General features: G+C 44.4%; 1 long non-coding RNA gene across 1 annotated transcript; it reads right to left on the bottom strand.

Moving 5' to 3' along the window:
• Positions 1-41,833: 41,833 nt before the first annotated feature.
• LOC146350957 (uncharacterized) lies at positions 41,834-112,771 on the bottom strand. Its single transcript, XR_014789458.1, has 4 exons — positions 112,280-112,771; positions 48,610-48,694; positions 44,374-45,856; positions 41,834-43,787 (listed from the first exon to the last, which is right to left on the bottom strand). It is a non-coding gene; the product is annotated as an uncharacterized LOC146350957 (long non-coding RNA).
• Between the last annotated feature and the right edge of the window lie 31,408 nt (positions 112,772-144,179).

Below are 144,179 nucleotides of genomic sequence, written 5' to 3'. Positions count from 1 at the left end.
CGTGATAGGCTATGTAAATCGTCACATAGCCTATCACGGGTGACATAAAAAAAAAAAAAAGCATGTACGGATAATGGCGGCCCCCATAGGGGGCCGCCATTTGTGTACGCGCTTTTTTTTTTTTTTTTAAGTCACCCGTGATAGGCTACATGGCGATTTACGTAGCCTATCATGGCTGACTTTGCAGATCTAGCCATGACAGGCTACATTAATCGTCACGTAGCCTATCATGGGGGCGTTTTTTTTTTTTAACTGTTTAGTTCGTGGCCTGGCAAGGCAAGGCGCCTCCCCCCTGGCCTGAATTTTGGCCGGGCGAGGCGGGAAGCCTCCCCCCCGGCCTGAACTTCGCGGGGGGAGCAACGAAGCGCCTCCCCCCCACCGTGGGAAATCTTCGAGGACAGGTAAGTGACTTTCGTCCACCCCTAGCAGGGACGCAAACGGCGGCGGCTATGGCCACCGCCATTTGCAGACCTGGCCGGCCAGGATTCAGGGGGGGAGGGATGGAGCGCCTCCCCCCCGGCCAGAATTTCGGCGGGAGGGATGGAGCGCCTCCCCTCCCGGACAGAATTTTGGGGGGAGGGACGGAGCACCTCCCCCCACCGTGAATCACCCCCTTCAAAAAGGTAAGTGACTTTCGTACATCCCTATATGAGGAATATTAGTGAGTTCATCTCTAACTGATCTGTGGGTCTTCCCTGTTCTCTTTAGTCTGATTCTAAATTGTGCAATAAGAAGTTTGTGATCTGAACTACAGTGAGCTCCAGGTCTTGTTTCTACTGACAGTATAGATGTCCGCCACCTCTGGCTACAAAGGATGTAGCCAATCTGATTTCGGTGTCAACCATCTGGTGAAGTCCATGTATAAAGTCGTCTCTTAGGTTGCTGGAAGAGAGTGTTTATTATACATAGTGAGTTGTCTTGGCAAAATTCTATCAGCCTATGTCCCGCTTCATTTTGTTCTCCCAGACCATGCATGCCTGTAATTCCAGGTGTCGCCAGTTTAAGGTACTGTGAGGTAATTCTTGCCATAGGACTTGTTCAGATCAGGACATGCAGGCAGCCTGGGAGCCTAGCTGTGATTAGGTAAGCTCAAAAACACCACAAAAATACATTCTAAAACATAGGGGTGTACGAAACCCACTTACCGTTCCAGTCCGGGTGTCCGCAGGGGTGGGGAGGCGATCTGTCCCTCCCCCCGGAATCCTGCCTGGCTGGCTCCGCTCCACGGCGAGTCCGCGGAGTAGGGAAGTCAGAGAATTTTGCCACGATTCTCGGGGAAGCCGAATGCCAGCGCATTCAGCCCCCTAAAATCGGTGGTGAAACGGTCTGCCCCCTCGCCCCCCCGGGACAGGACTTACCTTCAGCTAATCTTCTTGGCGGCGGCGGCGGCTCCAGCGGCAGTTCGGTGGCGGTGCGGCGGCAGCGGCTGTGGCGGCCGGCCATTTCCAGGTAAACAAAAACAAAAACAAAAAAAGTGATAGGCTACGTAAAGATTTACGTAGCCTATCACGGCTAGATTTTTTAAAAACACCTTGATAGGCTACGTAAATGTTTATGTAGCCTATCACGGCTGATTTAAAAGAAGAAAAAACCGCACGTACGCAAATAGCGGCGCCCATGGGTGCCACCATTTGCATTCCTTATTTTGGCACGTCTTAGTCTACATAAACATTTACGTAGACTAAGATGGCAAAAATAAGGGGAACGCAAATAGCGTAGATTTGCGTATGCACGTTTTTTCTTCTTCTTTTAAATCAGCCGTGATAGGCTACATAAACATTTACGTAGCCTATCACGGCTGACTGCAGGAACACAAACGGCGGCGGCTATGGCCGCCACCATTTGCAGAGCGGGCCGGCCAGGATTCGGGGGGGGGGAGGGACAGAGCGCCCCCCGCCAGAATTTCAGGGGGGAGGGACGGAGCGCCTCCCCCCCTGGCCAGAATTTCAGGGGGAGGGACGGAGCGCCTCCCCCCCACCGCGAATGTCACCCTTCGAAAAGGTAAGTGACTTTCGTACATCCCTACCGCGGAGCCGCTGGCTGGACCCATCTGCAGCCGGACTTCCGTTCGTTGCCGGGCTGCAGCCGCAAATGGCGTCTGGCATAGGGGATGCCATTTGCGTCCCTGCTCTTTTCGGTGATAGGCTACGTAAATATTTACATAGCCTTTCACTGAAAAGAGCAGGGACACAATGGCGTCCCCTACGCCGGACGCCGTTTGTGGCCCTAGTCTGGGGCAGCAGATGGACGGCAGCAGAGGATGGACCTGGACCAACCAGGAGCAAGTAGGGTCTGTCCAGGGAAGATTTGGGGGGGGTAGTCTAAAGAATCTAAAGATTCTAAAGAATCCGGCCTCATTGGAGTCTGTGGTGGAATTCTCCGCCATCCCTAGACACAACACTGTCCCCACCTGCATTGTGGTGGATGCAAACTGGGGGCCAGCCTGCCAAGATAGCTGATGCTGTTGCAGCATAAAAAAACAACAACCCCAAACCCCTACCAAAAAGGAAAGAAGCTGTGCTACAGGCCCTGCCAATGGGAAGCCCTATCTGGGAGAAACTGCTGAGAATTTCTCCTCCCCTTGGAGAAATTTGGTGAAATTGTCTCCCAAATTTCATGTGCCCACAAGTAAGGTGGAGTATTTCAAGAGGGCATTTGTGCACAGCGCTAATATTTATTAAAGAACCAAGCAGAGAGAAGTTCAAAAGTATCCAGTTGCTTTTAAAATAAAACATCAGACTACCTCATTAGCACTCACTTACCATGATTCTATTTATAAATAAATTATAAATTTATTTATTTATTGCATTTATATCCCGCCTTTTTTCCTCTTGCAAGGAACCCAAGGTGGCTTACATTATCCTCCTCCTCTCCTCCATTTTATCCTCACAACAACAACCCTATGAGGTAGGTTGGGCTGAGAGTCTTTGTGAACCGCCCAGAGAGCTTCGGCTATTGCGCAGTATAGAAATAAATAAATAAATAGAGTCTGTGAGTGGCCCAAAGTCACCCAGTGAGCTTCCATGGCCGAGTAGGGACTAGAAGCCGGATCTCCTGGCTTCCAGTCCAACACTCTAACCACTACACCACACTGGATCTCAGTAACTCACCAAAACAACCTTCAGGTAGAGAGGGGTGAGACCCACCTGAGATGTGGAAGAGTTTTTTCTTGTTTCTTTGCCAAACACCTGAAGACAAAGAAAATATTTCACGTTCACAGGCATTTCTATGGGGGCTGGGCAGTTCCTACGGAAGGAAATTCAAACTGACCAGTTGGGAGCCTGCATCCTCCGGATGATTTCTACCATACCTCTTTAACAGAAGCTTAGTCATGGGGAAGGAGAAGAAGGACACATCGCAGCCTAGAAAGTGTACACGATGTTAACTTCATTGTCTCTGCTGGCCATGTCCTTTGTTCAGAAGCCTTTCCAGAAAGGTGGCGGGGGAAGAGAGGTTTGGTTCGTCAAACTAGGTTTCACATAATAGCTTCATATTAGATTGGGGGTGGGGGTGAGTGAATGGTGACCATGATATCAAATCTGAATAAACTCTTTGAAAGAAAAAGCTAAGGCTGTAACAGACAGCCGTAGCTCAGTGGTAGAGCACCTGCTTTGCATGCAGAAAATCCCCAGTTCAATCCCTGGCATCTCCAGGTAGGGCTAGAGAAGAATCCAGCCTGAAACTCCAGAGACCCACTGCCAGTCAGTGCCAACAATACTGGGTTAAATGGACCAATGGTCTCATTCAACATAAGGGAGCTTCCTACATTCCTAGAATAAATTGATGCCCAGAATAGGAAGGTCATACTCCAGGCTGCTCTTCTGATAAAGTGGTTGATACTAGATGGGAATATACATTTCTTGATTTAACAATAGTGCATTTATCTGTAATGTTGGACATGGATATAGCAGATCTGAGTTCAAACCCCACCTAATTCAAGAGCTCACTGAATGATCAAGGGGTGTCCTTCAGCTTCTATTCCCCAGCTGTTAAGTGAGAATAATAGGCATGCCTCGCAGAGTGATGTCATCAGTTATGTAATTAAGGGAGCAATCCTATGGCCACTAGATGCTGTCTAGAGAGCCATAGGATATGCTCATTTCTGGGAACTGACCTCAGAGCCCACGCTCCAAGGTTGGTTCCCAGAAAACCAACCTCTCCCCTCATCCATGCTGCCTCAGAGGCAGCGCAGAGAAGCCCCATCCTCTGCGCTCAGAAGAGGAGCGCAGAGTGACTGAAAAGGGGCACTCCGGAAGCATTCCGGGGCGGGGAGAGCAGAGCTACACGTACAACGCATCCAATGTGTCCTACAGCAGCTTCCTCTCCCGGTTGGCCCCCCCACGGCCAAAAACATCTGTCTGGTGAAAAAAGCAGAGCAGGAGAAGTGTGGAGGGAAAGATTCCCCCCCCCCATGCCTCTCCTGCCTTGCTTTGGCCAAGTTCAGAGGCGGCCGCCTATTTTTATAGGAAAAAGGGAAATGTTCCTCCTGTGCAAGCACCGGGTCATTACTGACCCCTAGAGGGACACCGCATACACTGGCGTTTTCATGGCAGACTATAGCGGGGTGGTTTGCCGTTGCCTTCCCCATTTTGATAGGATTGCGCCCTAAACAAACTTTGTACATTCAGGCCACACAGCAATCAGGTTAATTTATTTTGTGAACTTAAGACTGAACTGTCAAAATACTGTATAAATGATAGCTAATAATATTTCTAGTGTCAGTAGAACCATCACTTGACTGTATTAGCCAAGGCCTGGTGGCGCACTAGCTGGCACAGTGTGCTTGACTCTACAGCTAATATTCTTTCTCAGTGGGATAAACAACAGGAACTGAAACTATCTCTTCCTAACTTTTCCCGAATTGTAGGCTCTCTCTCAGGCAAAACCTTGAAGATTGCGTAACTAATCTACTTTTATTTTGGCAATACAAACATATTTTTGAGCCAAGCGAAAAAGAAAAATCTTAGCAACCATCCTTACTGCTTATATGATGTGTCTATTCTTCCCCTCCAAGTCTTTTCCTCCCCCTTCTCTTGCCATAATTATTTTTCTTTATTGCGTTGTTGAATCCCACAGTTTAAGTTCAAGGCATGCTGAGGCAGAGGCAGGATGCAAAACAGTAGCTTCTAAAAGAAAATCTAAGAGCCACTAAGCTAACCTGAGTATTGCTGAAACTGGTGGTTTTTAAAAGCAATTTCTTGCCATCAAGCAGCTCGTGACAAACTTAGGGGTGAAGAGATGATGGGGAGATAATTTCATAATTGTTTCATTAAACCACATCTTCATGCACAATCACCAGTGGTATAGTGGTAAATTTTGAAGTGCAGGCGCTCCTTATGACAGTCCTGAGGCCATGCCCCCAAGAAGAGGCCAAAGAGGCAAGTACCTGTGTTGATCCATAACATCAAACCAGTTCAAGTAGTTTTCATCTCCACCAGAGTTGAGCACTTTTACATTATACTGACTTCAACTGGAGAGTTAAACACAACAGCCTGAAATCTATCCAGCTGAAATCAAATGGGCTTAGGTGTGCCTTATGCACACTTATCTTGTAAACCACTTAGAGGTATTACTAAATATTATTTATTGTCTGGTATGTTATGGTTTTAATTGTTGCAAACCACCTAGAGAGCTTCAGCTATTGGGCAGTATAAAAATGTAATAAATAAATAAATATGGACAGCAGTATATAAATCTTTTAAGGGCACAATCCTATGTATGTTTAGATAGAAAAAAAGTCCTACATATAGCTGGCTGGGGAATGTTCATAGTTGTACGACTGTTTTCTGTCTAAAATGCATAGGATTGAAACTTAAATAAATAAAATAAAATAAATAATACCTGAGATTAAGTCCCACTAAACTTACTCATAGACACATATAGGATTGCTCTAAGTGTTTAATTTGTCTGGATTATTCCCTTTCCATCCCAAATAAGCTTATGACAGATGGGTTTGCATTATTATATCTGATCCACTGAATTTCCTTATGCCCAAAGCCTATTTAAGATTGTCAACCATCCAAGCATAAAAAAGAATAAGTAGCCTAGCAGGGGTTTTGTTTTGTTTGTTTTTTTGCTTTGGGGTTAGTTACCAGAAAAGCAAGGAGCAACACTGAGTTTAGTTGTTTATATCTCACCTTTCTTCCATCATGGAACTCAAGGCAGAGTATACATAGAGTCTCCATGCAGTTTCCCATTCAGGAACTGACCAGATCCAGATCTGCTTAAGTGTATCAAGTCTGCAACATCATTTGCACTCAAACCTCACTCTGGGACTAGTTCTTAAATTGTTTTTAGTTCTATACCAGCCTTCCCCAACCAGATGCCTTCCAGATGTTTTGGACTTCAACTCCCATCAGCCCCAGAGTTGTAGCGCAAAACATCTGGAGGGCACCAAGTTGCTATATAGGTTTAGGTTACTAGGCAGCTTTTACAGAGCTATACCCTGGGCCCAACAAGCTGCCTTGAGTGCCATTTTCTTGGTAGAAAGGTGGGGTTGACATCGATTAAATAAATAAAACAAGACCTGCTGTATGTGCCCAAAAACACTGGGCTCCCACTTCATCCATTCACTCCATCACCAGACCTGCCCCATCACCTGGGCTCTGTCTGGAGGCCTTTACCCCCAGGTCCCACCCAAGCATTCCTGCAATTACACAGACAGAGACAAAGACTAAGTGAAGCTCTGAAATTTGATGAGTTCCTAAATCTTACATTATAAAATACTCTATTGTTAATAAAATATAGAATACTGAATCCCTGACACCAGTGGGGTTGTATCCATCTGTGCCTGTCCACTGGCAGAATGGATACCTCTGGCAAGACAGATTCCCCTTCCCCCTGCAGGCCCCCCCAAACCCAAAAGCTTCTCCAGAGCAGATTTGGGGGATGCAAGAGGTAGAGAGGTAGGGGAGGTTCTGTTGTGCAAGCAGATGTCCATTGGATATCACCCAATGAATGTGTGAATTCTCAATGTACCATCATCTTCTAGGCAGATCATGACACATAACATCTTTAAGTTGTTTGGAAATGTCAGCCATGAAAAATGGAAAGATTCACTGCTGTAGCTATACACAAATAATTGAACATATTTGCACATATTCACTGCCATCATTCATGGTCCCAGTGCTAGGGTGGCCATGTGTCCTACTTAAAGAGGACTATTTGAAGGGCTGTCAGAAGACAGTCTTTGATTTGAAGATGTCCTATATTTCCCCAGTCTAAGTCCTGTTTAAAGATAAAGAACCATAAGAAAGTAGAGCTGGACCTTTAAGTTGCCCATCAGCAGTTAGCACCTGGACAACAGACTGAGCAGGCGCACAAGTCACCTGGTCAAATTCTTCCCCACTGTGGAGAGATGTATTGTGTTTCTATTGAAACGAGAGTAATTGTTTTTAAATATGCAGACATTAGCATGGGCAAATGTTATGCAAATCTTTGTCCTCTTTTCTTTCTTTTTTTGGTGATGCAGAAGTGTCCCCCCTAGGTCCCACTGGGTTTCACTGAGGGGCAGAAAATGCCTGTACAATCAGGGAACTGTTTGACACAGCTCTCAGTTGCTTCCTGTTCTTGGGAACTCTGAACACTAGTCTGAAAGCTTCAGAAGGTAAATTCCCCAGCTCCTTCTGGTGCTGACCCAGAATCAGCAGGGCATCTTTATTTCTGAGAAAAATTGAATACATGCACGCATGCACACACGAATCAAAATTTAAGCAGTGAGAGAAAATGTGTTTTGTGAAACAGATAATCTGCATTCGCTTGTGTTGCTAACTTGCTATTGCTAACCAGTCTAGAAAGAAACCTGTGGAGTAGAGAGGGAGGAGGCCGTCATGTTTGGGCTAATCCAAACAATTGAGCTCTTTCTGTGTTATACAGGTTTATGATGGCTAGTGTCGGATTACACCTAATCCACTCAATTGCTTGTATAGTCACACTGGAAAAACAAACAAGCAGGGGGTTTGGAAAGGATGTTAAAATATGTGTATGCCTCTGAGCTATGGCCAATATCTTGTGGATGGAGGAGTCAATATATGATCCTAGTTGAAATTGATGTAATGGATAATGAAAATGTTGTTAGTTGAATATGCATGTTATGTAAGTTTTTTACATTTATATCTTTTGTAAATTTGCGGATGACTCCTGTTCCATCCATGCCTCCTCTTCCTCTTCCTAGCAAAGAAACTGAGCTGGTTTTTCTATTAAAGGTATTTGAGTTTTATAAATAATTGCAGCTAAATAGGCCCTTTAGCATAATAGCAAGCATGGATTTGGGGGGACCCTCCAAGATGGCGGTTGACTTGCAGTCTACTGGAAGACTGCCTCTGGTGCAAAAGTCTGCATATAGCCCCTTCGTGACATTTGCAGATGAAACCACTTGCTAGTTCAAAGAATATGATCCTTCTTTTTCAGTTCACTCTTCTCTCAGAGCTCTGAATGTAGAAGGCTTTGCCAGGATTCTTGGTGCAGCAATAAGCTTGACTCGAGAGACTTGGAGCATATCTACACCAGCCGAAAATCCTGCATTTAAAACGGGACTCCCTTTACATGTACCTCCTTTTCCCCCTCCCCTTTCCCCCTCCTTCTCTACCTTACCTGCGTCTTTCATACGTTTCATTGATCTCGCTCTTCTTCTTGCTGCTTTTCCTTTTTCACAGAGGGAACTCAAGCAGAACACAAATGCAGTAATTTAATAGCTCATTATCTCCAATCTTTTTAACAATGGAATAAGGGTCATTTAGTGTGGGACATGCCCTGGAGGTTAATGGCATCATCTAAAGGACCTGCAAACTTCCGTGAGTGAGCAATCTCAATAGCAGGATAAACGCTCCATGTGAAGAAGCCCAGAGAGGAGGTGCAGCTTTGGCCAAGGGAATCCTGCTTCTTGGTCAGGTACCCAGCCCTGAAGTCAGCCAGCTTTGACAGGGCTTCAGGAGGGGCTGGACTGCTTTCCGAGATACCCCCTGGTCAGCATCTGGCCCCTATAGGTGGGTGGGTATCTGTGGTAGGGATGTCAGAGAATTCCACCACGGATCTCGGTGAGGCCGAATGCCAGTGCATTCAGCCCCCCGAAATCTGTGGTGGAACGGCCTGCCCCCCCCCCGCGGATCCCCCCCAGGATGAGACTTACCTGGGGTGGATCTTCTGGGTGGCGGCGGCTCTGCCGCCGCCATTTCCAGGCTTGGGGGGGGGGAAGACGTGATAGGCTATGTAAAGATTTATGTAGCCTATCATGGCTAGGTTTAAAAAAAAAGAAAAAAAAGACGTGAATCTTTATGTAGCCTATCATGGTTGGGGGTGCATTTAAAAAAAAAAATGCATACGCAAATGGCGGCGGCTATGGCCGCCGCCATTTGCGTTCCTTCTTTTTACCGTCTTAATCTATGTAAATATTTACGTAGACTATGATGGCAAAAATAAAGGGGAACGCAAATAGCGTAGCGGGCGCTATTTGCATCCCCTTTTGATTCGCCATTTTAGCCTAAGTAAAGATTTACATAGGCTAAAACGATGAATGAAAAGGGGACACAAATAGCGCCCGCTACGCTATTTGCGTTCCCCTTTATTTTCGCCGTCATAGTCTACGTAAATATTTACGTAGATTAAGACGGCCAAAAAGAAGGAACGCAAATGGTGGCGGCCGTAGCTGCCACCATTTGTGTACGCAGTGTTTTTTGTTTTGTTTTGTTTTACCCAGAGCCCTCTGCAGCCGGAAATCCAGCTGCGGACGGCTCTGGCCTGGCCAGGCCGGGCCTGGCCAGCTGCTCCGCGGAGCTGCCGCGGAGCACAGCCAGCCGTTCGAGGATTCCGGGGGGAGGAACGGAGCGCCTCCCCCCCCAGCCAGGATTCTGGGGGGAGGGACAGAACACCTCCCCACCCACCATCAACATAATCCGCGAAAGGTAAGTCATTTTCGTACATCCCTAGTCTGTGGCAGCAATCTGGTCCCTGCTCCCAGAGCTCAGCAGTCTCATGCCATTGCATAAGGTGGGGGCGCGGGGGGGATTCTTGTTGGCCCACAACTTGCATAATTATGCTAATACTGATTTGTCTCATAAGGTTAATTATCAATATTACTGACATATATCAAGTGCTTTGTGCGCTCTGGAAAAACACTATACAAATGCTAAGAATTACAGAATTATAGAATTGCGTTATTTACTTTTTGGCAGCTTCCATTTATTTTAGTGGGGCTTGTGCAGGAGGGTTTAACAATGAATTGTTCTCTTTTGAAATAACCTTTGTTCATATATCCATTTGCCTTTTCTGTTTCAATGAAGTCCTTCTCATATTAATAACTGGACTCTATAAACTTTGTATTTACTTATCTTCTGTGACTTTTCATGACTAAAAGCTTTTGAATTCCGGTACCAGTCCACTATTCAATATTACTTCATTTTTGGCTGCTGCTTATTGTTGTTGTTTCATCATTATTATTATATAACCATGTAAAATTTCACAACTGATTTCAAATCATTGTTAGTCTCCAGATATCCAGTATATAAATCATCAAGTTTAATTTCCTACCCAATGCCAGACAAGATGGAACTTTAGATTACAATTGATTTATGGTGTTGTGATTAAGAAGCAGGTAAAAGAACTTGGGCAGAAGTTTCCAAGGGTGATATATAAACCTTCAAAATATAATATACTGACTTCATTGTAATGATGAGAGATGCTTCTGAAATGGTCCTGGTTTGGGTATTCTGAATTGCCTGGTTTTTCCCCAAAGTGGAATTGATGTGTTATGATTTCCCCACTGTTCCATTTTATAGTTCTAAATTTGTTACAGAGCGCTCACTGTAGATGCAGCTTGTTGCAACTTTCAGTATGTTCAGTTTGTTTTGGTTTTTCCCCAGCTCTGTATTATCAATGAGCAGATGTATATTGGTAAAACACTGAGGACATGCAATCAGTCTGATCAAAGGTATGATTCCATCAAGATTCTTTTGGGGTAGTGTTTTTTGTTTTTACCAATGTACAGGAGTATATGGAAGCTTCTTCATTTGTGGAGCCCCAGTAATGAAATTCCCTCCCCAAGGAAATTAATGTAGTGCCTATGTTGTTGTCTTTTAAGTGCCAGGTGAGATTAAGACATTTTTATTCTCTCAGGTATCTAAAACAAATTGAATTATGTAGATCTGACAGGAGGGAAGCTATATTTCAAACACTGTAACCGAGTTGTGCATTCTGCTGTCCAAATTGGTTTTGAAGTTGTGGTGAATTTAGAAAGTGCTTTTGTTTTTTAAGTGTGTGTTTGTATGTGTGCATGTGTGTGTGTGGTAGTATGGTAAGTGTGTAATTGTATTTATTGTAATTTCTTATTGTGAACCACCCTGGGATATATTTGTAATGCAGGGCACTATATAAATATACCATAAATATATAAACAAACAAACAAATAATATAAGCAAATAAATAAAATAAAATAAGTGCAATCCTAGCCACATCCACTCAGGAATAAGCCCTGTTGAATTCAATTAGACATACTCCCAGGTAGTTGTGTACATTAAGATTGCAGACTAACAACAAAATCCTCTACACATCTACTCAGAAATAAGATCCACTGAGTTAAATCGGGCTTACTCTCAGGTTAGCGGGTGTAGGATTGGATTGCAACCAAAATCTTTATAATGGGACACAAAACGATTCTTGAATCATTTGTATGCTAATGCCAAGAGGACTGCTTTTTTTGCAGTGTTTGATCAGTGCACGTATACACATCTGCGGCGTGGAGGTGGGAACTGGGAAGGCACAAGTGAACAGAAAGCTGCTTAAAACAGCACATACTCCAATTCTGGAATTAATTTTAGAAATTCTCCTGATATAAATTGGGATTCAGGAGGAGTGAAATGCCAGACAGAGCAAACCAGAGGAACAATAAAAGCAAGAGCGGAAATCGTCTGATCCCTGATAATGACACTAGATGTCCCCTGTTGTTTATGTGGGAAAACGTTTAGCCATTTCAAAATAATGCAGCCATGTTTACCATCTAATAACTGCAATTTATGGCTGAACATGAAAACTTTTTGTATTATTATTCCGTCATCAGATTTATGAACCAAGCCTTCTCTAAGTAACCACAGCTCTCCCGGTAGAAGCATCACGTTGAATAGCAATTAAAGCTTCTCAGTGCCAGGTATCTTGCTGGGTCTTGCAAATGCCCATGTCACAATATAGTAACACTGTTTCATCAACTGTGTTGAAGCAACTGGAGGTTTGCCTTGCACTGTGCTTACTGTCTCTTGCTGGCTGCCTTTCGTGTCTAGTGCTTAAAACCCAACACACAGCTACACACAGTGGCGAAATATAATACTTTAAGAGTTTGCCTTGTTCATCTGTTTGGCAATAGAACCCAGAGTTATTGTTTGCAGACAAGGCAGAAGCAAAGGGTGACAAGTTCCCGCTGCCAAGGTAAACTGATTCATATTGGCTGATGATTAACATCCCCACCCTGCTATGCCAATGTTTAAAACACACCAATTAATTCTTTGTAATAAATCATTTCATTCAATGAAACATTGACTAACAAAATTTGGAACACCCTCCTTATTGATTTCAATAAGTTACAGCGAAAGTGTTATTTTTACTCTCTTGACTGTATGGCAACACCCAACCTAACTATGCCTATCTAATGAGGGATGGCAGAACCCAAACCTGATCTGAAGTCATGGCTTCCTTCTGGAAAGCTCTTTTCTTCCTGCAGTATACAGGCAATCTGCACATGCTCAAATGTGTTCTCTCTCCTTTATTATTAACTCACATGTTCCAGAGCTAAGCACTGGATCAGATCGAACAGCAGATAACAATCGTCATGTATGTGTGTGTGTGTGTGTGTGTGTGTTTTAAAAGCCATAAAATCCCATTAAAATTAAATTCAAACCCAATTAAAAACATACAAACATAATAGATAGCAATGATCGTATCTACAAGCATTACATTAGGACTGAGTGCAAAAATGAGATTATTGCAGCAGTGCCTATAGAATATTTTTATTTTAAAAGTATTATACTTTATACAATGTCATGAATACAAACTCTGCATATGCAAAAATGTGCAACACAGCAAAAAATGGCAGGTCCCTACCTCAAAAGCTTCTAACCAAATGTTGGTGAGTGGAGAGAGAAAAGAGAGTGGCGGCAAGAGTAGAAAAATGGATAAATATGGGCAAATATATTTAGATATATACTTCAACCTTGTTGCATGTGGGGATAAAGGCCAGGAGGGTTAAGCAAGGGTTTTGTGGACAAGGAAGGTTTGGGGGTGAGATCTGAAAGACTATAGAGGGGTTGCAGTATCATTTCTGGATTTTATGGAATTCAAGCTTGTGTTGACACATTTTTTCTTCAGTGGGGAGTGAAAATGGAGGGAGCAGCAAACCAATGAGTTCAGCTTGCACATGGTGGCATAGCCATGCCACAAATCAAACTGCATGCAACTAGCCAGCTGTGCTGCCACCTGACCACTTTACTTCCTCCCTCCCTGACATACGCCAGGCACATGAGGCTCTCTAGGGCAGGGAATTGGGTGGCCACCACGTCATCACTCCCAAAGAAGGACATGCATCACCAATAAAGAGGATGAAAGAGGAGAGCGATTTGCATAACAATAGCACGTATGGCTGTGAGAGCTGGACTATAAGGAAGGCTGAGCACCGAAGAATTGATGCTTTTGAACTGTGGTGCTGGAGAAGACTCTTACAAGTCCCCTGGACTGCAAGGGGGTCAAATCAGTCAGTCCTAAAGGAAATCAACCCTGACTGCTCATTGGAAGGACAGACACTGAAGCTGAAGCTCAAATATTTTGGCCACCTAATGCGAAGAGAAAACTCCCTGGAAAAGACCCTGATGCTGGGAAAGATTGAAGGCAAAAGGAGAAGGGGAGGGCAGAGGATGAGATGGCTAGATAGCGTCACCGATGCAATCAATATGGACTTGAGCACACTCCGGGAGAGAGCGGAGGACAGGAAGGCCTGGCGTGCTATGGTCCGTGGGGTCACGAAGAGTCGGACACGACTTAATGACTGAACAGCAACAACAAGCATGTGCTAAAGGAATTTATATGTATGGATGCAAATTCAGACATTATTATCATAATTTAAATAGAAATATGGTACAGCTCACCATAGTGTGGAAGACTGAGACCAGGTGACCTGTGTGCCTTGCTCAGTCTGCTGTCCAGTGCTGCTGATGGGCAACCTCAAGGCCCAGCCCTTCCTTCTGATGGTTCTTGATCTGTATATTAGACTTGGACTGGACACCCCTTCAAATGGAGATGCCCTCAAAAAAGAGGACTGTCCTCTGGCAGCCCTTCAAATAGAAGACTGTCCTCTGTAAGAGAGGATCGCTTTCCACCCTAGCCAAGGAACCCAGAACAGCTGCTTTTCAGACCTCTGTCTACTACCACAGCATTGGTGTGATAATACACTATGGATTTAAAGCAGGGGTGGGAAACCTGTGGCCCTCCAGATGTTGTTGAACTGCAATTCCCATCCTCCCTACTATTGGCATTGTTGGCTGGAGCTGATGGTGTCCAACAACATCTGGACAGGTTCCTCACTCCTGCTGTAGAATGAATTAGCAGCCATAACACCATATCCAGAATGGACCTCAATTAAAGGACTGCTGACAGTTCAGTTCTATGAGGTCCAAAGCCCCACCACAACTTTATTCTCTCCCCAGCAAAGCAGTAGTTGGCTTTTGGATGAACTAAATGACCCATACCTGCTTTTAAGATGGTTTTTCTCTATGAGAGCTTCCAGAAATGTGGGGTTTAAATTATGAATCAAACATATTGCTTTTGGAAATGGATCAAGATAACATAGCCCTGAGAATTAAGATTTGTATTGTGGAATAGTCAAAGCAGTAGGAAGCAGTACATTTTCTGTCATGCTGCCATTCCAAGACGCTTGTGGCCCTATCCATGCCAGTTGATACAGGTTTTCTCAATCCTGCTCTGGCAGTGGGGCAGAGGCCTCCACATCGGTTCAGAATGCACATTAAATACTAATGATTTTCATGCATAACTAATGTAGTCTACATTTGAGGCATTGACCCCACGGTGAAAGCTACTGTATCCCATTACCCATATCCAGATCTTCCAGGACTTCATACGTAACAAAGAACTCTAGACTAACAGATTGGTCCTGACTTTTCCTGAAGAGAAAATATAATAAGAAAGTACAGTGGACAAAGCAGGTTAATCACACAACCACAATATCTCATAAGGATGATGGAGAGCTGAATGTCTTGTCCCAGCTTCGATGGATTTCTTCCAGTAACTAATTTAATCTGTGGGAAGATTCTGTGGCCCATTTTGGGAACTTGATTCAGAGCAGTGATGGTTGTAAACTTGTTTGTCAAGATCTACACTGAATTTGTCTGGTTCAAAACAATGAGCATTCCATTTTGTTCTACTTAGGGATGTACAAAAGTCACTTACCTTTTCGCAGGGGTGATTCGCAGTGTGTGGGAGGCGCTCCGCACCTCCCCCTGAAATCCTAACCCGGCCGGCTCTGCTCCGCGGCAACTCCACGGAGCCGCCGGCTGGGTGCATTCACAGGCATGTGGAACCTGCGGACACAAATGGTGGCAGCTACAGCGGCCGCCATTTGCGTTCATGTTTTTGCCTGTGATAGGCTACATAGGTATTTACATAGCCTATCACGGCCTAAATGGGGAAGCAAAGCAGCACGAACGGCACCAGGTAAGTGCTCCGTTTCGCGCACCTTTCGTGGGGTGGTGGGGCGGGGGGGCTTTGTTTCACCATGGATTTTGGGGGGCCGAATGCACTGGCATTCAGCCTTACTGAGATCTGTGGCGGAATTCTCTGACATCCCTAGTTCTACTATGGCATTTTCATGGAATATATCTGTCTATATAATTTAAGTTTTCTTTTTGTTTGTGTAGTATATAGATGCCTACAGACCCTTTAGACTAGGCACAACAGGAAAATAAGCTTAGGGCTCCTGCTCTCATAATACTGCTACCTAGCCAGCCCCAACTCTCAGTTTCAGAGTTTCAGTCCCACCATTTCCCCCTCTGTTACACAACATAGAAAGGAAGTTCAGAACAATTCCTGCTTCCAGAATTAGACTTCAACCAGGCTCTTTGTTCCAAGGTATGCCAATTCTAACCAGCAATTCTTCCAGTCACCCCAAATCCTCGTTTCAACAGACTATGGGATGGCAAAGCCTATGGTGAGTGAACGCCCACATCTGTGGGAAGATTCTTGTGCCTTTCCTGCCTTTCCCATGATGTCAGCAGTCACATTCCTTCAAGAAAACATCTGCAGATGGACCTTCCACCCTCAATATCACCACTACCTGGATATCTTAATAAATAAAATACTTTTCATAATAAGATATAAATATTTATTTATTATTTATTTATTCCATTTATATCCCGCCTTTTTTCCTCTTGCAAGGAACCCAAGGAGGCTTACATGATTCTCCTCCTCCTCCTTTCCATGTTATCCTTGCAACAACAACCCTGTGAGGTAGGTTGGGCTGAGAGTCTGTGACTGGCCCAAAGCCACCCAGTGAGCTTCGGTGGCCAAGTGGGGACTGGAACCCAGATCTCCCGACTCCCAGACCAACACTCTCACCACTACCCCACGCTGGCTCTACTCATACCTTCCAACTCTCTTTATTTACAAAACATAGTCCCTCTTTTCTAGTATCTGTCCTGATAAACCAGAGTCCCTATTTGGTCCTTATTTTTACCTTTGGAGGAGGATGCTTTAAAAAAAAAAAAAGGCCAGTATCCAACTGTGTCATTCCACCAATGCAAATGGTGTTGCGCTAGCAGAAGCAAGGTTCCAAACTATGCGTGGGAGGAACATCCAACTAAAGCTGGCTTGCAGAAGTGCAATTGCACAATCAATTGTGAAAATGGTTGTGAAATCGCTTGTGCTGCCAGTTGTGCAATTATACAATTTAAAGATTTGGCAGAGCTCTGCTGGCACTATTTGAGTTTGCAGAATGAACACTGTGCTTAGTGAGATTTGCTAGAGTTGCCATTCTTCAGGTCACAGCCCCTGACTCCAGAAAGCGAAATCTCAGAGACTCAGGTGTTCTTCACATGGAATTTTTATCCTGCGATTGAGATGGCTTCCTCACAGAAGTTTGCAGACTCTTTACATGACGCTGTGACCCTCCAAGGCGTGTCCTGCACTAAATACCCTTTGTTCCGTTTTTAAATAGATTGCAGATAATGAGCTATCAAATTACCCCATTGTGTGCCACTTGAGTTCCCTCCATGAAAAGAGGAAAAGCAGCAAGAAGAGGAGAGAGATCAATGAAAGATAATGAAAGACTCAGATACAGGGAGAAGGAGGGGGAAGGGGGTGGGGGGAAAGGAAGCACGTGAAAGTCGTTGTGATCCTGCATTTAAAACGGAAGCAGAAAGCCCCATTTTAAATGCAGGATTTTAGGCTGGTTTAGAGATGCCCTCAGAGATTCCGATCACGGGAGCTCCGTAAGCACATTCAGCCAAACATGCTTACAAGCCCCTGTTCAGATCTTCACATGCTGTGATTTAGTCAGGGGCATGGGGACATTCATTCGCTGGATCATGGAGAAAGCAAGATAATTCCAGAAAAACATCTATTTCTGCTTCATTGACTACGCTAAAGCCTTTGATTGTGTGGATCACAAGAAACTGTGGCCAATTCTTAAAGAGATGGGAGTACCAGACCACCTTACCTGTCTCCTGAGAAACCTGTACGAGGGTCAAGAAGCAACAGTAAGAACCAGACATGGAACAACCGATTGGTTCAAAATTGGGAAAGGAGTACGCAAGGCTGTATATCGCCCTGCTTATTTAACTTATATGCAGAGTACATCATGAGAAACACCGGGTTGGATGAATCACAGGTCAAAATTAAGATTGCGGGGAGAATTATCAACAACCTCAGATACGCAGACGATACCACCCTAATGGCAGAAAGCGAAGAGGATCTCAAGAGCCTCTTGTTGAGAGTGAAAGTGGAGAGTGCAAAAGCTGGTTTGAAACTCAACATTAAAAAAACTAAGATCATGGCATCTGGCCCCATCACTTCTTGGCATATAGAAGGGGAAGAAACAGAAGCAGTGACAGATTTTATTTTCTTGGGCTCCAAGAGCACCGCAGACGGTGACTGTAGCCATGAAATTAAAAGACACTTGCTCCTTGGGAGGAAAGCTATGGCAAACCTAGACAGCATAGTAAGAAGCAGAGACATCACCTGGCCGACAAAGGTCCGTCTAATCAAAGCTATGGTTTTCCCAGTAGTAATGTATGGCTGTGAGAGCTGGACTATAAGGAAGGCTGAGCGCCGAAGAATTGATGCTTTCGAACTGTGGTGCTGGAGAAGACTCTTACGAGTCCCCTGGACTGCAAGGAGGTCAAATTAATCAATCCTGAAGGAAATCAACCCTGACTGCTCATTGGAAGGACAGATACTGAAGCTGAAGCTCTAATATTTTGGCCACCTAATGCGAAGAAAAAACTCCCTGGAAAAGACCCTGATGCTGGGAAAGATGACTGAAGGCAAAAGGAGAACGGGATGGCAGAGGATGATATGGCTAGATAGCATCACTGATGCAATGAATATGAACTTGAGCACACTCCGGGAGAGAGCGGAGGACAGGAAGGCCTGGCATGCTATGGTCCATGGGGTCATGAAGAGTCGGACACGACTTAATGACTGAACAGCATGGGGACATTTCGGGGTGAGCTGTGTGTGCTTAGTAGGGATGGGGGAGAATTTCTCCCCGAAACTTCGGGGGGCCGAGTGTCAACGTATTCGGCCCCCCGAAGTAGTTTCAGGGAGAAATTCTCCGCCCCCCCGCCCCCCTCCCCGGGATGGGACTTACCTTTCCCGAATGTCGCTCCCGGTGGTGGGTCGCAGCGGCGGTTCGGCAAGGCTTCGACAGGGGCAGGGGCGGCAGCCAGTCTTTCGACCGGCTGCCGCCGCCGCCATTCCAAGACAAGTAAAAAAAAACAACATGCCCCCGTGATAACGTAGGCTATTAACGTAGCCTATCATGGCTAGATTTGCAAAGTCAGCCGTGATAGGCTACGTAAATCATCATGTAGCCTATCGCGGGTGACTTTAAAAAAAAAAAGCGCGTACGGCTAATGGCGGCCCCCATAGGGAGCCGCCATTCGCGTTCCTTATTTGGTCGCTGTAGTCTACGTAAAGATTACGTAGACTACAGCGACCAAATAAGGAACGCGAATGGCGGCTCCCTATGGGGGCCGCCATTTGCGTACACGCTTTTTTTTTTTTTAAGTCACCCGTGATAGGCTACGTGACGATTAACGTAGCCTATCACGGCTGACTTTGCAGATCTAGCCATGATAGGCTACGTAAATCGTCATGTAGCCTATCACGGGGGTGTTTTGTTTTATTTTTAACTTTTTATTTCACGGCCGGGCGAGGCGAGGCGCCTCCTCCCCGGCTGACTTTCGGCCGGGCGAGGCGGGAAGCCTCCCCCCCGGCCTGAATTTCGGCCGGGCGAGGAGGGAAGCCTCCCCCCCCCCAGCCTGAACTTCGGGGGGAGCAGCGAAGCACCTCCCCCCCACCGCGAAGCAAGCTGCGAGACCAGGTAAGTGACTTTCGTGCATCCCTAGTGCTTAGTCACATCCCCTCCCGACTTTAGATGTAGCTTCATTGCAGGCAAAACCAGCATAGCCCTAAGGTTAAAGTGACATGCACTACATAGCCTGAAGCAGCTTATTATGAATTGTTGATAAAAGATTTGTAGGCCAGTTGAATGTTTTTCTAGGACATCTTTAACTAAAAGAACAAATAACTTCTTGTTTTTTAAAACAGTGAAGGACAAGCTACTGTAGTGTAAATCAACACAGCAAAGTGCATACAGAGTGGAGGGTGGGGGAAAGAAATATTCCCCTGGTATGACAATAGCAGTGTTACAAATATGTCCCTTGTTCTATCAGTGAAATAGTAGAGGGTTTATCATATTTCACTTGGAGGGTGGACTTTGTCACTAATTCCCTAAAATTCAAAAGGGCTTCTATTTTGTATCAGCAAGTTGTGAGGAAACTCACAACTTTTTCAGGCCTATAGTTTGGGGTTAATGAACAACTACAGCTTCTGTTGACTTCAGCTCAGGAGTCGTTACCCTACAATACACTGAAGTAATCTACTTACTGCCTTCATTGGGACTATAATAGATTAAGGTATTTTAAGACTGCAAACCTTCACATCCACAGAAAGCTTAGATTGCAGTCTCAAGACTGTTTAAAGGGCTTCACTGGTATGCATGCTGACTTAGTCCCTTTGAAGGAATTGGGATAAGGTGGTTTAAGTGCATGTACTCCAGTTTATGTACTTGGGAATAAAGCATCAATCTCCTACAAAATGTCAAGTAAAGTGTTAAAGGGGCCTTCAAATGTATTCCCAAATGGTTTTTCTCCTATGCTTTTCCAAAAACATAATGTTGTGCAAGCTGAATCAAAACAGTAGTTAAGGAGGAACTTCTTGGAAAGAAGTACTAGTACTTCTAAATATTTGAAACTGTCAACATATTTCCCAATTAATCTTCTTCACGCTTAGCGTAACCAGTTCTTTTAGCCTGTCCTCATAGGATTTGTCTTCTGGCCCATAACCATCATTTTATTTCTCTTCTGAGCTTTCTCCAACTTGACAAAGTCCTTGTTGACCACTGAACAGAGCAATGCTATAATTTTCCAAGGCCTGAACATTAGAGTGCTGTTAATACACCCTAAAATGGCACTGGCCCTTATTGTTGCAGTCTTCCCCGCTCCCCTGCTGCCAGCCAGCTATCCCCACTTCCACCCACATACACACTTTTTTTATGCAGTAGCCCACTGTTTACTGAGCAGTTTGTTTTGTTCACAAGCTGGCCCTGGCAAAGGAGCCCTTCTGTCTGTAGCACAGTTGTTAAACACACACACACAGTCTGCTGACTGCCTCTTTGTATTTGTCTGCATTTATGAACTTCCCGACAGATATTACTTCCTGTAGTTCTGTCTGGCCATATATTCTAGCCGTATACATTTTAGATCGTATTAGGTATCTAGAACTCTTTTGAGTTTATACTCTGTTATATTATAAACAGAATATATTAATATTTAGCAGTAGACAATCACAAGGCCAAACAGTGCTCTTGGAAAGTACTGCTTTGCCTGCCACTTACCAAACCAAATACCTTTTCTCCTGCCCTAAAAGACATTTCATGCCATGGATGATGGAGATAAGCATACCCGCAAATCGCCATTTGAGAAATGCAGCACCCCAGTTGAAGGGAACAGGCCAGCACTGAAAACAAATAAAGATTTGGGATTCATTTACCTCAGGTTTGGCTTTTGCTTAGGTAAGGTTCTGTTGAACTTTAGTTATTATTTATTAAACTTTGTTTCACATCATGCACTTTGGAAATATTATCTCAAGCACGTACTCTGTTTTCCGCAGTAAAACACATCCGGTAAAATTATTTCTTCCCTATGAATGGTTCCTATTTAGTTCAAGCTCCTTCCTTCCTCTCATGGTTATTAAACCAGTTGTTTTATTAATTCATTATTAGATGTCTCTATTCTTTAATTATAATGTGGCTTATGTCTCTGAAGTTTTCTTTCCCCTGGAAAATGACCAGTCTATCAGACCAACCCAGTAGATCATTCTGACAGGGTTAGAGAGTGAGGCCTGCAAAGGGTATGCATATACAAGCAGCAGGCACTGCTGATGTGCTGTAACACACAGTTTCTATTTTCCAGCTGCTGTACTAAACATGAAAAAAATATTAAAAACAGAAAAGTTGTTTACTCAAAAACACAACTTTATGAGAATTTTCCTTCATTCAACAAATGTGTTAAATATTGTCCAGGAGAGGGGTTCCATTTAAGAGACAGATGGCAAATAAAGGCAATATACCAAGACTAACAGAATATAAACACCTTTTGGAGATAATGAATAAATATTCATAGCACGCAAGCAACAAGAACTTATTAACCTTTCGGACCTGGGATATTTGCTTCACTCACAGAAAGTCATCTCTTATTTGAAGATTGTCTTTAATGCATTCATTTTTCAGAATAGCTGAGGAATGCAGAGGGCATGAAATTCTCAAATATCACATGGTGAAAAAAAATTTCTGCAGTATCTGACTGTATTTGCCAATTTCAATTTAATTAAATGTCAAATGCACATTGTCTGCTGCTACTGCCAGTCATTTCAGATTTTTAGAAAAAAAAAATTGTGGCCCTTCTTTGTCCTAAGGAATTTGCCAAAGATGTCATTGCAAGCTTAATTTCTTGAGATACAGATGGTCCTTTCAAACGCAAGCCTCCATAATCGGAATCCAGTCAAAATGTAATGTACTTGCTGGTGTGATGTGTGGTAAGAGGCATATTAACTTAATAAGACTGCTTAGCAATTCATGCCAATGATACATATAGGCTGGCTCTAGCTTACTATGCTCTGTCTCGGTGTAGGTGAGCTACACTGTTGAAGTTAGATCAGCTCTAGGGATGTACGAAAATTCTGCCACGGATCTCAGAGAGGCCGAATGCCAACGCATTCGGCCCCCTGAAATCGGTGGCGGAACGGCCTGCCCCCCCCGCCCCCCCCCCCCGGGTCGAGACTTACCTTGGGCGGATCTTCCTGGCAGTGGCGGCTCCGGCGGCAGTTCGGCGGCGGCGGCAGCAGCAGCCGGTTTTCCGACCGGCTGCCTCCGCCGCCATTTCCAGTTTTAAAAAAAAAGTGATAGGCTACGTAAATCTTTACGTAGCCTATCACGGCTAGGTTTAAAAAAAAAAACGTGATAGGCTATGTAAATCTTTACGTAGCCTATCACGGCTGACTTTTTTTAAAAACAACAACAACAACGTGCGTACGCAAATGGCGGCGGCCATGGCCGCCGCCATTTGCATTCCTTATTTTGGCACGTCTTAGTCTATGTAAACATTTATGTAGACTAAAACGACGAAAATAAGGGGAACACAAATAGCGTAGAGTCCGCTAAGCTATTTACGTTCCCCTTATTTTCGCCGTCTTAGGCTACGTAAATGTTCACGTAGACTAAGACGTGCCAAAATAAGGAATGCAAATGGCGGCGGCGCGTGTTCGTACGCGTGTTGTTGTTGTTGTTTTTTAAGTCAGCCGTGATAGGCTACGTAAACATTTATGTAGCCTATCACAGCTGACTGCAGGGACGCAAACGGCGGCCGGCTGCTGGCGGAGCCGGCCGGCGGCTCCGCAGAATCCCTGCGGAGCACAGCCGGCCGGCCAGGATTCTGGGGGGGGGGGGAGGAACGGAGCGCCTCCCCGCCCCGGTGAGGATTCCAGGGGGAGGGACAGAACGCCTCCCCCCCAACCATAAACATAATCCGCGAAAGGTAAGTGCCTTTCGTACATGCCTAATCAGCTCTGGCTCAGCCTGTATACTAGGAGTGGGGAGCCTCTTTCAGCCCAAGGGCCAAATTCAGTGTCTAAGACACTCTCGGGGGCTGCAATCCAGTGGTCGGCAGGGCTGAATGCAAAAGGGGTGTGGTCAGAAAGCACCAGCATATTGTAGCTTACGGCTCTTCCTGCCAGTAACTAAGCCTTAGGAGAGGCATTTCAATATTGTAGAATGGGAAAAGCTACACAAAAGCCTGGAAATCCCAAAACAATTAGTGCTTGGAGGAAAGGGAGTGGAGCCAGGAGGAGGGGGTGTGGCCCTCAGGGGAATCCCAGATGGCCTGATTGGAACACCAGGAGGGCCAGGTTTGGCCCCCAGGCCTGAGGTTCCCTACCCCTACTGTATACCATGTAAGATGTTCAGAACCCACAGGGAAAATCTTCCTGCCCTTTCAAAAGAGAGGTGTATTTATAATATTCAGTGGGAGCTGGAGGGTGGATGACCCTACAACCAAAGTACACATTGGACTACTTGGTTTTGTTCCTAGACTGTTCTAGCATTCTATGGGAGCACCTGAGGTAGGTCTGATCAGGAGCAATGCACCATAGAAATCCATCTCAGAATAAATATGTGGGTGAGGAGGATTGAAGGACTGCATATCCTTCAGGAGGAGACAGTAGCTCAGTGGTACATGCTTTGCATGCAGAAGGTGCCAGGTTCAATCCACGGTAACCTCAGGTAGGGCTAGAAAGGAATCCTGCCTAAAATCCTGGAGAGCTGCTAGTCAGTGTCGACAGGACAGAGATAGATGGACCAATGCTCAGACTCAATGGTCTGACTCATAACTTTCTATGTTCCTATATGGCCACACATACTCAGTTCAGTGAAACAGACATGTATCACCACTTGGCTGCTAATTAGGCAGGCCAGCCTTCCCCAACCTGGTGTCCTCTAGATGTTTTGGTCTACAGCTCCCAGCATTCCTGACCATGGGACATGCGGACTGGGGCTGATGCAAGTTGTTGTAGGGCTTCTTTACACCAGCAGTTTATTGCACACGGGTGATTGGCCACTCACGGAATTTTGCGGGTCCATTACATGACATCATCAACATCCAGGGTCCCTCCCATGCCTTTTCAGGTTTATCCCACTGTCAAAAGCTCTGGACTCAATCAGGTTTATTTTTAAAATGCGCATAATCGCTAGGATGTATGGCTGGCGTAGCGCTTTTTTCAGCCACTAGACGGCACTGCCTAAAGAAAAACATAAGAAAAGTGCCAAAATGGAAGGTTTCAAGTCAAACTACGTGGTCACCCATGTCTGCCCATGTAATGGAGCTGATCGTAGTCCCATGAAGAAAACAGAAACAGAAAGCCCCAGTAGGAATCCAGGATTTCTGTCCCGTAGTCCAAAACATCTGGAGGGCATCAGGTTGGGGAATGCTGATGTAGGCTGTTATCCTGACCTGAGGCTGCTTAGCTCCCTTTGAACTGAATAGGACTTAATAAGTGGACTTCATTTGTGCAAGATTGAGCCGTTAGTAAGTCAATGTCTGTCTAAAAATGGATATTTCATCTGGCAATGCTGTCACACAAAACTGTCTCAAGCTTCTTAAAGCACCTTTTGCTTATAAGCACACACTTACAACCATACAACTTAAAGTGTTAGAAGCAGCCACCATAGAGTTTTCTGAAAGGTTTGCCTAGTGCTAAGGCTTGACTATCAAGCAGCTTCACTTTTCAGCAAAGGAATCCCTAAGTTTGTTTCCCCACTGGGGCCAATATTTCCTTGCCCTTGGAAAGTATGCAAGGGGCCTCTGAAATGTTGCCTTCTGCATCATTGCGAGTGACAGAAAATACAGCTGCTTGCCTTTCTTCAAGTGAAACCTAGAGAAATGCAGTGCTCTTGTTCGAAATTACTTGCTACCCGCTCAGCTCCTACTTACATAGTTTCAGTAGAATACAATCTTTCACATATGCTGAAGGTCTATCCCTCTGACCTTCTCCATCTTTGGTTCCCTTGCCATCATTTCCTCTTCCCTATTTTTCCACAGATATTTGAAGTCCCAGCTGCTAAACTGCACAGATCTCTAACCTCCACCACATTTTAACAAAAGTAGTAATGGAAACTTCCCGCCTTTTTGTCCCAGCAGTGCCTCTTCCATTTTGTTGAACAGGTCAAATAAACATGTGTCTCTTGAAATCAGGGTTTCATAAACACATCCGGCGCTGCCTGACTGGAGACACCTTTTCTCTTGTTCTGAGGTATTTATACAATTTACAGCAAGCTGTCTTGGAAGGTTGACTGACACTCTCCAGCATAGCCAGGAGCATCTGCAAACTCTGCATAGTAAATTAAGAAATTTCTCGCAGCTCTCCCTCCCACATTCTCACAAGTTCTTAGAGGAGAACAATTTTACCCCAAAGCCTTTTGCCTCTAGCACAGTATAAGGTTAAACTTTATTTTCACTCATCCTGGCTTGGTGCCATTTCAAGACAAAACAAAACAAAAATAGTTAAAGGAACATTCTGTGCCTTGTTACTTATTGTCTGTTGTTTTTTTAAAGTGACACTAGTTGAATCATTCTGATGATGCAATTTAAGAATGAAATACAAGAAATATTACAGAGTTGCATTAGCAAATTGTTAAAAAAAAAAAAAACAGATTTGCACACAATGACTGATTCATATGTAATGGTGGCAAATCATGGGTTAATTGACCCACAATTTGCCAGGGGTCACGTGCCGCCATCATTTGGAATATGCAACTTCCGATCGGCGTGATCAGAAGTTGCTCTGTGATGTGTGAACCCAGACACTACAGATTAATTGCATGTTAAACAAAGTTAACTTACAATTAGTTGTTATGTCAACTCTGCGTTGTTTAACCCATGACTAACCCATAGTGTCCGGGTTTGCATGTCACGGAGCAACCTCTGATCAGGTAAATCGGGGGATGCATATTCAAAATGGTGGTGGCACACACCCATGCCATGGCTCATCATGGGTTAATCATGAGCAGGGCCAATATATGACTTCCTGCTTGGTAAATACCATGTTAAATTTCCATGATTGATTGACTGGAGTAAGCATGCCTATTAATGTTATTTTATTGCTAGTCATGAAATTAGGGCAATGTTAATTTCTTAATAAAGAAAGAGGAACTAAATATTTCTGGAAGAATGGGTTTTGACCTGAAAGATCTCCCCATTAGATGCATTGAATGGGTGTTGTTACTTATTCAGTGGTAAGATAAAGGCACCCTGGACATACTGAGAGGCACTTTCCTCATTATTACTTTATGTATTCCAAGACTAAACATTAAAAATAACTTCTGGAGCTGAGCTGTTGCACAAATAAAATCTTGAATGGAGTTATTACATCTGTTGTGTTAGAGAAGCTGACATTCTAACTGTTGATGCTCTAATACCAACAAACTTTGGGACAGTTTGCACAAGCTTTTTAATATGGAAGGATATGGGTAATTCAGTGTATGATGAATAGTCAAACCCAAGGGGAAGTAACCTTCATGATCTGGATGCAATACAACACATTCAGATTATGGCTTGGCATGGAAATGCAATAATCCTGCAGGGTAAGATGAAATCCTAGAACGCAACAGGAAACATATTATGATGGTGAAGTCAACAAGTTATTATGGTAGAGAATGGTGGTATAATGAAACAGTAGTGTCTCAGCACCATTGTCAAAATAATTCCCAGGGTGGTGGTAGTAGTAGAGAAGGAGGACATCATATCTGCACAGTTTTCCAAAATGGTATTTATACTTGACAGTAAAACAAAAGCAAGGGTTGTTTTTTTTTCAGTCTTTAAGCCAGAAGACTATATTGTATGTCTAAAAAGAATGTAGGGAGGCAAATAAGGGAGTTGTGCACCAGACATCAGAGATGGTTGAGTCAATATCATGGATCCCGATCAGATGATAAATGCTCAAATGGGCATCTTTGCAGAGGCAGAGACAAAAAGTTCAGAAAGAATGGCCTGGTTCCCAACTCATAATCGAGAGCACTGGTGACATCCATTACTGGCCCACACAGTGATGTTAAAGACCTAAAGTATAATACAGGGATCCACTTGTGTGAGAATAACAAATGCATGGATTGCAGTTGCGGTTCTCAAGCTGTCACTAGGTCTACTAAGCAAAGGGAAAGAACATACAATGGGGGAGACAAACAGATAACTAAGCAAGGAATTGATTTAGGCAATAGCTGTACTTTCAAGATATTTTCTTCTTTGCAATATGATTCCGTTCTTGTTGCATATGTTCTGCTTGTATATTAGGTCATCAAATTATCCCCATGCAGCCATATTAGTACATAAAATAATGTGGGGTTATTCTAAGTCAGCTCAGCAATACCTAGGGACATGGTTTGCTTGCTGTAGTCTGCATAGGGCTTCCACCATTTAAAACAAACAAACAAACAAACAAACAAACATGCTGTAGAACTGAATATCCCTGTGCTGTCATTGCAACCATAGCTGCATTTTTTTTCTTAACACACAAAATAAAGTCTAGCATATCTGTGAGGTTGTGGAATCATGAATGATATAATAAGGGAGGGATTCACAACTCTCACTTTTTGAACTAGGAGGAATGAGGAGGAAGCGCAGAGACAACCAAAGTGATGAGATATCTATCCACAAATATTTTAATTAAGCGGAACGCAGGACATTTATTCTTCAAACAAGTACACTCTTATGGTACCTCTATGCTATATTTCTCAGCAGAAGGTTCCTAATTGTTTATATGCAAACAAATATGCAAACAAACAACTCAAATTAGATGTATCTAAGAGTCCTTTAGGTCATCAGGAACTTTAAGGGGGGGGGGAGTAATGCAAATATAACCTTTAAGATGAAAAGCTACTTTACTTTAAAGTGGAGGAATTAACATCTGTCCCTTTGTCATGGTCAGATCACTTCCTGTTGAGTTTTAGACTCTTGGTAGCCTTTCCCTCTGCAAGCGTAGGGGACCTATTAAAATGGTCCGCCCGCGGAAGGTTAATGGATTCCGATGGATTCCAGAGGGCTCTGGGGGATTTTCCTACTGGTATGGCTGGTGCTCCTGTCGAAGCCCAGGTCACTCTGTGGAATGCAGAGATGACTCGGGCGGTTGACATGATCATGCCCAAGTGCCCTCTCCCTCTAAGCAGAGCCCGGCCAGCTCCTTGGTATACACCTAAGCTGAGGGTAATGAAGCAAGAGGGGAGATGGCTAGAATGCAGGTGGAGGAAAACCCGTGCTGAGTCTGACCGAACACAGGTAAGAGCTCACTACTGAGCCTACTCTGTGGCGGTGAGGGTGGCAAAGAGACAGTTCTTTTCCACCAGCACTGCATCTTCTCAGTGTCATCCAGTGGAGCTTTTCCAAGTGGTTCACAGCTTGTTACATTCTGGGCCAGGGAAAGAGACTGTGGAACCCTCGGTTGCATGCTGTGACGAGTTTGCATGGCACTCTGAAGATAAAGTCGCTCCGATTCGTCATGAATTGGCCACCACGATTAATGCAGTTCCATTGGTAGAGACATTCAGAGCACTGTCTGATCCAGTTTTATTGGATGAGTTTCAGTTATTGAGGCCTGAGGATGTGGACAAGGTTCTTGGCCAAGTCCGATCATCAACCACTTGTGTGCTTGACCCTTGCCCTTCATGGCTTTTTAAATCAAATAAGGAGGGGATGTCCGGCTGGGTCCAGGAGGTTGAAAATTCCTCCTTGAGAGAGGGTGTGGTGCCGGCCGCTTTAAAAGAGGCAGTAATCAGACCACTCCTGCAAAAGCCTAATCTGGACCCAGAGGATGTTAACAATTATAGGCCAGTGGCTAACATCCCCTTCTTGGGCAAGGTGCTTGAGCGGGTGGTAGTAGGACAGCTCCAGGCACTCTTGAATGAAACAGATTATCTAGATCCATTTCAATTGGTCTTCAGGGCTGGTTTTGGATTGGAAACTGCCATGGTTGCCCTGTGGGATGACCTCTGCCAGGAGAGGGACAGGGGGAGTGCGACCCTGTTGATTCTCCTGGACCTCTCAGCGGCTTTCAATACCATCGATCATGGTATCCTTCTTGGATAGATTGTCTGGGTTGGGAGTTGGAGGCACTGCACTGCAGTGGTTCCGCTCCTACTTGGGTGGCCGACTCCAGAAGGTGGTGCTGGGGGATTATTGCTCTGTGCCATGGCAATGGGGTTCCACAGGGCTCTATTTTATCCCCCATGCTGTTTAGCATCTACATGAAACCTCTGAAGGAGGTTATCCAGAGGTGTGGGCTGAGGTGCCATCAATATGCAGATGACACCCAGCTCTACCTCTCTTTTTCATCAAACCCGGGTGAGGCAGTGGCTGTTCTGAATCAGTGCCTGAGCATGGTAATGGACTGGATGAGGGCCAATAAACTGAAACTCAATCCAGACAAGACAGAGGTACTGTTAGTGGGTGGTTCGTCTGCCCGGCTAGGTGATATTCAACCTGTTCTGGAGGGGGTTGCATTCCCCCTAAAGGATCCCGTTCATAGTTTGGGGCGCTCTTGGATCCAGAACTGTCACTTGAGGCACAGGTGAACTCAGTGGCATGGAGCACTTTTTATCAGCTTAGGCTGGTATACCAACTACGCCCTTATCTGGACAGAGATAGCCTAGCTACACTTATCCATGCTCTGATAACTTCTCGTCTGGATTACTGCAATGAGTTATACATGGGGCTGCCTTTGAAAATGGTCCGGAAATTTCAGCTGGTCCAAACTAGGGCAGCAAGATTGTTAACAGGGACTGGCCTGCGAGCTCATATTACGCCAGTACTTTTTCAGCTGCCAGTCCATTTCCAGGCCGGATTAAGTGCTGGTATTAACATTTAAATCCCTTAACGGCTTGGGGCCAGGTTATCTGAAGGATCACCTCCTCCCATATGTGTCTGCCCGGATCTTAAGATCATCCTCAGCGGCCCTCCTCCATGAGCCCCTGCCAAAGGAAGTGAGGCGGGTGGCTACTAGGAGGGCTTTTTCTGTTGTGGCACCCCAGCTGTGGAATGAGCTCCCTAGTGAGGTTCGCCTGGCACCTGGCGCCAGGTGAAGACCTTTTTATTTTCCCAGGGATTTTCTAGACTTTTAGCTTTGCTGTTTTAAATCTGTATTTTAAATTACTGCTAGGTTTTATTCTGGTTTTAGTCTGGTTGTATTGTTATACTGTGGTTTTAATGTTTTATATATTTTATATTGTTTTATTGTGTGCTGCTTGGTTTTAATTTTTGTGACCCACCCAGAGAGCTTCGGCTATTGGGTGGTATAGAAATGACATAAATAAATAAATAAATAAATAAATACCGGCCCAAGAGACTGCTATGTATCCTATAATGAATTCAAGGTGTTCAATGAAAGGTCACAAGCAAAGTGAGGAAAAACTTTTATGACAATGAGGCTGCATTTCTACACACACTTTCTTGGGAGTAACTCCCACTGAACTCTGTGGTGCTTACTTTTTAGTAGACATGAGTAGGATTTCACTGTAAAGATACAACAGCAAGGTTGGAAGAAACAGGTTTTTTGAGCTGAGGCAGGTGTCTTCTACAGAGAGGAAAGATTCTTGTTGGAATCTGTATGGAAAGGAACAGCCTCAGAGCCAGTAAGTGGGATGTACTGTGAATTATTCAAAGGTTTGGAAATTAGTAATTAGTCATTTCATGACAGAGGAGACAGGAAACCTAGACAAAGTAGTTATTAAATGGGATCCATTTTTATGTTCGTTCAGGCAGGCTTGGACAGGAATCAGGTTCAAGCAGCACACAAAATTATGAAGTTGCCACTTTCGGCAGTGTGTGAGATATAGCTGGGTCTTTGTTGTTGTAATCCAGTGCCTTACTTGTATATTCTATTTATATCACACCTTTGTACTTATAGGCAGTCAAGCTGATACATCCACTATGCTCCTGACACATTATTTGTCAGGAATTAAAGCCTGATAGTGTATTATAGACAGAGCTTGGATGTCCTTCATTTCATAAGCACTCAATTCTATAATAAGGGAAAGCAACTTTTATTACAGCGGTCATAAATGATGCAAATATTGGAAATCTGAATAGGCATTAATATATTGTTTCAATTTTGTTTTAATGTTTTAATATGGTTTGATTGTATGTGTTTACGTGTTATTGTTTTCATTTGAATTGTTGTACACTGCCTTGGTGACATTTTTAGAAAGGCAGTATATGATGTTATAAATAAATACATACATGCATCAGATATTCTGAGTACGTTATCTGGACAGGGATAACCTGCCTTCAATCGTCTATGCTCTGGTCACCTTCAAGTTAGATTACTGCAATGCAGACTACATGGGACTGCCTTTGAAGATGGTTCAGAAGCTGCAGCTTGGGCAAAATGTGGCTGCCAGACTGATCACAGGGACAAGAAGGTCCAGACATATAATACCAATTCTGACCCACTTGCACTGCCTGCCTGTATGTTTCTGAGCCCAATTTAAAGTGCTGGTTTTGACCTATAAAGCTTTACACAGCTCGGGGCCACAATACCGGAGGGAGAGCCTCTCCCGGGATGAACTAACCCATATAGCCCCTCCTCTAGGTGCCTCCTCCGAGGAAGGCTCAGAAGGTGGCAACAAGAGAGAGGGCCTTCTCAGTGGTGGCCCTTGAGTATGGAGTGATCTCCCCCCGAGGCTCACACCCGGCACCAACACTGTTATCTTTCCAATGCCAGTTTAAGACCTTCCTCTACTCTCAGGCATTTGGCAGTACATGAAAAGGTTTTTAATTTGGGTCCTGGATTTCTTATTGTTGATTGTTAAAGTTATTAGTGTGTGTGTGTTGCTTGTTTACATGTATGTATGTAAACGGTGTTTATATTATGTACAATATTGTATTTTTGAGGTTTTTAATCTTTATAAACCCTCCCAGAGAGTTTTGGCTATTGGGCAGTATAGAAATGTAATTAATGTAATGTAATATGTTTTTCATAGTGCTGTGTGTGACAAAAATTTCTCCCACATTTTTTTTTTTACCATTCTCATTCCATTTGATAGAAAAGAAATTGCTTTCAAAAAGAAAGTCAGTGGTGAAGAAATTTTGGAGAAAAATTCTCATGGTTGGGTTTGAGGTTCTTGTGCCTACCTTACTTAGGAGGTGGTCAATGGGTGTGTGTGCGTGCCCTGTCTTTCATCGTACAATCAGTGTAGCCTTCTCAGCTTCCTACACTTCAATTAAAGCCCAGGGAAAGGGATCATGAAATAATTCTTTTCAGCTCTGGACATGCAGGCAGGCTGCGAGGCTAGCAATGATTAGGTAAGTTCAAAAACACCACAAAAAGAAACGATAACACCCTGAAAATAAGGTAGAACAATGGAAGACTCTTTCATTGGGGAAGAAAATTTTAAGGAGCTAGACACAACACTGCCCCCCCCATCATACCTGCATTGTGGAGGAAGCAAAATGGGGACCAGCCTACCAACACAGCTGATGTTGTTTCAGACCCCCCCCCAAAAAAAAACCCTCTTATGGAAAAGGAAAGAAACTGTGCAACAACAGCCCCTAGCAATGGTGAGCCCTCCCTGTGAGGAACTGTGGAGAATTTCTCCTCTCCCTGGAGAAATTAAGGGAAATTGTACCCCCAATTTCTCTGCCCACAAACAGGGTGGAGAATTTTGAGAGGTCACTTGTGCACAGCTCTAGGTTTTTTTTGGGGGGGGGGTCGAGAAGGAGTGTCGTAGAATTGTTGTGCAAGATCAGAGTTTTGTTTTGCTTTGGTAGAATGTTTCATTTTAAAGGACAAGCAAAGAAGAGAGGCATGTGCTGTCAGAGCAGTATGGCAGTAATTAGCTACCATTAGTCCTAAATTGTTTTAAATAAGTAAAATTAAATAAATAAAAAATATCATGAGGCCAAGCTTAAAGCTGTGTAACCAGGCATGTGTCCCTGATGATTGCTTGAGTTTCTCGGAGCAGGCCTGGGAGGATTCCGGGGGGAGGGATGGATCACCTCCCCCCACCCCGTGGATGCCTTGAACTGGAAAAGTCTTTTGAGTTTTCAGTTTCTATTTTGTTATCATAAGGGCTAGAAGGTTACTTTTAGGGATGGTGGAGAAATGCACCATGGAGTCCAATGAGTCCATGGCGGAACGGACTACTTCCCACCACTACCCCGCGAAGTTCTGTCAGGATGGACCCTACCTGCCGCCGGCCAGGTCCAGGTCCATCCTCTTCAGTCTGCAGCCGTCCGCTGCCGGGCTGCAGACGCAAATGGCGTCCAGTGTAGCAGACGCCATTTGCATCCCTGCTTTCGCTGTGATAGCCTACATAAATATTTACATAGCTTATCATGGCAAAGAGCAGCGATGCAAATGGCGTCCACTACACCGGACGCCATTTGCATCCGCAGCCCGGCAGCGGACGGAAGCCCAGCTGCAGACGGGCCCAGCCGGTGGCTTCGTGGACTCACCGCAGAGCGGAGCAGGCCTGGGAGGATTCCGGGGGGAGGGAGGGATCACCTCCCCCCACCCCGTGGATGCCTTGAACTGGACCAGTGCATGGGGTTCATATACCCCTAGTTACTTTTTCTTTTAAAAAGTCAGATGAATGTGAAGATAGTTAAATGACATGACAACCCACATTCGGGATTGAGTATGGGTTGAGTGTGGGTTGTCTTTGAACTGTGGGTTGACACTGAAATGTGGGTTGCTGCATTGTGTGATCCCAGCCATGCTAACAAACCATAGTTTGTTAACCATAAGCCACCCACAGTTCACAACTCAACAATAAACCATGGGTTCTCTTTGTGGGTTGTTCATGGTTACCAAACCATAGTTTGTTAGTGCAGCTGGGATCACACAACACAACAACCCACGTTTCAACAACCCATGATTCAACAAAATCCACGGTTGAATGACACCCACAGTCAACCCATACTCAACCTTGAGTGTGGGTTGTTGTGTTGTGTGAACCCAGCCAATAGTTAATTGAGCATCCTATCACAAAAACATGGAGCAAAGGCAGGCAGCTCTGAATTATTTTTCTTAATGAGGAATCTAGTTCCTTTCAATACAATGTTTTGACATAACATTTCCCCAGTGCTGTGGGACATAGGCATGGCAGAGAATTCCGCCACGGATCTCAGTGAGGCCGAATGCCAGTGCATTCGGCCCCCCGAAATCCGTGGTGGAATGAAGCCCCCTGCCCCCCCCCCTGCGACATGGGCCCGGAACAGAGCCTACCTTTGTCGGCTGTTCCGGTGCTCCTCGAATGGCGGCCGCGTCTGCAGCCGCCATTCGCGTCTTTTGAGTGGCCGTGATAGGCTACATAAATACTTACGTAGCCTATCATGGCTAACGCAGGGATGCCATTTGCATCCCTGCGGAGACTGTGATAGGCTACGTAAATATTTACATAGCCTATCATGGCCAAAAAAGGGAACGCAAATGGTGGCGGCTATGGCAGCCGCCATTTGCATTCCCTTTTTCACTGTGATAGGCGACATAAATATTTACGTCGCCTATCACAGCTATCATGGGCTGGCATAGGGATGCAAATGGCGTCCCCTACACAGGACACCATTTGCGTCCGCAGCAGCCTGGCAGCGGCTGGGGGCCCTGCTGCAGATTGGCCCGGCTGGTGGCTCCATGGCCTGGCCGCGGAGCAGAGCCAGCCGGGCAGGTTTCCGGGAGGGAGGAACGGATGCGGAACCCGGTGGAGCCAGGTAAGTGGGGTTTCGTACACCCCTAGTGGGACAGTGGTGCTCCAACGGCTGTCAATGGCATCTCAAAAAAGTGTGGCACAGCTGGTTGTGGATGTGAAATTTTGTTTATTTGTTGCTGAAACGTTGCTGTTGGTTTTAAATATGCTGTAAGCCACCTTGAGGGATGTGTGTGTGTGTGTTGCGGGTTAAGATGAGGTATAAATACTTCAAATAAGTGACTAAGTACTCCAGGCGAATGACTCCAGAGTAACAAATATTCTCCCTTTTCAAAATATTTATAACTCTGTGACCCGACCTCTGCACTACATTATGACTGTTTGTATTTTAAATGTTGGTCATTTATTTGAAACCCTAACACCAGGAACTCTGGGGGATAGATATAGATATAGATATAGATATAGATATAGATATAGATATAGATATAGATATATTTGCTTGTGTGTGCGTGTGCGTGTGTGTGTGTGTGTGTGTATTGATAACACTGTTGGTCACTTTGTTGTCTGAGGTTTTATGCTATAGTCAGAGCATGCATTCTATGCATGGTTTGCAAAGAAAAATGGCCAATTGATGAAGTCAGGTGAGGTGCCAGACGGAGGGTAAGGTTAGAGAATGAGACTTCAGTGTGGGAGAAAGATCCATTTTGCCCATTAAAATGACTAAGTGCATTGTCAGCAGTGGAAATGATGCTATTCCACTGGAGTCCCAAGAGCCATCATGTGGCTGCCTTTGGTCTGAGAATGAAAAAAGAGTAAGGGCCATTTCAGATGCACTTATTTACGTTCTGTAGAAACAAAAATGGGTTTAAGGCAAAACGTAAGCATCTACATCTTGTAAAACGAAAAGCACACAATCGATTTTCTATTCGGTTATATATACATACAGCCTCGTGTGGCGCAGAGTGGTAGGCAGTGGTAATGCAACCGAAACTCTCCCCACGACCTGAGTTCAATCCCCGCGGAAGCTGATTTTCGGGTGGCCGACTCAGGTCGACTCAGCCCTCCATCCTTCCGAGGTCGGTAAAATGAGTACCCAGCTTGCTGGGGGAAAGGTAGTTAGGACTGGGGAAGGAAATGGCAAACCATCCCGCTATACAGTCTGCCAGAAAAACACCGAGGAAAAACGGGGTCCCTCTAGGGGTCAGTAATGACTCGGTGCTTGCACAAGAGGAACCTTTCCTTCCTTATATATACATACAGCAAATGGACCCAGCTTTGCATGGATTGGAATAGCCTTTAGATTGAAACAGAAAAGCCATCAAGTAATGCTGGTGTCAGAGCCTTTCTGAGTGAAGCCATGGCCACTGGCACCCCTAGACGTGGCCCCTGCCATGGTGAACCCCTCTAGTTCCCTGAGAGAGGCATCTATCCACTCCATTTCCCGGGGGGGATGCCCCACAGCAGGGGGGCGGGGTAGCCACAAAATTCCATCCCTCAGAACGCTCTGGCTTCAGACTGTGTGGAATGCAAAGCTATGTGCTGGTTAGGGAAGTCTGCCACCTAGTGACTGAGGATGGTACTGCAGGCTTCAAATCCATATACACATTTATATTAATTTCAATTAATTAATCTGTTTAAAAAAAAAAAATAGGGTCCCCATACATATTCATGCTAAGTTTCAGGTGTCTGTGTTTCACAGTCTTGGCTCTATGGCACAGACAAACATCCTCTTTTATTATGACTGACACAGATAGGTTGATGAAATTTGGATGAAAGTTCCCAGTCAGATCTGGACATCTTATTGGGTGTTCACACTCGGTTCAACCAAGGGCTGAGCTAAAAGAGCCTCCTTTTTGTAAACCATTTCACACACGCACCGAAAAGGACCCTCGTTCATTTTGGTGATCTACAGCACAGTGCCCAGCAGTGCTTTGCACATGTGGGGAAGGTGGGGAAAGATTGTGATTATACTATGAAAGGTGATTTTTTGTCCCTAGGGGAGTGCTCCTCTCTTGGATAAATCTTTGTATCCCTCTCCTTGAAACGCCACTTTTCAATGTAAAAGAAACACCATGAAAATGGAGCACAGCTCTCATTGAACTCATCTGTGATACTATAAAAATTAAACTTTAGCAGCAGCCTGAACAACCACATCGGTCACCTGTTCGCAGTCTTCCGCACAGTGGTGAGATGGGGTTAAATTATAGTCATTATTTCTAAATTTCCATCTATATGCATAAATTAGCATGTGCACATTTTATGCAATGTGTCCTCTTTTGTCCTCTTTTTTGGTGATGCATTTCCTCTTTTTTAGTCAAGTGTATGTGGCCACCCTAGTTGGAACTGGATTCCTATCCTATGTCTCCATGAAGGGAGGAGCTTCAGCTCATAAGAGTAGGCCATAAATCAACACGTTGCCCTTCAATAGTAGAGATACTCCCAGTTCATGTGGGGAGTCGACTTTCCCTTTCTTGACCTGAATTTTGTCCAAATCTATCTTAATATGGAAAGTTATATTTCCTTAAAACAGCAACATAAGAGTTCGTAGCAAAGAAAATAATTGGGTGAGTTTCTGTAGGGAGCAATGCTAGAACGTACTGCAAATCTTAGTCATTCCTGGCCTGTTCTCCCCTCTCTACCTTACTGGAGTAGCAATATTGAAACAGTCTGAACACGGACTGCTGAACCAAAACATTGTTACATAAGAACAGCAAGTGCTTCTTATTGTATTTGTTCTTTGTGATCAGGTGAAAGTTGTAAAAGCTGTTCACGCAACTGCCAGCCATCCGCAAAGCCACCAAAGATTGCAGACTGGACTCAGCAATCCTGTTTTCCATATTATCAAAGATAATAAAACAGTAAAGAGTCCAAGGCAGCTGCTGGGATTCTATGCTCTCCAGGTGTTGTTTATAGGCAGGCAGGCACCTTTCAGAATACCTTGTGCTTTAAGGTCAACATGACTGCAGGCAGTTGACAGAAACGGAAGGTGAGCCAAGTGCAGATGAACATGAACAAAATGTCTCTCTCTCTCATATGAAAGAGAGAGAGAGCTTTGACATGTGTATTCTTCTTATCAGTCTTGCACAGCTGCCACAGTCCACTTCGTTGGACATTAAGGAGTTTAGTGCATCAGTTAATTACACATTAGAAGATTGACCATGACATTTTATTTGTTGAAAACTACAGGGCAATTTCTTGAATAGTGTACCAAAAGGTGGGTTCTTGAAAAATCCACAAGGACAACGTCTCCCCAGATGTAAGAGGCAATAAAATATAAACAACTGCTTACCATAACTTGGGCGTAGTTGAAAAATCCACACAATAAAGGCCTCTCTCCATCCCCACCACCCCCTTCATATCCTACCACCATGCTCTCTTTTTCTTTCATTTCAGTTGGGTTTTCTAAATTACAGATTTCTTGGGGAGGAGGATGTCATCTGCCATTCAGTGCATAATAAATATATGTGAATACATTTTACTTAAGAAGTAGTTAAATAGTCCCATCAAACTATATTGGGCTGTTTATACTTACAACACAATCCTATGCATGTTTACTTGTAACATTATAAGTCCCATTATGGTCAGGTAAGTGTGCACAGGGTTGCAGCCTAGTCACTATCATAGCCCAAAACGCCCACAGTGCCTAGTTTCTTCCCATTATCTTCTGAATATGGGAACATGCAGATTTATTCCCTACCATTTTTCTTACAGCAGCATACATAGAAAGGACCCTTTGAAAACAATATGCTTTATGATATTGATATCTCAGAATTCACCTAGGCTGAATGCAGTGACCTTTGCATTTCGTTAGGCAAGCATGTGAAAATGTCTATAACCAAATATGGGATGGCATCCAGAATAATCAAGTCATTTACGCATTGTGAGGCTTGGTTCACGTTGTAAGAAGAGACCTTTCATATTAGTTGAGGCATATACATTGTTGTGATAGCTGAATGATCACAAAGAAAACATGATTGTGTAGAGTGTAGAGACAAAGTCTTATGTTACTGAGGGCTTTTCCACACAGAGGCTTTTTATCCCACAATTTTAGCAGAGCTCCTGCTTCCAGATTCTTTGTGGGATTAAGATCAGCCCTTTAAATGCACTTCCCTTCCCCCTTCCCCCCCCTTTATCTGCAAGTTCTATATGTTTCATTATACAGCCACTAGATGTGGTATTGCGAAGAGAAAACTCTTTGGAAAAGACCCTGATGCTGGGAAAGACTGAAGGCAAAAGGAGAAGGGGACGGCAGAGGATGAGATGGCTAGATAGCATCACTGATGCAATGAATATGGACTTGAGCACGCTCCAGGAGAGAGCGCAGGACAGGAAGGCCGCCTGGCGTGCTATGGTCCATGGGGTCACGAAGAGTCGGACACAACTGAACGACTGAACAAAGATGTGGTATAGCTCCTATTATTGCTCTACTTCCTCTTTTCGCTGAGAAATTCAACGTGTTGTATTTTAATGGCTCATAATCTCTGATTTTTAAAAATGGGATAAAAGCCAGAAGACAACAAGGGAGAGGCCCTGGAGGCTGACAACATCATGTAAAGGGCTCAAACTTTCATGAGTAACCAATATCAGTCACAGGATAAAAGCCCCATGTGGAGAAGCCCTGAGAAGCTTGGTCAGGAGGGCTTGTGCGTGTATTTTGGATTTGAAAACATCACCCTAGCACCTTGCCTAATATGTCCTGTTATGGAAAAGACTGCATGAGCAAGAGACCCATGGCAACTAGGAGCAAAAGGATCCAGATGGTAGTAGGGGTAGTCTACCCACCTTTATTGACATTAAACTCAATTAGAGGACAGGTCATGAACTTCGGAGGAGTTGCCCTTCTGCAGTATGCAAAGGTGGATACTCCTGATAAATGCAAATGCATTCCTGACCTCCAAGTTACCATCTTAGTCAAGCAACCCATGTGGGTAACTTAAATTGGCCAGTTAGGTGACGTACCGCCTGAATACTCCTTGAGGTCCTTTGAGTTCTAAGAACTTCTTTGTGGTTGTCTTTCCGAAGCATGCATTTTGTAATGCTTAACCAGCCAGCCTAAATTTAATCAAGAACCCAGGAACCTCTGGAAGGCTCCTATTCATTTCCCCAAGTCAAGCTATTGGTTCCTTTGTTTAACCCCATCCTCAGTACACTCAAAGTCATTTTCTCATTGTGGTCTCTACCTGGACCCTATAAGAGCACTTGAATCTGAGTTTCCTTCACTACCCTTGGCACACACTAGAGATCCTTGAAACCCTTCTTCATGGAACCCAACACACACTAAGAGCCTCCTGGAACATGTCTGGCCTGCCATCCGATCCTCATTATCCACTTCTAGCCTTTCCATCTAGGGCCAAACTAATGTTGATAGTCCCAGAGTTTTCCTTGCTTGTTCTACCTTGCTGCCTTGTATGCCCAGACAGATCCTCTGCCTTTTGTACCCAGGTAAAACTTCACACCCTGTGAAGTCTCCATTGTTGCATTCTGACTGCATCCATTTCGGTAGAGTCTCCTGCCCATCCACACCATGCTTTACAACCCATGGTTCTAAAACCTCTTAAAATGCTGAACCAGCTCTATATACTAGCAGGAATGCATGCTGCCTTCATCTTGTCCTGGTCCGCTCCATGATGCTAGCTGGGCTGGAAGTTAATAAAACAAATTAAACTCAAAGATAATTTAAAATGACCTTTAAAAAAACAAACAAACCTCCTGTGTTATGGCTTGTTTCTAAAAGGCCTTTCTAATATGAAGTAGCTTAATTCTGGAAATGTCATGCTTTGGGGAATAAAGAGTCTAAGCCCCATGTAATTCAAAACATCAAATTATATGGCCATGAAAAATCAGGGATTCTAATGGAAAAGACAACTGACGGTCAAGTAAAAGCGATCATGTTAATGCAACTATAGAACATGATATGCCAGTCTTTGCAGCCTGCTGCTTATGGAGATATAAATTACCCAACTAAGTCTGAGATGGAAATGATGGCCCCAATCCAAATCAGATTCATACATAAATAACCATTGGTCATTCTGATTGGATTGGCTCATTTAGTAAGGTGATTAGATCAATGCCCATCCATACATGTTTTGGAACCAGAAATAAGCCAAATGTCTATCATTAAAAAATATGGAGGTTGCTATTGGGTGGAGGCTGCTGTAGTCCTGAGGCATGGTACGTTAGGCTTCTTGGAAGAGAAATGTTAGCTGTGTGTGCAAGCTCTCATGTTTACTCAGGTGGCTGACTTTTATCAAAGTCCCCCTTTGGAGTACAGAGTTATCCTGATGTTTATGCAAAATGCCCTTTCTCCATAGTTCCCCATCACCAAGTTCCCCATGTGAGCTCTCAGTGTGTGTGACCTTAGGCCAGAGAGATATAGGCCAGTCATCTGTTATGCTTTCCGAGTGTGCGGTTTATTTACTGCTTGGGATATGCTGTGATTGGGTGCTGGGTTACACCTCTGTGTGGAAAGGTGCCACATTTTGGGGAGGGTGTCTTCCCCCTCCCATTGGAATCAATAGGAGGGACAATACTTACATGAGCCCAAAATTCATGTAGCTTTCCACCATCATTGAGGAGATGGCTATGTCTGGGCTTAGGATTCTGGACTAGTGGGATTCTGATCCCACAGGTGTAGCTCCCTCTCCACCAGTGGGAAATATGTTCTCTGGATCCAAATGCCACACAGCCAGCAGATGTTGGCCATATGACTGCACCCTTAAGTATCAAGGGCAATTCAGGTATTGTAAATCAACAATATGAAAGCAATTTAATTATAAAAAACCTCCCTTCCCTGCTGAAGATAAAGACTAAAAAGATCATATAGTAGAATGAAATGCAATTTATGCCTCAACCTTTGGTCCAGATATGTTAAAAGCATGTATTGTGAAACTGATTAAGAGCAATACAACACCCAATATAAAATAATTGACCACTAAAGTCACAGCAGCGGTAATACCTCTACCACAGGATACCAGCCATATCAATCACTACCCACAAAGCTTTCCAAAATGTAAAGATCTTCATCATTTTTCTGAAGAGACCAAGTAGGGTGGGCCTTAAGGAAACTGATTGCAAATGCCACAATGAGGGCACCACCACCAGTAAAGCTCTGCTCCTTGCAGTCAGCTTAAAAATATGAAGGTATCTGGAACAGGGCCTCATCAGATGTCCTGAGCAGATGGAGAAGACTTGCATGGAATGAAGGAGTCCTTGACACAATTTCTCATGACAAAATACACAGAGCAGCTGCCACTTCATGTCTTTTTCTGGTAGTGTCCAGCATAACACAACATGTCCGGTGATATCATCACCTCGAGTTTGTGTGCCATACCTACTCTGCCACTGAAAGCCAATGAGGTGAAGTGAAGGTAGGGAAGGGCACAGCACAATCATCTTGTGCCATGTGCTGTGTTGCACTAGACCACTTGTCTCATCCTGGTGCCTTCCAAATGTGTTGGGCTGCAGCTCCCATCATTCCCAGCCTGCATAGCCAACCTGGCTGGGAATGATGGGAGTTGCAGTCCAACAGTAGGGCACCAGGTTGGGGAAGGCTGTACTACACATTACAAGGATGAAGGGAGGAAGAGACATGGGAGTTTGCAGCAGTTTTATGTCTCTTGTTGTCACATGCAGTTCTTCTCTGTGATACCCCAGACTAGAGCAATCAATCAATCAATCTTTATTTATTTAGAGCCTCATGTGGCGCAGTGTGGTAGGTGGCAGTATTGCAACCAAAACTCTCCCCATGACCTGAGTTTGATCTCCCCATGACCTGAGTGGAAGCCGGGTCTCAGGTAGCCAGCTCTGGTCGACTCAGCCTTCCAGCAAAACAGGACAGAAAAAGGAGAAACAAAAAACAAATTGACACTAAAGAGTTACATCCTGATAATCTCCCAAACAATTATGCTCCGGGAAATTATCCTCAAAATTCTTCCCTGCAAAGTCTCACAGCAGATATTCTCCATTCTTGGATTGAGAATGAGTAATTGCTGAATATGTGGTGAATTACAGGTCTTCAGCATCAGCACTTTTAATCCAAAGATTTTGCAGCAGTAGTCAATGTTTGGCAGTATGTGACATGTAGAAGCCAGTATTTGACAGGCAACATGCAAAGCTACAGTCCTCAGGGAGGGAGCCCAGCCCAGCGTGGAGCACATGGTTTGTGTGCGCAAGGTCTCAGTGTAAGGGGTGTTTCTGAGTGCAGGGTTCAGATAGCAGTTCAGATTCTGAAGGAGAACCATCAGACATGGGGGAGGTGTTTTCCCAGGCTAGTCCAAATATGAGTAGGCCTGCTTCTCAGGTTATAAACATACAGATGGCTGAGCTTGAGGGTCCCTCCTGACTCCCCCCCCCCCGTGAGAGGCAGCGAACAGGAGGTTGACCTAATAGATGCCAGGCGCAGGCGCAGAGCAAAGAGAGAGAAGGCAGGGGAGGAACTTAGACGATCTACCCGATTGGCCTTGAGTGAGAAGCTGCACTTAGAGGCCTCACGAGTAGGGATGTCAGAGAATTCCATGACGGATCTCGGTGAGGCCAAATGCCAGTGCATTCGCCCCCCAAAATCCATCGCAGAACAGCCTGCCACCCCCCCCACGGATCCCCCCCAGGAGGAGACTTACCTGGGGCGGATGTTCCGGACGGTGGCGGCTCCAGCAGCGGCTTCAGCGGTGGCTGCAGCGGCTGGTCTTCCGACTGGCTGCCGCCACTGCCATCTGCAGTCTGTGTTTGTTTGTTTGTTTTTTAACATAGACGTGATAGGCTATGTAAAGACTTACGTAGCCTATCATGTCTGGGTTTTTTTTAAAAAAAAAGCATACGCAAATGGCGGCGGCTATGGCTGCCACCATTTGCATTCCTTATTTTTCGCCGTCCTAGTCTACGTCAATATTTACGTAGACTTAAACGAAGAAAAAAAAGGGGAATGCAAATAGCGCCCACTACGCTATTTGCGTTCCACTTTCTTTTCTTCGACTTAGTCTACGTAAATATTGACGTAGACTAAGACGGAGAAAAATAAGGAATGCAAATGGCAGCGGCCATAGCCGCCGCCATTTGCGTATGCGTTTTGCGTATGCATTTTGTTTTTGTTTTTTTAAACCCAGACATGATAGGCTACGTAAGTTTTTACGTAGCCTATCACGGCTGAATACAGGGACGCAAACGGTGGTGGCTACGGCAGCCGCCATTTGCGTCCCTGCAGGCTGCCCAGCAGCCAGATGTCTGGCTGCGGGCAGCCAGAGCCGGCTGGTGGCTCCATGGCTTGGCCGCAGAGTGGAGCCAGCTGGTCGAGGATTCCGGGGGGAGGGACAGAGAGCCTTCCCCCCCTGCCGCGAATGAATCCACGAAACAGTAAGTGACTTTCGTACATCCCTACTCACGAGAAGAGAGGAACCTCCCCACCTTAAGTTAGGCTAGCAAGACCACCTCCCTCTTCAAATGGTGGGCAACTCTCGTAAATTCCATTTGGATTCCCTGAAGGCATTCCTGGTAGATGGAGAGTTTCTCTGAGAATTTGCATCTGTATGACAGTGTGAAGTAATGGATTAAAAGCTGTAGACTGAAGCCTCTCATCTGTGTATGTTTGGACACTGAAGTGAAGTGGGGGCTAAGGGAATCGTGACACTCAGGATCAGTTCTTGGGCTCTCCAGTTAAATGGATCAAGCAGCAGGTGATGTGAAAGGCCTGAGATCTTGGACAGCTGCTGTCAATCAGAATAGTCTGACCTGGTATAAGATAATATTTGACACTCTGCATGACATGAAGAAACAGTCAGCATTTGCAACATCCAATCATTGACTTGCTACAGAATTATTACCATCATTGTTATCATCATCATCCAATACTTTTCCATACTGCTCCATAACCGAAGCTCTCTGGATAGCTTACAGAAGTCAAAACATTAAAATACAATATACAAAAATTAAAAGCCATTTACATAGAAGTACACAGAAAATAAACACAAATGACATATAGCTAAAAACAACTTTGAACAGTCAGTCATAACTAAAGACACATCCAGGACCAATTAAAACTAATCATGTGCTGCCAAATGCCTGGGAAAAGAGAAAGGTCTTAACCTGGTTCCAGAAAGATAACAATGTTGGCACCAGGTAGACCTCATGGGGGCGCTCATTCTACAGATGGGAGGCCACCACTGAGAAGGCTCTCTTCCTCATTGCTGCCTTCTGAGCTTGCCTTGGAAGAGGCAGCCAGAGGAGGACCTTAGATACTGGATGTAGAGTATGGGAAGGTTCATTTCGGGAGAAGCTCTCTGTCAGGTATTGCAGTCTTGAGCCATGTAGGGTTTTATAGGTTAAAACCAGCACTTTGAGTTGAACTCAGAAGTATATAGGCAGCCAGCGCAAGTGGGCTAGTGTCGGTCTTATATGTACGGACCTCCTGGTCCCAGTTATCAATCTGGCCACTGCATTTTGCATGAGCTGCAGCTTCTGAACCGTCTTCAAAGGCAGCCCCACATAGAGCACATTGCGGTAATCTAACTTGGAGGTTACCAAAGCATAGGCAACTGCAGCCAGGTTATCCCTGTCCAGATAGGGTCATAGCTGGGCCACCAAGTGAAGTTGGTAGAAGGCACTCCGTGCCACTGTGGCCACCTGAGCCTCAAGTGACAAAGATGTTTCCAGGAGGACCCCCAAGCTATAGACCTGCTCCTTCAGGGGGAGTGCAACCCCATCCAGAACAGGTTGAACACCTTCCATCCAGAGGGCAGTCAGGAGAACCACCCACCAACAGCATCTCAGTCTTGTCTGGATTGAGCTACAATTTATTAGCCCTCATCCAGTCCATTGTTGTAGCCAGGCACTGATTCAGCACATCCACAGCCTCACCTGAAGAAGATGAAAAAGAGAAATAGAGCTGCACGTCATCAGCAAACTCCAGATGACCACACTCAACGGTTTCATGTAGATGTTGAATAGCATGGGGGACAAAACTGACCCCCTGTGGAACCCCATACTGGAGAATCCATGAGTCCAAGCAATGTTCCCCAAGCACCACCTTCTGGAGCCAATCCTCCAAGTGGGAGCGAAACCACTGCAATACAGTGCCTCCCTGGTAATGTCCAGTATAACACAAGAATTGAGTCATTCTGCTTTGCAGAGAGGAACTGGCAGCTGAACTTTGTAGCCATGTGGTAGAGGCAGCATGAGTAGGCAGCATGGTCAGCCATTAAGCATGCTGTGTGGCTGCAGGCAAATCACAGGCAGAGCAATCTACTGGAGGCAGGGGAGGGAGAATCCATGGCGGCCAAACTGCTACTTCCTATGTCTTGCCAGGATCACAGTGGCAGAGCAAAAGGTCAGAGTGGCATTTTCCTTTTTGTTTTTGGCCTTTTTCAGACTCCCCCCTTCCCTCCCATTGCTCTAGGGCTGGTGTAGTTTTTCTACTGCTCTGAGTGCATGTCATGGGAATGGGAGGGCTTTGGATCCTATGGATCCAGAGCCTTCTCTGTCCCCTGGGATGCCTGGTGATTGCTCCACTGCCACAGGAACTCCAGCAGTAGAGAGTGTAATGGTGAGAGACCTTTCCGCCACTGCATGGAGGAGGCTTCTGAGGGTGGACCTCCTTTTCCACCCATGGGCCTCCCTCTCCATGGTGGAGAAGAAGATCCACAAATTCCTATGGCCCCTTGGATGCCCTCCCATAGGACTGCATCCCAGGGGCATCATCTAGCCACTGGAGAAGGACACACAGAAATATCCACATGCAAACCAAGCAAATAAAAGCTCATTTATAGCATCAGGTGCTTTTTCCAGAGACAGCTGCTTAAACGGGGCATTCGTTCAGAAACAGTAAACCCGGCTATCCCCTGTGTACCTATATAATAACTTCAACTGTACAATAATAAAGATACTAGAGATAAAGTAGGCTCAAAGTAATTGTTTTAAGAACTTGGCCTTTTTCATAAATTGATTTCCTCCTCTTGAATTAAAAAAAGAAAAGAAATGACTACAGCAGCACAGCTTGGCTGTTATGCACTTAGATTTTGCTACATGCTGTGGGTTGATTTTGGGTCATACAAATTGGCCCTAGTATGCTAAATACTAGAATTTCTGTCTTCCTGTCTGATATCTCAGTTAAGCTTGATTTCCGAAACTGTTTTGTCCAAAGTATGCTAGGAACACATAACCAGCAACCACATCATCACTTGTGTTCCATGTCATTATAGTAATTGGGGCTTTCCTATCTTAAAAAACTTTTCAGTCAAACCAGGTTCATTTCTTTAATTAATTTTCTTTAATAGCGGAAAACTGGGCAAGCCCTGGAAGGTCAGAATCAGGGTCTTTTCCTGTAAACTGTTTAAGTTGCATAAACTGTGTTTTTTTCCGAAAAAGTGTGGCAGGGGTGGGAGGGAGAGAAAGGATTGTTAGATGGGAGAGAGGGAGGGAGGGAGAGAGAGTTTGTTAATCAATGATTGAGAGGTCAATAGTTCCAGGATAAGGATTTGATAAGCCACAAACTATTTGAAGTGATGGCTCCTTTGATCTGCCAGAGCCTCTGGCACACAAGAAGTGCCGTGGTGTACCAAAGGCCTTCCTAATCTGCCCAGTGATGGAGTCAGAAAAATGCTTAGGAGGCAATGTTGGGGGCAGGAGGCCTTTCACTTCAGCTTGACTGGTGAACTTTTAAATCAGGAGACTGACCTTCTGTTCAAAGAGGCTTGAGGAGCATCTGTTTGCATTAAAGTTCATATACTGGCCAGCTCCACAAAAGACACCTGAATTTTGTCAGGAAAGTTATGTCTGAAGAGTTTTGCCATGCAGCCTCTTCATCTCTCAACAACCATCACCTGTGAAACAGCTCATGGCTAGGACATCAGACAGGGTCTGCCTCCCGTTGGGAATGCAGCTGTGCGATCCCCCCCGTTCCTCAGGCCTGGTCTGCTTTTGTACCTTTAGCAGCAGTTTGGTATATACTGTATAACGCAGGAGAAGCCTATCACAGCATAGAAAAAAATAGCAGGTGACTATTCTTAAGCTGGTAAGCTGGTCATCTATATTGTCCAACTGGTGATGAAGATTTAACCACAACTCTGCAGTAAGGTGGCCATGTTGCCTACTTTACACAGGACAGTCCTCTATCTGGAGGGGTGTCCTGTCCTGGGCTAGATCTACACTAGTGCTTTTATGGGTACTGAAATGCACTGATAAATGTTGGGACACATTTGACATTCCATATACTGCTTTTCTAGCATTATTTCCCGTCTTTTTATTCCATATTATCCAAAATACCGCAACAGATGTCATTGTGTGTGCTACAAGGTATAAATGCAGAAGAAGGATGTAGTATCACCATGATGGGATCATATCGATGTGACACAAGGTATAGATCAGGTCCAAGTCTGGCTCCAAGATCAAGAACCATAAGAAAGGAGAGCAGAGCAGGAGCCTTGAAATTGCCCATCAACAGTGATCACCTGGACAGCAGACTGAGCAGACACACAGGTTACCTGGTCAAAGTCTTCCCCACTATGGAGAGATGTATTGTCTTTCTCTTAAATTATCTGTCTTCCAGATATGAAGAACTTTGTGAATTTGGGCAAATTCTTATTTTAAAAAATGAACTGAAATGAAATTCTCACCTGTCTGCATCAGCTGGATTCAATAGGTACAGCTATTCCCACTGTGACACACCTCCCTGCCATATAGCCATTAAAGATGAGGAGACTGTCAGAAAAAAGACATGGCAACTTGAGCGCTAACATGGTTGGATACACAGGGATTCAAACCCAGACTTTTAAGAGCAATGCACTCAAAGCCCTGGACCTAGATGGATGAATCAGTTTCAATCTCTCCCACATTCATAAAAAAAACACAACTCAACTTCCTTTTGTCCTGAATATGGAGAATGTTGTGAATTTTGATAAATTGTTATCAAAATTGAACTGAAATGAAATTCTCACCCTTCCCTACTTGCTTCCTCTTATACCATGCAGATGTTTTTATGCATGATGCCATCTCTTCAAATCCATCTGTGAGGCCAGAGACTTTAAGCTGTATTACACAGGGTAGGCAACCTGGTGCCACCCAGATGTTTTTGACTACAACCACCACAATCCCTGACCATTGGCTGTGCTGGCTGGGGCATATGGGAATTGAAGTCCCAGAAATCTGGAGAGCACCAGATTGCCCACCCTGGCTCTTCCATAACCAAGTTAAATACATGTAATTCAAATAAAAGCACATTCTTCACCTTTTTACTTCTTATCTTTCTCCTTCCTCTATTTTCTCCCGTGCTGGATTTTAGATTTTAAGCCCCTTGGGTCAGGGACCTGTCCTTTTGCACTTTGCAAAGTGCCATGCAACCCCATCTTAATGAAAAATGAATGGGACCTGTAGTTGCGAGAACTCTTATACAGTTCAATACAAATAAAGCTTAACAACCTACAAAGTAACACTTGCCACAAGGAACTATTGGCACTGAAATAAGCAGTTAGCACCTGCTCCCTCAAGAACTCATCAGTGTCAGGAGGTTGGAGCAATGCGTTCAACATGTAATTGTTGGGAAATGTTCCCTCGCCACCAGGAATGCTGATATAATTCCTAGATGTACAGCAATTTCCAAGAGGATGTACCCTGGACATGGGGGCAAACTGGAGCTGTGGCTAAAGCGAAGGTTCAGACAGCAGACAAATGGCAAAGTCCACTGACCGCTTAACTGCACACTTCCCCGCTTCCGCTGGCAGTCGCTGGTTTTCTGCTTCTTACGGGAAATGCAATATTTAGATTGACCCTTCACTTCCTGTGCATGTGGGGGTTCTTACTGTCTGAAGTCCTGCTTCTCAGAAACAGCTTTCACCCACCACCCAGGAATGTTTTGAAATGTTTATTTGTCTGTCTATGTATCAGCATGTCCATGACTGTGTGGGCGCGTGTTTGTAAGTTTAAGTAAGTTTAAGTAAACTTTCTGGTTTGACGCTGATAAGGGTCAGATGAAAGTAATCATTGAAATGGCTGCTTTCAGCAATAAACAGAAAGTCTTTGCACCTCCTGTGTCCCCCCTCCCCTTAAAGGTAGTGCCGCAGTGACATTCAAGTAACAAATAGAGAGATGTAATACGTAATTTGACAACCAATTACGTTTATACTGGTCAGTGTGCTGTACCTATCATCACTACTGCTAGACCAGCAAGAATGTAAGGGGGTACCCTTTTACAATTACATAGTCGAAAGGAGTAACTTGCTTGTTCTCCCAATCATCTGTAAGCGGCTGCAGAGAAAACTGGCATGAGATTCTAAGAGACAATTGTTTTTAAAAGAGTTGAACCCAAGTCAAAGCTCTGTCTTACCCATGGCATGTATGCTCATTTTTATGTCCCATTATTATCTCTGTTCACAGGTTCAGCAAGTTTCATAGTGCTTTCAAAACCTGAAAACTCTGTCCAGAGATAATAGTCAGACAACTGATATGCACCATGGTCAACACTGTCACTACCAAAACACTTTCAACTCTGAAAAATTACCATTCCTTTCTACCCTCTGATGGCTCACACCCTGGTTTGGCTTTCAGTACAGATTGTGAAGAGCTGCGAATTATGCTTTCCAACGCTTGCCATATGCCAAACCCTGGGCACAGTAATGGTTCATACAACCAGCATGCCATGATGCCAGGTGCTAGCATACACAGCTTTTCAAGTAGTCACCATGAACAGAAGTGGTTGTGAGAACTAGCCCTCATCTCCTTTTTGGAAGTGAGATGTTAATGGTGAAATTTTCGCTGAGTTCAAGAATACCGAGGTTTTGTGAGAAGGAAACCACGACTGGAGTGACACGTCAAAGGCCATTATGTCATTTAGCAGACATAAAAAGTCATGGCTATCTTCACAAGCAAATCAATGTAGGCAGTTTGAAAAAACAACTTCTCCTCTATCATTATAAAGCTATGTGTCTTTTGGTGGTCAGCCACCAAAAGAGTGGGTGCCAGGAGGTTTCTGACATTTAACACCAGAAGACTGTGAATCACTCTGGATCCATTGACCACTGATTTGTGTGCCAGCAAAAGCCAGATACTGAGCCTAGCAACCTTGAAAAGCATCTGTTGCACTGGGGACATTATTTTCAAGACAGATGATAAGAAATAAGGTAATGGCTGTTTAAAGGGTCTGTGGAGAGCAGAGTGAGTGTCCTTTACAGAAGTTCTTAGTGTCCAAGTAGTACTGAGGACTCTACGAAGCTGCCTAGTCAGACCATGAGTTCAGCTAGCCCAGGGCTGTCAACACTGACTGGCTGGAAGCAGCTCTCCAGGGTTTCAGGCAGGAGGTTTTCCAGCCTATTTGGAGATGCCGGGGATCGAACCTGGGACCTTCTCCATGCCAAGCACATGCTCTGCTACAGAGCTATGGCTCTTCCCCATCACTGGTGTAGAATCTGTCACATGTCTAAGATAGGTCTAAGATATAAAAGCACATGCCTAAGATCTCAAAGTACGTGTCTAACATAAAAGAACAGATTCCACTAACTTTAGTCAGGGTGTCTAGAAGCCTTCATGACTATATCACAGCATGCAGCAATTTACACATGGCTAAGTAACATAAAATTCAATCAAATTCATAAACTGAGAAATGTGCTTTTGCTTTTAAAGTTAATAACATCTCACGCATTAAACTGAGTTCTGTTGCGTACTCCACCTCAGAGCTGCACCTTCTGTTATGCAGTTCTGTACATTTCTCCCAAGTTTTTCCTATGAATGTCATAATACCCAGACCTAGTTGCCTCCCCCCAACCCTGCAATTCACACACACAAAGCATAGTGCTGATGCTGTTCATAGCTGCATGTGAAGCCCCCTTCCCCTCTGTACCATGCAAATCAACATACCTTGTGCCCAGATGTGCATACCTTGAGCACAGCATCTCCTTGCTTCTGCTACACTACCACTGGCCACAGGCAAGAAAGCACTCAGTGTAAAGACATCAGGACAAGAGGTAAACTCTACCACAGGGGTAGGCAACCTGGCGCCTTCCAAATGTTTGGAACTGCAACTCCCATCAGCCCCAGCCAGCATGGTCAATGGTCAGGGATTATGGGAGTTGAAGTCCAAAGCATCTGTAGGGCACTGGTTTGCCTACTGCTGCTGAACTACATATTACACATGGAGGCTTTTCATGTTGCTTCCATTTTTGGCCTCAGCCAAAATCTAGTTCTGACAAAATCTGAGTCAAATTTTTCTGAGGCCCAGTTTACAGATTATAAGGGTGCAGCAATAAAGACTCCTTCAGGACTTCACATAACCTCTTTATGTGCTCAGCAAAAGGGAAATTCATGCATCTTTCAACGAGGAGATGTGTGGGTTCTCCTTTTACATACAAGTTCCTATAGGATACCTGTAGTCACAACAGTGTATCATGTTTTCCATGGCCTGACTCCTAAGGATACAGGCAACAAAAGGCTGCAATGAATATCCCAGATGTAATACAACCATGACGCCTTTCAAAGGGCTTGTGCAAGCGCCTGAAAACTGAGCAAACACACTGAATTCAGGAAGTTTGTTTTGAATATTTGCTTCAGTTCCAAAAAGGCGAATGTCCTTAGGTACTTTTGCTCTGAAGGCCCTGTTTATATGTTTCATAACACAGCTGGCTTTTACGTATATGTGTATGCTTGAGTCCTTGTTTACCTTTTGATGATTTCATTCCACTGCTTGTTTTGTGCAACACGATTCAGTGCCTCTGACTTACCAATCTGAATTGATCTGGGGAGGCACATGATGGTGTTTGCATATGGGATGAATTTTCAAGCCCTCATATAAGAAAATCTAAATATGTAATGGTTAATGATAATAGGAAAATATACGTACAAAGATATGCTTCCAATCTGTAATACAATGCTCAGGGAAAGAGAAAAAACCTACGTTTACTCTTAGTGCTGGATATATCAATAGGACTTGAATAATTGGGCCGGAAAGCAAGAAAAAAAAGTGTCTCTGTCATGCTTTCTTCACTCTTTGGACTATTAGCCAAAAATACAGTGAAAGTAGTCTCTAAGGGGGTGTAGAATAACTAAGGCAGGGGTAGGCAAAGTGGCACCCACAGGCACCAATATGTCAGGGTGGACACTGAGCCCATAGAATTCCAAAGTAGTTCTGATTCTGAGGAAGAGCAGTCACTCCTGGGAGAGGAGCGCGCTCCTCTTTCCCAGGGCCCACAGCTGACGGACATTCCTCCCACCAGCATTCCTAGATTAGATAGCAGTCCAGGGAGTGACCGAGCGCAGGAAGTAGACTTGATGGACGCGCGACACCGACGCAGAGAGCGGCGCCAAATGGAGGGCGCAGAAAGGAGGCGTAGTGCCCGGTTGGCGCGCAAACAACGGCTGCGCCCAGAGGATCCAAGGGAAAAGGGGAGGGACTCTCCCTAGTCCTTAAGTTCAGGGGTCTGCCAGTAATTCCCTTTCAAACGGGGACCAACTGTTCCAACTTAGGGCACAGGTACTGTGCTGCTCAGATCTAGTTGCAAATAGTATAGATGTTAAGTTGTAAAAGAAGAATAAAGCTTTGAAAGGAATCCCTTTGTCTGTGTCTGGACTTGGCTACTGGATTAGACTGAGAGAGGCCTCCAAGGAGCCCTTGACAACTTGGTCCCCATTTAAAAGGGAATTACTGGCAGACCCCTGAACTTAAGGACTAGGGAGAGTCCCTCCCCTTTTCCCTTGGATCCTCTGGGCGCAGCCGTTGTTTGCGCACCAACCAGGCACTACGCCTCCTTTCTGCGCCCTCCATTTGGCGCCGCTCTCTGCGTCGGCGTTGCACGTCCATCAAGTCTACTTCCCGCGCTCGGTCACTCCCTGGACTGCTATCTAATCTAGGAATGCTGGTGGGAGGAATCTCTGTCAGCTGTGGGCCCTGGGAAAGAGGAGTGCACTCCTCTCCCAGGAGCGACTGCTCTTCCTCAGAATCAAAACTACTCTGGGATTCTATGGGCTCAGTGTCCACCCTGACACAATACAACCCCAGACACCTTTCTTGGCACATGCCAAGGTGCCCTAGCCATCCCAGTTTTTTCTAAATTAACACATTTTCTTATTGGAAGCTGGGGTTGCTGTGAAATAGTTTTTTGTTGGTGCTGAAAATGGGGTTCAAAGGAGTGGTTTAGTGTATTGTGGCTCAGACCTGACTTCTGCCTTGTACTCAGTCTTTTAGCAGATTGTCGTTTGCCACACCTCCTATGGGAGCCATTTTCTGGTGGTGCCCAGGAGAGTTTCTCAAATTGCCAAATGTGGCCACAGGTCCAAAAAAGTTGCCTACCCTTGACCTAAGGCCTGGGCGGGAAACATATTCCATCCCTCCCAACCCAGTGAAGAACTAGGGGCTACATATTGTCCAGCTGCCCAGGTGAGAACATGCCCCACCTCCCACCTGTAGTGACACCTGGCCCTAGTTGCTAGGTAACACACATTGTGGGAAGGCTATTTTCTGGTATGGTCACCTCAGAGCCTTCGAAGATCAGCAGCTACAACAGCCACATTGGCAGTGGCAGGAACAACTAAGGCATGGGAAGTGGGGTTTTTCTACATTGTCTCCCAACCCCCCGAGCCTTCATAAGTCACCACTGCCTTAATCGTATGCATCTTTTTTAAACCTCATGTTTATGATATATCCATTTTCACCTATTGTCAGCCATCTTAGAAGCCTGTTGTCAGGCAGACGGGCAAGATACAAATATTTGAAAGGTGCAAAGTTGTAGGACTTTGTTTCTATCTAAACATGCATAGGACTGCACCCTAAATGAATAAACATATCTGAAGGAAAGAGGGATCTATTTGGATACCCTCAGTGCTCTCGCTAATTTGAGTGTTTGATGCAATAGACTCCCCCCCACCCCACCCCACCCCAAGGACTGAGCAAAAGAGCATTTTTTAGAAGTGAGGTGGCCAACTCCAATGAATACCCATTTGAAAGGAAAAAGTAGCAAGGATGACTGAAAAACACAACATGGCTTTAAACTGGAAGTATAGAAAGTTGAGGGGCCGCGGTGGCTTAGTGGTTAAGACGCTGAACTGCAGACCAGAAGGTCGGCAGGACAGCAGTTTGTGGCCCGAGTGCTGCGTGACAGAGTGAGCTCCCGTCTTCAGTCCCAGCTCCTGCCAACCTAGCAGTTTGAAAGCAAGAAATTGCAAGTAGATAAATAGGTGCCGCTTCAGCGGGAAAGGTGACAGCGTTCCGTGCACCTCGGTGTTCAGTCATGCCGGCCACATGACCACGGAAGCGTCTTCGGACAGCGCTGGCTCTTCGGCTTAGAAACGGGGATGAGCACCGCACCCTAGAGTCGGACATGACTGGTTGGGGACACCTTTTATAGAAAGTTGACCATGAAAAGAAGTGGAGCAATGTGCCCTTTTGGCAGCAGGCAGGTTAAAAGCTGACTTGCTTTTGAATACTGTGATATGCAACAGCCATGAGAAGAAGTTCTAGTACAGCCCTCTTAAAAACAAGATGATGATGATGATGAAGAAGTTTCCAGAAGTGCAGAAGAGACAGTGCCTCTCGGAAAGCAAAGATTACGCTATTTGTATTCCTTGGAAAGGGGAGCAGTTGTCTTTCTTTTTGCATCCAGCAAAAAGAACAAGTCCCTAGGATAAAAGCATTCCCCCCACTTCTTTCTTCCTCATCACATGGACGTGCAAAATTCCTTTGACAAACTTTACTAGTATCACAACTGCACAAACATATCAGCTGAGCAGGAACCTAAAAAACAACAACAACAAATCGCTTCAGATCTCACTCTAGGTGAAATGGCAACTAATCATACTGTTATCTCAGAGAACAAGATGGCGTGGAGGTAAAGAATGATGGCATAACATTTGGAGCCATCATGTTTTGCTATGCTTGGATTGGGGTGACTTATAGTGTATCAGGTGTGAGGGCCTGACACGTAGCTGACTCTCATGCCTGTATACGCTGTGTCTCAATAGTGCATGGTCCATGTATGTATGTATGTATGTATGTATATATTACATTTCTATACTGCCCAATAGCTGAAGCTCTCTAGTAATCATTGAGGTTTCTTGCTTAGAAGCTAGAATCCCTTATGCCCATTTTAATGATAGATGTAAAAAGCAATACAGACAAGTATTTTAAAAATACTTGTAAGATTTCTACAGATCCTGGGTGGGGTGAAATCCCTTTTCTGCCTAAATACTGACTGAAAGATTCTTTGTGGACCTGCCCTTTTTGTAAACATGACATCACCCATCAGTGTCTTAAACTTCAGAACAAGAATCAACTAGTTTATAGGCTTGCTTACAGAAGCACCAGCATTTCAAACAAAGTTAAAAGCTTTCTGCTAGGCTTTCATGCACCAATGACTGCTGCAGCGGGATCACTCGGCATATTTGTGATGAAGCACTAAAGCTTGAACAGAGAGCGTTGATTAATGAATAACGCAACATTGTTTTCATTATTATTGTTGTTGATGACGGGGAAATTCACCTGAGGGTGGGGGTGAAGAAAGGCAGGTAGGGGGAAAGAACTTCTTTAAGTAAGTAAGCTCATCAAATTAATCCTATAAGATAACTTTCTTTCCATCTCTACTAACAATTACATGTCATTTTCCCTAATCCAGAGCCTATTATGCACTGCGATGCACACATAGCCTTCCTTCATGTATGGTTGGTTCCCCACTCACTTCAGTGGAGAGTGTAACTGAGTGCATTGAGGAATGTGGAAGCAGGGACACCTCTCTACTGAAATGAACTAGGAAGGTGATAGCGATTTGCCCCCAATCTACAGAGAATTATCCATTTGCAAACAGGCATCCTGCAGACAGGTTAAAGAATGTAGAACGTCAGTCTCCAGATCAGCACTATACACTGCAGGATTTAGTCTGGGTTTGTGTACAAAAAAGCAGTTGTCTCATGCATTCAAAGCTCCTATGGTGCACGTAACCTCATCTTCACTGGGGTGATTCAGTAAAGTACAGTCCATATATGCAAATGGTGTGACCAGGGGGAATCTCATGAGATCTGGAAGTGGGATGAGAAGCCCACTTACGTTTTTCTCGCTAATTCTTACAGTGGCCACGTGTCCTAGTTTACAGAGGACCATCCTCTATTTGAAATACTGTCCAGTTCAAGTCTGGTTTAAAGGTAATGAACCATAAGAAGGGAGAGCAGGGCCTTGTTGCCCATCAACATTTACCCTACTACTTCTGTTGAAAGTCCAAAGCAGCCTTTGGATATTTCAACCCAAATTTAGGAGAGAGCGAGAGAGAGAATGATATAAAAGATGATTACTGGCATTCCCTAATTCAGTCACAGAGAAAGCCAGTCCATTGTACCCGTCTTCAGCTGCCCTCATTCTGCCCCTCAATAAGATAAACACTCCTTAGGGCTGTTCTAGATGAGGCTTTTAACCTGCCACTTTACCATGGCTTCTGTGTTCAGATTGTTTGTGGGATTAAGAACCGATCCTATACATATGTGTTTTTTCCCCAGGGTTTTTCCTTCTCTGCCTTTCTATATGTTCTGCTACATAATCTCTAGGTGGCACTGTAGCACAGTAGGACTGCAAAACTACATTAGCATTTCATTCCACCATTCCCCAATATACTGGACTTTCCCCGATAAAAAAAAGACCTGCAAAAAAACTTGGAAACCATGGGAGAGGCCCTGGAGGATGACATCATCATCTAAAACTCCTGCAAACTACCCTGAGTGAGGATTCATGAGTACACAATAAATGCCTCATGTAAAAAACTCTTAGTATCAGTTTTCTTTATGTTTTATAAGACTTTTGTTGTTGTTTTCTTCTCCACACTTTTGACTGCTGTTACTGCTGAGCAATTTTCAAACAGTTCAGGACAGCAACTGAAAGGTGCAGCATAATGCTTAAGATGAGATTTTCAGCAAAGTTGCTGCAAGTTACTTACAGCAATTGTTGCTCCAAATGCATGAATGGGAGGCAGATGTTTGGCTAACATGGTGCAGTGCTTTTCAATAGCAATATTGCGATTTTCAATAGCAAAAATAAGTGGGTTGGGGGAGGAAATTGAGACTTCATGAACTGGAAATACAGCTGAAAATACAGACGGGAACTCAGGGAAGATAAATGAGAATTGTAGGATAAAGCAGCCTTGTGTTTAACAACTCACGCGGTCTCTATAGGCAACAAGGAATTCCATGCAGGTAAGTAAACAGGCTGGTACAGTTGGGACAGATCTCTTTGCCCTGCCTCTGCCAGCTTGCATGGCTGCCATGCTGATAGCCCCAAGCCAGCATGGTGAGGTCTGAATCAGCCCACAGTGGGTAGCCACGGATGTAGACAAAACACACTCAAGCGGTGGGTTAAGAACAGATTTTTACTGGAGATATAACAAACTTACATCTCAGCATAAGCTGGCTGAGGTCAGCTCCATGGTCAGCATCACTTGCAGGAAGAAGAAGGAAGAAGGCAGAAGAGTAGAGGGAGGAGACAAGGAAAAAGGCAGAAGGACCTCCCAGAGATCCCCTCCCACGTCCCACTTCACTCAGGTTCATATTAACCCTTCAAATTCAGGTTGAGTGACTCATGGGCCTAGTCTCTCCAACACATGGAAACCACAGGGTTTGGGAAGAGGAATGGATCACTCCATCCGTCCTCTGCCAGCCCACTTGGTAGAAGGCAATCTTTATTACTCTTATGCTAAGAGGCCAGTAGCCTGCATGTCCATGCTAGTTGCAAAGGAGGTTGCTTCCTCCCCTGCAGCCAGCATGGAAAAGCAGGCTACTGGCCACCTAGCGGACTAGTTTCAAAAATTACAGGCTAGTAACTTTTGTGGATTTATTTACAAAGCTGGGATAAAATACTTTCCAACTAAAAGTGCTATAATGAGGTTGTTGCCATTGATGATGATGCAAGTTCCACAGAGCTGAGAACCTATCCTCACAGGCCACATGATGCAGCCAATTGCTGAAGCTAAGCAAGTTTGGGTCTGGTCAATGCCTGGATGGGGGACCACCTGGGAACCCCATGTATACCACCTTGAGTTCCATGATGTAAGAAAGGGAGGGTGTAATAAATAAATAAATATTAAATATACTAAAACAAGGTATTAGAAGGAAGGGCTGTAACTGCAGAATATGCTTCACTTGGAAAGTCTTTGATACTCTCTCTAAACTCTGTAGAGTAAAATTGCCTGTTATCAAAATTGGCATTGACACATTACAGATTGAACTATACAGCACAGGATAGTGTAGGCTTTCTCTCATTACAGACACCTATAAGCTTCAGACTGACATAAATATTACAACTAGCTGCCACCAATATGTCTGTCATTCAGCTTGCCCCACCCAGTCATTCCAATCATCTCACTAGCTCTCCGTGTTCCTTAGGTATTATTTGTGTCTTTTCCCAGTTCTCTCATTCCCTAGGTCTCTCCTTTGCCACACAACCCACCACCCCAATTTCCATCTTGAGTCACTAAATGATAGCGTGGTCACTCTTGCATCACTTAAAAGACAGAAATGCAACCCACCCCACCCCCAAAAAGGGACAAAAGAGGGCACCCATTTGCATTAGATTTGCATAGGCTAATATTTCATATATGTATATGTATAGATGCAAATACGGCAATAATTACTATAATTTAAGAAATACAATATATCTCACCAAAGTGGGGAAGACTGTGACCAAGTGACCTGTGTGTCTGCCTCTTTAGTCAGCTGGCCAGGTACTGAGTGTTGATGGGCAACTCCCCTGCTCTCCCTTCTGATGGTTCTTTATCTTAAAAGCAGACGTGGACTAGGCAGCCCTTCAAGTAGGAGATGCCTTCAAATAGGCAGCCCTCTGACAGCCCTTCAAATAGAGAATTGTCTTCCGCAAAGTAGGACACACACACACACTTTGTAGCCGTGCGCCGGAAAGATCTTGTTTTACATAATTTCTTACTACGGTTGGATTTTAACAGAGGTCTCCATCCTGGGTAACACACAGCATGTAAAGCCAGAGCAGGCTAAACATTTGAACTTGCTTAAACAAGACAGTGTTTAAGGTAATTTGTTTTTAAAGCGTGCATCAAAGTAACCTAAATCTCCAAGGGATAAACATAATTACATGGAATTAATGCCAAACTACCTAAAGACAAGGTATTTTCAGGTAGCCTTGGGCCCTGTGCATAACATATCCAGCTGTTTCTCCTGTAGGCAATGTAGTAGCACAGCTCTCCATGTGGTTTGCCTGTATACCCATGATTTTTTTTTTTTAATGTCCTATTTTCCTACAATAGGGATGTGCCAGTAAGGGCTTAAATTGTGCCAGGGCATCTGTTTCAATGCTAAGGCTACACCCTGGAACACATGATGGTATTTCCAGACAGATTTGAGTCAAAATGCTCCTGAGCAGATGCAGAGTGCTTTTCCTCACCACTATGTATCTTCAGAGAGTCCTTATATATCAGAGATGAGAGGAAAGTTCTTCCAGATAAGAGGATGGTACTTCCTGATAGACTTCAGGCCCATCATCTCTCTTTATAAATAAAAAAAAAGATTAAGTATTGATTCCAGTGTCACAAGTAGACTACTGTAATGCACTCTACATGGGGCTGCCCTTGCACCTGGTTCAGAAGCTGCAGCTAGTGCAGAATGCTCCAGCTAGGATGCTCAGTGAACATCAGTGTATCTAGATAGACACATTACCCTTGTGTTTAGGGATGCTGGAAAAATTTGAGATGGACTAAAATGAGTTCGGCTTTCTAAGAATCCGACCTGCAGAACCTGCTGCGAACCGGCCACCTCTGGCCACACAGGGTCTGTGGATTTTTGATTCTTTTTCTTTACTTTCCTGAAATTTACGCAAATGCATTTGTAGGAAAATATGCAAGTTTCTGCTGAGACTGGTAAATATATGTGGGGGAAAGTTGAATGGAATAGGGGACAAAACATTAATGTTACATCCTAAAGTAAATTACATAAATTGTTGCGCACCCTCTTACGGAATTATTTGCATATTTTTCCACATAACGAAAAAGAAAATCAAATCTTCCTTTAAACGGATGCCAGAACAAATGAGACTGCACGATCCATGAAACACACATGGGGTGGATTTCACAAAATCCAGACATCCCCATGTGTGTTACACCAGCTGCCTATTAGCTACTGAGCCATGTTCAAAGTCTTGTTGTTGATACACAGTGCACTAAATGGCTCAGGACCAGGATACCTTGTTAACCGTCTCCCCCTATATATACCCAGTTGGCCCCTGAGATCATCTGAGGAGGCCTTATTGGTTGTTCCTTGGCCAATGGAATGTCGCAAGGTAGCAGCACTTAAGTAGGCCTTCTCAGTGGGGGCACCCACACTTGGGAATACTCTACCACATGTAATTCCAGAGACAGAATTGGTTGCTAGTTTTAAACACAATGAGAGTAAGAAGGAAGATGCACTGAAGGGTCTACAACAAGCATGCAGATGTACAAGCAATCCCTCCCCTCCCCTCCCCTCCCCTCCCCTCCCCTGTCCAACAGACAAGATGGTCCTCATTCACCTCCAAAGGAACAACCCCCTTTGGTGGCAGCCCCACCTCCAGACTTCCCACCTTTTTATGCACCAGTCACAGGAAGCTGATGCATCTCTTGCAAGATGGCAGATGGTCTCTTGAAGAAAGTGCAGAGCCAGGGGTCTGATCCTGCAAAGAAATAGCAATCTCTGGCTCCAGAACATATCTCCGGAGCCGTCACAGGTAGCAGACAGTGGCAAAACTCCCTTGCACTGTACCTGTGCCTCTTCAGCACCCCCTCTCAGCAGGGGGGGTTACTGGTGGTACCCTTGACATTGGTCCAGAGCCCAATTCATCTAACAACTGTCAAAACTGGAATCAAGTTTGGAAAAAGAAGGGGTCTTCTTCCTTCTTTTAACTCTTCCCCGCAGAGTGGGGGGTAGAATTTCAAGACACAAATGGGTGAGGGGGAGGTTGAAAAGAAACCCACCCAAGGTGCCATGGTTCTGATCCAAATTGGGGCTGCCCATACTTACACCAGAGTAAAGAAACCTATCACACATAACTCCGCTACGCGTGGTTAGAAGGTTTCATTTGGCCCTTGGTTAATTGTTTCCTCTCTTCTCCGTCCCTCTCCATCTTTGAAACAGCTGTAGATGTTTGTTGCTATAAAAGGCCAGTTCTTCTGTTCTATTTGCATTAATCAGTAATGGCTTTTCTCCCCCTGAAGTGTGGACAGCATGCTCTCCTAGGACAGACAGACCAACACACCAGTACAAAGAGCATTAGTGAGTTTCTGTGGTGGTCTAAGCAGGATCATTTATTTACAACACGCCTTGGTGGAAAATATTTCAGTTTCACAGCTCCTGATAATGTTCCAGTTCCTTTTACTGCCCTTTTGTGAAACCATTAGGGCCACTTCAAACATGAGAAATATCTGAAATGGATAGAGCTTCCTTGTAGGAAACGTGGAAGCCTCAAGCCGCTGTGACTTCCGTCTGCATGATCTGTGCCACAGAATAAACCCATATGTGATCACCATAAGGGACAAGGTATATATAGCTTGCCTGCTATTTACCATATGTTCTGTCACCACTTGCAGAGCTGTAATGCTTCATGAACAATGTGATGGTGGTAATCAGTGTAACAAGCAGTTCTAGCCATTATAGCCAGCAGTTTCCCCCAACCTGGTGCCCTCCAGATGTTTTGGACTTCAATTCCCAATAGCCCCATCCAGGATGGCTAATGGGCAGAATTCAGGAATGCTGGGAGTTGAAGTTCAAAACCTCTGGAGGGTACCAGATTGGGGAAGACTGATGGCCAGGATGAAGATCACGAACTATTAGGCTTTGGCCAAAAATGGCTTCCTGTGACAAATTTAACATGCTCTTACTCAAAACTACAAATCCAGTAAACACGCCAGCTACTAATAGGAAAAATGTGTATAATGTATCTCTTAAGCAGTACATTAACAAGAGCTCTTCGAGTGTCTGCTATGCTATGTTAACTCTAGGCTCTATTGAATTCTCTGTGTGAAAAAAATTCATGTGCTTTGGAACAGTGCCCCAAATAAAGTTAATGCTCTTGTAGAATTCTCCAGTTCCCTACAATATAGAAGAATGACCAAGTTCCTACTGCATAGTAAATAAGGATGTCAGGGAGATGACTCAGCTAAATTCTGCCAGGGGGAGCACTCTGAAGAATGTCTCCCCACCCCCTGATAAGACCTCCCTTTGGCAGCATCAGCAAGATGGTTCGAGATTATGGTAGCCACCTATGAATCATCACCACAAAGGACAACGAAAGATGGCACAACCTGAACCTTCCAGAAATGAATGTTTCCACTCATGTCAGAGCTTGCCCCCAGAAGCACTACATCACCACTTGCAGACTGGGATTGGCGGAGCTGGCTGCGCATGGACCAGGAACAGCAGAGCTGGCTGGCTGCACAATGCCACCATTGGATCCTGCCCACTGGCTCCAACACTCACTGCTCTTGAGAGTGCTAGAGGTTGGGAGCCATTGAAACCATCTGTTGGACTGTAGATGGGAACTTTAAAACAAAAAATCTTCCCCCAGGGGCTCTAAAAAAAATCTTCTCCCTTTGCCTCCACCACCTCTAAGGGAAGCAGCACAAGGAAGTATGCAAAACCATCATTTCATACCATCAACAATGCCTGGTATTCCATATCTATTATTGTTAGGGCAGGATAATCCACCTATAAATTTGATTTTTTTTTAATTGCAAACCACACTGAGAACCCTTATGGTGGCTGCACTGGGCTGATGGTATTTACAAATACTGTGAAATAAATAACCAAGCAGTAATATATTCTTTGGGATGGAGGCAATGTCAGTCATGTCAGTCCCAGCCTGCAGTAGAGATGTCAGAGAAATCTGAGATGTCAAGAAATCTGAGAAATCTGTAGAGATGTCAGAGAAATCTGAGATGGATTCAAATAAGTTCAAATTTCTATAAATCTGATAGGCAGATTCTGCAGCAGACTGGGTTTTCCCAACTTGTGGACTGTTTGTTGTTGTTTTTTAAACTTGGGGGGGATTTGCACAAATTTGCACTTGTGCTAATGCACATTAGCGCTAATGCACACTTGCTCAAGTGAAACAAAATGCTCATACATCCCAATTCCGTCAATGAGTGGACATCAGAAGGAAAGACACCCGACAATCCGGGAAACACAGATGGAACAGTTTAACAACTTCCGTACATCCCTTGCCTGCAGTCCAAAATGATACAGCTTCTTTGCAAGTTTACCACCTCAATGAAATTAGGCCTGTGTCTCTATTTGGAAAGAAAACTAAAGCCTCTTACAAAACACTTCTGGTAGCAGACATAGCAGATTCTGACTCTGGAGGGTACAGACAGCAAAGGGAAATTCATGCGGAAAACTAAAAACATACTTAGCCATCCCATTTCAATTTCCCTGCTCCTTTTTCTTCCCATGTTATTATAGCTGGCTTCAGAGAGACCAAGCAAAGTTTGTGGGAGAGCAGCAGTTGCCAAAGGAGATCACTTCTGAGAAGGGATTTTTTTCTGGCTTCAAGGACCTGTCCTCAAATTTCCTAAACCTTTGCATGCCTGGCTGGCAGTCTGAAGAATTAGAACGTCTAATCTCAGGGCTGAGGGTTGGTTTGTACAGACAGAAACCGACGAGGCAATATTTACAGAGGTCAATGCAAATATTTTACGCTGGAACAATTTGCTTTGCTTTTGGTTTAGAAGAAGACAAACACCTCAGCAACACATTGAAAAGCTATCTAGTTTTACTTGTGCCTATACTGACGTTAAAAGCAAATGCAGTTTTGAAGCAAAGCTATGCATTGTCTTTAGATCATTGACCCAGTCCTGGGCTCAATCCAAGATCAGTGTTTTTAGGATGCTGCAAGCATAGGGAAATCAGGGCCAGTGAGGTAAGGGGACCAGATGGAGAGGAGGATGTGACTCCTGTAGTTGTGTAGTAGAAAGAATTCTTCTATTGCAGTAGCAGCTTTCCATACAAGGAGGAGAAAAGCCATACCTCTGAAAGACACCTTAAATGATTATTCAGAGTACTAGATGATACAAGAGACATGTGTCCACCTACATTCTGTGCCTCTTCCATTCTCTTCTAAGGAACCACTAGATTTTTTGATCTCATCATGTCATAAATTTCTAATCATCAGGAAAAAAAAAGGCCAATGATTTGAGGAGGGGGCAAGGAAACTCACAGTGAGACGAGATCACATCACACATTGTGGAAAACAGTAAAACTAGACATTACTGAAAGAGCGAGTAAGAGACACAGACAAGAGGTGTCTCCATGACTCTTGTGACATCTAGTTAAGCCCTAGGGAAAGGGGATGTTAATTCCTTGCCCTATACCTTTACAAATAAGCACAATTACACACCAATAGACAGAAATACTGGTCTCCATTTTAGTTGTTGTTGTTCTCTCTCTCAGAACTATTGATGTGGCTTTTATACAGAGATGAAAAAATGCAAAACTCTTCATACAAGATACACCGATGTCTTAGGGTACAATCCTATGGGCACCAGACAGTGGCTAGATGGCCATAAGATTTTTCATTTTCTGGGAACCACATCCCTGCCTCCTTCCCTGCCACCGTATAGGCGGTGCGGTTTGTCCCTGGCTCCACACTCGTATGAGCAGCATGGAGCGGAGGAAAACAGGGCATTCCTGGGAGCAGAGAGGGTTGGGGATAGCAGAAGTACCATTATGATGCTTCCTATGTGCCATCCGGCCTCCCCCCCCCCGCCATGCTGAGATATTCCAGCTAGACAGATGAAATCAGCTGTCCAGCCACAAATGCAGGGTGGCCAGAGTGCAGAGAAGATCCCCTCCATGCCCTGCCCACGCTGCATTGGATAGCCAGTCACCGCCGAGTTCGGAGGCGGCTGACTATCCCCATAGGATTGCACCCTCCATGTGTTTTTTGATCACACACACTCATCGGAATTCTTATTTTTATTTATTTATTATTTATTGAATTTCTTAGTTGCCTTTTTTCTTTAAAAAATACCTAAGGTGACTTACAACAAAATCATTTAAACATACAAAATATAAAATAGCTAAAAATGATTTCCATTCAAAATACCAAAATATAATAATACATTTAAAACTTATTTAAAATTAAAAACATAACTTTTAAGGTTGTGTATTTTAATAAATGTAGCCATAGAGAAGCTCTGGGATGTGATAAGTTTAGATTAATATAAATGCCCTTAACACTTTAGCAAGTGTTCCTTTGGTTTCTTTCCTACACTCAAAGCATTTAGTTTACCTGTTTAATTTCATTTCATTTTTATTATTACATTTATATCCCACCTTTCCCGCCCTCTTGCAAGGAACTCAAGCCAGCTTAAACAATCCTCTTCCTTTCCATTTGTCTTCACAACAACCTTGTGAGGTAGGTTAAACTGAGAGTCAATGCCCAAAGTCACCCACTATGAGCTTCATGATCAAATGGAGACTAAAACTTGGATCTCCTGAGTTCCAGTCCAACACTCTAACCATTAAACTACACTGACTCTCAGTGTATTTCCCAGAAGAAGGAGGAGGAGGAGGAGGCAAGCCCACAGTTGGCTTTTCACTTGACTAAACCAAAGTGCTGTTAATATTATTGGAGCTTAGTGGAATCCCAAAGTAGGTCTCGCAGAAGACTTAATCAAATCTTCTCTCTTAAAGAAGAGAGTTCCAGTGAGGTAGGTCACCTCTGGAAAAGTACACTAGAGATATTAATGTTCAAATACTTATCTTTTGCAATTGTGCAGGGTAATGTAAATAAAACATGCTTCTAAGTAGTTGTTTGCTTGACCACTTATCCTGTGAACAACTGCTGACCTGACTTCAGATTGTGATTCATTTCCATGCCCAAAATGTGGAGTCAGGCTGACATGAATAGAAGTGAGCCAACAACGCATAAGAAGGTTAGATTATTCCTGTAGGATCAGACCGAAGGCCTGTCTAGTCTGGCATCTTGTTTCACACAGTGGCCAATCAGATGCCTATGGGAAGCCTACAGTCAGGGCATAATGGTAATAACTCCCACTGTTTTCCCTCAATAATGAATTCCTGGAGGTAGTATATTGCCATTGATAGCCATATCTTCTGTGTTCTAATGTTCTTAAAAACAGAGTGTGCATGTACGAGAGTTGTAAAATTTCTAGAAAATTTAAGAGCCATGGGGAAAAAACCCTATTCACACTGGGGGTTTTTTTCTGGAAAGAAACAGAATGGGGGGGGGGGGGCGGTGGAAAAAATATGCAACACTTTTTTTCCCCTTTTCTTTAATGATCTTTAAAGATCTAAAGTCACTTTGTTACTTTAGGAACCTAATATGTATCATGTATATCTTGGTTTGCTAATGAAATTATCATTAAAATTAAAAACATTTAAAAGTAAATTCAGTAAATTTGAAATTATTTTCTGAATAAACTATACTTTTAAAATTAATATACCAAACTTTATCATTCTATGAGCAAACCAAATTATACATTTTAGGTCCCTATTGCATGTCTGACCAAAGAGAACTTTAGCAAGTAGTCCCTGAAACATCTTAATCACCCAAAAAGTCAGAAGAAGCAGGAAGAGGTGGAGGCAGAGGAAGACTGGCACATGGCATCTGTTCCTATTTGTGAGGAATTGGTTGGGGTGGAGTTTAGGGAAATCTAGTCTGAAGAAAAAGCTATTGGGAGCTTGTTTAGCTGGGGAAGACTCTCTTACCTAGTAGGAATGGTAACCGAGGATATTTAACTAACAGCCTTTAAGCAATCCCTACCTGTTATTTGAAGAGTGATATTTTATCGCCTTTTGCAAATAATTCCCATTCGCGGATTATGTTGATGGTGGGGGGAAGTGTTCCATCCCTCCCCCCGGAATCCTCAACGGGGGGGAGGCGCTCCATTCCTCCCCCCGGAATCCTCCGCGGCCGGCTGTGCTCTGTGGCAGCTCCGTGGAGCAGCCAGCCAGGCCCAGCCAGGCCAGAGCTGTCCGCAGCCAGATTTCCAGCCGTGGAGGGCTCTGGGGAAAAAAAAACACATACGCAAAGATCTGCCCCAGGTAAGTCTCATCCCAGGGGGGATCCGCGGGGGGGGGCGGGGGGCAGGCTGTTCCGCCACAGATTACGGGGGGCCGAATGCACTGGCGTAGTGGACGCTATTTGCGTTCCCCTTATTTTCGCTGTCTTAGTCTACATAAATATTTACGTAGACTAAGACGGCCCAAAATAAGGAACGCAAATGGCGGCGGCCATAGCCGCCGCCATTTGCGTACACCTTTTTTTTTTTTTTTACCCAGTCATTTTAGGCTACGTAAGTTTTTATATAGCCTATCACGTCACTGTAAAAAAAAACAACAACTGCAAATGGCGGCGGCGGCAGCTGGTCGGAAGACCAGCCGCCGCCGGAGCCGCCGCCATTCAGAAGATCCGCCCCAGGTAAGTCTCGTCCCGGGGGGTATCCGCGGGGGGGTGGGGGGGCAGGCCGTTCCGCCACAGATTTCGGGGGGCCGAATGCACTGGCATTCGGCCTCACCGAGATCCGTGGCGGAATTCTCTGCCATCCCTAGATATATCCCTAGGTAGTAGTGGCAGGATTCCTACAGTGTTTCTCTCACATGTGGGTTTTAGAACTACATTCATTGACTGGTACAGCATCTAACCAGAACAAGCCCAGAATCAAGACTCTATAGAATAAAACCCAAACTGTCAAGAATGCACATTTGTTTCGCATACGATTACTCTAGTCACATGTTGGGAAACTGAGCATGACGTAGTTCATTCCTAAATTCCTATCAGTGGAGGATACATTAGATCAATAATTTAATTTTTTGTAATATTTTTTATCATTGTTGTTCCTCTCATACAATCATCTTAAGCTTTTTCCCCACCATACAATACAATTAATATTACATACATCAATCAATGAGACATCCCTTCTCTGAATCACTTCAATAAGATATGTACATTTTCTTATGTACGCATTACATGTTTCTTGTGCATAATCCAAAACAATGTTCTCTTCTTTATATATCCTTAAATTTTATAAATAAAGATAATAAATCAAGTTACTGAAAAGTGAAATTGAATAGTTGGATATATGGCTTTACAACAACAAAAACAGATAAAGGATGTCCATTTTTTTACAAATTTATCCCCCCCCCTTGTCATTTTTCTGCCATTCAAATAAAATGTTATTTATTTTAATTGGTGTAATATGCTACCCCATCATCCCCTTATACAATTTTTCTCTAATTGACATATTTAAGGAAAAGCTGTGGCTCTTGCTCCATATGCTTCCCCAAATTCCCACTGGAATATTTTTTTCCACTTGACTATATAATCTTTAACCTGTTCTGGTTGTGTTTCATATTTTAAAAGTAATTTAGGGTGCAATCCTATGGCCACTATTCAGTAGCTAGACTGCCATAGGATAGGTCGGTTCCAGGAGAACTGACTCCCACCCCCTTCCGCGCCGCCTCGTAGGCAGCACGAATCAGCCCCATGCTCCGCACTCATAACAGCAGGCACGAAGCGGTGAAAAGGGGTGTTCCCGGGGCCAGGCCGGGCTGGGGAAGTTGGAAATGCCAGAACAACACAGCCTATGTGTCGTCCGGCCACAGCTTCCCGCACTCCGAGGTCCGACGGCTAGACAGCTGAAACTGGCTGTCTAGCCTCAAAAGCAAGTCACGGGGAGCTAGGAGATCCGCTCCTCACCACTCTTCCCACCCCTGGGCTCAGAAGCGACCGTCGATCCACGTAGGATTGCTTCCTTATAGATCTTAGCTAAGATATGCTTTATGTCTCATTATCAGTTGCTCAAACTCCATCATACCTCTTAGCTGTTGGTTTGATTTAAGATATTCAGTGATAACTGATTGGATTTGAAAAAAATCAAACCATAGGGGAGAAATACCATTTACGGTGCAATCCTATGCATGTTTAGACAGAAAAAAGTCCTACAACTCCCAGCATTTCTCAGCCAGCAAGCTGGGGAATGCTGGGAGTTGTAGGACTTTTCTCTGTCTAAATATGCATAGCATTGCACCCTTAATTTCCTTTTTATTTCTGAGTGCAATATTATATAACTCTTCTCCAAAAAAAATCCTTATACCTTCCAGCTTCTAAAATTTAAACTTACCCCAGCTTGTAATTTTTCTATCACTGATCTCAAAGGAGATTGAGGTGGGCTCAACAAATTTTTATAACAATCCTATATTCTTAATAAATTTGAAATTAACACTTTCTTGCCTCAATTGTTCTACAAGTATTATTCCCCCATAATGTTTCATGCAAAAAAACAGCTTTTATCAGATTTTTTCAAACAAGGAGATAAATGAATTAAGTTCTAATAATCAATCTACAATCCCATTAATACTTTAATATAATACCATTTCAAATTTGGAACTGTCACCCCCTCTTTTTTAATCATATAATATCAGAGCGTTTATTGTAGGTTTTTATTCGAGGTTTTTTTTCCCCTCATTCTATATACATTTTAAGAAAAGTTGTTGCCATTTGCTAATTTGTTTCGATGAGATTCCCATCAGGAGATATTGGACTAAAAAATTAATTTTGGGTAATATCATCATCTTTATTGCAGCAATCCTTCCTGAAAATGACAGATATAATTTTCCTATTGTTTGATTAGTAAAACATATTCATTATATCATGCTTCATAATTATTTTTATGTAATTTAATTTTTCTGTCAATTTTATCCCAAGATATCTTACTGGTTTATCATTCCAGGAATAATTATAATTATCTCTTACCTGTTTTTTTTTTTAAGTATTAGTCACATTTATTCCAATAATAAGTTATCAGATCAATAATTTTAATTAATTAATTTATTTATTTATTGCATTTATACCCCGCCTTTCTCCCTCTCGCAAGGAACTCAAGGCGGCTTACATTCTCCTCCTCCTCACCGTTGTATCCTCACAACAACAACCCTGTGAGGTAGGTTGGGCTGAGAGTCTGTGACTGGCCCAGAGTCACCCAGTGAGCTTCCATGGCCAAGTGGGGACTAGAACCCGGATCTCCCGGCTCCCAGTCCAGCACTCCCACCACTACACTACACTGGCTCTTAATAAGGAATTTAATAAGGAACTATGCTAGTAATCCTACACAGAACATTAAAAAACAATTTTCCCTCATGGCTTCAAAATGTCTGGAAATGTTACACCTCTTGTCTTCTTATAAAAATCTCTAACCAGACATTATGATATAAAATCATAAGAACATAAGAACACAAGAACATAAGAAGAGCCACGCTGGATCAGACTGGTCCATCTAGTCCATCATTCTCTTCACACAGCGGCCAACCAGCTGTCGATCAGGAACCCACAAGCCAGACATGAGCGCAACAGCACCTTCCCACCCATGTTCCCCAGCAACTGATGTACATAGGCTCACTGCCTCTGATGCTGGACATAGCACATAGCCATCAAGACTAGTAACCATTTACAGCCTTTTTCTCCAGGAATTTGTCTAACCCCCTTTTAAAGCCATCCAAACTGGGAGCCATCACTACTTCCTGTGGTAGTGAATTCCATAGTTTAACTATGCACTGTGTGAAGAAGTACTTCCTTTTATCTGTCCTGAATCTCCCACCAATCAGCTTCATAGGATGACCCCAGGTTCTCGAATTTTGAGAGAGGGAGAAAAATGTCTCCCTATCCACATTCTCCACACTATGCATAATTTTGTAGACCTCTATCATGTCTCCCCTTACCCTCCTTTTTCCCAAGCTAAACAATCCCAGCTGCTGTAACCTTCTCTCATAGGGGAGATGCTCCACCCCCTTGATCATTGTAGTTGCCCTTTTCTGCACTTTTTCTAGCTCTACAATATCATTTTTTAAGTGTGGTGACCAAAACTGTACACAGTATTCCAAGTGTTGTCGCACCATAGAGGGGCATCCCCTACACCATTTGCATCCCAGCTCTTTGCCGTGATAGGCTACGTAAATATTTACATAGCCAATCATGGCCAATGGCAGGGACACAAATGACGCCCCCTACGCTGGATGCCATTTGCATCCACAGACTGGCCATGGCCGGAAGTCCAGCAGCAGCTGGAGCCGGCCGGCGGCTCCAAGAACTCCCCACAGAGCGGAGCCAGCCGGGGAGGATTCCGGAGGGAGGACCAGATCACCTCCCCCCACCTGCGGACCCCCACCCCCACAGACCCCAGGTAAGGGGATCCGTACATCCCTAGAAAAGCATTGGTCCTAATACAGATCCCTCTGAGACCCCACTATTTACTTCCCTCCATTGGGAGAATTTACCAGTTATTCCTACTCTCTGCTTTCTGTTCTTTAACCAGTTACTTTTCTCAGTTTCTAGAGGAGTAGCCATGTTAGTCTGTTGCAGTGACAATGATGAAGTATCTTTGTTAGCACCTTAAAGAGTAAGAAATTTTTATTATGGCATAAACTTTTGTGGACTAGAACCCATGTCACTGAAGTGAACACTATAAGCTACATCCTCCCAACACAAAATGGTGACTTTCAACACTGCAGCTAAAGCAAGATCCAATGCCTGGCAAGCAAGGTCAAATAGACTCTCGCTCTCCTATTTCATAGTATCATAGGGTTGGAAGGGGCCTACAAGACCATCAAGTCCAACCCCCTGCTCAATGCAGGAATCCAAGTCAGAGCATCCCTGACAGATGGCTATCCAGCTTCATCTTGAATGCCTCCAGTGTGGGAGAGCCCACCACCTCCCTAGGTCATTGCTTCCATTGCCGTATTGCTCTTACAGTCAGGAAGTTTTTCCTGATGTTCAGCCGGAATCTGGCTTCCTGTCACTTCAGCCCATTATTCCATGTCCTGCACTCTGGGATGATCGAGAAGAGATCCTGGCCTTCCTCTCTGTGACAACCTTTCAAGTACTTGAAGAGTGCTATCATATCTCCCCTCAGTCTTCTCTTGTCAAGGCGAAACATGCCCAGTTCTTTCGGTCTCTCCTCATAGGGCTTTGTTTCCAGTCCCCTGATCATCTTTGTTGCCCTCCTCTGAACCCTCTCCAGTTTGTCTGCATCCTTCTTCTTAAAGTGTGGTGCCCAGAACTGGACACAGTACTCAAGAGGAGTCCTAACCAGTGCTGAGTAGTAGAGAACTAATACTTCATGTGATTTGGAAGCTATACTACTATTAATGCACCCCAAAAGAGCATTTGCCTTTTTTGCAGCCACATCACATTGTTGGCTCATATTCAGCTTGTGATTGACAACAATTCCAAGGTCCTTCTCACTTGTAGTGTTGTTGAGCCAAGTATCCCCCATCCTGTAACTGTGCCTTTGGTTTCTTTTTCCTTGGTGCAGAACTTGGCATTTATCCCTATTGAATTTCATTATGTTACTTTCTGCCCAGGGCTCCAATTCCTTGTCCCTGTCTTATTCAGCCAGAATGCTGCAGGTTTGGCACTTCCAAATCCTGATCCAAAAAATCTGGTGGCTGTTCTGTAATCCATCAGGCATTTAATTTATCTGTTTACAAGTTATGCTTATATTTTTGAAAGCAGAAAACATCCAATCCAAGCCTGCCTGCCTGCTTGCCTTTACTACAGAGATGTGCACAATAGAATGTCTATACTCTATTACCTTCGTCCCCACTTCAACAGGTTATAAAAAACATGGTGGGGTAGCAGTGCAGTAGAGATACTTGAGGAATTCAATAATTGCAAATCCATATGACACACAAAATGACCTTATCCACACCTCTCAGGTTAATTTAGCTATCCACTCGATTTTGTACTTCTCCCAAAGTTGCAACACAGTTCTTGGCAGTTTAAACATATTTATATAAAAATACATATTTTGAGACATTTTAAAAAAGGATTAATGTGGAAAATGTACCAAAATAATTATGGGTAATAATTCAAATAATTCAAAAATTACATGAATTTGCCAGAGCTTCAGCTATTGGGTGGTATAGAAATGAAATGAAACAAACAAACAAACAAACAAACAGGAAATATACCGATTTACCCATCCCTAATGGTACCATTGCACTCTAGGGATCCTACCACAAGCAGAACCCAAACACCAGTGGAGCACCACCAGGTCAAGGGCAAAAATGGGATCGTATGGGCACCTGGGGAAGGAGAAGAACGTAAGGCGAATTTGAGGCTCACCCTGTTTCCTAAGTGGGTGCAATGTTATTCCAATTAAAAGATGTGGTATAACTAAAATGTTCCCAATGAAATCAATAGACAAGACCTTCCTTTCCCATCTGAATCTGTGAATTTGCTTGGCAAAAGAGTGGTTGTGAGTATGCTGTCTGTGCCTGTGCTATAACTATAAGGGGACTCTCAAACCCTTGTCTGCAGAGAACTCTGATGAGTGTGGCTGTCAACTGTTAGACTCCTGTACACTGGATCATGATGGGCTGCATTCTGTTATCTTTGTGGCTGATCAATTGCGTTTTGTATGTATAACTGTGTAGGATGATGTAATGTGGTCATTCAGCCACTCCCAGGCATTTATTGGTTTGTTTCATAGAATCATAGAATAGTAGGGTTGGAAGGGGCCTTCAAGGCCATCAAGTCCAACCCCCTGCTCAATGCAGGAATCCAAGTCAGAGCATCCCTGACAGATGGCTCTCCAGCCTTGTCTTGAACGCCTCCAGTGTGGGAGAGCCCACCACCACCTCCCTAGGTAACTGGTTCCACTGTCGTATTGCTCTAACAGTCAGGAAGTTTCTCCTGATGTTCAGCCGGAATCTGGCTTCCTGTCACTTGAGCCATTATTCTGTGTCCTGCACTCTGGGATGATCGAGAAGAGATCCTGGCTTTCCTTTCTGTGACAACCTTTCAAGTACCTGAAGAGCACTATCATATCTCTCCTCAGTCTTCTCTTGTCAAGGCGAAACATGCCCAGTTCTTTTAGACTCTCTTCATAGGGCTTTGTTTCCAGTCCCCTGATCATCTCTGTTGCCCTCCTCTGAACCCTCTCCAGTTTGTCTGCATCCTTCTTAAAGTGTGGTGCCCAGAACTGGACACAGTACTCCAGATGAGGCCTAAGCAGTGCTGAGTAGAGGGGAACTAGTACTTCCCGGGATTTGGAAGCTATGCTTCTATTAATGCAGCCCAAAAGTGCATTTGCCTTTTTTGCAGCCACATCACATTGTTGGCTCATATTCAGCTTGTGATCTACAACAATTCCAAGATCCTTCTCGCTTGTAGTGTTGTTGAGCCACTTATCCCCCATCTTGTAACTGTGCATTTGGTTTCTTTTTCCTAGGTGCAGAACTTGGCCTTTATCCCTATTAAATGTCATTCTGTTGTTTTCTGCCCAGCGCTCCAGTCTATCCAGATCACTTTGAATTTTGTTTCTGTCTTCCAAAGTATTAGCTATCCCGCCCAATTTTGTGTCATCTGCAAATTTGACCAGCATTCCCTGCACCTCCTCCTCCAAGTCATTAATAAAAATGTTGAAGAGCACTGGGCCCAGGACTGAGCCCTGCGGTACCCCACTCATTACCTCTCCCCAGTTTGAGAAGGTCCCATTGATAAGCACTCTTTGAGTCCGATTCTGTAGCCAACTGTGGATCCACCGGATCGTTGTTTCATCTAGCCCACTAAGTGCATAAGTAATGCAGGGATGTCATTGACATACAGTATCATGACTGGGTGAAAGGTGGTGGAGATGCCAAGGACGCTGGGGGAGAGCCTGTTGGCGATACCACATTATCTCACATTTCAATTAGCGTGGTGTTACTGTTTGTTTTGCTCCTTGAAGTACACAGTGTTGCAACTACATTCTGCTGATGTTACAAAGGCATAAGCTGCTGATCAGTGTAGTAGAAGAAGAACTGACTGCATCCACCTGTCGCTTTTGAACCATTAGATATTAGAGGGCAGCAGCCACTTATACCATCTTATTAGCACTAGAGCTAATAAGATGGTATAAGATGTGCATGGACCACCACCCCTCCCTGGCTCAGAAGCAGCTTTGGGGCATCTGAGGAGGGCCCGATTAGGCTTGGGCTGATTGGGCTGAGGAGGGCCCGATTAGGCTTGGGGGTGGGGGCGACATGCCTCGGCCTATGAAGCCGAAGCGGGATTCGGACATCCAAATCCCACTTTGGCCTCTCCAACACACTGGTCAGCCCCCAGCTCTTTACCTGGGCCCTTATTCCACTGCTGCCACCGCTGCTGGTGCCAGCAGGGGAGCCGCTGCCAGGGGGAGCCACCAGGGAAGGCAGTGCTGGGGAAACCACTGCCGGTCACAGTCCACCAACAGGCACAAGGCTCCTTGCTTGTGAGGCGCCTGTGAAGGCTTGAGTCCGTGAAGGCGAAGCCATGAAGGCAAGCCTTGAGCCCATGAAGGTGAAGAGCCTGAGAAGGCTTGAGTCAGGCGGTGGAGGCAAGAGGGGAAGGAGGAGAGGGCACCTGGTTGGAGGCCGACTCCTGCCTCTGCTCAAGCCTTCAGGGGTTCCTTGCTTGCGAGGAGCCCATGAAGGCTTGAGTGAGGCCAGTGGCAGCAGCTTGCAGTGAGGGTGGGCTGCCCCCACTGCAACCACCAGCTCCTAGGCCCTCTGGACATGTGCCAGCAGCCATCTTGTTCTGAGGAATAGGGGGAGCCATTTTAAAAATGGCTCCCCCCATTCCCTGGAACAAGATGGCTGCAGGCTGCTGGCGCATATCCAGAGGTTCAGGTAAGGAGCTGGGGGCTGGGTGGCAGCAGTGTTGGCAGTGTGGCGGCTGGGCCCCTGGATCACTCCAAAGTGCACTCCAAAGTCGCTTCAGAGTGACCTGATCCGCTTTGGGCCAGTTCGGCCCCCTCCGCCTTGACTCATAGGTGGCCCGAAGCGGCCCGAGGCACCCCACTTCGACTCAGAGTTTGGGCTTTCAAAGCGGTGCACAGCCCTAATTAGTAGGCTACTAGAGACATCTCTAGGAATTGACGCTCAAACCTTGCAAAGCATCAGGCATCTAACTTCCTTCTCTGAGTACAGAACACATTATGATAGAACACCAAATCAGCTCTTTCAAAACACAGTGAGTTTGAGCTAAGCAATGTTTGTTTGGACTAAGCAGTATTGATGGTCCAAGAAGAATTCAAAACAGCATTCTAGACTCTAGACTCTGAAGTCTAGAGGATAATCATTTATCATGGTGAAGGTAGAGACAAAGACTCCACATCTGTTTGTGTGTGTTTGTGTGTGTGTGTTTAATACAGACAATTAATTCTAAGGAAAGAAAATGGACTGAATTGGCTTGAAATCTTAAGATACAAAATAGTATCATTAACAAAAGTCCTACTGGGACTTAGTTGCTGGAGTGACTTTTCTTTTCTTTTTTCTTTTTGCATAAACACACAGAAAATGAAGAAAAGACTGTTATTCATTTCCCTAATCTTTATATTAAATCTTCCTTCCAAGCAATGAATGTTGTATCAATTACAGCTCTATCAGAATATTCTCACATTTTTGTGGATGTGCCAAGGAATATGCAATTGATAGAAATACTGAGAAGTGCTTCAAGGCAAGATAGTAGATACTGTACTACCTGCATCTTCCCTGGGCCCCACTTCAAGGTAAATGGAGACAACTGCAACAGGTGAGGGGAACTATGAGAAGATAATTTTCCAAATTAGGAAAATATCATGTGAATTATACTTGGAACCATTTTAGCTGTAGCAGAAGCTTTTAAAAAGTACCTCCCCTCCCCACAAAGTCTTGAAATGCAAAGGATATTAACTTAGCCGTGAATGTGGAGCCAGAGGACTTAGATGGGACTAAGGGTGCAATACTGTACAGATAGGCAGCCGCCTCCAAACTTGGAGGTGACCACCTATCTATTCCCTCCGTGCTTCTCCTGCCCTGCATTTTTGGCTAGACAGCTGATTTCAGCTCTCTAGCCACGGGAGGGCAGAGCAGGGGAGGAGGCTGACGGATGACACATAGGATGCGTCATACCAGCATTTCCGCCCTCCCCGCCCCAGAACAACCCCCGGAATGCCCCATTTCAGCTGCTCCGCACTCCTGTGAGTGCGGAGCATGGGCCTGTTCCGCGCTGCCTGCGAGGCAGCGCAGAAGGGGAAGAAGGTTGGTCCCCAGAAAACAAGATATCCTATGGTCGTCTAGCCGCTGACTAGCGGTCATAGGATTGCTCCCTAAGTCTCTTTCTCTCAGTCTCACAACATTCCAGTGATGCAAATAGTAAAAATAGAGTAAGCAGATATATAGATATATAGATATATAGCATCATGAGAGCATAACCTGATCTGTTCAGTGATCCATCAGCCAACAATAGTAACAGAGAGTGCAGAACAACTCAATTCATCAGTAAATTCTAGGGATGAATGGATGTCTCTCATTCCATTCCAGTTGTTTGGGTTGGCTTTGCCCCCCACCCCTATTCTGCTCCCACAGGCCTTCCAGTTTAATTTGGAGAAATTCTAAGAGTAATTTTGGAATTGCTGAATGTACAAGTTCCTGCAGTTTTCACATTTATTTACTGTGTTTATACCCCATCTTTCTGCCTCTTGCAAGCAACCCAAGGTGGCATACATTATCCTCCTTCTCTCCATTCTATCCTCACAACAACAACCCTGTGAAGTAGGTTGGGCTGAGAGTCTGTGACTGGCCAAAAGTCACCCAGTGAACTTCCATGGCTAAGTGAGGACTAGAACCCAGATCACCAAACTCCCAGTCCAACACTCTCACCACTACACTACACTGGCAAATCAGTTCTTCTTTTTCTTACTGGTTACCGATGCACACAAATGTGTGGACTGGCACTGGACTAGCATTGGGTGAAAATGAAGTAGATTTCTGTGCTGTGATAACACCTAATACCGTACTTCACTGGGACATTGCACTGCCTTGCCTTATGTGAATTAAACAGGAAAGGAAGTAAGATGGAACCATGTGGGATTTGGAAGGAAACGCCCTGAAGAGAATAGGAGCAACCACTCTGCAGAAGCCTTTGGTGATGCTTTGAATGAAGCAGCACCAATAAAAGCGGTGGTTGCAATGTAAGGGGTTAGTACAATTATTATCCACTTACAGTCAGCCCCCTGAAGTGAAGGGATTCCAGCTGTTTCTGCGACTTGATAGCTGTCAACCTGGGGAGTCCTCTGTGTTGATCATGACCTGGGTTAGCTAGACCTGGATCATCAAATTGTTTTCACCAGATGAATGATAAGGAGCTTTAATCTTTGTGGAAAGATGTCCACACTGGCTAGGACATGTTCTAAAAAATCTTAATTTGAGCACTGGCCTAATTGTCTCATGGAACCTGTTCTTTAACATTGTGAATGTTTACTTCTGAGAAATACATAACCATTTTTTTTAAAAGTACACAACTATGGTGTTGTCATAGTAATTTACTTAATAAAAAGAACTGCAAGGTCTCCACCTATGCAAATAGCCTTTGGGGGGATTCAGAACATCTAATTAAAAAAAAAAACCATGTTGCCAGATGGTTTAAAAAATATATATCCAGGAGGCACTGTTTATCTTGTCAGTATGGAAAGGTTGGTTCCTTTCCAGGTAACTTGAACCTTTTCTTTAGATAAGCCTCTGATTAGGTTACAGTTTGGGAATTAGCCATCGGGCCAGAGGGTAAATTATTTTTGTTTAATAGCAAGCTTGTGGAATGTACTTGTTGTAATGGCATAATCTCTTTTTAAGGGAATATCAGCTGGAGACAAGAGGTAAGAAGAGGCCCAGAACCTTCCTGATTCACTGGAGCATGTACCTTTTCCCTCTGTATGTGTGTCTCTCTCTTTCTCTTTTTTTACATTTACACTCAGTTTAGTGAATATACTCAAAACAGAACAGGCTTAATAATTCAATACTGCTTCTCTCATTTTCGTTCCCCTTTGTCATTCTGCAAGCCGCTACTCCTCACAAAAAGCCAGCCCTTTTAGTCCATTCAGAGTTTGGGTTTATAAACTAAATGCTTTTCATCAAACCCATACAGCAGTCTTTATTTGTCTATTTAATTGTTTCATTTTTATCCCTCCCTCCTTCCATGGAACATCCATGCGTACGGAGGCTTTCAAGACTGCCTCTGTTCCAGGCTCAGTCCTGCTGAGCTTCAGAAATGTTGCTCCAGACCATGCTGCAGGACACAGGTGGGTCCCCTGTAGCCATCAGCCTAATGTCAAAAGCCTTCAGCCTAATGTCAAAAGCCCTCTGCAAGTGATCAGTTCAGAACTCTGGCAAGAATTATCTGTCCCTCCCCCAGCAACTTGCTAGGCAGCGAGAAAAAAGGAAAGGTAAGTGGGGCGGGGTGGGGCGGGGAAGCGAGAGATAATATGGAGGGGCAAAAAGAGAGAGAAAGGGGTGTGGGAAAGAGAGAGAGAGAGAGAAATCGCCACACACACTTTTAGCTCTGGCCCCATCCATCACTGGCATTGGCCCCACTCATTGCCAGCATGCAGCCCCCAAAAGACGACTGCAAGGGAATGTGGAGCTTGACAGAAAAAAATATTCTCCACCCGTGTCCTAGGAAGTAACGCACCATGATTAATACCAAGGATGCTAGGGTAGCCAGGTATCCTACTTTACAGAGGACAGTCGTCTATTTGAGAGCTGGCAGAGGACAGTCGTCCTCTGTTTGAAGGTGTCTTCTATTTAAAAGGCTGTTCAGTCAAAGTCTAGTTTAAAATCATATAATGATGAGGGGGAAGAACTGGGCCTTGAAGTTGCTCATTAACACTTACCCCCTGGGCAGCAGACTAAACAGGCAGGCACACAGGTCCCTGTTTTCTCCACTATGGTGAAATGCATTGTCTTTCTATTTAAATAATAGTTATTCTTACTAGATTTGCACCTGTACATAAAATGTGCATATGCAAACGTTATGCAAATTGCTGTCCTCCTTTGTCCTCTTTTTTGGTGATACATTTCCTCTTCTTTGGTGATACGTCAGTGGCCACCCTAGTTGTAGGATATACTGAAAGTTTAGGATGTCATTATTAGGTGACAGGTGTTCCTGAAAGGCAGAAGAGGCAGGCCATGCACATTGCTGCCTCTTGTCACTAAAGTTTTCTTTTTGGGGTTTTCACCTCAGGAAAGAAAGGGTCAAAGAAAAGAAATACAGATCTTACCCCACTCGTACCTACTATGCCGTCTGAGAAAAGGAAGATAATTACCAAAAGTCACCCCTTCAATCATCAGTTGCCATGCCTGTCTCTTGGAGGGCCTTGGAGATACCTCTCTTATTTGCCTTCCTTCTTCTGGCTGTTCAACTTCACAAGCAGGCCATGGTCTCCTGCCTTTTTTTTTTTTCTCGTCATCAGCACCATCATTAGCAGTTTCCCCACTAATTCATATTTGCATAATACATTCCTAAATATTTTGGATTTTGCCACATTTCCTTCAACTTTTTGTTAATCCTCAATATAAGCTCAGCTATTTAAAAACAAAAACACAGATTCACCATTTCTCATGTGTCCATGGAGAAACAAAAGGATGTGGCAAAATGGGCAATAATTCTCTATAGTCCAAAGAGGGTGGAACATTCCTGTGTCAGAAGCCACAACTGATTAACACAGTGGGTTGTATCTAATGTTTGTCTAACTTAAGTCTCATTTATTTCAATGGGTTTACTCAAGGTACAGCTAACACTGGATACAACCCTCTGAGTACAATCTGGTGGAAGCTTTTCCTGAAAAAGTCCACTGAGATAAACAGAACTTGCTTAGAAGATGTCTTGTGAAACTCCCATTCATTTCAGCAAGTTTATTCAGAAGATGCCCTTTCTGCAGTGGGCCCTTATGGATCGCCTTTGTAATGATATTTGGAACTGGATATTTTATTATATTTTACATGTTAGTGACCCTTGAACGCCATTTTAATACAAGTTTGCAATTCTTCTTGGGAATAAGAATTAAAACAACATTTGTCTTCTTCAGAAAAAATAGAGGAGAAATAAAACTGCATGTCATATGGTGAAAACATGTTAAACTTCAAAGAAGGAATTAGAACTAATTTTAAGAACTGCAACAAGTTTCTGATTTTTCTGAGGTTTGAATGTTATGCCAGATTTAATGTTATAACACATTAATAAGTCTTTCTATTGGAGTTCATAAGGCAGAAGGAATGTTTAAAGAGTGGGGGCAGGGAGATGAAACATTTTACAATTTTCCCAGTGGCATTGTGTAACCCTCTGAGGTGGTAGGTCCTTCTATATTGTTTAAATTATGAAACCATAGCTGAAGAACTAATGCCACTTAAGTTCATTCATTCATCTTATTTCTGATCTTCAGGGGAGTGTGCCTGCAATCACTTGGTTAAAATGGCAACAGCCACGCACAAGAGGGAGGTGTTGGCAGACATAGGGGAAACCCAAGGATTGCAGAAGTACAAAACATCTTTTGGGGAAAAAGCATAAAGGGAAGGAAGAACTGCCCAAAAGTTCACGGGAGGACTGAGCATGTTTAGTGGGCATGAAATGCTGACCAACTGTTGGGAGGGAAAAACAGAAACCAAAAAAAAATAGGGGGAATGGAATGGAGTAACTGGAAAAGGACAGGTAGAGGAAGAGATACATAGATATAAAGAAGTGTAATGAGAATCTTGTCATTGTCTGGATAGGTCATTCCTGGTTAACACTGAAAAACTATTACCATTGTCCCCAGTGACAGAAGTGAGATCTGCCTAAAGAAATCAATGACAAAATAAAGGATTTTAATGTAGCGGGGATTGTGCACCATTGTAGATAACCCAGCAAAGAAATGCAAAAGCAAAGAGAAGAGTTCCTGCTGTCTCTAACTCTGTTCTTATTTAGTGTGAAACATTGTTTTTAAAGCCTGCACATGCAAATTCCAAAGCAAATACAGTTCATTGTCCCTATATTACAGGATGGAAGGAGCTGTGGAGGGGAGGGGGGGAGAGAGAGAGAGAGAGAGAGAGACTTATGGCAGCCCAGCAGTGTGGTTCCCACTAAATACTGTAGTGTCTGAATGGTGTACATTATAACAATCCTGCAGAGTTGTTCAGGGGTATTAGACCCCTATTGCAAGTTGGGGTTGGGCCAAAGCTGAGATAATGCCTGAAAACACTGGTACCGTGTTATCCATTACTTTTATCCACACATTGCTGGTTGTATTTAGATATATACAACAATTCTGCAGTGTAGTTCACACCCCTACTGCAGGTGTGAAGGTTTGCAGTTGGAAGGTGTGCAGCCTTCCAACTGCAGGTTGGAGGGCTGCGCTGAGGGAGAGAGGAGCTTACAGCCCTGCAATGCAGTCCATTGTTAATACCTCAGGCCAGAGGTGGAGTTACTTAAAATGGTCTCTTCAGATATCCTACCAAGCCAAACCAAGCACTTGGTGGCAAGCAGGAGCCTCACGCTCCATCGGATTGCATATGGACTGGTTGCACTCTTAAATGTTCAAAAGAAAAAAATGCACATGAAGTAAGTCCCAGGTTAGAGCAGGGACCATCACTTCAATGCTGGGTTTTGTTTTTTCAGCCCCCCGCCCCCTTCAGCCACAGGCTCAGATAACATATGCACATCAGGGATACATTGCAACATGTCTTGTGGGGCCTCACAGTTCAGTTCTCCAAGTGCTCTTGTGTGAGCAGCCAATATGGCCACACCCATGCACAAGAAGGAGATATCAGCAGAAGATGAAAAGCTGAGCGAGGTGGTGGTTCCATGGAGAGGATGGAACCCTGAACAGAAGGGCTCCATACTGCAACATTTTGTTGCAAAGCCTCACCTGTTTCTAAAACCCAATCATCTTAACTGGTTAGCTCTAAACAGGTTGCTGTCTGAAGTTGTGGAGAATCTGCCTCCTGTTTCCTTTACTCTCCCTCACTGTTGCTGCCCCCACCCCCAACACCCTCCCTGGCACGGTTTCGCCACATCAGTAGCTAGCAGCACTGGCTTTCCTTGAGCCTTTGGTTCCCCAAATGGCTTGGAGTCTCCTCTTTGCACAGAATTCACACCCTTGGGGTAGGGGAGAACTCCTCTCAAACAAATTATCTTTAAAAACAAATGAAAGTATAATGCTCCATTGCTTTCCATTGGCTGGCTTAAATGAAAGGCCCAAAGTACACATGATGTGCGTGATTCTTTAAAAACCTAAATTGCTGGTGTGGGCTAAGGCAGATTGGAAATGGGGGGGGGCTTTAACTCTTGGCCACTGCCATGGTCCTGATCAGAATCTCTCTCTGCCACACACATGCACCTGCTGTTTGCAATGGAAGGAAACTTCTCATTGTGAACAGCAGGCCCAGGGTGTGATTCTGATACTGACCATGGTGGGCAGGCCCGGCCCAATATTTCTTGCCACCTTCACTACCCACCCGCTTGCTCAGCCGGCCCACCTGCCTATAGGGGTGGACGAAAGTCACTTACCTGTCGTCGAAGCTTGTTCGCGGTGGGGGGGAGGCGCTTCGCTGCTCCCCCCGCGAAGTTCAGGCTGGGGGGGAGGCTTCCCGCCTCGCCCTGGCCGAAATTCAGGCCGGGGGGGAGGCTTCCCGAACTCCAAAGTTTAAAAAAAAACAAAAAACGCCCCCGTGATAGGCTACGTGACGATTAATGTAGCCTATCACGGCTAGATCTGCAAAGTCAGCCGTGATAGGCTACGTTAATCGTCACGTAGCCTATCACGGGTGACTTTAAAAAAAAAAAGCGCGTACGCTAATGGCGGCTCCCATAGGGAGCAAATAGCGTTGCCCTTATTTTCGCCATAGTCTACGTAAATCTTTACGTAGACTACAGCGACCAAATAAGGAACGGGAATGGCGGCTCCCTATGGGGGCCGCCATTATCCATACGCGCTTTTTTTTTTTTTTTAAAGTCACCCGTGATAGGCTACGTGACGATTTACGTAGCCTATCACGGCTGACTTTGCAAATCTAGCCGTGATAGGCTACGTTAATCGTCACATAGCCTATCATGGGGGCGTGTTTTTTTTTTCTTTTATTGGAATGGCGGCGGCGGCAGCCGGTCGAAAGACCGGCTGCCGCTCCCGCCCCGCACGAACACCCGCTGAACCGCCGGCCGGACCCGCCGCCGGGAGGGACATTCGGCAAAGGTAAGTCCCATCCCGGGGGGGGGGGCGGGGGTGTGTGTGGAGGATTTCTCCCCGAAACTTGTTCGGGGGGCCGAACACGTTGGTGCTCGGCCCCCCGAAGTTTCGGGGAGAAATTCTCCGCCATCCCTACCTGCCTACTCAACTGGCTGGTGGTTGCTCAGTCACTCAGCCAGACCACCTGGCCACTCCCACCTTTTGCCCTAGCTGCGCGCTCCCACGAGAGGTCAACCAAACTATTCTGAGAGATCAGTTGAACTCCCGTGAGAGGCTGGGTAAACTCCTGCAAGACGTCAGCCAAACTCGCACGATAGTTCAGCCAACCTCTCGTAGGAGCCCCGCAGCTGGGGCATGAGGCAGAAGTGGCCACTCACAGTAAGAAAAAGTGGCAGCACACCCAGTAGGTTGCTCTAGAGAACCCTGCCAGCCATTCTCTTGCTGCAGCAAATGCAGTGGCTGGCAGGGCTCTCTGGAGCACCCGCTTGAGGAGACAGGGAGGCAGCAGCTGTGGGCCCTCCTAGTGGGGGCCTTGGTGGGGGGAGTGATGCAGTTCACTGCTCTTCTCACTCCACTGCTTAATGTCAGTGCATAAACCAGCATAATGCTAGGGCCATCCCAGATGGTGGACAGAAAGGTTAAATCCACCTTCTGCCAAGCATCTCCTGTCAAGTCCCTACCTGGCTTCCCCACAAACACACTGGCATGCCAGTATTGGCTTAAGTAGTTTGGGGACTGGATTCAAAGCAACCTTGGCTTTTCAAATGCCAAGGGTTCTGGATAGGGGCAAATGCTCCTTACTTGTTCTCCTTGACCTCCCAGCGGCTTTTGATACCTTTGACCACGGTATCCTCCTGGACCGTCTGGAGGGGTTGGGCATTGGAGACACCGTATTGCGGTGGTTCCAGTCCTTCCTGTCCAGCAGGTACCAGAGGGTAGCACTGGGAGAGGAGGTTTCGTACCCGTGACCGCTCACTTGTGGGGTGACACAGGGTTCCATCCTCTCCCTGATGCTATTTAACATCTATGTGAAGCCGCTGGGGGCTATCATCAGGAGGTTTGGGATGCGGTGTCATCAATATGCGGATAACATGCAGCTCTACCTCTCGTTTAAATCTTCACCAAGGTTGGCCATAGAATCCCTGTCCAAATGTCTGGAATTGTTGAGTGTCTGGATGGATGGGGAGGAATAAGCTGAAGCTGAACCCTGACAAGACCGAGGTACTTTTGGTGGGAGACAAGAGGAGGTTGGGGGATGTTGACCTGGCATTGAATGGGGTACGGCTACCCTTGAAAGACCAGGTCCGCAGCCTGGGGGTCATTTTAGACTCCCAGCTGTCCATGGAAGCTCAGGTGTCAGCTGTGAGCCGGACAGCACTGTCCCAACTCCATCTGATATGGCAGCTGCGCCCCTACCTTCCCGACCATCTGCTCCCATCGGTAGTAGATGCCCTGGTCTCCTCTCGTCTAGACTACTGTAATGTGCTCTATATGGGGTTACCCTTGAAGATGGTTCGGAAGCTGCAGCTGGTGCAGAATGTGGCGGCTCGCCTGATTAAAGGCAGCCGCCGGCGAGATCACATCACTCCAGTGCTGAAGGAGTTGCACTGGTTACCAGTTGTTTTCCGGGCCAAATTCAAGGTGTTGGTTTTGACCTTTAGAACCCTATGCAGTTCCAGCTCAACAAGATCAGCCTCGGATGGCCTTCTCTCTGTCCCATCAGCCTGGACAGCTAGACTGGTGAGGATGAGGGACAGGGCCTTCTCTGTGGTGGCCCCCACTCTGTGGAACTCCCTCCCTAGGGAACTCCACCATGCCCCCTCTTTAATGAGCTTCCGCCGTGCATTAAAAACATGGTTGTTCAGGCAGGCATTTGGGGTGGGTTAGGGTATTTTTAGAAATATGTTTTTAATGTCGAATTGTATTGTTTTAAACTGTTGTATTATTGTACATTGCCCAGAGTGGCCGGGTGACCACCCAAATGGGCGATTAATAAATTTAATAAATAAATAAATAAATAAATAAAATTTCAAGTGACATTTGCTTTGTCAGCGACAGCTTCAACTCTTTTTTACCTTGAAATCACATGTGGTGTAATTCATGGCCCCAGTAATCAGAAGCACTTTCATAAAGCCCAGTTAATGGGTTGTATCCAAGGCCGTAAGTTGGCTAGCACAGAGGTTCTGCCCCTTGTGGAATTTAATTTTTGTGAACCGCCCAGAGAGCTTCAGCTATTGGGCGGTATAGAAATGAAATAAATAAATAAATAAATAATAATAAAAAAAAAAAATTGTGGAAACCCCACTTTCGTCCTTGTGCAAGTGCCAGATCTGAGACATTGAGTCTGCTCACACAAGCTGCTGCACAAGCTGCTTCACAAACCATTCTGCAACTCGTTGCAACTTCATTACGCTACCTGTTGCTTTTGCTGGTTGTGCTAGCGCAACCACTACCAGAACAACACTACCGCTTGCACTTTTTCCACTAGCCTAATGTTAGATCCAACCTACTGCCACTGGAAGGAAGGAATCCATTTTGAATCTACTTATTTCATCTGAACAGGCCAGTGGTCGGGTTTCACATCAACTTGCACTAAAATTGAAGCAAATGCTTTCCACTACTGTAGCACATATGATTCACAGTCGTCAAATACCGTATTCAGTCACTCATTCTTTCTCTTTATTATGGCCATTTAGACCCATTCAGGTTAAAAGACAACAGCAAAGGCACAAATATCAGGACACGGGCTACAATTTCTTCAATTTAGTGAATACAGTCAATCAGCTGAGCTCTTGTTCACATGGCGATTAGAAAGAAATTAGCCACCTGTTCATAGAATCATAGAATAGTAGGGTTGGAAGGGGCCTCTAAGACCATGTAGTCCAACCCCCTGGCCCTGCTCAGTGCAGGAATCCAAGTCAGAGCATCCCTGACAGATGGCTGTCCAGCTTCATCTTGAAGCTCTCCAGTGTGGGAGAGCCCACCACCTCCCAAGGTAAGTTCAGTGATATGTGGGATCTTATCCAAAAGACAATTGATTACCCGTCTTTCATCTGGATTCCCTGGGCAGTTAGTCAGAAAAGGATACATTATATGTCATCTAAAACATGGTAAAAATTACAATATAAGAGTACATGTGTCAGAGTTTCAGGGACTCCTGCTTTACATAGACAAGGACAATCTGCTTTGAAGTGGAATTTTCAGAACTCTGCCCTGGAGTACAACTATTGGCAGAACATTCAGTCTTTCAAGTGTGAATGCTTTGTGAGCTTGTATATTCCTAAGAGATGTCAGATAAGAAGGTGACTGGCCAGAATCCCATGGGCCATGCAAGAACAAGTTCTGTTAGGCAGAGAGTACAGATCCTGTCTTCCAATATCATGTAATCTCTGAATCAAAAGTTTAGACCTTGCTGTTGTTCAAGCATTCGCAGGGATTCAAAATAAACACCAATTGAGCTAATTCTATGTAAAATTATATGGGACCATTTACTAGAGTTGAGTCTGTTAGCATAAGATATACAAAGCTAGATGTTGATGAAGAAAAATGCAGACATAACCAGAAATTTAGGCCGATGTTCTGATTGCCACAAAACCTGGGCTGATGCTTTGGTTTCCAGAAAACTTACCCGTTTCCAAATACATGGTTGCATATCCGACACAGTTAAGTCCCCCCAAAATACGATGCAAGTAAAATGCCTAAGCTTTTTCCAGAGCAGAATTTGTCATCTCAGTCCATACAGGGATACCATAAAATAACTGATTCAGCGACTTGGTTCTGAATACCCTGAGAGCTGAGCGAATACTATACCACTTTGACTATAATAAAAATGGACAACTGCTATTTGCAGAATTGAGTACATTTTTATATTGTGAGTTCCACTTAGGATTATATTGAAAATAGAGCCTTGGGTACTTAAATTATTATCCTGTTCCAAAGTATTCCCCCTTAATGTCCAGCAAAACCTTTTCCATGACTTGGAAAAAATCATAATTTCAGATTTTACCAAATTTATAATCAATGAGTTTTTAATCACAGTACTCTGAGAAGGCCTGTAATAGTTGTTTCAAACCCATTTGGGTTAAAGATAGTATCAGGGCATCATCTGTGTATAGCAACAATGAGATCTGACTTAAACCAAGCTTTGGAGGGTGTCCTTCTACCAGCAGCAATAGAATTAAATAGTTTAGGAATAAATTACATAAAAGTAGGAACAAAATACAATGCTGTTTTACACCCTTGTTTGTCATGATCTCATTTGTAAATTGGCCTTGTTGACCACAGCAGACTTGAAGACTTGTTTGGGTATACAAATTACAAATTGAAACAATCATCATATATCCATAGATGTTTTTCCTAATTTATTTATCCCACAATAATTTTCTTGAAACAGAATCAAAGGCCTGTTTCAGGTCAATAAATGCTGTACACAATTTTCCAATGCTTGGTTTAATGTACTTCTCCGCTAAATGGGCCAACACAATACAGTGATCCAATGTGGATTTATTGGAACAAAATCCAATTTGTGCTTGTCCCAATATGTTATGATCCTCCATCCAGGTTAGCAATATTTCTGACAAATACCTTACATATTGTTTCTTAAGATGGACAAAAGGCTTATTGGGCAGTAATTAGCTGGCACCTTTGGGTGTCGAACAGCGTATAGATAAACAAGTTATATAATGCCCAAATTCGGAAAGTTACAGATTCCCAAATGTGCCACAATTAGGCATGGCCAAACTCACCCCTGCCCACACCCCATGCCGGACCCCTGCCAGCCACCTGATCTGTGGGCACCCAGCGAGTGACATGCAGCATCCTGTTGCTCCGTCAAGCCATCATTTTGCAGAAAATGGCAGCTCGTCATTTTAGGTAAAGGGCCCTTTTGTGAAAATGGTGGCTGTAAATAGGCGCCCACAACATCCCTAGCTACAATTAATTTAGCTTAATTAATTAAATTAATTAATTAATTAAATTTAAGAAAATTAAAAGCCTGCATCAAGAAAATTAGTAAGGAATCCCACCACCACCATCCCACCCCCAGGAATCATATATAGAGGTGCATGACTGCACATTTGCATCTTAAGAGCTTTTTCCTCTTTCTTCCTCCTCTGCAGTGCAGTGTTCAGTTACTGAGCAGCTATAGCAGAAGGAATCATGATTCATGATGAGATACCAGAGATCCAATGACCATAATGAACAGCTAGCAACTGTTGAATCTGATGTAGGGATATACGAAAGTCACTTACCTTTTCGAAGGGTGACATTCGCGTTGGGGTAAGGCGCTCCGTCCCTCCCCCCGAAATTCTCTCCGGCCGGCTCCGCTCCGCAGAGATTCCGCAGAGCCACTGGCCGGGGCCACCCGCAGCCGGACATCCGGCTGCTGGGCAGCCTGCAGGGACGCAAATGGCAGCTGCCATAGCCGCCGCCATTTGTGTTCCTGTATTTTGCCATGATAGGCTATGTAAATATTTACGTAGCCTATCACGGCAAAAACAACAACAACAGTGGACGCAAATGGCGGTGGCTACAGCAGCCACCATTTGCGTTCCCTTTTTTTTGCTGTTTTAGCTTACGTAAATATTTACGGAGGCTATTATGGCGGGAAAAAAGGGAACGCAAATGGCGGCTGCCGTAACCGCTGCCATTTGCATCCACTGTTTTTTGTGGATTTTTTGCCGTGATAGGCTACGTAAATACTTACGTAGCCTATCACGGCCTCCGCAGGGATGCAAATGGCATCCCTGCATTAGCCATGATAGGCTACATAATTATTTACGTAGCCTATCACAGCTATAATGAAGAAGCGAATGGCGGCTGCAGATGCGGCCACCATTTGCAAGTCGGCGCAGATGGCAGCAGGTAAGCGCTCCGTCCCGCGTGCCTTTCGTGGGGGGGGGGGCGGAGGGCTTCGTTCCGCCATGGATTTCGGGGGGCCGAATGCACTGGCATTTGGCCTCACTGAGATCTGTAGCGGAATTCTCTGACATCCCTAATCTGATGTCTCATTCTTTTGCTACAGCTGCTCAGTAAGTATCTTGGGTTGCAAATGCTATGCACCCATAGTAAAGCATCAGCCCCATTGCAGCCTTGGGCTGCATATTATCCTTCTTCAGCTCCACCTCTACCAGACTTGTGACTGGTTCTGGTATCACTTAGGGATGGGTGAGAATTTCATTTTATTTTGGGTTTTGGTAAGAATTTACCAAAATTCTCAAAAGTTCTCCATATTTGGGGGGGAAAGAATTTGAGATTTAAAAAAAAAAAATGAATGTGGGAGGAAGTGAAACTGGGAGATTCATCCATCCAGGTGCAGGACTTTGAGAGCTTAGTTCTTAAAAGTCTGGATTTAAATCCCTGTGTATTCATTCATGTTAGCAGGAATGAATACACATAGTTAACAGCTATATGGCAGGCAGCTACATGCTTGGAATACCTCTCCATGCTTGGAATACCTGCACCTCTTGAATGTGGTTGGTGCAGGTGGGAGAGAATTTCAGTTCAGTTCACTTTTGATAAGAATTCACCAAAATTTGCAAAGTTCTTCTTCTTTGGGAGAGAAACTTGATTTATTTTTTAAAAAATCAAATGTGAGAGAAAGCAAAACTAACAGATTCATCTACCCCTAGTATCATTATGATGGCATTTTCCTCATGTGTTTCACATGAGGAAAGACAAGAGGGAACAATTGTTTTCTCTGTGTTGATTGGTCTTTGTTTGGAGATGTAGCACATATTTGGACAGAATCACAATGGCTTAGCTGAAGCCAAGAGTTCAGTTGAACAGTTCAACAGAAGCCAAGAGATTTATGGAGAAGGCCTGAGCATCAGGTGTTTTGGTCTACAGCCGCCTGCAACATTCATACTGGTGACATGCTTAGAGCACTCAGGAGCAATACAGACTGTACTTAGATTTGACTCTCTTGTCCCACTGGATGTCTACCTTCAGACAGTTAAGCCACAAGTACATGGTTTCCTTTAGGGCTGTGCACGGACCTCTGATTTGCTTCAGATGTCTCAATTCAGACCTTCTGAATTGGCCCCACTTCACTTCAGACCAATTTGGACCCAATCCCCTTTGCTGCAGATTTGGATCCGAAGCGAGATTCAGATATCCGAATTATTCAGATTTTATGTTTTCCCATTGACTTGCATTGGAAAACATAAACGGACATATCTTTTTCAGTTTTCATGATGCAATTTGGGGACCTGGCAGCCTCCATGGAGGTGATTCCACCTGCCAAATTTCAGACAGTTTGACCCAGTAGCTTTTGTGCTAGGTGCAGGTAAAATATGCTTTTTTCAACAAAAGCTCTCAAAGCAAAGAGCTCTAACTTTTCACTGGTTGCACAGAAGTGCATGAAATCTGGATAACTGGCAGTCCCAATGTGGGTCATTCAAACTGTCAAATCTCATATAGTTTGGCCTAGTAGTTTTTGTGCTAGGCATAGGTAAAATGTGCTGTTCTCAGAAATTTATTTATTTTTATTTATTTATTACATTTATATCCCACCTTTCTTCCATCATAGAATTCAAGGCGGCTACATGTGGTTCCCAGGTAGTCTCCCCTCCAAGCACTGACCAGACCCAGACCTGCTTAGCTTCAGCAAGGTGGCTGCCTCATGTGCCTTCAGACTATGCCCAAACTAAAGGTCATAATGGGATAATCACAGAGAAGTTAGGTGTTTAAGCAGTGATTAGGAGGAGGTCACTATCCCTAATCTCTGGTGAAGGTTTCTTTGAAGTGCAAAAACAGATTCACAGTGGATGTCCTCAGGCTGTCTTTGGCTGAATGGAATACACATTGGCTGGGAAAACAGGCTAGCAGGTAGGCTGGCAGAGTAGTTTTGTGCTAAAATGTGCTTTTTTCAACACAGACTCTCAAAGCAAAGAGCTATAACTTTTCACTGGTTGCACAGAAGTGCGTGAAATCTGGACACCTGGCAGCCCCAATGCGACTCATTCAAGCTGCCAAACTTCAGACAGTTTGGCCCAGTAGTTTTTGTGCTAGGCACAGGTATGTGCTGTTCTCAGAAACTCAAACCAAAGGTCATAAAGGGATAATCAGAGAAGTTCGGTGTTTAAGAGATGATTAAGGGGAGGTCACTATCCCTCATCTCTGGTGTAGGTGTAACCCCTCTCCCCTAGAACTAGGGATGGCAGAGAATTTCTCCCCGAAACTTCGGGGGGCCGAGCGCCAATGTGTTCGGCCTCCCGAACAAGTTTCGGGGAGAAATCCTCCGCACTCCCCCGCACCCCGCACCCCCCCCCCGGGACGGGACTTACCTTCGCCGAATGTCCCTCCCAGCGGCGGGTCCGGCCGGCGGTTCGGCGGGTGTTTGAGCAGGGCGGAAGCGGCAGCTGGTCTTTCGACCGGCTGCCACCGCCGCCATTCCAATGAAAGAAAAAAAAACAAACGCCCCCGTGATAGGCTACGTGACGATTAACGTAGCCTATCACGGCTAGATTTGCAAAGTCAGCCGTGATAGGCTACGTCAATCGTCACGTAGCCTATCACGGGTGACTTTAAAAAAAAAAAGCGCGTACGGATAATAGCGGCCCCCATAGGGAGCCGCCATTCCCGTTCCTTATTTGGTCGCTGTATTTGGTCGCTTATTTGGTCGCTATTTGCGTTGCCCTTATTTTCGCCGTAGTCTACGTAAATCTTTACGTAGACTACAGCGACCAAATAAGGAACGCGAATGGCGGCTCCCTATGGGGGCCGCCATTAGCGTACGCGCTTTTTTTTTTTTAAGTCACCTGTGATAGGCTACGTGACGATTAACGTAGCCTATCACGGCTGACTTTGCAGATCTAGCCGTGATAGGCTACGTTAATCGTCACGCAGCCTATCACGGGGGCGTTTTTTTTAAAAAAAAAAACTTTCGAGTTCGCAGCCAGGCGAGGCAGGAAGCCTCCTCCCCGGCCTGAATTTCAGCCAGGGCGAGGCGGGAAGCCTCCCCCCAGCCTGAATTTCGGCCAGGGCGAGGCGGGAAGCCTCCCCCCCCAGCCTGAACTTCGCGGGGGGAGCAGAGAAGCACCTCCCCCCCCACCACGAACAACCTTCGACGAAAGGTAAGTGACTTTCATCCACCCCTACCTAGAACTACTGTATTCAGCTTCACACTGGATGACCTCACGTTCTCTTTGGCTGAATGGAATATACTGTCAAGGGCTCCTTGGAGGCCTCTCTCAGTCTAATCCAGTAGCCAAGTCCAGACACAGACAAAGGGATTCCTTTCAAAGCTTTATTCTTCTTTTACAACTTAACATCTATACCGTTTGCAACTAGATCTGAGCAGCACAGTACCTGTGCCCTAAGTTGGAACAGTTGGTCCCCGTTTGAAAGGGAATTACTGGCAGACCCCTGAACTTAAGGACTAGGGAGAGTCCCTCCCCTTTTCCCGTGGAGCCTCTGGGCGCAGCCGTTGTTTGCGCGCCAACCGGGCACTACGCCTCCTTTCCACGCCCTCCATCTGGCACCGCTCTCTGCGTCTGCGTCGCGCATCCACCAAGTCTGCTATCTGTGCTCGGTCACTCCCTGGACTGCTAACTAAACTAGGAATGCGGGTGGGAGGAATCTCCGTCAGCTGTTGGTCCTGGGAAAGAGGAGCACGCTCCTCTCCCAGGAGCGACTGCTCTTCCTCAGAATCAGAACTACTCTGGGATTCTATGGGCTCAGTGTCCACCCTGACATACACATATTACCTGGGAAAGCAGGCTGGCAAGCAGGCTGGCAGAGGAGGTGGAGTGGCAGCTATGGGCAAGGGCGCTAGCACAAGGCTGGCGGAGAGAGAGAGACACCTGCTGGTGCAGCAGGGTGCAAATATGCAATAGGCCTGTGACCTCAAAGCCACCAAGCCCAGCTATTTCACCCAGGCTTGGGGCACGGGGCGGGTGGGCAGGCAGGGAGGCGGACATAGGCAGGTGGAGGCAGGTGGACAAAGAGACACACCATGGGTGAAGCTTGACTACCAGTGCTGCTGGTGCCAGCAGCACCTCGCCCACCTCTGCCCCTTCCAAGGCCCCAAAAATGCCTCATATTGGGCTTGCTTTGCCACACAGTATAGTACAAAATTTAAATAATATTTTGTATGTAGTGCTTTGCCCATTATATTTGAAAATGTGGATTTGTGTGTAGTGCTCTGCCACGCACTGTTTGCTTGACCACAAAGACGAGCGCATGCACGCGCGTGCGCGCGCACACACACCCAAGCAAAAGAAAAGCAAATACAGAACTACAAGCAAAGGGGGGAGCACAGTACACTATCTATAATTCTAACAGAAGAGAACAGTGTTTTAAAATCTTTTGTACTGGGGGAGGGGGAGATATAGAGTTCAAAAATGGGAAAGGAAGGAATAATATAGGAATTGAGAAGGGTGTGGGGGAGCCAAGATCAAGGAATGGAAAATACTCTCTCTGTATAGATAGACAGATAGATGATAGATGATAGATATATTAGATAGATAGATAGATAGATAGATAGATAGATAGATAGATAGATAGATAGATAGATGATAGATAGACAGACAGACAGACTTTTTTTTATAAAGAACCAAGGAAGGAAGGAAGGAAGGAAGGAAGGAAGGAAGGAAGGGAAAACTAATTTGAATGGTTGAATTGAGAAGGACAGGGGGTGGGGTAGGGGACCCCAAAGAACAAGGGAAGGCAAGGAAACTAAAGTACATAACAATTTTTTTGTTTGTTTTTTAAATAAAGAATCTATACAAGAAAGAAAGGGAAGTGTAATAGGAATAGTTGAACTGAGAAAGGCTGGGTGGGCAGGAAGAAGAACGACAAAGCTGCAGTACAATACACACACCACACAGATCTAGCTTAATCTCTCTCTAGCCAATTCTAACCAACTCTCTCTCACACACACACACAATGAAATGAAGCAGGACTGTCTCCAATATATACAGTATTCCCCTGCCCTCCACCACTGTCACTGATTAGAGACTGCAGGGTTAAGTTCAGCCCTAATTTGGCAACTAGAGTTGCCGTTTGTCAAGGCTCACCATTTCTCCACTCTCTCTTCCTCCTTTTTCCTTCCCTCCTCCATTCTCCTCCTCACCCTCACCCTGATCTTTCAGAAGCTGATACATTATAGAGAAAGGCTGTCTGGGCTTCAGAATGGCTTCAGAATAGCTCCGAATCACCGAGATGGACTGAGGCACTTCAGGGGCGACCCGTTTCGCTTCAGACCACCTCGATCCTGTTCTTGCCCACTTAGGAGGTCAGTGAGGCACCCCTGAATCTGCCCAATTCACTTTGGAATAATTCGGCTTCAACTCTGAAGCGGTGCACAGCCCTAATTTCCTTTCCTGATCCTTGGGATTGGAAAAAAAAGAAAAAGAAAAAGATGTAAGTAATGCTCACTTACTACATTATAGCAAATGATGCATTTTGACTAGAGCATCCAGATCTCAGACTTTGACAATTCTACTCAAGAGAGTTTTTTGTAGTTTAACATCCTTGGATTTAATTTTTTTAAAAGACTTGAAAAGTACAAAACATAATGCTTTATTATTGTATAACCTTTAGCACTGAGGGATGAGAAAATCCATAAGGAAAATACATCTTAAACACATGCTCTAAACAAAGAGCAATAGTGTTTGGGGTTGTGTGTGTTTTCCTGCCCAGTAAAATGAGGAGCCAACTTCCAGGAAGTTCAGTCACACTCCTAGCTTGACTAGAGGGCTTTTCAAACATGTCTCAAATGTGCTTGTATGGGTGGTCTACCTACCACAGGATTTCCAGCAGTACGCTACTTTGTTTACCAATGCAAGTATGCTAACAAAGTGTGTATACAGGCACAAAGCAGACTTTATTTTTGTTAGTAAGATGGAGGAAAATAATGAACCATAACTGAATGTATCTGTCTTTTACCAAACATATTGTTCTTTTGCATGTATAAAAAGCATTTCAATTAAACTGGGTTCTATTTTCTGTGGAAAGGCAGATGTTTACTGGCAATTATTCTCTTTGACTAAAGCAGAGCTGACTGATTCATAATCTCAGAAATAAATAAAATACATAGCCATGTGTGGGCAAGTGCTACAGACAGTAATATCAGGTCATGGTAGTAAGGAACAGTAGACAACAATAAATATGATGAAATTCAGTTGGTAGAAACAGTAACTACCACTGAAGCAAGTAATACCACTGGCTACTTTGGGAGAGCATACAACAATGCTGGGTGAAAGTCAGTTTTAAGATTTGTCCCTGCCTATCTATGGAGTGATTTATCCACATCCTTCTTCATGGTATTGAAGTATACCATTGAACCATGGTATTGGCAACATCCTTCTTGAACAGTACTGATAGGATTTTACTAGTCTTGAGAACTGCAGTTCACTTCTCAAGGTTTGAAAAGACTGGGTTGGATTAAAACTGGTTGTTCTGTGAATTGAAAGCACTCCTTCCATTCAGGGAGCAAAAACCAGCCCTAACATTTCTTTTGATATAATCTAAAGCAGCGGTGGTAAACTTGAGGCCATCCAGATGTTTTGGCCTACACAGTCCCATTATTCCTCACCATTGGCTATGCTGGCTAAGCCTAAGGCTGACAGGGATATAGGCCAAAACATCTGGAGGGCCACAAGTTGCCCATCCCTGACCTAATGTGTGTCATTGACCTTTCAAGCTACAGTGTCACATGGTTGATTCTGGATTCAGGATTCATAACATCCTGATTCCAATTCAGGATGTTATGCAGAATACTCACTAAAGCTGATTCCTTAGCAGTTAGCCGCTACAATGGTGTCCTCATTTTGTACCACTTTGAATGCTAAGATGTCTCTGGTTTGTATCCAGTGGTGTCTTTCTGCCAGCAGAACAGACACCAATGACAGAGAAAAATCCCCCCACCGTGCACCCCCCACAACTGCTCCAGATTTAGGGGATGTGCAGAGGGCTGCAGGACAGAGGAGGGGAAGAGAAACGTCCACTGCATAAGTGGAGGTCTGATGGGGTAATATTGTATTTAGCCAACTCTCCTAAAGAATCCCACAGTTTGTCATTTGGTGAAGTGTTGAGAAGTCTCTCCCAGAGATCCCTAACTTCTCACTACAGAACTACAGTTCCAAAGGAATCCTGGGAAGCTTAAACAGGTTAAGCCTGCAAGGTGGATATTTGCCCCTAGTTAAATTACTACTCTGGATTCACTACTTAGGCTGGGGTAGGTCACTATGTCAGCCTCCTTTCACCATCTGCAAAATAGGAGTGGAGACCTGTCTACAGGGCTTTGGTAAAGATAGAGAACAAAAATATTCTGCATAATTCAAACAAATGATTTATTTTCCCCCATCAGCATCTGACTGGTTTTAATACTTATATTTGAGGTGAAAACATACTTTTGATATTTGACTTTAGAAAGCAGGAAACCATAGTGAAGTGCAAAGAGCAAGCTGCAGAATTCTCCATTCAACATTAGACTTTGGGGAGAAAAGTAGTGGTTGCTGTTACAATAAGACTCCAGAATACGTAAAACTAAGAATTTACTCTAACTTCCTCTTCCCATAAACTACCAGCATGCCACATGTCATTTGGTTCCAAGACACTTCTCTGCAGCTCAGGAGAATTTTCATCTCTTTTATTTCCTGTACACACCATTTGAAAACTTTTTTTAAAAAATGCTTCTATACGAGTCACTTTGTATGTGTTAGCTGATCCAGTTGAAATATACACAATAATGAATTTGGCCCTAATATTTATACAACTGGAAAGTGGTGAAAAGTTCAAGCAATATCCAAGCATCTCTAAATATGGAAGTACCTGCCAAGCCTTTGACAGCAATATTGCAGCAATGTTTTACTGCAGCGTAAAATATTCAGCAGTAGAGGTAAAGAGGAATCTTAGGTGGATAAATGCTCACTATTATTAATTTACATAATTTCCTGTCTCTGTTTCTCTCCCCCCATGCCCATAAAGGTAGAGTAGGTTTCCTTCAGGACAAATAAAAATAAAAACATAAAGGGGGTAGGGGGAAATGTGCCATTTGTTTTATAATCCTGAGCAAGAAAAAAAAAACTAGTTCATCAGGTATGTGTATAGACTGTCCCAATTCAGGCAGCAATCCTCTACCTACTTTGTTGGGAGTAAGAGTCGTTGAAATCAATGGGACTTACTTCTGTGTAGAAATGTATAGGATTGCACTGTCAGAGACCTTCACCTGCATCTGTTTATTGACTATTTATTTATTTAGAAGATTAATATTTTTCCTTTTAAAACCTCAAGGTGGCTAACAACAATCAGTTAAAAACAAAGGGCAGTATCCAACATTGCAGTCCGCTTATGCTCTAGTGGTACATCAACAGTGTAAGTTGGTGCAATGGGCTCCCTCTTGGCATAGCACTTGAGACTGCTAACTCTAGTGGTACGTCAGTAATGTGAGTGGTTTGGCAGCATTGGATACTGCCCAAATAAAACCAAAATTATTAAATTACTAAAAAGCAGCAGAATACCAAAAATTACAACACAGCCATTGAGTGAGCAATCCTATGGCCACTAGACACTGTCTAGAGGGCCATGGGATGTTCTCTTTTCCAGGAACCAACCTCAGAGCCTGTGCTCCGAGGTCGGTTCCCAGAAAACTGACCTCCCCCCACGCCCGCACTGCCTCCGAGGCAGCACGGAGAAGCCCCGTCCTCCATGCTCAGAAGAGGAGCACAGAGCAACTGAAAAGGGGCGGGGCTGGGGGCGTTCCGGGGGGGGGAGAGCTGAGCTGCATGTACAACACATCCTATGTGTCGTACACACAGCCTCGTCTCCCAGTCTCCCCCCACACACTAGCAGAAAATAGCAGGGCAGGAGAGGCGCAGAGGGAATGATCCCAGCCATGCCTCTCCTGCCTTGCTTTGGATAGGCGGCCGCCTCCAAGTTCAGAGGCGGCTGCCTATATTGATAGGATTGCACCCTAAAAGAATTAGACATCTGGGGCAGCTACTTGCACATCACCAAAAAAGTGACAAAACAGAGGACAAAAGTGGACACCAGTTTGCATAACATCACAAATTTAGAAGTAATAACTATAATTTAAATAGAAACACAATATATCTCATCACAGCGGAGAAGACTGACTACATGACCTGTGTGCCTGCTCAGCCTGCTGTCTAGGTGCTAACTCTTGAAGAGCAATTTCAAGCCCCCTGAAGTTTCACGCTCTCTTGCTCTATGGTTCTTTGACTTTAAACCAAACTTGGACTAGACAGTCCTTCAAACTGAGGACACCTTCAAATACAGGACTGTCCTTGCCAGCTCTCCCAAACAGAGGACTATCCTCTGTAAAGTAGGACACCTTGCCACCCTATAAAAAAAACATCCTTCAGCAATATTCCTGTCTGCAGTTCAATGATGATGCCTCATCTTCTTCCTGGTTGGATACCTAGTTCCATTAATGGAACTTGGCAAGACTGGGGTAAGAGCGGGGGATGGTAATTCATTTCACCAAGAGCTGGCCTGACTATTAGGCAAAGTGAAGCGGTTGCCCCTGGCAACTGATTTGGAGTGTCATGCAAGGGCAACACATTGTTAATTATTAATTTGCTATTCTTGGACTTTTACTGCAGGGAAGGCAAGAGATGCTTCTGAGGTTTTCTGCCTCAGGTGCGCACAATATAACTTGATTGGACTTGGGAACAAATAACAATATGCAACTTGACGTGGGGGCAGTCACCATTTGCTGCTCCTTCTCAGGCAGGAAAATGTCTTGGGCCAGCCCTGATCTAACCTGCCAGTAGAAAACACGCCTTGCTTGCAAAAAGCTTAGCTCCTAGGGATGGCGGAGAATTTCTCCCCGAAACTTTGGGGGGCCGAGCGCCAACGTGTTCAGCCCCCCGAACAAGTTTCGGGGAGAAATCCTCCGAACCCCCCCCCCGCACCCCGCACCCCCCCCCCCGGGACGGGACTTACCTTCACCGAATGTCCCTCCCGGCGGCGGGTCCGGCCGGCGGTTCGGCAGCTGTTCGTGCGGGGCGGGAGCGGCAGCTGGTCTTTCAACCGGCTGCCGCCGCCGCCATTCCAACAAAAGAAAAAAAACAAACAAACGCCCCCGTGATAGGCTACGTGACGATTAACGTAGCCTATCACGGCTAGATTTGCAAAGTCAGCCGTGATAGGCTACGTAAATCGTCACGTAGCCTATCACGGGTGACTTTAAAAAAAAAAAAAGCGCGTACGGATAATGGCGGCCCCCATAGGGAGCTGCCATTCCCGTTCCTTATTTGGTCGCTGTAGTCTACGTAAAGATTTACGTAGACTACAGCGAAAATAAGGGCAATGCATAGCATTTTTTTTTTAAAGTCACCCGTGATAGGCTACGTGACGATTAACGTAGCCTATCACGGCTGACTTTGCAGATCTAGCCGTGATAGGCTACGTAAATCATCACGTAGCCTATCACGGGTGACTTTAAAAAAAAAAAAAAAAGCACGTATGGATAATGGCGGCCCCCATAGGGAGCTGCCATTCCTGTTCCTTATTTGGTCGCTGTAGTCTACGTAAAGATTTACGTAGACTACAGCGAAAATAAGGGCAACGCATAGCATTTTTTTTTTTAAGTCACTTTGCAGATCTAGCTGTGATAGGCTACGTTAATCATCACGTAGCCTATCACGGGGGTGTTTGTTGGTTTTTTTTAAAACTTTCGAGTTCGCGGCCGGGCGAGGCGGGAAGCCTCCTCCCCGGCCTGAATTTCGGCCGGGGCGAGGCGGGAAGCCTCCCCCCCCGGCCTGAACTTCGCGGAGGGAGCAGCGAAGCGCCTCCCCCCCACCACGAACAAGCTTCAGCGAAAGGTAAGGGACTTTCGTCCACCCCTATTAGCTCCTGGCATCTCCACTGAAAATAATCAGGTAGCAGCAGGTGATATGAACAACCTCTGTCTGAGACCCTAAGAAGCTGCTGCCACTCAGAGTAGACAATATTGGACTACATAAACAAGCAGCCTGATCTGCTATAAGGCCTCTTCCCATGCTCTTTGCCATCATCTAGGGCAACTGCAATACAAGGGTTCTTCTACACTGTATTTATTTATTTATTTATCTATCTATCTATCTATCTATCTAATTAATTAATTAATTTTCTCTCAAAGAGCCCAGAGTGGCTAACATCCTATATAAAACACAGCACACCTCATAAACATTAAAATTGTGACTCTAAATAATATATATAATATTATATAATAAATTCAGTACAACCATCAGCACAATCCATCAATCAAAAACAAATGGAATGTTTGACTATACCCCCCAAAAGCCATATAAGTGCACGTATAAATAGGTCTTCAACTGGCGCCTAAATGACAACAGCATGGGGAACAGATGAATCTCTACTGGAAGAGAGTTCCACAGCTGGGGTGTTGCCACCGGAAAGGCCCTGCCACTTGTGGTAGCCCCATGGGCCACATTCTGCAGGAGTACCACAAGTGAAACCTTCCCTCCTCTGGCTTGGTTGGAATTGGGATGGTTAGCACATGGCAGCCATGATGTAAATATTGGCTCTAAATATTTAATATTTCTAAATATTTATATGTCTTGACCGATAAATGTCCCAATGACATGGAGCATGCATTGTCCACACTGCATATACATCCATAGCAGAGTACATAGATAGTTGAGTTTAGTTGTTGTACCTGGAGCTTTGGCTATTTGTAGAGGTTTCCTTTTAAATTTGCATAAGCACTCCCTGTTAAAAAAAATATTTTCTCCCTCCCCCCACCCCTGTAAATTTTCTGAGTTACTACTTCACTTAGTGACCATTGTGAAATCTCTGTTGCCTTATGAAGCACTTTCATATCACATTCACACAGGAACCCTGAAGGCCAAATGAAACGTTCAGCTAATCATGCATAGTGGAGCTATGTGTGATAGTTTTTCTTACTCTCCTGCAAACATGGATGTCTCCAGTTTGGATCAGGACCATGGTGCTTCAGGATGGGAAGTTAAACCTTCCCCCCAACACATACTGTCAGGGTGGAAACTGAGCCCATAGAGTCCCAGAGCAGTTCTGATTCTGAGGAGGAACAGCAATCCGTGGGAGAGGAGCCCGCTCATCTCTCACAAGCACAGCAGCTGGCAGAGATTCCTCCTGCCAGCATTCCTGGGATAGATAGTGACCCTGGCAGTGAGAGAGCGCTGGAGGGGGGCTTGCTGGACGCTCGGCGCAGATGCAGGGAGCGACGACAGATGGAGGGCACGGAAAGGAGGCATAGCGCTCGTTTGGAGTGCAAACAACAGCCACATCCCAAGGACCCAAGGAAAGAGGGAGGATCTCTCCCTAGCCCATAAGTTCAGGGTCTTCCTGTGATTCTCCTTCAAACGGGGACCAACTGCCTTACCTGGAGCTTAGGCTACTCAGCTATCTTTCCCCAGTGCTGTTCCTTGCTTTGGCGCTAGCAACTAGTATTCTGAAAGAGTCATAAAGTAGTAAAGGAATAAAGTCTTGGAAAGAATTCCTCGTTGTCTGTGTCCTGAGTTGACTATTGGTGGGGACTGCAAGAGGCAGTTAGGGTGCTCCTGACACATACACACACCTGTTTCCCCCCTCCATCCAAAAGTCCATCCCCTTGTGTGTGTGTGGGGGGGGGGGTGTTAAAAGAAAGAAAAGTCTCAATTGTAGAGACTTTATATTATATTTATATTTATATAAAATATAAATATATAAATATATAAAAGATCTCTCTTCCGATGATATTAGCTTTAGAACAGGTCAGGATGCCATCTAGGCAGAGGCTTTCTGTCAATGTTGTTTAAATATATCTCTACAGAATGCATGTATTTATGTGTATCCTGTGATCATAGACGGACCTCGCTTAGAATGACTTAGAATACCTTGAATTTATTAGAGAGACTTGGACCCATGTGAGTATTGGGCCCTATGGGAGGTTTGGAGAAGCTTGAAAATTCTTTTTCTGCCAGGGCCAGACAGAAGAGGATGCCAAGAACCTTTCAGTATTTATTATACATGTCACCGTGGTGGTGTAATTTCTTTCTTTAATTGGGGTGGGGTGAGGAGTCTGGGAGAGGGGGAAAATGGTTGAGCTCAATATAAAAATAGCTCTTCTCTTCCTCTCAATCTCTCTCTCCCTTTTTGTCTTCCCCCTCTACCTTCCCAGCCTCTTTAAATGATTTGTCCCTTGAATTTGCTGCAGCTGGCATTGGATATGCACAATCTCAGAACTTCATGATGGAACAGAGGGGGAAATAAAGAGAAAGGGGAGAGGGGGCAGACAGCATGCCTACCAGGTGGTATTCACAGCTATAATCTTCTCCACATGTGAACATGTGTTCACAGTTGTAAAGAGATGCTGAGTAATTGCACATGTAAGACATCTTCTCTTTAACATCCCCAGCATGTTCAAAGGCTCCCCCACCCTGCATAAAAACGCCCCCACTGATAATGGCCTTGTGGTCTTTTATTTGTCCTTAACTGAGTGCTGCTTCTCACTAGAAATGTAATCAGCAGCACTTGTGCCGTCTTGTTTCCCCAAGTGTTGGAGCTCCTGAAAAACATTGCTTGTAACCCATTTTCTGTTGCCTGAGATGGCATTTGGAGCTTCTGACTCCAAAGAATGAGGAAAGGCAAACCTATCAACTCCGTCCTTGGGACTGCAGGCTATCATTAGGAAAGCTGATTGATTTCCCTCCCATGATTAGCTCATAGTTAATATTTAATAGTGCTTAACTATTTCTCAAAAAAGTGGGAGGGGGCTCAAGTATGCCTCTGAACACATATCTCTTCTCCCAAATCCCCTAAGTGTATGGGCAGATTTTTTCTTGTTGCTCACTAGTAAGCGAACAGCACTCTTTATGTCCCCAGGGGGCACAGCAGCATAGGAAGCCGCCTATATGGTAGCTCAGTATGATTCTCATCAGCTCTCTAGTCCAGGGGCCATTTTCACACACACCAGACTCTCATGGGCCACGCTCCTGCCACTGCTGCCACACAGTGGCAAAAAAATACACCCAGTGCTTTGCCACTGAAATTTGGTGGCAAACTGCAATGGAGTGGTAAATAGGTCAAATTCAGCTTGAGAACAAGCCCTAGTAGCTATGAAGTAGTAAAAAGGTAAAACTCCACTTGAGAACAGGCTAAGGGGTTCATCACACAGAGCTTTTATCCTGCTATTGAGATGGCTCTGTCGTGGGATCTTTAGATAACACCTCCAGGGTGTCTCCTGCCATTTCCCCCAACCTATCCTGTGTTTTCCCCAAACGCAAAAAATGTAGTATTTTTCCCAGCCCACAAAACAGGAACACCGTGACTGCCACGTGAAATTCTCCCATAGCAGAAGAAAACGCTCTGTCGGCCTGCTGGGGGCCTTTGTTTTCGGTTGCTGGGGGCACGGTCAGGATGATGAAGGCATTGAGGATGGAGCAGGGTTGCAGGGAAGGAGGCCCAAGCAGATTTGACAGGCACGAGGGCAAGAATCACCTGCCGATTGCATCTCCTGCCTCTGCATTTCTCAGTTGGAGGGAGAAGAGGGTAGAATGCCTCCCTGCAATGAAGCGAGACACATCTGATCCCCCACTCCACCAAGCTCAGAAGCAACGTCCTCTGTTGTTTCAGAGCACCCCATTAAGTTCAATGGGGCTTACTCCCAAGTAAGTGTGCCGAGAGTTGCAGGCTTACAGGGTGATCTTATGTCTACTCAGAAGTAAGTCTCCCTGAATTCAATGCGACTTACTCCTAAGCATGCCCAGGATTGCAGACTTATACCATGGTATTATCTCTACTCAGAAGAAGGTCAGAGGTTTCCCGGGAGCTGTGAGAAAATACAGCAGAAGTTGAGCTAAGAAAACTCCCCCCCCCCCGCTCCTTTGCACACATGACAGGGAGGGAGGCGCTCCCTCAGTTCAAACCACTTGTGTGCCGTGTAAAGAAACTGAAAGCAGGAAGCTCTGGAAAGGATGTGGGTTTTTGCAGGTTTTTTGCTTAAGGTAGAAACACCCTAAATCTAATAGATGAAAGAAACTAATTATAGATTTTAAGGCCTTTCTAAAGAGATCTCTCCAACAGTTTTATAGCTTCCCCAATCAGGGGGGACATCTTGATCTGCTAGTAATTGTATTTGTTTCTCTGGTGTGTTATCTTGTTTGGTGGTTTGAGTTTGTTTTACGTTTATGATTGTTTTTATATTGTTATAAATATAAACAATATTGTTTAATATTGTTTAAATATAAACAATATTGGTCAAGTAGGCCTTGGAGGTCTACTTGACCAAAAGGTAGGTGGAAATACTTCTAAATAAAACAAAATGAAGCATAGGCACCAAGTGATATTTCATTTTAAGGATTTCTGAGGTAATCATTTAATTGTTTTCACTCTAGGTAAGACCTCCTCTGCGTCTTCGATACAATGTCTTGAGTTATGCAGCCCAGCATGTCAAAACGAAACTGTATATGAACATCTGTTGACCTTTTTTATTTCCTGCAATTTCTTCAGCCTGTTTCTGATGTCTTTAAGTTTTAAAGAATCACTCCTTAATGGATGTTACTTTATCGGACCAAATAATTTCAGAGTGACATTGGGGGAGGGCTGGATGTGCTTTCAATTAAGGTAATTGATTTGGGGGGCTACTGAAGTCCAGTTCCTTGACCTTTGAGCATAAGTTTTTGTCTCTCCCTGCCTGGCAATGGTTTTTCCATTTTTTCCAGGAGCATTCCTCACCAACAGAGCTGCCCATCTGCCAATAAAATCAATAATGAAATATGCTAAAATGTCACTATCTGAATAATTTGTTTTTAAAAAACCAAAAAAACCCCACACACCTTGTATTTTTGTTCTTGAAAACAGGATACAAAACAATGGGAGGCACAAATTTCATAAATGAGAAGTTCACAACATAGGTGTTTTTTTTTTCTGTTAATGCTGTTAACTTTGTGCTTTTCCTCGATTTAAATTTCTTAGCACAGCTCTCTAGGGAGGTTGCTTTTCTGCTTGTATGACTATAGAGGGCAGCATTGATGAGCTGTCAGAATTCATTTGCTTTGCTAACAACAATTTCAGGGGATAATCAAATTAAGAGTCCAGCATCTCTTTATTTATTGCAAACTCAAAAAGGCCACAAAGGCAAAACTAAATCTTTGAACCTAGCATGGATGAAGTCCATAGTGTGCCAATTAAAGAACAAACGGTTATCAAAATGTACATTTTGATTTTGAAATCTCTGACTTTTCATAGCTGAGCAGAAACCAATTTTGTGTCATTTTAGAAAAGGAATGAATAGTAAGAGCAATTAGGTTTCATTTTTAATTATGGAAAGGCTCCAGAATAAAGGAATATATGATGTGCCCCGAGGCTGCCTGCATATTTTACTCTCAGGTTACCTCTAATTTAGCGATTGAAATGCAGGAAAGGAACTCTCTCATAGAGGACCATATCGAGTCTATCTCAGTCCATCATTCACTTGGCTCTGCTCCACAGAACAAGAAGTGCTTTTCATTCAGGTGTGTTTATAATGGGCAAACCTGACCAGATGTTAAGGCTTCTTTGTATTTTAAAGTGAGGGTATATGAAGCTGTATTAGTTGGCTGGGAAGGGATACCTCTTTTATGTCTCTCTCTCTCTCTCTCTCTCAGTCGTAACTCTCCCTTCTTTAGCAACTTTCTACACCGACCAGCCTGGACCTGGAGTGAAATAGTTCAGTATGAAACAATGATGCTACCTGAGAGAATATGGGTGCTTCCAAGTGAAGGATCCAGAGGAAGCGCTCTGCTTGCAGAATCTCAGTCTGCCTGACTTGGGGGGGGGGAACCCTCCCCCACACACACCACAGCTCACCCCATCCAGCAGGGTCTCCTCACTCTCTGGAAGTCCATTTCTGCCAGCGCGGTTGATCTAGTGTAAATCTGGATCCAACCTGGAGCTTTTATCATGCAATTATTGTACCTCATCCGTGGAATTTTACATAGGGGTGTGTATGTGTGTGTGTCCAGATGATGTTGTTTTCCACTTGTAACCCTTTCACGTTTCCCAACTGCTTCTTCCATCTTTTTCTTTCTTTCCATGAAATATTAAAGGGGAAACTGTGGAGTAGCTACACAATGCCTTTGATTGCTGGTGGGGTCTGTGGTGCAAGCTGGGATCTCATCTGTTGATATGGAGTATTTAGCAAAATCTATTCATATGACTTGTTGGTTTCTTGTTATTTATTTTCTAACAAAGCAATCCACAATCCTGTGCACTTCTACTAGAAAGTACATCCCAGGGAGTCTAATGGGACTTATGCCTGGGTATGTGTATGTATAGGATTGCAGCCTTAGGGCACAATCCTGTCAGGATAGTCAACTGCCTCCAAATTTGGAGGTGGAGCAGGGACGTGTTCTTCTCCACGCTCCAGGTGGAGCAGGGACGTGTTCTTCTCCACGCTCCAACCGCCCTGCATTTGTGGCTAGACAGCCAATTTGGGCTGTCTAGCTGGGGACCTCAGAGCAAGCGGGGGAGGCCACACGGTGCATAAGAAGCATCATAACAATGCTTCTGTGGTCTCCCCTCCCCACCCCCAGGAATGCCCCCTTTTCAACTGCTCCATGCTGCAGTTATGAGCATGGAGATGGGGAAGAAACATGCTGCCAAGAGGTGGCGGGGGGGGGGTGTTGAGAGCGCGGGTTCCAAGCTTGGTTCCCAGAACTGAAAAACCCTATGGCCATCTAGACACTCTCTAGCAGCCATAGAATTTCTCTCCCCGAGTATTTATCAACCATCCTTCAAGATATGTTCACAAACCAGCCAATGTACATTCACAAACAATGTCAAACTATAGAAATTAATAATCATTTCTGGGACTATGTGTGTATGTATTTTTATTCGTACCCAGTCTTTCTACCAAAAGAAAAAAAAATGGCATTCAAAGTGGATAAATAAAATGGTGACTGCCCAGAGTAGCTGCTGAAGTCAACTTCTCTGCCACTGCCAGAGATAGATAAGGCTCTGTACTCCTGAAGTTGTGATGGATGTATACCAGGGATGTTGAACCTCTTTCAGCCCAAGGGTTCAGACCAAGGGTTGTTGCTGGTTTTATTCCTGGCTTTTATTGTTGTTTTGTTGTTTTTATGTTTTTATCACTTTTAATATTTTAACTGTTTTTATGTATTGCTGTAAGCCGCCTTGGGAAGGCTTCTGCCCTGAAAGGCGGACAATAAATATTTTAAATAAATAAAGGGTTGAATTCAATTTCAGAGAAGTTCTTGCAGGCTGTGTTCTAGTGGTGGGCGCGATCAAAGACAAAACAGGGCAGGGTGAGAGGCAAATGGGGCAGGGTCAAGATGATGATGATGATGATGATGGCCCACGGGCTGGAAGTTCTGCACTCCTGATGTATACGAATGGGACAATGGATTACACACTACCCATTTATAACCCACTGCATTTATTTTGGGACAAATGAAAATTTAACTAAATTGGCTCCACACAGTCCAAGTTTTCATTTCTTCCAAAATGAATGGACCTGCCAAAAGAAATCACAGCTTTCCTGTTTGCCATTCACAAATGTTGGCTGAGGTTCTGCTTCCACCAAATTTGAGATTGCTGTGTGCATCGGCCCTTCCTTCAAATTTTCCCTGATGCCTGCTTAGAGCCCCCCTAGTGTGACCAGAGTCCTCTGAATGAGGGCACCCTGTTATCACTTGTAGGCCAAGTGCCAATGCACTGCTAGCTTGATCCTGAGGACAACCATGGCACTTGCTGCCCAGTACTTATTTTCTGAGCCAATACTGCCACAGCTCAAGCTTGCCCAAACACTACGTCCCAAGCCCTTGGCCCAAATCCCAGATGGGTGGCAGCTGGTTGTGGTTACTCCTGCTTGAGACAGGACATCAACATGTGGTCAAAAGAGATCATTTTATATTCCTCTCAGTCTGGGATAAGCCCTGATGAATCTGGCCGGCGATGCAGCCCTGCTGTTTGGTACTACTTTGATAATATCAAGACCCAGCCAGCAATTTGCATAGGGAGGCAATCCTCCCTGTCCTTTCTCAGTCTTTCTCCATGGGATTGCAGTAACATCTGTGATCAGGGGTTGGCAGGAGCAATGGCCAAGTGGCTGAAGGATGTCCTAAAACAAATCTTACCCCAAACCCTACAGCTGTCAGTGGCTCTAAATGAAAGCCTTCCTTTCAAAGCTGCCCATTTTGTTTTTAAGACGAGGGTTCCTGTGTTTTCTGAATTCCTGTCACGGTATGACCCTAACGGTGCATACGCAGTTCACATCGTTCACACATACCATACCCAGCAGTATGCTTTCCCTTTCCATTGAAGAGAGAGCCTCCCGGTATTTAGATTAATTTCAATAGCAACAAGGCTAATATATTCCAGTGCTTAAACAGATATAAAACTGCAGCCAGAGTTTCTGAGCTGGTTAAGGTGAAACATCAGCATTTCTACACCTACTTTTTTTATGTCTTCCAGATGGCAATAATAAAAATCTGTGACAAGTCTTAGCAAAACAGAATCAGTCTTTTTGACATTCATAAAGGTTGTAGTGTAGAGTGTGTGTGTGTACGTGTGTGTGTGTGTGTGTGTGTACATGCAAACACACATGCATACTTCAAGAGTAACAAAGGAAAACTGTGAATGAAGAGAGGCCTAAGAAGCTCACAACCCGGGTAGACGTTGCCACATCAGCTGTAGCTCTAAAATTACAAAAGGGTAGCATATAGTTCATGATTTGATATAGATGGCTATGTAGATATTTCATACCATCTCAGATTCAGTTATTTTCAGTGGAGTTACTAATTACATCTAAATCCCAAAGTTACTTTTTACGAAGATAATTTTTCCTCTGTCAACCTATACATGAGTCATGGCTTAATTTAAGCCAAACTTCTCCCCGAAAAGTTTGGCCTTGTTTCATTGTCAGAGCTTAGCCCTGTGATATAGAAAGGAATAGGAAAGAGCCTGCCTTTGAACATGTCCAGAGTGCCTTTCTTTGCAGCACCAAGTGATTATTTCTCTGTGTGAATGAGGCACCATCCCTCATAGGGATGGATGAATCTTGAAAGGTTGTCACAGAGAGGAAGGCCAGGATCTCTTCTCGATCATCCCAGACTGCAGGACACGGAATAATGGGCTCAAGTCAAAAAAACCTTCCTGACTGTCAGAGCAATATGACAATGGAACCAATTATCAGGGGGGGGGGCTCTCCCACACTGGAGGCATTCAAGACGAGGCTGGACAGCCATCTGTCAGGGATGCTCCGACTTGGATTCCTGCATTGAGGAGGGGGTTGGACTCAATGGTCTATCTATTTATCTATCTATCTATCTATCTATCTATCTATCTATCTATTGCATTTATATCCTGCCTTTTTTCCTCTTGCAAGGAACCCAAGCCGGCTTACATTATCCTCCTCGTCTCCATTTTAACCTTACAACAACAACCCTATGAGGTCGGTTGGGCTGAGAGTGTGTGACTGGCCCAAAGTCACCCAGTGAGCTTCCATGGCCGAGTGGGGACTAGAACCCGGATCTCCCAGCTCCCAGTCCAACACTCTTGCCACTACACCACACTGGCTCTCTCATAGGCCCCTTCCAACCCTACTATTCTATTCTACTCTACTCTACTCTACTCTACTCTACTCTATTCTATTCTAATGAATCCGTAACATTCAATTCTGCTCAGTTTCTCATTTTTCCAGTATTGAGTTTCTTCCATCTGATTTCCACATATGTTTACTATTTTTTTCCCTTAAGGGTACTTTCAGATGAGGCTTTTATAGCACCCTCACTCTGCCTCATTTGCAGAGTTTTACAGGGGCTCCAGACATCAACCTCATCTTCCACTCATAACCCTTCCCCTTCCCTGTGTTTTCCTGCAGCTTCTTCCATCTTTTTTCTTACTGCAAAAAACCCATTAAGGGGGAAAAAAAGATGGAATTGCTGCACAATGCTTTGGGACTGATACTGCTAGGAGCCCTCCATCTGGAAGAATCCTAAGTGCCCACATGAAAATGTGTATTTTTGTATGCATGTCCCAAAATGTATACACATTTTCCAAGCAGTTTCCCCTAATATAATGGATTTTGTGCACATATTTCCCCAATATACACATTTTGTGTGCACTTTTTAATAAATTAATTAATTAATTAATTAATACTTATATAACAATATAATAAACTCTCTAAGTGGTTTACATATAACAATATTAAAACCACAGCATTAAAATGCACCGTTAAAAATCACAGCTAAAAACACACTATTAAAAACCATTTCAGTTACAATAACAATAAAAGCAATACAAAAACAATAGAATGAAGCAGCATCATGATTAATTACAAGCCAGAGAAAGCCTGCTAAAACAAGTGTGCTTTCAGGAAGTGTTTAAAACATACCACATTTTCTGCCTCCTGAACCGGATGGGGGAGGGTATTCCAGAGGGTGGGCACCACTCCCGAGAAGCCCACTTTCAAGATGTTACATGGTGCCACTTTATAGGTGGCAGAATGACCAACAACAAGGCCCCCTCTGAAGATCTTAAAGGTTGGCTGGGTATATACAGGGGTCCCAAGTTGTTTAGGGCTTTGTATGCCCAGCCAACCACATAACCTTGAACATGGCTTGGTAGCTAATAGGCAGCCAGTGCAGTTCTTTTAACCCAGGTGTAATGTAACCGTGGCTGGGTGTCCCACTGAGCACCCCAGCTGCTGCATTCTGCACCAGCTGCAGCTTCCAAACCAGGCACACAGGCAGCCCCACATTGAGTGCATCACAGTCGTGAGCTTACCAGTGCATGAACCACAGTGGCAAGGCTATCCCTATCTAGGAAGAGACAAAGTTGGTAATGGGCTGTCTGGTCAACTGAGGTTGCCTGGATCTCCAGGGGCAGAAGTGGATCCAAAGTACAGACCTGTTTATTCAGAGGGAGTGCAACCCAACAGGTCAACAACCCAATCCACAGCAGAACTGGGAACCGAACCACCCACCCAAAATAATATGGCCTCTGTCTTATCAGGATTCAGTTTCAATTTGTTGGCCCACTTCCAGTGCATGACTTCATCCAGGCACCAGTTCAGAATGTATACAGCCTCTCCTGCCTCAGATAGATTACACAGAAATAGAGCTGGGTATGCCATCAGCATATTTATGGCGCCTTGCCCCAAATCTCTCTCTTTCTCTCTCTCTCTCTCTCTCTCACACACACACACACACACACACACACATTTTTGTGTGAATTTTTTATTTGTAAAATAAACTGCATTCCAAAAGTCTGAATTTCACCATATAACTGCATTTCGGCTTGTGAAATGTGAATTTGGTGAGATCGCATTAAAATGCAAACCCAACACATTTCTCACCCATCCCTAACCACGGATAGAAATTTCAGATTCTTTCAAATGGAGATGACTTTTCAATGGAGCCCATTTATACATTCAACTAGCCATCACAACATGATGAATAATCAAATAGTGAAAAATCAAATGATGCTCATGATGGTATGAACCAAGAGTATGCATCCACAACTGACATCTAAACAGGATGCCATAGAGGCATAGTTGCTCCAGTAGGAGAGTCCTATTTGTTGTTGTTTATTCGGTCAGTCGCTTCCAACTCTTCGTGACTTCATGGACCAGCCCACACCAGAGCTTCCTGTCAGCCGTCGCCACCCCCAGCTCCCCTAAGGTCGAGTCCGTCACCTCCAGAATATCATCCATCCATCTTGCCCTTGGTCAGCCCCTCTTCCTTTTGCCTTCCACTTTCCCTAGCATCAGCATCTTCTCCAGGGTATCCCTGGCCATTATGTGGCCAAAGTACGTCAGTTTTGCCTTTAATATCATTCCCTCAAGTGAGCAGTCTGGCTTTATTTCCTGGAGTATGGACTGGTTTGATCTTCTTGCAGTTCAAGGCACTCTCAGAATTTTCCTCCAACACCACAGTTCAAAAGCATCGATCTTCCTTCGCTCAGCCTTCCTTATGGTCCAGCTCTCGCAGCCATAGGTTACTACGGGGAATACCATTGCTTGAACTATGCGGACCTTTGTTGTCAGTGATGTCTCTGCTCTTCACTATTTTATCAAGATTTGTCATTGCTGTCCTCCCAAGAAGTAAACTTCTTCTGATTTCCTGGCTGCAGTCAGCATCTGCAGTAATCTTTGCACCTAGAAAGACAAAGTCTGTCACTGCCACCACGTTTTCTCCCTCTGTTTGCCAGTTATCAATCAAGCTGGTTGCCATAATCTTGGTTTTTTTGAGGTTTAACTGCAACCCAGCTTTTGCACTTTCTTCTTTCACCTTCGTCATGAGGTTCCTCAGCTCCTCCTCGCTTTCAGCCATCAAAGTGGTATCATCTGCATATCTGAGATTGTTAATGTTTCTTCCAGCAATTTTAACTCCAGCCTTGGCTTCATCAAGCCCAGCACGTCGCATGATGTGTTCTGCATACAGGTTGAATAGGTAGGGTGAGAGTATACAACCCTGCCATACTCCTTTCCCAATCTTAAACCAGTCCGTTGTTCCATGGTCTGTTCTTACCGTTGCTACTTGGTCGTTATACAGATTCCTCAGGAGGCAGACAAGATGACTTGGTATCCCCATACCACCAAGAACTTGCCACAGTTTGTTATGATCCACATAGTCAAAGGATTTAGAATAGTCAATAAAACAGAAATAGATGTTTTTCTGAAACTCCCTGGCTTTCTCCATTATCCAGCGGATATTGGCAATTTGGTCTCTAGTTTCTCTGCCTTTTCTAAACCCAGCTTGTACATCTGGCAATTCTCATTCCATGAATTGCTGGAGACTACCTTGCAAGATCTTGAGCATTACCTTACTGGCATGTGAAATAAGTGCCAGTGTTCGATAGTTTGAACATTCTTTGGTGCTTCCCTTTTTTGGTATGGGGATATAAGTTGATTTTTTCCAATCTTGTAGCCATTCTTGTGTTTTCCAAATTTGCTGGCATATGGCATGCATCACCTTGACAGCATCATCTTGCAAGATTTTAAACAGTTCAGCTGGGATACCGTCATCTCCTGCTGCCTTATTATTAGCAGTGCTTCTTAAGGCCCATTCAACCTCACTCTTCAGGATGTCTGGCTCTAGCTCACTGACCACACCGTCAAATCTATCCTCGATATTATTATCCTTCCTATACAGATCTTCCGTATATTCTTGCCACCTTTTCTTGATCTCTTCTGCTTCTGTTAGGTCCTTGCCATCTTTGTTTTGGATCATACCCATTTTTGCCTGGAATTTACCTCCAATGTTTCTAATTTTCTGGAAGAAGTCTCTTGTCCTTCCTATTCTATTATCTTCTTCCGCTTCCGCGCATTGCTTGTTTAAAAATAATTCCTTATCTCTTCTGGCTAACCTCTGGAATTTGCATTGAATTGGGCATATCTCCCCCTATCACTGTTTCCTTTTGCTTTCCTTCTTTCTCGGGCTGCTTCCAGTGTCTCAGCAGACAGCCATCTTGCCTTCTTGGTTTTCGTTTTCTTTGGGATGTTTTTTGTTGCCGCCTCCTGAACAATATTGCGAACTTCTGTCCATAGTTCTTCCGGGACCCTATCTACTAAATCTAGTCCCTTAAATCTATTCTTCACCTCCACTGCATATTCATTAGGAATATTAGTGAGCTCATATCTACCTGATCTGTGGGTCTTCCCTATTCTCTTTAGTCTGATTCTAAATTGTGCAATAAGTTCATGATCTGAACTACAATCAGCTGCAGGTCTTGTTTTTACCAACTGCATAGATGTCCGCCACCTTTGGCTACAAAGGATGTAGTCAATCTGATTTCGGTGTCGACCATCTGGTGAAGTGAAGAAAAGAAGAAAAGAAGAAAAGGTGGAAGACAACAGAAGAAGCCAATGTGGCTTCACAAAAAGCTTAGGGATGACCTGAAAACAAAAAAGGACACATATAGGAAGTGGAAAGAAGGCCAAGTAACAAAGGAAGAGTACAGGCAGGTAGCACAGAATTGCAGGGATGGCGTCAGGAAGGCTAAAGCGGAGAACGAGGTGAGGTTAGCGAGGGATGCTAAAAACAACAAAAAGGCTTTCTTCAGCTACGTGCATAGTAAAAGGCAGAGGAAAGAAATGGTGGTTCAGCTATTAAATAAGGATGGCAAAATGATAACAGATGACAAAGAAAAGGCAGAGGTGCTCAATTCCTACTTTGGCTCAGTCTTCTCCCAAAAGAGGGTCTATGACCCCCCTGGCAAAGGCGAAGTACAGGCTGAAGGGGCAGGATTGCAGCTTGAGATCGACAGGCATATGGTCAAGGAACACCTCATTACTTTGAATGAGTTCAAATCTCCAGGGCCAGATGAACTGCATCCTAGAGTAATAAAGGAACTGGCAGAAGAGCTCTCAGAACCGCTGTCTATTCTCTTTGAGAAATCATGGAGGACCGGGGAAGTGCCAGATGACTGGAGGAGGGCTAACGTTGTCCCTATCTTCAAAAAGGGTAAAAAGGAGGAACCTGGGAACTACAGACCAGTCAGTCTGACATCAATCCCTGGGAAAATTCTGGAGCAGATCATAAAGCAATCCATCTGGAAGCACCTTGACAACAATGCAGTGATTACTCGAAGCCAACATGGATTTGTCAAAAACAAGTCCTGCCAGACAAATCTGATCTCATTTTTTGATCAAGTCACCTCCCTTGTGGACCGTGGGAATGCTGTAGACATCATATACCTCGACTTCAGCAAAGCTTTCGACAAAGTGCCCCATGATATCCTGATGAGCAAACTAGCTCGAAGTGGGCTAGATGAAACAACGATCATGTGGATCCACAGTTGGCTACAGAATCGGACTCAAAGAGTGCTTATCAATGGGACCTTCTCAAGCTGGGGAGAGGTAACGAGTGGGGTACCGCAGGGCTCAGTCCTGGGCCCAGTGCTCTTCAATATTTTTATTAATGACTTGGAGGAGGAGGTGCAGGGAATGCTGATCAAATTTGCAGATGACACAAAATTGGGAGGGATAGCTAATACTTTGGAAGACAGAAACAAAATTCAAAGTGATCTGGATAGACTGGAGTGCTGGGCAGAAAACAACAGAATGGCATTTAATAGGGACAAATGCCAAGTTCTGCACCTAGGAAAAAGAAACCAAATGCACAGTTACAAGATGGGGGATACGTGGCTCAACCACACTACGAGCGAGAAGGATCTTGGAATTGTCGTCGATCACAAGCTGAATATGAGCCAACAATGTGATGTGGCTGCAAAAAAGGCAAATGCTATTTTGGGCTGCATTCATAGAAGCATCGCTTCCAAATCCCGGGAAGTACTAGTTCCCCTCTACTCAGCACTGGTTAGGCCTCATCTGGAGTACTGTGTCCAGTTCTGGGCACCACACTTTAAGAAGGATGCAGACAAGCTGGAGAGGGTTCAAAGGAGGGCAACAAAGATGATCAGGGGACTGGAAACAAAGCCCTATGAAGAGAGACTGAAAGAACTGGGCATGTTTAGCCTTGAGAAGAGAAGACTGAGGGGAGATATGATAGCGCTCTTCAAGTACTTGAAAGGTTGTCACAGAGAAGAAGGCCAGGATCTCTTCTTGATTATCCCAGAGTGCAGGACACGGAATAATGGGCTCAAGTTACAGGAAGCCAGATTCCGACTGAACATCAGGAAAAACTTCCTGAGTGTCAGAGCAATACGGCAATGGAACCAATTACCTGGGGAGGTGGTGGGCTCTCCCACACTGGAGGCCTTCAAGACGAGGCTGGACAGCCATTTGTCAGGGATGCTCTGACTTGGATTCCTGCATTGAGCAGGGGGTTGGACTCGATGGCCTTGTAGGCCCCTTCCAACCCTACTATTCTATGATTCTATGATTCTATGAAGTCCATGTATAAAGTCGTCTCTTAGGTTGTTGGAAGAGAGTGTTTGTTATGCACAGTGAGTTGTCTTGGCAAAATTCTATCAGCCTATGTCCTGCTTCATTTTGTTCTCCCAGACCATGCATGCCTGTAATTCCAGGTGTCATCTGACTACCCACCTTAGCATTCCAGTCTCCTGTAATGAAAATAACATCTTTTTTTGGCATACTATGATACTATCCAGTAGGTGCTGCAGATCCTCATAGAACTGATCTACTTCTGCTTCTTCAGCATCTGTGGTTGGGGGCGTATATTTGGATCACTGTGATGTTAAATGGCTTACCCTGAATTCGAATTGAGATCATTCTGTCATTTTTTTTATTGTATCCAAGCACTGCTTTAGCCACTTTATTATTAATTATGAAGGCTACTCCATTTCTTCTGTGGTCCTCTTGTCCACAGTAGTAGATCTGGTGGTCATTTGATGTGAAGTGGCCCATTCCAGTCCATTTCAGTTCACTGACACCCAAAATGTCTATATTTAATCTTGACATCTCCCCAATAACCACATCCAATTTGCCCTGGCTCATAGATCTTACCAAGTTCCTATGGCGTGTTGATCTTTAGAACATCGGATTCGTCGTTCACCACCAGCACCATCGGCTGCTAGCCATCCTTTCGGCTTTGAGCTAGCTGCATCATCACGTCTGGGGCTAGTTGAACTTATCCTCTGTTCCTCCCCAGTAGCATTTTGACCATCTTCCGACCTGGGAGTCTCATCTTCCGATGGTATACCATATCTCTGGTTGTACTGATCCATTTAGTTTCCATGGCAAGAATACTGGGGTGGGTTGCCGTTTCCTTCCCCAGGGATCGTATTTAGTCTGATCTCTCTGCCATGACCTTCCCGTCTTGGGTGTCCCTTCACGGTTTAGCTCATGACGTCATTGAGGTGCTCAAGCTCCAGCACCACGACAAGGTAACCATCTCCTTTGCTGAAGGGAGAGTCCTATAGTACAGCCCATTTTAAATATTAAGGCTTAAATCCAATCAGTGGAGGCTGATGACTCCAATTTTGGTGGGGTTTCAGTTGGAGCCAGCCAGAACTCTAAAGGAGCTATCCAAGATGCTTAATCTGTTTTGGGGACATGTTCAGCACCTTCAATAGCTTCTTTAGAGTTCTGGATGGTTCTGATTGAAGCCCAGAATGGATTCAGAGCCCCACCACAATCAGACCCACCAGCCTCCACTGAATCTGATGTCATGTGAGCTGACATTCGCCCATGCAAGAAGACTTCCCCTTTCCCTCCTTCACCCTGCAGTCCCTCAATTGGGGGGCGGGTTTGAGGGGAAACCTGTTCCACCAGCAGTTTCTGGCCATTGCCAGATGTGCCATTGCCAGATGACCACCATTGCATCCAACCTTAAGCACTTAAATAACTGCAGGGGAAGGGCGACATTTAGACAATATACACTTATGAGGGATGCCACCCAGGTAAAGGCATCTTATTCTTAGCCAATTAATTATATGAGTTTTCAATTCATTAGTTGATTAATTAATCAATTAAATCTGAATAACTTTGCACATGAGAAAAATTGTTCCAAAGAAAAAAGCAGGTTTTGTTTTTAGATTGTTATAGAAGAGGCATTCTCCATTCTCTCCCATATAGAAGGTAATGTGCCTTTTAAAGCACAATCCTACGCATGTTTACTCAGAAGTAATCCCCACTGTGAGCCTTAAGATTGCTCTTGCAACCTCTAGGTTTTATTGTATTAACAATAATTCAAATTTTTAAAACAACAATTCCTGACCAACTAATTGGGGACATCTTTTTAGTTATTAAAATATTTTATTGATTAATATAACCCATTAATTGGGTGAACATTGTAGTTATGCTTATGTAAAACAGCATTTACGATAGGAAAAAAATAACACATCCAACCTCTAATTTAGGAGTATGGGAGATTTTTCTTTAAGATCTGATAATATATTCTGCTCCTCCATGGTTCTCTCTTATTTGTGTGGCCATTAATTGCAGCACTTTTTTTTTTACCCTTTAAACAAGTGTAAAATGTATAATGAGATTAATAGCTGGAATAATGAATATTCTGGCAAAGCACAAAAATAGGAATGAGGAAAAAAAGAAGAGCAAGATCTGAAAAGTTAATGATCCATTAAAGTGAATACTGGCTCTGTGTAGATCCTGCATTGTTCATTATTGCATAATAAATTTAATTGACAGTGATGGATTCTGCCAAGAAAGGAGCTCATCAAATAAGCAAGAAAGCCTTCTGTTTAATTCACCGGGCAGACACTTGGGAGTTGAAAGATAACTGAATTACATTATTGATATTAATCCCTCTGAGGGTATGCCTCGACTACAGAAATGTCTTCTGCTATTTTATAGAGTGAGGAAACATGTGTTATTCTTCAAAATGTAATAATGGACAAGTAAGCTATCTTGCTATGATGCTTTCATTTTTGAGGGGAAAATATAGTTGCTGTAGATGAGGTCACACCTCAATGGAAGTACACCACTTCTGTGTTGCTGACGCTCCTATTTGCCAGAAACCCCCCTTGTCCTAGGCATGCTGGGAATCTCATATACTAGAAGGTATTGTCTTATAGCTCAATAAGCCTCAAAATATGACTTGAGAATAATATCCTGACAAATTATTTTCAGGTAGCCGGCTCAAGTCGACTCAGCCCTCCATCCTTCCGAGGTCAGTAAAATGAGTACCCAGCTTGCTGGGGGAAAGGTAGTCACGACTGGGGAAGGCAACGGCAACCCACCCCGCTATAGTCTGCCAGGAAAACGCCGAGGTAAACGGCATCCCTCTAGGGGTCAGTAATGACTCGGTGCTTGCACAAGAGGAACCTCTCCTTTCCTTTTACTTTCTGCAGGAAATGGTGGAAATGAAAATGTGACCTTTCCTGCATGACATCATCCAAGCCTTAGATTTCTGTGATTCTGTTCTTAGCAGGTTCATTCCTTCATTTAGGCCGCAACCCTATTCGGATAGGCAGCCACCTCTGAACTCGCCTATCCAATGCAGGGCAGGAGAAGCATGGACAGGATCATTCCCTCCAAGCTCCTCCTACCCTGCATTTTCGGCTAGACAGCCCATTGTGGCTGTCTAGCCATGGGAGGGCGGAGTGGGGGAGGAGGCTGCCATATGACACATTGGATGTGTCGTACAGGCATTTCCACCCTCCCCACCCCAGAACGCCCCCCGGAATGCACTTTTCGGCTGCTCCACACTCCTCTTGTGAGCATGGAGCATGGGGTTGTTCCATGCTGCCTTGGAGGCAGCGCGGAAGTCGGGGGAGGTCGGTTCCTGGAAAACCAGATATCATATGGCCATCTAGCCGCTATCTAGCAGCCATAGGATTGCTCCCTCCGTAAATGTTTATTAAGACTCTTCCCACTTTACCCTTAAAGGTGGCCTAAAAGTACAAATAAATAAATAAATTGTATACCTGCTTTTCCCACCCAAAGAAAGGAGTCACTCAAAGCAGATAAAAAAACATAAACAGTTTATTTATAAACAGTTTATCCTCCCTGTGCGGAGGAACCAACTTGGTCCTATACATCAGCCAGAGAGGGAAGTGCTGCAGGGAGTTCGCTCAACCCCTCGCTGCTAGAAGCAACACACAGCTCCAACTGACAGTTCCCTGGGTCTGAGACTCTGGCCTCCTCCATCAGCCAGGGAACCAGGGGCCCCTAGGAGGCTGCACTCCCTGGCTGTCTCCCAGAAAGAGCATGATGGGGGAGACTAACCTAGCCCAATACATCAGTCAGCTTTCTTTGCTTTCTTAATTCTTTCCCCTCCTTCTCCTCCTTCCCCCCAATCCCTTTTCCTTTTGTGTCATGTTTTTTAGACTGTAAGCCTAAGGGCAGAGACCATCTCCAGGAGCCTTTTTCGGCTGAAGAGTGGGGTAAAAAAGCTCTAAATAAATAAATAATAAAAAAAAACAATCGCCAATCATTAAAATGTATTTACAACAAGCAAAAACATAAACCCCAAACCTCCAAAACTAACCATCGGTCAATGAAATCAGTCAATAGCTGAGTCAAATGCTTGTTCAAAAATAACTCGGTAAAATCCAACATAGGTCCTACTTGGAGCAGACCTATTGAAATCAATGGGATTTAAGTTAGTCATGACTAACCGACGTCCCATCATTTCAGTGGGTCTACTCCAAGAAGGGCTTATGTTGGAGTTTATGTTGGAATGTCTTCACTTGCCAGTAAAACACAGATAAAGAGAAAGATGATTTAGGGCCCCAAAGAGACATTACTTTAAACCCATATTTAGCAGCTATGTCTTTTTTTGTTGTTGTTACTATAAAGTAGGCACAGGAGGCCCAATCTGGATCAGGACCCTAGCATGGGGGTGGGGGTGCTTTCATGATCTGGATTGGGGTGGGGGCTGCACCTACTCTAGAGTAAAAATGTGGGAGAACACCACTGCTACATTCAGATTTAAAGTAATTTCTGATAAGGATGCATGGATTTTGTTAAATCTGTGCCACATTTCACGGATTCTTGGGCATCTTTTGTTTAATCATCCGCTTATTGATGGAATCTGATTTCCCTCAATTTCCCAAACTTGCGTTCGCACTGGAAAATGCACACTTGCACAAATCACCCCATCCCCAATCCACATTTTCACACTTTAGCCTATGGGGGAAATGTGCATTTTGGGTCGGTGTTTTTGTTGTTTTGTATTTTTCATATCGTTGTACGGCTAAATTTGTGTACAATTCCAGAAAATAAAAGAACTGGGCTGCAAGTCCACAGAATCTGCTGAACTCAGGAAAAGCCGGGCTGTTTTGGAATCCGCACACCAGAGTCACATGAATTCTGAACTCGTCTGAATATGATGCGGATTTCTCCGACATCCCTAATGTCTGATTTGCCCTTAACCTCTTGGATCTCGGAGTTCCTCATATGGGGCACTGCCACTGCACATTGACACCAACTGTACCCCTGAAGTCAATGGCCCCTGCAAGAGGGGTGCAGCAACTGATCTTAAAGGCGGGGAAGGTTCGCTTGGGAGGAGGGGCCCTCCGATCTGTCAGATCACTCATTCAGTGTCTCCACTGGGATCAGCTCTTCCCCAGTCTGTACCTCAGGGTTCTGTTTGTGGTCCCCTGCTATTCTCTCCCTCTCTTCCTCATCCCCCTTGGGTGACTTCATCAAATCCTATGAATTTTAATAGGGTGCTTATGACGCCCTGTTCTGGCTTTCAATCCCAGACTCTCCTCCTCCAACCAGTCTTGCATTCTCTCCTGCCTGTCTGATATATCCACTTGAAAGTCTCATCACCATCTCAAACACAACATGTCTAACACTGAGCTGCTTATCTTTCCTTTACAAGCCTTCCTCTCCTCAGTCATTCCCCATATCAGTTGGCAATATCAACATTCACCCTGTTGGCCAGGCATGGAGCCTTTATCTTTGATTCATTCCATCCTCCTCTCTGCTGTCTGTGTACAATCTGTTGCTCAAGTTTCCCCCCCCCCATACTTTTCCCGCACAACACTGCAAAAATCTACCCATTTCTCTCCATCTTCTTGGCTAAAACTTTGGTTCATGCTCTGATCATCACCCATCTTCACTACTACAACCCTCTTCTCTGTGGCCTTTGTTTCTCACAACTCAGTCCTCTCAGCACTACCTCAAACCTTCAGACCTGTAAGATCCATCCTCAAATCCTTTCACCCGCTTTCCATTCTTTATATCCAACACAAACTCTTTATCCTTAGTTTTAAAGCTCTTCAGTGGCTTGCCCCACTCTATCTTCAGCCTCTCGTTTCTCCTTATCCTCCTTACTCATCTTCACTTCTCTTACTCTACTACTCTCACCCACCTGAAGATCTCCTGTTCTGTGTATTGCTTTGCTCACCCTCTTTGCCCTCTGTGCATGAAACTTGATTCCTGCCCCCCTCTCCCTTCAAATCCTTCCCCCAAACCTACTTTTTAAAAAGATATTTGGGTTCATTCTTTAATACCCACTCCCAACTGGAACCTGCCTTCAAATATGTGAAATGGAATTAGCCCCCTTTTATCCCTTACTTTCTTTGTTGCTCCCTCTCTCCATTGTTCATCCATTATCTATTTTCAACAGCACTCTTTAGGAACCTGTCTATTTTTCTCCCTCAGCCACTTTAAGGCACCATGTAGTACACTGATGCTGCTGTACAAATAATAACAGCAACAGCCTTTATGGCACAACAATTCCTGTTTTCTGTGGTCTATATTATAATTGGTAGGTGATTGGTTCTCAACTGATGAATTACATCTTCAGCTGTGTCATGACAGCTAATATGAGTCACATCAGAAGGATCACAATCATCTTTTGGGGAGAGGGAGAGAGGGAGAGAAGGAAGGAAGGAAGGAAGGAAGGAAGGAGCATATATAGTTCCTTATATGCAGGGCAACTATGTTAATACACTTGCATTGCACTAATGTCTAGAAAAAGGCCAAAATGGGGCCTTGGCTTATAAAGTCCAACCTACATGCTCAAAAAAGGCATGTGGTCCAGTTCCCCTAATACTGTACACTTCAGCATCACTTAATATTTATGTATTATTTATTTATTTATTAAATTTATTTATTTATTTTTATTTATTTATTACATTTATACCCCACCTTTTTTCATCCTTAAGGAACCCAAGGCGGCCCACCCCATCCTCCTCCTCTCCATTTTATCCTCACAACAACAACCCTGTGAGGTGGGTTGGGCTGAGAGTGTGTGACTGGCCCAAAGTCACCCAGTGAGCTTCCATGGCCGAGTGGGGACTAGAACCCGGATCTCCCAGCTCCTAGTCCAACATTCTTGCCACTACACCACACTGGCTTAATTGCCCACCTGGCTGGTCACCCAGCCACTCTGGGCGACGTACAATAATACTACAGTTTAAAGCAATAAAATTCCACATTAAAGCATCGTATTTCTAAAAATACCCTAACCCACCCCAAATGCCTGCCTGAACAACCACGTTTTTAATGAATGGCAGAAACTCATTAAAGAGGGGGCATGGCGGAGTTCCCTAGAGACGGGGTTCCAGAGTGGGGGCCACCACAGAGAAGGCCCTCTCCCTCATCCTCACCAACCTAGCTGTCCTGGCTGATGGGACAGAGAGAAGGCCATCCAAGGCTGATCTTGTTGAGTGGCCTGTCTGGTGTTGCTGGAGGCACTCCTTGAAATAGGTTGGGCTGGAACCATGTAGGGTTTTAAAGGTCAAAACCAACACCTCGAATTTGGCCTGGAAAACAACTGGTAAGCAGTGCAACTCCTTCAGCACCAGAGCGATGTGATCACGCCGGTGGCTGCGGCTGCCTTTAATATTCCAACATAATAAAAACTCACTGACAGTAGGAAACTTACATGTCACGTAGAATGGTCCCTGCACTAAGCCTTCTCAGTAACGTCTTTTTTATTAATGTATGGGGGGGGGGTTAACACGGGAGAGCATTGTGATCAGTCAACTACATACTGAAGTGATATAATTACAGAAGGACTATATTCCATGCACATTTTTTCTGAATATATGGATTGGCTTCCATAATGCTAGCAACATTTAACACTCAGTCATTCACAACTGTCCTTTCATACCCTTCTCTTAAAGTGTTGGTAGAGCTTAATCTCTTCAATTTTAATTTCAGCACATGTTTAAAAATAAATTTGCATTTATGAAGCCTATGTAGCAATATACAGTATTCGAGGTGGCACTTTTTCTGCTCATATCCTTACCGGCCTTGCTGTACGATCACACAAAAGACACTTTTTCAGTTATCTGCAGAGTTATTTATATGCTATACACAAAACCTTCCTTGGAACTTCATACTTTGCTGTGGTTCTTCCACAGTTCTTCAGAAATGACTATGCGCATATTATAATCCAGCAGGTGAAATTTAAATGATAGGGCCAAGCCAACAAAGGTGTAAGGTGTACACATTGCTCTAGGCCCTGGGACATATGTTAATTGCACGATTGTGTGCTTCGAAAGGGAACTAGACAGCATTCTTGATCGTGTGCATGGGATCCGTTTCACTGTAGACAGACTTTTCCAAATATGAGGGTTAGGGGGGTTATAAGCCATTAACCATTTCAGTGAAAAAAGACATAAACTAGTAGTGTGAATTGCTACTCACACAATGGCTACTGGGGTAGAGATACTAAAGTACAAAATACATGCATGACACATGAGTTGTGAAGAGAACATGCAACATCATCCATCACACGCCCCTTGAACATACACACATTCATTCATTCATTCATTCATTCATTAAATTTGTTAATCGCCCATCTGGCTGGTCACCCAGCCACTCTGGACAATGTACAACAACAAAACAGTTAAAACAATAAAATTCCACATTAAAAACATCATAAAAAATACCCTAACCCACCCCAAATGCCTGCCTGAACAACCATGTTTTTAATGCGCGGAAGCTCATTAAAGAGGGGACATGGCGAAGTTCCCTAGGGAGGGGGTTCCACAGAGTGGGGGCCACCACAGAGAAGGCCCTCTCCCTCGTCCTTACCAGCCTAGCTGTCCTGGCTGATGGGACAGAGAGAAGGCCATCTGAGGCTGAACTTGTTAAGCAGCCTGTCTGGTGTTGCTGGAGGCACTCCTTAAGATAGGCTGGGCCGGAACCGCATAGGGTTTTAAAGGTCAAAACCAACACCTTGAATTTGGCCCGGAAAACAACTGGTAACCAGTGCAACTCCTTCAGCACTGGAATGATGTGATCTTGCTGGCGGCTGCCTGTAATCCAGTGAGCCGCCGTGTTCTGCACCAGCTGCAGCTTCCAAACCATCTTCAAGGGTAACCCCACGTAGAGCGCATTACAGTAGTCTAAACGAGAGGAGACCAGGACATGTATTACCGATGGGAGCAGATGGTCAGGAAGGTAGGGGCGCAGCCACCATATCAGATGGAGTTGGTACAGCGCTGTCTGGCTCACAGCTGACACCTGAGCCTCCATGGACAGCTGGGAGTCTAAAATGACCCCCAGGCTGCGGACCTGGTCTTTCAAGGGTAGCCGTACCCCATTCAACACATGCGGACCAGAAAAGGATTGGCCCCCTGGTTCCATGAATTTTAAAGGGGAAATAACTGAGCATACATACATGCACCATTCATTACTGACATGAATGCATGTCTTTGGTGCTCAAATACAAACACAAAGTGTATTTATCTAACTGAAGGAACAACATTTTCAATAATGGCATTTTTACTGCTGTGCTACACATATGCACAAATACACACAGAGAAGCATTCACTTTACTGTGGACTGTGAAAATAATTATTTAAAAATACTTTCATTAAAACACCATGATACAAGGCATTTTTTTCAATACAGCCAAATGGGCACAGAGAAGAGCTTTGTATTGCAGTGTTAGTGCAACAGTGTTATGCAGCTACTGTCAGGAGACAGAGAAGTTTATATTAGAAGGCATGACCCTGGCAGGTCAGAAGTACAAAGAGGTGCTGGCTGGGAGCTACTTGCAGAATGTCTGTGTAAAAAAGAAGGATTTCAGCACACAAGGAGACGAGGTTTATTTTGTTTTTTTTAAGTATATCAAAGAGCTAATCTGCAGCATTCCAGACTTAGATTGCCCAGCAAAGCCATTCGTACTCTTATAGTCATCTGATTTGTACTGTAATTCATTCAGTAACATGTATTTTTAATGCTTCTTTCCAAAGGCCCATTTAACGTTAGTCTGAAAGACCAGTCTTTAAAACATCCTGCCAGTGCAAGTGCCACCGAGCTGATATTTCACATGAAAACAAAACCCTACTATCAATACATACAGAAGCAGCTGGATATGTTGTTTTATCAAATCATTCATTTGTCTGAGAATTTGTATCCCACCTTTCTGCTTGTAAAAGTGCCCAAAGCACCTAACAAGATTTTTTTAAAAAAGATTTGAAAAATCATACAACTTAAGATAAGGTTGTGGCAGGTAAAACAATCCAGAAATGGCAAAATAATCAGTTGACCAGCTTAAATGCCTGCCTGATCAAAAAGGCTTTAAGGGGGTGGCAAAAAGACCAGGGGCAGCATCAAGGACAGGTATGGTTGAGCACCTGCCAAGGGCCCACACCCCAACAGGGGCCCTACTGACAAGTGCCCCCTGGCGTTGCTCCTCCTCTTCACCATTGCAACCTGCTTGTTCCCCTGTCTCTCACATTCACCCAGGCAATGGTGGTGGTGAGAAGAAGGATCAGTAGGGGCCACTGACTACTTGCTCACTAGCTTTACTCCTGTCAACCAAGCAAGTGGTAGCAATGATAAGAAAGAGGATGTGGAGCAATAGCAGCTGGTGACAATGGCAGTGAGAAGGTAGACTCATTGAGGGAGCAGTGTCTTGTCCAAGGGCCCTCAGAAACCTGGAGCTGGCACTGAAAAAGAAAACAAAGAAGGAGCTAAAAGGAAGCTACAGGAGAGGGATTTCTATACAACCTGGGCACCGCTACACATAAAGTACACCAAATTTACCTCACGTAAGGGTGGGATATGCAAGCTGACCTCAAAGAGTGGACAGGAGCATATGGAAGGAGGTGGCCCTTTATTACCTTAAGTATTTTAGTCCCAAACCATTTAGACCTTTCATGGTGATAACAAGCACCTTCAATTGAGCCTGGAAACAGATAAGAACATAAGAAGAGTCCTCTTGGATCAGACCAAAGTTCCATCTCATCAAGTGCCTTGTTTCCCACAGGGGCCAACCAGATGTCACAAACACTTAAACAGAAGTATTTGTGACACTTCCCAGAGAGTGATCTTGCAATTGCCACACTCCCGGGATGAGGGGAGGGAACAATACTGAACTAGATGGACCAATGATGTAGGGTGGGCAGGTGTCCTACTTTACAGAGGATGATCCTCTATTTCGGAGAGCTGGCAGAGGACAGTCCTGTATTTGACAGTGTCCTCTCTTTGATGGGTTGTCCAGTGCAAGAACCATAAGAAGGAAGAGCAGGGGCCTTGAAGTTGCCCATCCACAGTTGGCATCTGGACTGCAGACTGAGCAAGCACACAGGTCATCTGGTCTCTCTATCCCACTATGTTACATATTGTTTTTCTATATCAGTTGCAGGAATTATTTCTAAATTTGCAGCTATACATCTAAATTAGCATATGCAAAGGTTATACAAATTTGTGTCCTCTTTTCTACTCGGGGGGGGGGGTGATGCATTTCCTCTTTTTGTTGGTGTGTAAAATGGCCACCCTGACCCAGAATAAAGCGGGTTCCTACCTTCCTGTGGTAGCCAGTATATTTGCAGACTAAACCTGGGCTCTGCTGGAAAGGACACACTGTATCCCCTTCCACCTATGCAGCCTTGTGTGCTTGGTCACTATCAGCTCTGGTCACCACTCAGCCTACTGTCTTGGAAATCTCAAGAGCTTCTAAACTTCTCACGGGCATTTGTGGGCATGGAAGTGAGCATGATGACGGAACTGAAGATTACAGATGGCCCCTCATGCAGCTCCCTAAGAGAAATTCCTGTTTCCCCTGCCTGCAGCTGTTGCATCAGGAAAACCTGACAGTGAGGGCTTTTGAAGATGTCAAGCTGAATGTGCAAATCAATATATACACAACAGCAAACAACTCACACATCCAGCGTGGGGTAGAAACATGTAGGTCTTGCCGTCAGATAAGATGCACATTCCCACTAGAAGTCATGTACTTTGGTGCATTAACACTACAGGAATTGTTCCCCCTCCGATTTGCCCAGGAATAAGTTCCTGCTTGCTTGGCTACTCTGCCTGTGAATGGCAGTGACAGGTTAGCCCTGGTAGTCTTATCATGCATTCCCTTAGTCAGACTAAATTCCCACTGACATCAAAGCACTAAAGAGTGCGTGATTAAGCCCTATGTATAACTAGATTCTAAATTCACCTTGGTTCCCAGCTTCATTTGCACACAAGATGAAAGTAAGCAAGTGATTATATGTTCTCAGATAATTGCACACATTATTAGTCTTCAGTGTGGGACAAAGCTTCTTTATAATGAGAAAGTTTGTCACTGCCAGAGGTCCACTTTAAAGCTTTCAGCTGACCAGTTTCACAGGCTGCCTAAAAAAACTTGTCTCTCTGCACAAACTCCTTCACTCAAATTTAATTACCATCAGCTGGAATGCCATAAAGTACTTTATGATAAGGCAGCGGTACTGTTTTCGGACTATTAAAAACATAAAACCGGACGTCGTTTGAAAAGCTTCGCTGTTTTATATTCATGGTTACAGTCCCCAGTGTCATCGATCATTTTATGGAAAGCTGGAACAAATACCCCCCCCCCCATATACAAATCAATTTGAACATTCATTTTGTTTTGTGGAAAGAAAAGCCTCTCCTTTGTGTTCATGCCAAGTAAATTATGACATTCTTTGGACTCTTATTACCAGTATTCACTTTATACCCTTAGGAAGATAAGAAGCTGCCTTACACGGAGTCAGACCATGGGTCCATCTAGCCCAGAATAATCAACACTGACTGATAGTGGCTCTCCAGGGTTTCAGGCGGGAGTTTTTCCCACCCTACCTGGAGATGCCGAAGATCGAACCTGGGACCTTCTACATGCAAAGCAGGTGCTCTGCCACTGAGCTACGGCTGCCCCTCTTCAGGTTTCACTCAAAGAGCAAGGTCTTCGAATGCTAGATCTTGCTAGGCAGCAATGAAATATTTTGTAGGCTGCACATTACACTACTGTTGGTACCAGAGTTGTGGTAATGAAACAATTCGCTTTCTCCCTGTGTCTGCAATTCATCTAACAGCTATCACCTTCACGCAGATATTTTAATGCACCCAAACATTTGGAATATGAGATAGATCACTGTAGTACAGGTGAACAGAAGAACATTTTCCATATCAAAGAACACCCTGGAAATAAATGATCAATAGCTATCTTCCATGTGTAGGCGAATGCACTGTCATAATTTGCATGTCATTTACATTTGGTGAGAACTAAATGCAGCTGGCAGATATTCTATTCATCCTGTGACCTTGTTTTTCTGGATTTCTTAACCACAAATGCTTTGAGTCAAATTTTGCTGTAGAAATTATGAGCATATTATTATAATGCATCTGCACCTTACTTTTGCACATGGACTAGCATTAGACATTTGACAAACGGTCAAATGGGAGGGAGTGGGGGTCGGTTCTCTGGGAACCAACCTCGGAGTGTGGGCTTTGAGGTTGGTTCCCAGTAACCGATCTATCCTATGGCCACCTAGCTGCTGACTAGCAGCCATAAGATCGCGCCTCTGATTACAAAAACTAATTAGTAAAGCATAGGTGGGCAACTTTGGGAGGTCAGCGTATCTCCCACCACCACCCACCACCACCCACTGCCATAGGCTGTAGTCTGCAGGATGACCCAAAAATGAATTACATTTTTAAGGGGGGGGGGGAATTGCATCTGTGGCTGCTATGGAGAACCAAGAGGGTCAAATTTGGCTTACTTGCAAGCTAAATTTGACCCTTTTGGCACCCCAAAGCAGTGCTAAAAGGGTCAAATGTAGCTTGCAAGCAAGGTACATTTGACCTTTTGGGTGTTCCTACACAGTGGCATTCTTGGCTTTATGGAATATTTGGCAATATTTGACCATGGTCAAATCATAGGTAGTCAACTGGCAATATTTGACCAGTCAGTTGAGTGGCAGGCCTACTCTAACATAGACTAATCTGAAGGTTTTGTATCTAGTTATGAGATAGTTTTCCATGTTTTTATTGAGGCATTAATCCGTTAATTTGGGTTTGATGGAGGCCTAAAATAAAGTAGGATTTTGCAGTTACTTCTCTTACTGAAGATGCGTTTCTTATATTTCAAGTAACAAAACCATTGGGCACAATAACAGTTATATTATGGTTCTACTTGCTAGGATGCTTTTTAAGTAGGCTGACCATATGTGCCGTTTTAAATGGGACAGTACAGTTTTTTTTATATTTCCTGACCGTCCCGTCATTTTAATATAAATGTCAATTTTGTCCCGTTTTTATTTTTTTGTAAAAAACTGAACCCGTTTATCATAAGGCTCTATGCTAATCAATGCATGCAGTAAAACTACTAGTGTGACGAAACAGGAAGTCCCATTTCCTTCATCCAGTCAGGGCCAGGCTTCCTGAGCTAGCGACGATCAGACGCCGCCCCCTGGCTTGTCTGCAGTGGCGGGGAATTTAAGAGGCGGTCGCTAAGCCCCATTCATCATGTAGGAGCCAGGAGGGTAGGGATGGCGGAGAATTCCTCCATGGATTCCAGTGAGAATCCATGTGAGGATTTCAGTGAGAATCCCCCCAGAATCTGTGGCGGAATGGCCTCCTGCCCCCCCCACAGAATCCCCCCGGGATGGCACTTACCTGGGGCGGCTCCAGTGGCGGCAGCTGGTCTCCTGGCTGGCCATGGCAGGGCTGCTGCCACCGCCATTGCCATCCTTGGACCATGATAGGCTACGTAAGAATTTACGTAGCCTATCACGGCTAACCTAAAAAAAAAAAAACAAGCAGCGTACGCAAATGGCGGCGGCTACAGTGGCTGCCATTTGCGTTCCCTATTTTTTGCCGATTTATCTTACATAAATATTTACGTAAGATAAAACGGTGAAAAAAAAGGGGAACGCAAATAGCGTAGTGGATGCTATTTGCTTCCATTATTTTTCGCTGTTCTAGCCTACATAAATATTTACATTTACATTCAGTTTGATTCAGACTTTTCAGACTCATATTTCGGTTCAACAGGCTGTAAACTATTTTTTATTACAGCGGAGCTCTCCGTTGGGACATTAGCATATACCGGCTTGTGATAGCAGTCACGGTGTTCATTCCTTTTTTCTTTCTTTTTGGTGTATGTTTATGATTTTTTGCAGTCTGGCCACTGCAGTCCTGCATTAGAGTGTTTAGTGTGGTATGCCATATAGATTTGTTTACTGCTCATGTGATTTTTATAAGTATTTTATATATGTATATTTATGAGTGGTTTTTTTGTGTATAGTGTTATTCATTTGCGCCCCTTTCCATATTCTTTTGCAGTGAGTTTAGGTTGTTTTTCATGAATACAGAATATTACATAACCCCGTCCCATTTTTGTCATCCCAATATCCCGTTTTTGGTCAGCCTATTTTTAAGGCTATTATAAGATATTTTCACTGTGAATACAACCTGGCTAAAATACAGCCATTTTGTAATATGGAAATATTGGCCTGATCTAGAATGGATTAAAAAATGGTTTATTTTCCTAGAAATTGTAGAAGCCTCATTCCTTTGGAACAGAAGTATTAACATGCTAAAATGGGAATTAATGAGAGGCAATGATTCCAACGCAATATAGTTGACAACAATCAAAAATAATAGTGCTCACAGGTACTCTGAAAAGGGTACTGAGGCTGAGCAGAACAAATCAGTGGAAAAAACTGACTGCCTAGGATGCCAAATATTCAACTGAACAAAAGATACAGGCAAAAAAAAAAAAAATCCTGGAAGAAAGAGACAGAAACATCCACAGGATAGAGCAAACTTTGTAGAATATGGGGGGGGGGGATTGTTGAAAATACTAGGATAAAGTGTTTGGGGGAAATTCTGATATTCCTGTGCTAGTCTTTCTGAAGAGAGCCAGCATGGTGTAGTGGTGAGAGTGTTGGACTGAGAGCTGGGAGATCCAGGTTCTAGTCCCCACTCGGCCATGGAAGCTCACTGGGTGACTTTGGGTCAGTCACAGACTCTCAGCTCAACCTACCTCACAAGGTTGTTGTGAGGATAAAACAGACAGGAGGAGGATAATGTAAGCTGCCTTGGGTTCCTTGCGAGAGGAGAAAAGGCGGGATATAAATGCAATAAATAAATGAATGAATGAATGAATGAATAAATAAATAAATAAATAAGAGGCTCACAAAACCTCTGTGTGTGTTTATAGTGAAAGGGAATAAGGCTATAGCGGGTGTGTCTTTGTGTTTGTGAAACAGAAGATTTTTCTTATTTAAGAAGTCTCTTGAGAAATTCTACTAGGCCTTTAATTACATTCACCTACCATCAACCTGAGCCGAACCCAGACACTACTCTGCAACTACGCAATGGCCATATAAATACTATCTTATATCGGAAACCTGTAGAACACTATGCAATATATCTACATGCTTCTAGCTTCCACCCGTATCTTTACAAACTGCAAGATCCATTATCTTCAGGCTAGCTGTACCATATATAATTGCATCTGCTCCAACTCATCAGACAGAAATTCAAAAACTAAGGATTTACACGAGACATCTCTGAGTCACAGTACCAATACCCTGAAGTGAAAAAGCATCAACAAAGTTAGACTGGTAACCAGGAATAATCTACTGCACAGACACAGAAGGAAAAGTGACATAACACCACTTGTCACCTATATTAAAGGTAAAGGTAAAGGTGTCCCCAACCAGTCGTGTCCGACTCTAGGGTGTGGTGCTCATCTCCATTTCTAAGCCGAAGAGCCAGCATTGTCCGAAGACGCTTCCGTGGTTATGTGACCGGCATGACTGAACACCGAGGTGCACGGAACGCTGTTACCTTTACCGCTGAAGCGGTACCTATTTATCTACTTGCAATTTCTTGCTTTCGAACTGCTAGGTTGGCAGAAGCGGGGACTGAAGACGGGAGCTCACTCCATCACGCAGCACTCGGGTCTCGAACTGCTGTCCTGCCAACCTTCCAGTCTGCAGTTCAGCATCTTAACCACTAAGCCACCGCAGCCCCTACTCCCAGCTAAAATGTAACATCAGTGAGCTATAGCCCATCCCGGACAATGATAATACCATCCCAGATGCCTTGGGTGGTTGCCCTTGTTGTGTTTTGTCTGTTTAAGCAGACATGTGAGGGATGTGGGCAGCGGGGGGGGGGGAGGTTGTTTCATTTATGCAGTTGTAGCCTATATGAGTGATTGGGCCTGCAAAATCTCTTCTTGGGCCAGAACAATCCAGGGCCTAGAACCTAGGTGGGCAAGTAACAAGGGACAATTCTCAGTTACACTTTTTTTTCCCTTGCCTTCCAATCCACAAGTGTCTGCCCTGGTTTTCCCAGTGAATTGTAATACTTCTGTTTGGGAAGAAGTCAGGCATATGCTGCTCTTCTTGGATATACAATAGGCCAGTCCTTATTTACAGATAACTTCCTAACATAAAATAGCTACTTATCAGTAACAACCGGCCACATAACAGAAACGCAAACACAGGAACCAGAGCTTGCAACAAACCCAGATGCTAGCTCTGCTGCCATATCTGCTTAGGCAACACTACAGCACCTAGTAATGCCAGTCCCAATGTCAAGGGTTCATCTTCCAATGTGATACATGTTGTGATCTGTCAGCAATGCCCTTCTGCATTCTACATAGGATAACCAGGCCAGTCTACTCTCCACAGAAAAGAATCAATGAACACAATCCGATATCAGAAAGGGCAATATTCAAAAAACAGTGAGAGAGCCATGTTATGGTCCCAGGAGAGCATCCCAGGAACCATAGGATTCTTTGGATTACCCCCTCTGAGGCTGTAGACTCGTAGACTGGTCCAGAATCCAATCCTTCCCTCCACCCATTCCCTCCCCCCACTGCAGCTGTAATAGAAAGAACCAGGCCAGCCTCTTTACCAGGTCACAAAAGCAGCCCTGGAGGACCTTCGAGAGGTCTGAAAGGGGGCGTTGCAGTGGGCAGTGAAGGGAGAGAAGAGGCCAGGATATGAGAAATCCTATGGTCTCTCCAGCCTCATGCTCTGCCTTTGGTGGCATGACTACGCTAGATGGGCTCAAAGGCCTTCTAGAGGAAAATTTACAAAAAGGAGGCCAGAGAGGTGAAAATTGCCTCTGCCACTCCACCCACCCTGCAGAAAGCACCCAGCAGGTCCTTGTATTTTGCCGTGATAGGCTACGTAAATAAATATTTACGTAGCCTATCACGGCAAAAAAAAAAATAGCGGACGCAAATGGCGGCGGCTATGGCTTTTTTTTTTGCCGTTTTAGCCTACATAAATATTTACGTAGGCTAAAACGGCGAAAAAAAAGGGAACGCAAATGGCAGCTGCTGTAGCTACCACCATTTGCGTCTGCTGTTTGTTTGTTTGTTTGCCGTGATAGGCTACGTAAATACTTACGTAGCCTATCACGACCTCCGCAGGGATGCAAATGTCATTCCTGCATTAGGAGTGATAGGCTATGTAATTATTTACATAGCCTATCACGGCTATAGTGAGGAAGCGAATGCATGGGTCTTGTTTTGTGTCTTCTTCTTCTTCTTCTTCTTGTATCTCCTTTATGTACTAAAAAATACCCAGCACAAATATTCTTTCTCCGACATACTGTTGCATGGAGAAGAACAAATAAAAGATGAGTAAAGGAGCTAATTTTAGCTGTGAAATTAAGTCACAGCCAAAGAGAAAATTAAATGCTTAGTTCCTGTTTCAGACAGGGCGCTGCAACCCTGCCCCGCATGCAAATGGTATTGCTCTTGTTTGGTGGATTGAACAGCATAGCTCATGTATAAATGAAAGCACACAGATGGGTTACATTTTGCAGAATTTAGTAAGAGAAGGCAAATGTATTCATAACAATTGTGGAAAGAAGATGGTATTATATTACTAGTTATATTTTTTTAGGGGTTAGCCATGATAGGCTATGTAAATTCTTACGTAGCCTATCACGGCTGCCTGGCTGGACGCAAATGGCGGCTGCTATGGCAGCCGCCATTTGTGTCCGCAGCAGCCCGTCTGTGGCCAGAAATCCGACTGGAGCCGGCCGTCAAGGATTCCGGGGGGAGGGATGGAGCGCCTCCCCCCCCCACCATGAAAGATTCCACGACAAGGTGAGTTTCATACATCCCTATAAACTACAAGATGCAGTACTAGTGCAGCAATTGCCTCCTGCTGTTAGTTCTAGGACACTGACACAGAGGGGCTGTTCACACAACATGCTAGCCCACACTCAGTGGTTGAGTGTGGGTTGTTGTTGAACCATGGGTTAGTGTGTTGTCTGAACCTAGGACATTTTCTGCAGGATGGCTTGTTAAGGGTGGTTAACCACACAGTGTTAACCACCCTGAGCAACCCAACAAACTCAAGGCTACTTGCTTGAGAAAAACAAGCCACACTACTTGGTTAACAAGCCACCCTGCAGAAAATGTTCTGGGTTCAGACAACCCGCTAGCCCATTGTTCAACAAACAAGCCACAGTTCAATAACAACCCACAGTCAACCACTGAATGTGGGTTAGTGTGTTGTGCGAACCCAGTCGTTGCCTTCTGCCCTGCTGTGTCATCACAGTAGCTTGGAGTATCAGGCTGTAAATTAAATTATGGCTCATGCTCAGGATGAGAGAAGCTGAGACTTCTTAGAAACAGTGGAGTTTTTTGTTCACACTTCAATTGCTAAGCACCAAAACTTTTGCTTCCAAAACAAAAGAGGCAGTTCTGTGTGGTTCTCAAACTATGGAGAAGATCACCTGGGGTGGGGGCGCAGAGAGCCAATCAGCCAAAGGTCTCAGGATCCTCCTATTCTTCCTTGTAACGTTGTGCCTATGAAAATTCATAGGCACAACGTTACAAGGAAGAATAGGAGGATCCTGAGACAGGTGAAGCTTTTCTCCCCACATCATTCAGGATCCAGGCCTGAATACCCCTTGGCAGATGACTCTCACTGATCCACATTGGAGTGATTGCATTGCCAATTTCACATCAAGCCAAAGTGATCTGGGAAGAAAGGAGCCCAAGAAGAGCTGTCATTTTGTTCTAGTCATATTTCTTTTTATGTGGTTAGCAGGGCTGGCCCTATCATTAGGCAGAGTGAGGCAACCACCTCAGGTGGCAGATGCTGGGGGGTCCCCCCAGCCCTTCTACTCTCTTGGAGGACAAAGCTGTGTGTGCTTAACAGCCTGTTCTGCATCCCCTAAACTCACCTGCTTCCCTCAGGTGTGATGTGGGACCATATCCTGTTGCCAGTGTTGAAGTAAGGTTCAAGTGCCAGTCCAGCTGGTTTCCGTACCAGGAATGGAAGGAGGCACCATCTTGCCTTTGCCTCAGGCAAAAAAGTAACTTGGGCTGGCCCTGGTGGTTAGTGATGCCCCTTTTTCTTCTAAAGTCAAGGTGTGATTAGTAACACAATCCACAGTTCCTTACATGCCGTTCCACAATCCCTGAGAATTCCACAATCCACCCGGACAGGGCTGCCCCAAGACATTTTGCTGCCTGAGGTGGAGCAGCAAATGGCTTCCCACCCACAAGCTGAGATGCACAGTATCCATGGTTGGCCAAGTTATTTTGACACTTGAGATGAAAATCATCCCACAAACACCTCTCCCCTCCCCTGGAAGTAAAGATAGAATAATAAATTAAATAACTAGCGATTTGCTCCATTTCATGACATCCAAAATTTGCGGCCTGAGGTGTCTGCCCCATTCTGCCTCATAGTAGGAACGGCCCTGCATCTGAAGAAAAGATGACTGATGTGCTGGGTTAGGAGAGCCATAACTTTCATTAAGTTTAGAAGGGAGAGTTCAGAAAAGTTGAGAAACGTTGATGTGTGGTGTACATTCATAGTTTCTGAAGGGAGGATAGAAAAGATTGTGAGAATGGGAAGTTCCAGCCATACCCGATTCCCTCAGGTTTTAATTCTGAAAAAGGGATTATGCTCTCTCTCCATTTGGGTCACTTTTTAGAACCCAAAGGACATAGAACAGTTTAGTCCATGTTGTATTATTCCATTTGCAGATGAGTCACAAAGCTGGATATTTTTTTGTTATTGGTAAAATGCTGGTTTTGTGCTTTTTATTTTTTTGAAAAAAATATTTGTCAATGTGTTTTGGATATTGAATTCATTGGCAGCTATAAACTTTATAAAACTGCTCCTTTATACAAGCAAATGCTGCCCATAACTTAGTGAACATTTTTGCCAAATTGAAAAGAGAAAATCCAGAATATGGCAAAAATGAAAAAAAAAGTCTCATATGATTTGAATTAAACTAAGATAATATCTACACTTGGCTCATTTGAATTTGGAAGGAGAGTCCATCTGACCACCTCCTCATAGACTTCTCTTTTGCATAACTTTTATATCAATAATTAGAAATGATTGCTCCTTTCACAAAAAAAAAAAAAAAGGAGTGGGGAAAGGAAGGAAGGAAAATAGATCAAACCACAGCCAGTTGGCCACTGTGTGAACAGAATGCTGGGCTAGATGCACCTTTGGTCTGATCCAGCATGGCTCTTCTTATGTTCTTATGTTCTTAAGTTCATCAAGTTAAGTTCATTAAGTTCATATGTTCTTATGTTCTTAAGTTCATCCATTCAAAGAAGTTACTGTAGCATCTATATATTTTCAAAACGTGGGGGATTAAAATTAAACTTTTGTATTATTGCCAACACTATGTTGTTAATGGTCATGTTTAATAACATAATTCCTACTGTCTATATTTTATGTATTTCATTTCCCTCTGACCTCATTGTTTACAAATCTCCCTGCCCCGATGTTTATATAAACTTGCAGCTTAGGATAACACTTCAGGCATCTGATGAAGTGGACAGTGTCCACCAATGCTTATGCCATCATAAATGGGTTAACCTTTAAGACACCAGGAGACTCTTCGGTGTTTTTGCTGCAACAGACTAACACAGCTACCTCTTGGGAAACCTTTGTGAACTCTATAGCCAGTTTTGTGGATGAAATGTGTGAAGGGGGCATTCACACCAGGGAATGTGATTAGCAGGGAGTAGGGCCACACTGCTAACCCCACCCTCAGCATCAGGCATCCTACTGGTCTCATTGGTGTGGATGTCCGCACTGAAGAAACCTGTGCATGCGTAGCATAGCGGCTTCTCTCCATGAGGTTGGGATGTCCAGTGGAGGGGGGGGAGGATTGTGGATGTCTGGGGCAGGGCCAATAGGATGCCCAATGGGTTGTATTCAGTGTTAGTCGTACTTACAGTAGATTTATTCAACTGAATGGAAATTAAGTTAGACTAACATTGGATGCAACCCACTGAATACAACCCATAGTGTGTAGTATAATAATGATTCATCTTCAGTTGAGTTACAGTCAGGGCCAGAAATATCGGAACAAGGATAACTGTTTTGGCAGTTGGCCTCTGTACACCACCACATTGAAGTTGAAAGGAAACACACCCAGATGGGAGTGAAGTCAGAATTTTCAGATGTAATTCAAGGGGTTTGACAAAAGTGGGGCACTAACCATTCAGGAAGTGCAGCCAGTGGCACACACACGCACACCCATCATTGGTGGCTCATAAGTAATGGAACAAACCAACATCATCTCAAACTTAAGGATCGCTTTTAATACCTGGATGAAAATCCTTTGCCGTCAGTGACTGCCTGAAGTCTGGAACCCATGGACATGACCAAATGCTGAGTTTCCTCCCTCAAGATGCTTTGCCAGGCCTTTACTGCAGCTGCCTTCAGCTGCTGCTTGTTTGTGGGTCTTTCTGCCTTCAGTCTTGTCTTCAGTAAGTGAAAAGCATGCTCCTTTGGGTTGAGATCAGGTGACTGACTTGGCCATTGAAGAACAGCCCACTTCTTTGCCTGGAGAAACTCTTGGGTAGCTTTTGCTGTATGTTTTGGGTCATTATCCATCTGCAATATGAAGCGGTGTCCTATCAGTTTGGCAGCCCTATGCACTTCAGAATTAATCCTGCTGCTTTTATCAGCAGTCAGGTCATCAATAAACACCAGTGACCCGGTTCCATTGGCAGCCATACATGTCCATGCCATAGCACTGCCTCCACCATGTTTGACAGATGATGTGGTATGCTTTGGATCATGAGCTATTCCTTTCCTTCTCCATACTTTTCTCTTCCCATCATTCTGGTACAAGTTAATCTTGGTTTCATCCGTCCAAAGAATCTTATTCCAGAACTGGGCAGGCTTTTTTAGGTGTTTGCTGGCGAAGGCTAATCTGGCCTTTCTGTTCTTGAGCGTTACCAGTGGTTTGCACCTTGTTGTGAAGCCTCTGTATTTACATTCATACAGCCGTCTCTTGACTGTAGATGTTGACAATGACATGCCTACCTCTGCAAGAGCATTCTTGACCTGGCTAGATGTTGTGAAAGGGTTCCTCTTCACCATGAGCAGCATTCTGCGGTCATCCACTTTAGTTGTCTTCCGTGGTATTCCAGGCCTTTTGCTGTTGCTGAGCTTGCCAGTTAAGTCCTTCTTTTTCAGGATGTTCCAAACTGTTGTGTTGGCCACTCCTACTGTTTTTGCTATCTCTCTGATGGGTTTATTTTGTTTTCTCAGCCTAAGGATGGCCTCCTTCACTTGCATGTACACCTCTTTGGCCTTCATGTTGGGAGTTCCAGTGAACAGCTACCAAATGCAAATGTAACACTCAGAACCACCTCCAGGCCTTTTATCTGCTTGATTGGTCATGGGGTACCAAGGAAACAGGCCACACCTGGCCATGCAGCTGCTTGTCAGCCATTTGTTCCGTTACTTATGAGGCACCAACGATGGGTGTATGTGAATGCCACTGGCTGTCCTTCCTGAATGGTTAGTGCCCCACATTTGTCAAACCCCTTGAATTACAGCTGAAAGTCCTGACTTTGCTCCCATCTGGGTGTGTTTCCTTTCAACTTCAATGTGGTGGTGTACAAGGCCAACTGCCAAAACAGTTATCCTTGTTTCAATATTTCTGGCCCTGACTGTATATAGCCTGCAGTTGGAAGACAGAAGGACAAGACGTGATATGGGACACTTATAAGCATTACATTTAGCATGATGCTTGAAGTGACTACTTCTCAAATGTCACTGAATGGCTCATTCCTATGTAGATGTATCAAAATATTTAGCCACAGCTGATCTGAATCTGCAGCAAGCAGCGTTTAAAAAACTTCACACTTCAGGGTTAATGCAGGCCAGGCTACTCAGTGGGATTCTTGCTTCAAGCATACCTACTTCCAAACACGACACATAGCCGTTGGATGAGTAACACATGGCCTTAAGGGCAGCAGTTGCCCCTGGATCCATTTTTGGTCAGCTTGCCAGAGATTATTGGAATCATAAGGATGTCAGTATGTTATTTAATTATTTTTTTGTAAATAAGTATCTAGCCCTCATGGTTTCAGAGAATAACTTGAAACAAGTACAATGCCAAAAATCTAAATAATCATCCAGATAAAAAAAAATAAATTGTTGTTGTTGTTGTTGTTATATAGTGAGAATAACAATACTTGGAGTACAGTGTAACATATCCAAGCAACATTAGCGTGGTTCTTCTATAGTAAGAAAACTTCTGCACATTATACTAATTATGCAAAATATGTGGCTTGCATGCATGCAATTGAGGGATTGCATGTTCTGCTGTAGTCATGGTAAATTCCCCTACTTCAGATTGCACACAGGAAGACAGCTTATGCCAGGTCAGACTCTTTGTCCATCTAGCCCAGTATTGCTTATCTAACTGGCAGCAAACAGCCTTCCAGGGGCTCAGGCAGAGAACTTTCACACCACCAGTTATCTCCTCCTTACAACTGGAGATGCCAAGGATTGAAGCTGGAACCTTCTTCCTGCAAGGCACGCACTCTTATGTACTTGTTGCTTGTGGGGTGGGGTCCTCAAGTCAAAATCATGCCACACTTGAAACCCTTATTTCTTTGACATATGAGCTTGGGTATGGGGTGTGGTTCTCATGGCGGGAGCACTTCCAAACAAACAGCATCCCCCAAGAAGAAAATGGTCTCATGGGACAATGTTCTCATGTCAGCAACTCAGCATTGGAATGAACCCTAATTAGCCACAGCCTCTGGTATGTTATGCAGTCCTGACATAGCTATTAAATCTAAACAAATTGCTTGCAATAACTTGACAATCTCTAATGAGAGCCTCTATTTAGCGAACCATACACATTCCTACTGACTCTAATGTGTCTTCTCCAATCCATCAGTAGGAAATCACAACCGAATGATGCCCCGCACCGAAAGTTCTCTGCACATGGAAAACTAACAAAACAGGGAAAAGGGCAGACTAGAACCCCTTTCCCCAAAATACATGTCAATTTTCTATGTGGGAGAAGTTTCAGTCATTTGAGCCCTGTCTGATGCGTACTGAAGCACACCATGTAGGAGTCGTAGAGTGCACCATGTGGTGTTTTTTTTAATGTGGACTCGGTTAAGTTCCACACATATTGTGAACTCGAGTCTATTATGCAAAGCAGCCAAGTCATGCACATTTACTTGATCTGCATATGTTACTCCTAGTGCCAATGGTGAATCTGGGATTCATTTGCACTGCATTTTAAGTTCTGTAGTCATGGAACAGGCAGTGGTGCTTATATGTCTTCTGAATTGTTTGGGAGGAATCCCACATCTGCAAGTCAGCCTTGGACAAACTGCTAGTTATTTACCTTGGGCACCTTTCAGAGGGAGAACACACCTAAACTGAGATGATGAAATTCTAGCTTTCCAATTAGACCGACTTAATCGCACGGCATCAAGAGCAACATCGCATGCAGCAAAAGGGAGTAAATACGTCAGTGTTTTGAATGACATTATGTTGTGTGTGTCACTCTGGGGTGATGGCTGTTTTGCTGGTATCAATTATGTAACCCATCTTGTATTTCGATTGGGAAACTTCAACAATCATACAGTTTCCTAGGAGAGAAAGACATTGTCTATTTGTTAGTGAAATAATTAGAACAGAAGTTGGCATAAACTTTTCCTGGGGGTGCGAGGGGTGGGGGAAACATGCCCTTGGCTAATAAGGACGTGCTCCATCATAAGGCCATGTCAACCGAATGCCAAAACACAGACAAATATACAAAGTGTTCTGTAGGCAGTAATTTGAAACCCTTTGCTGGTATGCTGTGTGCTGATTGATTAACAGAACGCTTCTTTGAAAATAAAAACCTCATCCAGGCTGCAGGAAGTCCTGCTTTTGCTTTCTTGTAAACGTTTAGGATCCTGCGGCCAAGCTGTATTACCACCCTCATGTGAAAGTGAAACGGACAGATATCTGGGATTCTCATTCTCGTCGCTGTTGCATTTTATGAGACAGCTACTTTATTTCACCAAGGTTTAGGCCCTGGAAATTTAAGTACTTCATGCCTGCTGTTAAGAGTACAATTCTAGAATAGAATTAAGAGTTCCAGTGTGCACCTTTCTGAGCAGTCACCATGCATCATTATCTGGCCTCTCTCCTCTGTCACCATCATGATATTTTTTTACTTCTCTCCCAGAGGTGCCATCTGCTTCACCACATTCTCTTAACCCAGGGCTGGGGAACCTGTGGCCCTCCAGATGTTGTTGGACTGTAACTCCCATCATCCCTGACCATTGGCCATGGTGGCTGGGGTTGATGTGAGTTTGGAGTCCAGCAACATCTAGAGGGCCACAGGTTCCTCACCCTAGTGCATATCTGGTTGCAGAGGAAAAATGGAAGAAGCGTGGGCTATTGTGTGCTAGGTGAGGATAAGCTGTACTGACCGC

The sequence above is a fragment of the Heloderma suspectum genome, chromosome 3 (assembly GCF_057233095.1).
Source record: "Heloderma suspectum isolate Gila_16-S chromosome 3, 16-S_ref, whole genome shotgun sequence".
NCBI classification, from domain to species: domain Eukaryota; kingdom Metazoa; phylum Chordata; class Lepidosauria; order Squamata; family Helodermatidae; genus Heloderma; species Heloderma suspectum.
Note: the sequence above shows the minus strand (reverse complement) of the source record. Positions and strands in the feature narration are given on the sequence as shown.